We start from the raw sequence: 143,238 nt of genomic DNA on the forward strand, positions 1-143,238 counted from the left end.
TCTCTTTTTCCCATAAATCTCAGCCAAACTGAGCGGAGTAATCTGGAGGCAGAAGAGAGCAAATATTGGGGGTTACCAAGATATGGAGCCTAGTAATAATAACCCCATTTGAGTGCCTGCTGTGTGCTTACTGTGGATACGATGGTTTTGCCCATCCCGCAGCCTGGACCAGTGATTCTCAAAATATAGTCCTGGGACCAGCAGCTTCAGCGTCACCTGGAAACGTGACAGAAATGCAAATTATTGGACACCAGCCAGACCTACTGAATCAGAAACAGTGGGGCCAGAAATCTGTTTTAATAGGCCTTCCAGGTAATTCTGATGCAAGCTAATATTTGAGAACCATTGCCCTAGACTGTAGTGAAGGGGCCACTCAGTCTGTGAGTCACAGTGATGATCTCTAAAGGATTTTACAGTTTACCAATCTCTTTTACACTCATCATGCCATTGTAGCTTCAGTTCAGTCCTACTAGTCTGAGTTTCCTGACTCTGTTCTGTCTTCTTCCCATCCCAACCACTCATTTTAATGTGTATCCTAGAAGAGTCTAAGTTGTTAGGAATTTATTTCAGTCAAGCAGTTTTCTAAACTAGGCAGCTCCATTTTTAGAAGATAGGAATTTACGATGGGCTGGGAATGTAAAACCACCTCTTACATCCACTACACAGTATCAGGCACAATGTGGAAACACAAAGCTACAAGCCTTTAGCATTTTCAATGGGGAGGGAAAGGCAGAATGCCAGTGAAAACCGTGGCAGGACTAGACAGAACCAGTAGGGGCACATTCCATGGCACAAGATGTCAGGCAGAGGATCTACTGATCCCTGCCTGACTTGCCCCAGAGAAGTGCATGGGCCTGACAGACCCTGGGCAAGTCTTGGGCGGAAAGCAGTGGCCAGCAAGTGGTGAGCACATGTAGATACGTGTTCATCACCTGACTCTAAGCTGAAGAAAAGCGGAGGGAGATGGTGTGAAGCTTTAAGGAAGCAGAGACCATTATCATTTTGAATTATGCCTCATTTCTATACTAGGTTGAAGTTGGTCTTAAGTTTTTTATATTATCATATACACATAACATGATGGCCAAATTTCCCACTTATGGCCATATTTAGCAGGGTGTAATGCAGGTCAACAAAAAAGTCTCTGATGTGTTTCATGAAATCAGCTAATACCTTACATTCTGTTTTGGAGAGGCAGTGTAGCATAGTGGTTAGGAGCTCAGACTCTGTGGCCAGACTGCTTGGGGACAGATCCTGGCTCTGCTCTCCACTGACCATGGGACTGGGGGCAAATTATCTAACCTCTTTATGCCCCAGGTCCTCATTTGAAAGTGGGGATACTGACAATACCTACCTTAGGGAGTTTGGGGTAATTTTTGTAAGCACTTGGACCTTGCCTGGCATAGAGTGGGGGCCATAGCTATCATCAGAGAGGTCACCCAGTTTCAAAAGGGTTGCACACTCCACTCCCATGGTTGTATCCTTGGGAGTTCAAATGTGTCTCAGCCATTTCTGACTTTCTCTGAGTGTCATATTGTAGAACAAATACGCTACTGCCAAAGAAGTTTGGGTGGAAAGTCTGTGTAGAGACCTGTGTGACCTACAACTGCCAGTTTGAAGCTGATGGAAAATTTTCATTAGCCATAGTAACTTCTTGAGTGCCTAAGATAAATAGAACTTGGAAGTATTTTGACTGATTGAAATTTTGTTTAAAGGACTGGCTCATTCTGTTGTTCTAGGCTTCTTTGGGAAAATATAGGCATACATGTTTTGATGTTCAAGATAAGAAAAATTTGCAGATTTACAAGGCAAGAGATTATATTTTGGATGTAGGAGTAGCATTTTCCATTCTGCTTTGGCACAACTAGTTAATTACATGTAAATAACATGGTCTAGAGGGAAGAACAGTGGTGTTTGTGTTAGAAAATCCACGTAAGAATCTGGTTCTGTCACTCCCTGTGTGTTCTTGGGCAACCATATCACTTACCTTCTCTCACCCTTGGTTTTTCTCATCTATGAATAGGGGCTAATAATATCTATCCTCACATGGGGTTATTGTAGGGATTAATCTAGATAACGCATGTGAAAACACTTAACACATAGTGTGTGCTCAGTAAACCTGAATAAAACAAAAGTAATTCACAAAGTTGGCCAAGCCCCCTGTCTACCACATGAGAAAGGCAGAACTATCCCTCTAAGCTTAATGTTCTTTGTGAAAGGAAATCCCAGTTAGGCTAATGAACGGGGGTGCTCCTGGTAGATTCAAATTTGCTACACCAGTAAGTGTATAAACAAGGAGATTAAAGAACAGGGTTATGGAATCCTGTTTCCTTGTCAACAGCCAGTTCATTTAGCTTTATAAACTGATGAAGCTTTAATTATAAAGGATAATGTGCCAAGAGCAACAGGTAAGCATAGAGTAGGGTTTTTTTTCTTTTTGTAAAAGTAATTAAGTCTGAGAAATGAAAGGCTTTTTTGCCAATAGCACAAGGCTTGTAGATTATCCAAGAAAATTCTGCTTCCTATTCAGTAGGAATTCTTTAAAAAAACATTTTAAACATCAAATGGGTAGGTAGTTGTCAGAGAGTTATTTTAAGATTTAATATACTAAGTAGAGCGCTTTACTTAGAAGGTAAAGTACTCTCTAGAGAGATTGGATATAATAATTTTTATCGCTGTATTTTGATACCAACGTCATTACAAACATTCCTTTGTTAATGTAATTTTCTTCTCTTTCTTTTGGAGATTTCCACTTCCACTCAGGGCTCTCCTTAAAGGAAATTGGGCTCCGTTGGATTAGGCATAAACTATGCAAATAATCATCAGGGAGATTGGCTGGATTGTTGATGACATCACAATCCCACCACCTAAGTACAGGCTTCTCATTGGCTGTTGTAAGAAGCAGGCAGGATCAGCAAGGCTCTGCATCACTCTGAGTTGGAGAAAGCTCTGAGTCTAAACTAAATTTTGTCCTGTTTTTTATTTAAAATGTACTCAGAAGCATTTTCCATATGTTATTGCATTTTTCTATGTTGTTTCATATACTATCACTTAGACATATGTCTATATTACTATATGTCTAACTAAACATTTTAAATGACTGCTTACCATTTATATATCATGGTTTATTTAACCACTATCCACCTTATTCTTACTTAGTTGTTTTAATTCTTGCCTTCAGAAATAAAATTGTAATTACTATATTTACTCAGAAATTGTATATATTATTTCCTGCATAGCATAGAATCTCTGATACCTAACTGGCAATGTTTTAAAGGAATAAACAAACCAAACAGATTGCCACTCTTGTGACCATTTCTCTCACAGCATCCCTAAGACCTGCATGGGAGATTCCAGTGCCTGTTTCATTTCTGGGACTGGTGAAGCTCCTATCTATAGCACAAAAAGCTGGAAGTTCCTCCTTCTCATTTTAGGTAGGATGCATATTCTTCATTCTGGGTGCCTGTTGCTCCTCAGTAATGGAGAAAAGTGGCAATAACCACGGCCATGAACAGAGAAGGCTTGTGAAGCATAAACTTAAACCCTGATTGTACGGCTCTGTGAGAAAGCCTGAGACTGGTAAAATGGCTGCTTTGTGTCCCTTCCCATCTCTATAGGGAATCCATACAAACCTCTGGACAATCTGTTACTTAAAGCTGAAAATGCTAGACCTTAAAAAATGCAAAAGAAAGAAAAGAAAGAGAAAACACCAGCTTTCCTCAGAGGGAATCACCAAAAATAAATTTAACCTCATCACTGTAAACACACAGCCACAACACAAGATAGAATAAGGTATAACAAGAGCAACTTAGAAGGGGAAGAGGAAAGTGACTGAATTGACTTAGTATAAGGAAATAGGAGGCTATCAGATAATGGACTATCTCATACAGAAGATTTTTCGCCCAAACCTCAAGGTAACCACTAAACAAATAATCAAATTAAAACCACATATGATAAACAAAGAGAAAACTAGAAGAATCATAAGACAGAACAACCAAACTGAATTGGCAGTCCAAAACAAATGGGACAAGAAACAAAGGAAATGCAAAAGAACCAGAAAATAAGTGACAAAACAGCAACATCCAACCCTCATATTTCAATAATTACCCTAAATGTAAATGGATTGAACTCTCCAATCAAAAGATACAGAGTGGCAGGATGGATTAAAAAGCAAGACCCAACAATATGCTGCCTTCAGGAAACACATCTTAGCACTAAAGACAAGCACAGGCTCAGAGTGAAAGGATGGAAGACAATACTCCAAGCTAATGGCAAACAAAAGAAAGCAGGTGTTGCCATACTCATATCAGACAAAGTAGACTTCAAGATAAAACAGGTTAAGAAAGACAAAGAAGGGAAATATATAATGATAAAAGGGACACTCCATCAAGAAGACATATCACTTATAAATATATATGCACCCAACATAGGAGCACCAATGTACATAAAACAACTATTAACAAACCTAAAAGGAGAAATCAACAACAACACAATAATAGTAGGGGATCTTAACACCCCACTTACAGCAATGGATAGATCATCCAGACAAAAAGTTAATAAAGAAATATTAGACTTAAATGAAAAACTGGACGAGATGGACCTAGTAGACATATACAGAGCACTCCACCCAAAAACAGCTGACTACACATTCTTCTCAAGCGCGCATGGAACATTCTCTAGGATAGACCATATGTTGGGAAACAAAGCAAGCCTCAATAAATTTAAGAAGATTGAAATCATAACAAGCATCTTTTCAGACCATAAGGCTATGAAACTGGAAATGAACCAGGAAAAAAAAACTGGGAAAGTGACAAAAATGTGGAGATTAAACAACATGCTACTGAACAACCAATGGATCATTGATGAAATTAAAGGAGAAATCAAAAACTATCTGGAAACAAACGAAAATGATAACATGCCATATCAAACCATATGGGACGCAGCAAAAGCGATCCTGAGAGGGAAACTCATAGCGATACAAGCCCACCTTAACAAACAAGAAAAAGCCCTAATAGGCAACCTTAAATTACACCTAACAGAACTAGAAAAAGAAGAACAAACAAAGCCCAAAGCCAGCAGAAGGAGAGAAATAATAAAAATCAGAGCAGAAATAAATGATATTGAGACCAAAAAAACAGTAGAAAGGATTAATGAAACAAAGAGTTGGTTCTTCGAGAAGATAAACAAAATAGACAAACCCTTAGCCAGGCTAACTAAGAAAAAAAGAGAAAAGGCTCAAGTAAATAAAATTAGAAATGAAAGAGGAGAAATTACAACGGATACCATGGAAATACAGAGGATTATAAGAGAATACTATGAGAAATTATATGCCAACAAATTGGACAATCTAGAAGAAATGGATAAATTCTTAGACTTATACAACCTCCCAAAATTGAACCAAGAAGAAATGGAGAATCTGAATAGACCAATCACAAGTAAAGAGATTGAAATAGTAATCAAAAACCTCCCAAAAAATAAAAGTCCAGGACCAGATGGCTTCTCCAGTGAATTTTACCAAACATTCAAAGAAGATTTAATACCCATCCTCCTCAAACTATTCCAAAAAATAGAGGAAGATGGAACACTTCCTGAATCATTCTATGAGGCCAACATCACCCTGATACCGAAACCAGACAAAGACAATACAAAGAAAGAAAATTACAGGCCAATATCGCTGATGAACATTGATGCAAAAATCCTCAACAAAATATTGGCAAACCGAATACAACAATATATTAAAAAGATCATACACCATGATCAAGTGGGATTTATACCAGAGACGCAGGGATGGTTCAACATCCGCAAATCAATCAACGTGATACATCACATCAACAAAACAAAGAATAAAAACCACATGATCGTCTCAATAGACGCAGAGAAGGCATTTGACAAGATACAACATCCATTTATGATAAAAACTCTCAATAAAATGGGAATAGAAGGAAAGTACCTCAACATAATAAAGGCCATATATGACAAACCCACAGCTAACATCATACTCAACGGGGAAAGACTGAAAGCCATTCCTCTGAGAACAGGAACAAGGCAGGGCTGCCCACTCTCACCACTCCTGTTCAACATAGTACTGGAGGTTTTGGCCAGAGCAATTAGGCAAGAAAAAGGAATAAAAGGAATCCAAATAGGTAACGAAGAAGTGAAACTCTCACTATTTGCAGATGACATGATTGTATATATAGAAAACCCTAAAGAATCTGTTGGAAAACTGTTAGAAACAATCAACAACTACAGCAAAGTTGCAGGGTACAAAATCAATCTACAAAAATCAGTTGCATTTCTATATGCTAATAATGAACTAACAGAAAGAGAGCTCAAAAAGATAATACCATTTACAATTGCATCAAAAAGAATAAAATACCTAGGAATAAATCTTACCAAGGAGGTGAAGGACCTATACAATGAGAACTACAAGACATTATTGAGGGAAATCTACGATGACATAAAGAAATGGAAAGATATCCCATGCACGTGGATTGGAAGAATAAACATAGTTAAAATGTCTATATTACCTAAAGCAATCTACAGATTCAATGCAATCCCAATCAGAATCCCAATGACATTCTTCACAGAAATAGAAAAAAGAATACTAAAATTTATATGGGGCAACAAAAGACCCCGAATAGCTAAAGAAATCCTAAAGAAAAAGAACAAAGCAGGAGGCATCACAATTCCTGACTTCAAAACATACTACAAAGCAATAGTAATCAAAACAGCATGGTACTGGTACAAAAACAGACACACAGATCAATGGAACAGAATTGAAAGCCCAGAAATAAAACCACACATATACGGACAGCTAATTTTCGACAAAGGTGCTAAGGACATGCAATGGAGAAAGGAAAGTCTCTTCAATAAATGGTGTTGGGAAAACTGGACAGCCACATGCAAAAGAATGAAAGTGGACCATGTGCTATCGCCATTCACAAAAATTAACTCAAAATGGATCAAAGACCTGAAGGTGAGACCTGAAACTATAAAACTCATAGAAGAAAATATAGGCAACACACTATTTGACATTGGTTTTAAAGGAATCTTTTCGGATGACATGCCTACCCAGACTAGGGAAACTAAAGAAAAAATAAACAAGTGGGACTTTATCAGACTAAAGAGCTTTTATAAGACAAATGAAACCAGAATCAAGATGAACAAACAACCAACCAGCTGGGAGAGAATATTTGCAAAACATACATCTGACAAGGGGTTGATCTCCATAATATATAAAGAACTCACACAATTGAACAACAAAAAAACAAACAACCCGATCAAAAAATGGGCAGAGGAAATGAACAGACACTTCTCCAAGGAAGATATACAGATGGCCAATAGGCACATGAAAAGATGCTCAACATCACTAATCATCAGGGAAATGCAAATCAAAACAACACTAAGATACCACCTCACGCCCGTTAGAATGGCTATAATCACCAAGACAAAAAACAACAAATGTTGGAGAGGATGTGGAGAAACAGGAACCCTCATACACAGCTGGTGGGAATGCAAATTGGTGCAGCCTCTATGGAAAACGGTATGGAGATTCCTCAAAGAATTAAAAATAGAGATGCCCTATGATCCAGCCATCCCACTACTGGGAATCTATCCAATGCACCTGAAATCAACAATCCAAAGAGGCTTATGCACCCCTATGTTCATTGCAGCATTATTCACCATAGCCAAGAAGTGGAAGCAACCTAAGTGTCCCTCGACTGACGATTGGATTAAGAAAATGTGGTATATATATACAATGGAATACTACTCAGCCATAAAAAAAGACAAAATCGTCCCATTTGCAACAACATGGATGGGGCTGGAGCGTATTATGTTAAGTGAAATAAGCCAGAAAGAGAAAGACAAACACTGTATGATCTCACTCATATGTGGAATATAAACCAACACATGGACAGAGAAAACTGGACTGTGGTTACCCGGGAAGTGGGGGTGGGGGGGTGGGCACAAGGGGTGAAGGGAGTCGTATATGGGGTGATGGACAAACAAAAATGTACAACCCAAAATTTCACAATGTTAGAAACCATTAAAATATCAATAAAAAAAATGCAAAAGAAAGAAAAGAAAGAGAAAACACCAGCTTTCCTCAGAGGGAATCAATTGTGTTATTTTACATCTGAAGATAAATATCTCTGGCAGTTCCATCTATTATTCTATTTGGTACTTTTAGATGTAATAATAAGAGCAAGCAGCTACTGTTCAGAGAGAACCACAGGTGTTAGGCATTTTGCTAGGAGCCTTGTGAACACTCTTACTTAATCCGCACAACAGCTCTGCAAGGTAAGTGTTACTCCCACTCTACAAAGGAGAGACCAGAGAGATTATAGCACTTTCATAGGCCTGAGATCTGCACTCTGCTCTGACTCCTAACCTAAAACCCTAATAGCTCACCCTTTCATAACTGTAATTCTGAAGCACTCTTGTGGTAAAGATTTTATCAATGAATATTAGTCTACAGCTAGATATATCTACAGTCATTCAAATATATTTATGAAACATATATCACACACAAACGCTTTCCAAGATGCTTGTGGAAGATAGAGAACAATAAAGACAAAGTCCCTGCCCTTGGACTTGAAGTCCAGTTGGGGAAATGAGACACAAATGAATCGTAAAACAACAACACAAGAATGAAATGGTTACGTCTGTCAACACTCGGAGAAGGAGACAATTAAGTACCACAGTCCAGAGAAGAGAGAGATCTCCGTGAGGGATTAAGATGACTCTAAGGAAGAAGTATTCACACACATTCATCCATATCAGGAGTGTTAAAAGGATAAAATGTTGCTTTAGGATGATTGTAAAGCCTTTAAGTAGGTAAGAACTATCTAAATCATCTTGAATATAGAATTACTCAATGTTTGGATCTTTTAATTTTACATCTGCGTGTTACAGAGTTTTATGGCATATTAATGATGGGGAAAACATTTTATTCTTTTTATTTTCTGAGACCATAGGGCAGTGTTTCCCAAAGTATGGTTCATGGATTTACCAGCAACATAAATCACCTTGGAATTTAGTTACACATGCAGATTCCTGGACCCCATCCCAAACTGATGGAAACAAAATTTCCAGGGGTGGAGCCTGAAAATCTGCACTTTAAACAAGTATCCAAGGTGATTCTTATGCACATTGAAGTTTGAGAACCACTGATGTAGGGGAAGACTTGGTTGATCACTTTTATTGATAAATTTGTGAAATTTTTTTTTTTTGTGAGGAAGATCAGCCCTGAGCTAACATCGGTGCTAATCCTCCTCTTTTTGCTGAGGAAGACTGGCTCTGAGCTAACATCTATTGCCAATCCTCCTCCTTTTTTTTCCCTCAAAGCCCCAGTAGATAGTTGTATGTCATAGTTGCACATCCTTCTAGTTGCTGTATGTGGGACGCAGCCTCAGCATGGCCGGAGAAGTGGTGCGTGGGTGCGCGCCCGAGATCCGAACCTGGGCTGCCAGTAGCAGAGCGCGCTCACTTAACCACTAAGCCATGGGGCGGGCACAGATTTGTGAATTAATAATAGCTCCTATTTATTGAGTACTTACTATATGCCTGGCAAACACATTTAGTCTGTAAGACAAACTTTGTAGGTAAGTATCATAATCTCCATTTTACAGTCGAAGAAACTAAGGCTCAAAGAGAATTAAAAACTTGCCCGAGGTCACCTGGCTAGAAAGAGCTAACCAAACCAGTTCTGCTTGCCTTCACTGTCTCTACTTCTCCCACAATGCCTCCTGCGCTGTTGTCTCAGCATTGAGGGTCTATTTTGTGCCATATAATTTCCATCTAAACCTTTCAACACCCCCAAATGGTGCTCTTGCCATGTAATCTTACTAACTAGTTAACTAAGTAGATAACTTGGTTATCTAACTAAGATTCAGAGATATTAATATTTATCTCAAAATTACCTTCCACCAGTTGGAACAGAGCATTCTTATTCTAGTATGACTTTTCCTCACTCTTACTTCCTCCTGACTGTTCCTAAAACCTTTTTCAGCTCTGACTGTTGGGACTTCCTTTCCTTGGTGTAGTTTATCCCAACCCTTCTGCACCTAGTTTGGAATGGCAAACCATGAGTTGAAGTCTAGGCTTCGTTTCTAACAGCCACACCTTTTCCCGACACAGGAATGGAGAGCCATGGTCTGAATCAAGAGGGAAAATCTTCTGCTGATCTTGTGACTGCAAAGAGAAAAAGACAACTTAATCAAGGAAGCCTCTCCCATGTGAGATCTCATTCTGGAGTTTGCATACTTATGTCATAAATCATTTTCAAGGAGTCTTATATGGCCCTGGGGCATAGCCAAGAAGACGGAGAGACAAAGGGCTGTTTTCACTGGGGGATCCACCAAGACTTGCCTTATACCTCTCACAGTGTGCGGTAAAAGAAGATAGTACTCTCTTTCAAGATGTTATGACACAGCACAATTCAGTGATGTACAGCAAGAGCCATAGAAATGTCTGTGGCGTTCACCCAGTAATACCCTCCTAGGAAATACCCTCCTAGGAAATACTTCAAAAGAAGAAAACAAGCAACAACACAACAAAAAATGTTTATAACAAGGAAAAATCTGAAACAACCTCAATGCCCAAGAATAGGGAGTGGAATGAGTAACAATGGCATAACAATATGATGGAATGTTAAGCTGCTGTTAAACGAGATACATACGATAAGTACGTAGAAACACGAAAAGCCTTCTTTAAATAATATAAAATTAAAGCATTAGAATGTAAAATTGTGTTGAGCTAGAATAAGGGCTTTAGGGTCCAATAAACCTGTGTTATTAGCTGTATAGACTTAGACAGATCACTTAGCCTGCGTCTCAATTCCCTTGTCTATAAAATAGGGATAAAAATATATCTTTCTAGGGTTGTTGTAAGAATTAAAGATGACATAAACTATATGGATAAAATTTGGATAAACCATGGATAAAGATGGGAAGGGAGTGCTACGAAACAATCGTTTTATGCTAGGATATGGGACAATTGAAAATTTTATTTGAAATGAATTTATTTTTATCATGTTTTAAATTTAATATAGTTTTTCCCTTTATTCCTCCACACCCTTAAACAATTTAATACCCCCTATGCAGGAGATGTGTGCCCATGTCATCTGGAAACTTGCCTAAATGGATCACTAAGCTCTATTTTGGGAAGGCTCCTAAATCAGTGCTTCCGAAATCAGCTCTAGGAGCCCCGAACACTGACACGGGAAGGCGGCTCAGCTAGGTTCCAGGGCCTATTTTCCAAGCACTTAGAGGTTTTCGTGATGCTTGCTAGGTAGAGCTCCCTCTCTCCTCTACAATGTGGGGATGGGGAATGTTCTCATGACCAGGATGTCTTCCATCCACCTTTGCTTCAGAATCCTAACCCTTACGTCGGTTAAACCCCCTCGCTTCAGACCTAGATTTATGAGGAAAGGGGTAGGCAGGAGGATAATATGAAAGAAATATGTTCTTTCAGCTAAAATGTATTAAGCACACTCTTTGTTTCAGGCATTGCGTTTGGCATGTATGGACGGATACATACTAAGTCAGCTGGAATGTTTTAGAACTCAGGCTTCACAGTCTTCTAGAAAACCTCTACAAAGATAATGTTGACATAGAAAAGGGTATTGGTAGATTTTCATCTATCCGTCTTCCTCCTCCAGGATCAGCCCAGAGAGATAAAAATATGACCTGTTGCAAGGTTTTATGCTGGGCAGGAAAGGAAATTAACCAAAAATGAGTTCCACTGAAACGTTAGGCAACATAGTGGAGAAAGGATCAAAAACATTCAGATCTGGAAAGGCAATGTCAATCTTCTAATCTTACTAATGAGAAACGAATTGTGGCAAAACTATGTTCAGGGCTTCTTCTGAAAAGTTTTGGGTCAGTTAACACTATAAAATTTCTGGAAACCTTGTTCTTCTACTTGGCAGTAAAACAAAGATTACCTCTATTTGGGGTTATACCAAATTCCTTTATTGATTGCTTTTCCCTCCCCATGCTCTGCATCCTAGCAGCCAGGGATGCCACTGATGAAATATTCAGCATTGGAACGATACTTGATGTATAATTGAATAGAATGCATTTAGCGGTTCAGCTTTACAGACCTTTAATCTTCAAGTTAATAAACGTTCATGTAGAGAATCTCATAAACAAAAACAAATAAAATATTCTTGGAAATACTATCCTCCTTGGAAAAATACATAATCCCGAATGTGAGTAATTACTGTAGATAGGAAAGAAAACATTTATCAAGCATTTCTATGTGCCAGGCAAGGTACTATCTGCTTTACACATTATGTCATTTAATCCTTACAACCCTGTGAGGTAGGTATTATTAGCTCCACTACACAGATAAAGTAACTGAGGCTCCAAGAAGTTAAGTTATTTGCTCAAGATCACAAAGTAAGTAGCAGCACAGCTAGGACTGGAACTCAGTTCAGATTGTCTCTCACTCCCATGCTTTTCCCTGAATTTTTACAGGATTTCATTTCCAAAGCACTTTCACTTACGATGGCTCATTCCATCCTCCCAACAACACAGTGATATTGAGCACAGTCATAGGATTCTCTCTTTCAACAGAAGTCACAGAGCCAGGATTAGAACCTAGGTTTACAGCAATCATCGTCACCTCAGTTAGCTTTTATTAAGTGCCTTCTATGTGTTAGGCTCTGTGTTAAGCATTTTATACTATTTGTTCCCATTTTAATCCTTATAATAACCTTATGAAGTGGGCACTATTATTATCCCATTTGATGGATGAGAAAACTAAGACTCAGAAAAACCAAGATGGGCCGGCCCCGTGGCTTGGCGGTTAAGTGCGCGCGCTCCGCTGCTGGCGGCCCGGGTTCGGATCCCGGGCGAGCACTGACGCGCCGCTTCTCCGGCCATGCTGAGGCCGTGTCCCACATACAGCAACTAGAATGGATGTGCAACTACGACATACAACTGTCTACCGGGGCTTTGGGGGAAAAATAAATAAATAAAATTAAAAAAAAAAAAGAAAAACCAAGATTATACAGTAGCAAGTCAGGATGAGAATTCATGTTTGTAATAATGATAATACAATTGATAAAAAGCACCTGCTATGTATTGAGTGCTTATCATGTGTCAGATACTGCTTTTTAAAAAATTTTTTATTTTGATATAATTTGAGATTTACAATTGGCATTGCTCTTTTAATGCTCACTCTAACCCAATGAGGAAGGTACTATTATCCCCATTTTACAGATGAGGAACTAACACTTAGAGAAAATAAGTAATGTTTCCAAGGGCATACAAACTGGAAGGGGTAGAGCTAGCTTGAACGCAGGTCTCTTTGACTCCAAGACCTTAACTATGAGGCTTTGCTGACACCTGTTCTGTCTCCATACACCCTTGCTACCCAAAGCGTGGTCCACAGAACAGCAGCATTGGCATCACCCGGGAGCTTGTTATAAATGTGAACCCCAAGCCCCACTCCAGACCTACTGATTCAGAAGTGTATTTTAACAAGATGCCTACATGATTCTTGTGCACACTGAAGTTTGTGAAGCACTGCTCTGCAACACTCCCAGCAATATACAGAATCAGCAGAGAAGAGAGCAAGATTGTCTAGAACAGGGATTCTCAAACATGTTCCCTTGGAAATCAGTTTTGAGCGGGAAGAAGGTATATTCTGCTGCTAAACCTGATAATGGTGATCTTTTCCCCATTCACAGAACAAATTAAGTTAGTGAATTGTATTTTCTCATCTTTTCTTTCATAATTTTTCCTCTCTTCTTTGGAGCCAAATATTACTTGCCTATTAGTAACGTTAGAAGATGATAACAATTGAACAGTCGTGAAGAAATACCTATTGAAAACTCAGATACGTTTAATTGTTTGTCGTATTTTTTCTTTAATTGGTGGGTTTTTGTTTTTTTTTTTTGCTGAGGAAGATTCACCCTGAGCTAACATCTGTTGCCAATATCCCTCTAATTTGAATGTGGGTTGCCGCCACAGCATTGCCACGAGTGGTATAGGTCCGTGCCCAGGAACTGTACTCAGGCTGGAGATGCAGAGCATGCTGAACTTAACCACTAGGCCACCGGGGCTGGCCCTAATTTGTGGGTTTTTTAATTCTTGGATTTGTGATTGTGATTTTGTGTTGCAAAATAGAGAATAGACATACTTTCTGTTAGTAACTTGTTCCTAATTCACATGGCAGAATTAAATGCTAATGTCTTCTGGTGTTCCACAAAAAGCACCTGATTCCCACCTACGTGACCACGAAGATCAAGGCTTCCGAATCTCTCTAGAAATCATCTAACGAAGAGGAACTTGTCATAGAAAAGTAAAGTCAGAAAGACTAATATTTCTCATCTATCCTTCTTCCTCCAATGAAGATCAACATTAATAGATACAAATATAACCAGTAGGTTATATTTGTGTGTATATATATAGATTTACATAATTTTAAAGTATTTTTTTTCCATTTTTAAGGTATCAATAGTCACTTACATCTGAGAATGAATAAGTTTATCAGATCTTTCCTGAAAGTAGGTTTTTTACAGCGAGAGTGAGGGCGAGCACAAGAAGGCACTGAGCTTCAGCCAGAGCAGCAGGCCAGGCAACACAGCAGGGAAATGGGGCCTGTGGAAGACGCAGTGCAACCCCTTCACAGTCTGGCTGTGTGGGCCTCAGCAGGCTGGGAGCCAGGGACTAAGGTGAATGGGTCCAGGCCTCAGTGACAGACAGACATCTAGATAGTAGAAATATGAATGCTTTTGATGTTCTCCTCTGTGCTTTCCTGAATATTCAAAAATGTCTACAGTGAACCTTCATTCACTCAACAAATCTCTAAGAGCACTCACTAAGTGGCCGGCACTGTTCTAGGTGCTGGAGATACCGCAGTGAACAAGCCAGACAACAATCTCTGTTCTGATGTCAGTATCTTTGGGCCTTTCCTCTTGGGCTGGTCAGATACCTTGAAGAAGACACTTCAGGTTTCTTCTCTGGTGGGTAAACATCTGGTAGCCAGACATCTAGGAACTGAATGGTGGAAGAGGGCTGGGAACGTAGCATCCAATATCCATAAATTCACTTAGTCTCCCTGTTTATAACGAGACCTCCTCTTCAGCCCTCTCTGGAGAGTAAATGCTTCAGTCTTCCTTTTTTTTGGGGGGGGGAGGAACACTTGAAGAAGGGAGGGTGACCTGGGGATCTAACTGCTCTTAAACAGCTTTCAAAATCCTCGGTTTACTCCCTGCCCAGGGTATAGCCTGTACCTGGCAGCGCTATTGTCCTATACCTCCATGGGAGGCAGTAGGGGGATTCCCAAGACTTGAGGGATTCTGCAGATAAATCGGTGGGGGGGTCTCAGATTTTCCCACTTTGGGTTTAGGATTCAAGTTCCCCAGGCTCGTAACTTAGTTAACACTTGCCCATTTTCTTTCCAGCGTCTACTTTTGTTTTTGCTACTTGCTCCTCTCATTATTGTGGGTTTATGCTTTTAAAAATCCCATTACTGTCATTTTAGTGGTGTTCTAGGAGGGAACAAAAGTAGATCTGTGTGTTCATCTTCATTAACTGTTTAACTCTCATCACTTTCAGGAAACACTTTCCTATACTAACTTAAATCCTCTCTTGTTACCATTCAAGCCGTTATTTCCCCCCATTTGTCTTCAAAATTAGAGATTTGAATAAAATATGTATTTTTACTTGTAGGCAATTGTGATTTAGGAGGAGTTCACTGTCATTCACATCCTTTAAAATTTTAAATAGTAGGAGACAAATTATTGCTTTCCTCAGCAGATCAAAAATCAAGATGAGACATACTCACACACGTTCAAAATTATGTATGTAGCAGTTTTGTTACTGCAGCATTGTTTGTGATCCCAAAAGACTGCAAAAAACCTAAAGGTCCATCAACAGAGGACTTGTTAAATAAAGCATGCCAATCTCTATGGTACCACATTATACAGTTAAAAAGAATGAGGCAGATCTCTATATTCTGGTGTGGAAGAGTCTGTCAGGGCAGAATTGAGTAAGTGTAGTATGATATCATTTGTGTTTAAAAATACATATCTATCTAGTATCTATATCTGTAACAGTGGTTATCTTCTGGGAGGGGAACTGGGTGACTGGGAGACAGGGAGTAGAAAGAAGACTTAGTTTTCCCGTCTATATCCTTTGCACCATTTGAATTTTATACCATAGTCTTATATTACTTATTTCAAAAATAAATACAGGGTCCCACCCGGTGGTGTAGCGGTTGAGTTCGCACTCTCCACTTTAGAGGCCCGGGGTTCACAGGTTCGAATCCTGGGTGTGGACCCACGCACCGCTCATCAAACTATGCTGTGGCAGTGTCCCACAAAACAGAGGAAGATGAGCACAGATGTTAGCTCAGAGGCAATCTTCCTTAGCAAAAAGAGGAAGATTGGCAATAGATGTTAGTTCAGGGCCCATCTTCCTCACAAAAACAACAACAAAAAAACCAAACAAACCCCCCCCACAAAGTACTACTGAATAGTTTTTTAAAAGGATGAGCTCCATGACCTTTACCTGACATAATGCCCTTCCTGATTGCTTCCACCTATCCAAATTCTACTCTTTCAAGATACAAATTAATTCTCAATTCCTTTTCTGGACAACTCAGCCCAAGTACTCTCTCTTCTGATCTCCTTTGCTAGAAATTATCATGTGTGGCAAATCAACACACATGGCTTTGTTACAGCACTTCTCCTTTTTAAAAATAGTATCAACCATCTTGTATTAAACTTTCCATTTTGTCTTTTCATTTCTGTTTTATTGAGCCTTTTAGGAGATGCATGGGGGTCTTGCAAAGATGAGGAGCAGCCAGTGGAGAATATGTGAGCAAGTAAAAGGGAGGGAAGTAAAGGAGAAGGAACTTGAGGCTCCCTCCTTACCTTACCGGCCACCTTCACACACACTAAGCAGAGATTCATGTGAACCAGTGACCCCTTTTTATAAAATGCTAAAAGCCTCTGGAAAGGTAAAGTCTTCACATTTTACACTGAATTAACCCAATTATCATGACATCACTTAGCTAACAGCACTTGCACTCAAGGGATGAGAGGCTGGGAGACAGAAGCGAACATTCTGAAGCAAGCCTCACACAAATTTTAGAGCTGAATGGGCTTAAAAATAACTACTCTGAACCCTTACTTCACAGGTTCCAAGGCAAGGCACTGGGAGAGTTCAGACTCAAACTCAAGTCTTCTCTTAAATTCAGTTGAGGAACTCCCACTATCCAGCTGTCGGAGAAGAGGTCTGGCCTGGGTGAAAGATGGGGTCTTTCCACAGCAAGAAAGACAGGAGGGCTCTGTGGCTGGAGAAGAGGGGGAGAGACAGCAGGAGGTGAGAAAGAGGTGGTTGTCAAGTTCTGTCTCCTCTGTAACTGTGTCCAGGGCTCCGCGACAGTCTGTGTCAATAAACGTCTCCTATATTGGCAGAAGCCAAGTTAAGATCATCAGAACTGGTATGGAAGGCTACAAACCTCAACTTCCCCTTACCCAGCTCGGTCTCTCCACGTCAAGAAACCAAATGAACTTCAGTTTAAAGCTCTTTAACGACACTTTCACATCCCTTTTTCCACACCTGGAGAAGGAAAGTCGGAAAAGGAGGATGCGATACAAACATGAGGGTTTTCCCTATTTCCAGGGCATTTTCAGCCGGTTCTCCAGTGTCTACTGTGTCCGAAAAGTGAGAGTCATTTAGCGTAGCCATGGAGATACCGCTGGTCTCAGTATTGTTTCCTTCCTTTTCTTTGCTGTTAAAATCTTTCGCTCTGATTTCGGTAAGGCACCCCACTTCTGCTGGCGTCTGGATTCTGCAGCTCCTCTTTCTCCTCAGGGACGCTTACGTAGGGAGTAGGAACGCGTTTTCACGTGAGGAGAGCGTGTAAGTACACGCTGAGGTGAGGTTTATACCCAAGGTGGACGAGTCCCATCCAGTGTCCGGTTTGGGAGTTCGGCCCCAGCCCGGACCACAAGTCCCAGGAGACCCCGCGGTGACGGCGCGCTCCACCGATCCTTCCCTCGATCTCTGGACAGTGGGGATAAAGGTTCCGCTCGCGGCGCACTGCGGTTGGTTTGTTTTCAGCGGCGGTGACGGAGGCTGGGAGTGCAAGGACCGCAGGCGGGGGCTTCGGGGGCAGATTCCTCCTCCCTTAAGCCTGGGGGCGGGGAGGAGGGAAGCCGGCCAGCGGGCCGGACCGCGCCGCGGAGACCGAGCAGGCTGAGGAGATGGAGGGCGACGGGGTGCCGTGGGGCGGCGAGCCGGTGTCGGGCCCCGGCGGCGGCGGCGGCGGCGGGATGACCCGCGAGCTGTGCCGGGGTCTCGGGCGCTACCGCCGCTACCTGGGACGGCTGCGGCAGAACCTGCGCGACACGCAGAGCTTCTTCCGCGACCTCGAGTGCTCCCGCGGCCACGGCTGTTCCTCCGCCCCCGCGAGCGCCGGCGGGCCCGAGCGCGGCCCTGCCAGCGATGTCGCCGAGCCCGGACTGCAGGCGGGTAAGGAGGCGGCGCGCGGCGCGGGCTAGAGAGGCGCCCCCGGGGGACCGCGCCCGGCCCTGCAGAGCGGCGGGGCGAGGCGCGTGGGAGAGGGGCCGCGGCCGGGCCGCCGTGGGAGGGCGTCCCCGGGCGGGGAGGGGAGCGGGGGCCGGCCTGTGCGCGGGCGGAGCGCGGGGCTTAACCCGAGGGGGAAGCTTGCTCTGAGTGAGGGGTGGGCCGCTGTCGGCAGAGCCCCGCTTTAGGGATGGAGGAACGGAGCAGGGGCAGCAGACGGGGTGCCCCAGGAGCCGGAGGAGGCCCGGGAACTGGGGCGGACTGAACGTGGGTCTGTTGTGCGTGTGTGTGTTTGGTTATATACGGAAATGTTTTTACACCAGTCATGAAGCAGCTCTGTGAGAAGTAAAGAGTATACTCTAAATGGGGCTAGGGTCGCTAAAGGAAGTGATAGCCGATGGGTGCCAGGGAGTTTCCAGAGATGCTGCTTATGCTTATGGTGAAGAAGTTAGAGAGGGAAGGGATCGTTTTTTTGGTCCTGAGACTTCTTGACATGATTCTCTCTGGGATGTGCTAGAGGCCCTAAAGCACTTAAAATCGTGCGGGGTCTTTGATCTTTCCTAATTTCTTGCTTCCTTTTAAACTGCTATAGGTGGGGAACTGGCGGGTTTGTTAACTACTGCGTCTAATTAGGAAATAAACTAGATTGGAAGGGAGAAGAGACTGGCATCCCATGTAGACAGATGCCTTGGGGACAACATAGCAGAGACGTTGGTGTGTTTAATTTAGTGATTCTCAAACTTAAGTGTGTATGAAAATCAAATTAAAATGTAAAATATTTCAGGCTGTGTCACAGGTAGATAGAGTAGGCCTAGTGGGTGGGTCCACAGACTCGAAACATACAATGTCCCTGGGCATTCTGATGCAAGTGGTTTGCAGACACACTTTCAGAAACACAAATTTAGATGCTGGTAGCAAATTTGAAGGTGAGGCTCAGAAAGGAATGAATTGTTAAGCTCTTCAGATTTTGTGAGTTGGGCCCTATATTTCCAAAGTTGCATGTTTAATATCCTAAATTTATCTGAGACTCCGAAAATGGTGATAAAAATAAGATAGTGTCATTCTGATATGATCCTGAATGATACTATTACATTTTGTTGGCCTGGATGTAAATAAAAAAGCTTTTATTTTATCATGAGATGAATGGGAGGAGGGGGATGACTAGCTTTTCTGAAGTTGTGGTTTTGGCATCTTATGCTCAGAGATTTGCTGTCTGAAAATGGACCTATAGAGGGGACTGATTTCTGTGAGGCTGTTGGAAGACAACTGGGGTAATGTTTTCAGAGAGGAGCCCCAGAATGTGTACTTTCACCCTCTCCCTTAGCAGTGCTTTCCCTGCTCAGAAGTTTTTCTCATAGCTTATCTAAAGAAGCCCTCTATTGCTCTTGTTTTGTAACAATTATTTATTTTGAATTACTACTGAAAAAAAATCAGAGCGTAGATTCACCTCAGAGAGATGGAGGTTTTCAAGGCACCTTGGTTGTCTCTTGATTCTTTAAGAGCCAACTTAAGAGATACAAACATACCTTTGTATTTTGCCTCATGGCTTTTCTAGTTGACTGCGTCATGAACTAATCTTTGCACATTTAACTCTCTTCACCCTCTGGAGTCTGTCCGTCCAAAGTAAAAACCAAGGGAGGGTTCAGATGACAGGACTGGGAGCAATTTGATTTTGTTCCATAAAATGCTTACATTCTTTTCAGTGTGGAGAGTTTTATCTTTGGAAGTGAAAATGGGCATCAGGGCGGATGAGTAAGGTCGAACTTCCTATGTATGTTTTGGGGATGCTCTTTTCCCGGCTGTTTAGGTAATCATGTTAGAAAGTAGAAACCACTCCTAAAAAGACAACGAGCTCTTTATTCTCCCCTTTTACAGGCTATCTTTGCAAGGTCAAGTTCATTCGGAGACGCTCTCAACTTTCTTATATGAATGTTGGTTTCTGATTAATAGGAACTTGGGATGTTAAGAGAAGGAACACTCAATTCTTAACCTGACAAAGGTGAAGGTTTTAATCATCATTTCAGAATGGAAGTGTGCTTCTAGGTTGGGTGTAGTATATAGTATTTGAGAACTGAATATCAGGGATTAACTCTACATTTTTATTTTTTCACTTTTAACCAGAAAGGAAATGGGAAGGACCCCAAAATAATGCTTCCTTCTTAATTTTGAGTTTTATATTCAGTAGGGGCAGTTAGAGAGGATATAATGTATATGACGTTTTAGAGGTTCAAGAGTAGGGGGACTAGAACTCTAAAATGAGAGTAGCTTGGCCTATACAAAGAAAACTGAATTATAAGTGAAATTTCCTTGATTCCGTTCCTCCTCTGCTGTCCCAATCATCGAAATTCTTTTCACTTAACTATAGGGGATGAAAGCCCGTCTATCTGTTTATTTTCCTTTGCCAGAGGGTTCAGAAGTAAGGAGATAAAGGCTTTGAGCACTTCTGAAGAAAGGCAGAATGGAGTATTACAAAGTAGCAGAGGGAAAAGTATTTTTCTTGTTTTATGATCCAGCAGAGTTCCTAGCTGTTGCAGTGTCTCATAAACCTCTCAATTTTAAGAAATTGGAATGACTCAAATGTGTCTAGTTGGAACACTCTAGACTATGCTGCTTTCCTTCAGTGCTGGGTCCAACCCCTTACTATCTCAGTGACCTTGGGCAGATCACAGCTGTGCTGTGCGAGTTTCCTCATCAGGAAATGGGGATTATAATAACAGTGCTTGCCTGTAGGGTTGTTGGGAGTTAATATAGGGACGCGTTTAGAACAGTGCCTGGTAAGGTACTGTGTAAGTATTAGCTGTTATTATTCAGTAAACATTTGAGTGCCTGGTATGGGGGATAAAGAGTCGAAGACATTGGCCTTGGCCTTGGATTAGTGGAGATCAGTCTTTCCCTTCTATACTTTTCTCCTGAGAAAGAAAAAAAAATTATAATTATCATCATCACAGTACACCTATTTGTTTATGTTGGATGAGGGATGAAAAGGACTAGGAAGACCTGAACTTGGTCTTCTAGAAAGGCATAATCTAATCTCAACCATATACATATGCAACACATAAAGCAGGAAAAGGGCAGAAAGCTAAGGTATGGTTAGAGTATAGGCATTTTATGTGAGTTATAATTCTTAGATTTTTGTAGCTCTTTGCTTTTGGTTAGAAGACAGCTTAGTTCCTCCAACAGTCTTTACCCTCTTTTTGTCACACCTAGTATATAAATTGGTTGCCAGAATTAAAAAGGGAGGAAAAGTACTAGTACATTTATTTAAAATGGACATTTTTCTTGGACTTTTTAGAAATTTGTATGGATAATAAAGTTTAAGTGGCAGAGTGACATTTGGGGAAGGGCTGGAAAGTTGGGAGAGAAGGTTCTTTACAGCCTGGTTTCATGTAGCTGCCATCTTCATGGGGATGACGGGGGCAGAATTTGGGGTTGTGGGGTGAAACAGCAAGAGGCTGGGGTGGTTGTGCTCTCTGGTTGCTTGCCGTGATCTGTTTAGAAGAGCTGCCTGTGCTTTTCAACATAAGCTCAGCAGAGATAATGCTATGATTGTGGTTCTTATTTATTACTTTTATTACCCTAGATGAACAAAACCCCATTTTCCCAAGTATATCTAAAACTTTCACTTTCTCTCTCAATTTTCTTCCCATATGGAAGCTGCGTGTAGTGGTCAAAAGCAAGCACAAGTGTTTGAATCAGACCTGGGTTCCTGTTCTAGTTCAGCCTCTTATTAACTGTGTGACTTGGGGCAAATTACTTAACCTACTTGAATCTTGGTTTCTTCATATGTAAAATGGGAGTGATACAAAATGCAGCATATTATATGGTTCCATCTATAGGAAATGTCCAGAATAGGCAAATTCATAAAGAAAGAAAGTAGATTACTGATTGCCAGGGGATGGGGAGAGAGGAAAATGAGGAGTGACTGCTGATGGTTACAGGGTTTCTTTTTGGGGAGTGAAAATGTTCTGGAATTAGATAGTGGTGTTGGTTGTACAACTTTGTGAATATACTAAAAAAAATTTTGTACACTTTAAAAGGGTGAATTTTATGATGTGAATTATATCTCAATAAATAAAATAGGAGTGATAATGTTTACTTCACAAAGTTGTTGTGACGTTACAATAAAGCACTTAGCACAGGCATACAGTTAGTGCTGAATATATTTGGCCGTTTGAGTGTGTGTATGTAGTTGGTGAACATAGATTAGGAAGTTGGAACGTGGTAGGCTGGGGGAAGACTAAGAGGAGTAGAAAGGTGGAATGTGGGACAGAACAGTTTTGAACTGGAGCCAGATTCAGGCCCAGGTCTCTAGGCTCCCAGTCCAGTTCTGCTAATGTGACTCCTCCCTTGTTCTTTTCTGACCTGGCCGTGGGAATATAAAATGCACCCTGTCAGTGGAGAGATTTGTTATAAGTGAGTCATAACTCAGGCTCCATAGCTTGCCATGGAACCATCATTTACTTCAGTGGGAGACTTTATCCAGTTGAGTTTAATGTGACACTACCCGCTCAAGCCTCTTATTCCAATTGCCAGTCCATGTGGTTTAGGGCACCAGGCCCCTCTTTCCTGGTCTTGCTACCTCCAGCTCTGTGGGAGGAACTCTGGGAGGAAGTGGCCTCCTCAAACTCTGTGGCTCTTTGGACCCTTCCCATTTACAGCCTTTCCCCTTCCTAATCTTCCTTCCCTAGGATAATGTTTCCCATGGCTTAGAGCAGCCTGCTATTAAAAAGGCTTGGATAATTCTGCCGGCTTGTAAAAGAAAAGACATTATTACCTTTAAGTTTATTATCATTTGCAGTATGTTTAGTTTAGTCTTAAAAGTCATTACTGATTTCAATATGGTTAGTTCTTCAGCCTTGCAGGTAGTTTTTAAAGAAAGCAGGATTTAAATAGAAACCCAGTCTGGTCTTTACATTTCGTTTTGCTCTGTCTCCTTTCCCAGCATCTCCTTTCTTGTCTTCATGCTTCTGTTCTCTGTCTCACCAACTTAAGAATCTTCCTGCAATAAATGTAGTTCTCAAAAACAATCTTTTGAAAATAAAACCTCAAAAAACATGTTATTGAAGTAAAGTATAAGGTGAATTGCACTTTATACCTATTGTTCAATTCCTATAGGCTCTGGGTGTACAGATCATGGTTTTATTTATTTAGGTATTTGTATGATAGCTGTGGATATAATGGTCTTATCCCACTTACTAGATTGTGAACACCTGAGGGTAAAGACTGCTTTACTCATCTTTGTATCTCCTGCAATTTCCTGCAAGTGCTTTGTACATAATAGGCAAATATTTGTTAAATTATTTCCGTGGCTGGCAGATATTGGAATGATGTTTTGAAATTAAATGCAGTTTAATTTCCACTTCAGAAGGGCGTTTCCACCCCCCATAGAAGATAGGGACTTTTGTAGATTTGCCCACATTCTACTATCTGGGCCTCTAAAAAAGAACAGTGATATGCATTTGATAGACGACTGATGAGGCTGGAACTGCATTCTGTGCAAGTATCCCAAAGAAGGATTTTCGTGTCCCAAAGAATAGTTACATGCAATACCGGTATACCAGAGCTCCACCGTGATGTGGGAAGTAACTACTTAATATTCATTGACTTGGCAAACCTTTATTAATGCCTGACTCTGTACTGGGCACAGGACACACAATGGTGAACAATGTCCAACTGACTGATATTATTAATTCCAAGTTGATGTTATGAAAGAAAGAAGGATTCATGTTTCGTCATGTTCGCCCTAGAGGATTTTCTGCAGATTGTTTACCTACTTAACCATTAGCTGTCTTTGAGGGTGTGGGGATAAGGCATATGGGAAGTTGTAAGATTAGATGGCATTGATAAAAACTGGAGTTGAGATGCTTTACTGACTTTCTGACAGAGTACAGGAAGATTAGTCCCAATCTGCCTTTGATGGAGTAACTATAATTGTGTGTATGGTTCATAAGCAGAATGCGTTCATGAAGATTATTTTTTTTAATAAATTTTTTGTTTATTGCAGTAACATTGGTTTATAACATTGTAAAAATTTCAGGTGTACATCATTGTACTTCAATTTCTGCATGGACTACATCATGTTCACTACCAAAATACTAATTACAACCCATCACCACACATGTGCCGAATTATCATGAAGATTATTGTTAGAGCGTCTTTCATCTCCCTGTGTTTCTCAGAGGGTACTCACAGAGAAGCCAGTATGAAGAGTATGAGGTGTGTGGGTGCCTGTGGTTTTTTCCTAACAGTTTTAAGACCTAAGTTAAATTTGCTCCTTACTTCTTTTAGGAAAACAGTTCACCTCCAGGGATGATGGGTTTTGCTTCCTATGTGGTCCAGGGAATCTGAATAGCGTCATTCATAACAAGAGTATAAAGGGTGAGTCCGTGTGGAAGAGGCAGTTCTTCTTCCTTGACTCTCAAAGGTCTGATTGGGGTCCCCTGTAGGATTTCCAGGCTAAGTATAGGCCACCCCATGCTTGGAAATTGATTCAGTTCTTTGCCAAATAGGGAGTTTGGTAATCTTGGGGGTCCTGGGACTTGACATCTGAACAGAGGAGAAGAGATGTAGCAGTGGTTGAGATATGTGTCCCCTTCCTTAGAGTTGTAAATCAGCCTCTCTTAGAAAGTGCCCTTATAAAGAACATTCTTCCCAAGTCCAAACCAAAACCCTCTGGAGGAAAGTTAGTCGGAGCCCAAGGCCTCATCAGTATCCCCTGTGGGCACAGTTGAGGTGCCGTCTTGTGCAGTGCCTTCTGTCTCCTTCAGCAGGCACTGTGCATGGTGTAGGTGTATTTCCCAGCCTTGGCCATGGGCTGTGGGAGCCTTTTCACCACGGCTCTCTTTGGAGGCGGGCTTTACAATGGACTTCTGCTCCCCGGGGTGCTGGTCTGTGGGCAGGAACCTGAGGAGTAGGATGGAGGATTGTTTTGCTTTTCCCTTGTCTAACTAATAATGCATCACAACGATCCCAAAGAATGATGGTAGGTTATGCATTCATAAAAGTCTTTGATTAAAAAAAACCTCACACTTTTTAAAAAATGTTTTCGTCCCTTTTACTCAGATGTAAAAAATGGTTTAACTTTAGCTTCATCACATTGAGAGCGTTAGTGCCTTGTTTGTGCCAGACAGATTTTAGTTTAGTGTTTTTTACCCTTTCCAGTCTGTGTAATGGGGAGAGAATTACATTTCCCAAGATTTTTTTTTTTTTTTTTGTGAGATCAGCCCTGTGCTAACATCCGCCAGTCTTCCTCTTTTTTAGCTGAGGAAGACTGGCCCTGGGCTAACATCCATGCCCATCTTCCTCCACTTTATATGGGGCGCCGCCACAGCGTGGCTTGCCAAGTGGTGTGTCGGTGTGCGCCTGGGATCTGAACCGGCGAACCTCGGGCCGCCGCAGCGGTGCATGCTCACTTAACCGCTTGTGCCACCAGATCGGCCCCGCCCAAGATTTTTTTTAATCAAGCCAAACTTTCTGGAGCAAAGACTTAAGGCCCTGTCATAAATCAGCTATATTACAAGACTAATTTGAATAAAAGCTCTCTCTTTATTCAAATTAGAGGGACAGTGACTGGATATGGAGTTTACCTTTTAGGAATCTTCTGTACAACATACTCTACCTTAACTTGTAATATCATGGGGATATGTAGGTGCAAGGTGGAGTGTGGGGAAAACAGCTAGTAGGAGAAAAGTTGTTCTTACTGTTTTGGCATACAAGAACCCCACTAGGAAACCTACTTCACTTTCTCCTAATCGAACAATTGGCCTGCTCTGCTGGCTCTGGTTCACTGGAGAGAAATGGAGATGTTCCACTGCTCCCACTTGGAAAAGTGGTTTGTTAGTACCTGATGAAGAGGACGCCTGTTCTCCAGAAGAAGTGGAGATGTGTTCCCAACTGCTGAGTAGTCAGAAGGGGCTGCTGCAGGCAGTGCGAGGTCAAGCTCCTTCTGGTGTCTTCCTGTCCAATGAAGTGGACAGTCATAGGTAACTTGTATCAGCGTGTGCTGCCCTGGAGCATGATCTTTGTCTGTACTGCTTAGCTTGGAGGATTTGAGTTCTAAATCTGATCCTGAACTACATACTTAGATGAGTGCCTTGAACTCCCCAGACTCCAAACTGGCAACAGGAAACTATTCCAGGAAGATTGAGTAGACAGAAGGTAATGTGCAGGGCAAAAGTGGGGACAGCTAAGAAACTGTTACTGTTTAAAGTCTGTTATTACTGTATTTGATGTATTTTTTATCTGCTTTTTTTTTTTCTTGTCAAGGAAAATTCTGTCTCTTGATCTCTTTCCTCTGAGATCCAGAACTGGATACACTAGGATGCCTTTTGGCTCATTTTAAAAAAGTTACTTGGAAATAATTTCAGACTCACATAAATGTTGCCAGAGAAGTACAAAGAACTCTCATACCTGCTTCATGCAGTCCCCAGGTGTTAACATTTTATTGTGTTTGCTCCAGTCTCTCTCCCTCTCCCTCATCTACTCCTTCTCCAAACCTTTTGAAAGCAAACTCTAGATAGGTTGTCTTATCCCCTCTAAACACTCCAGTGTGCATTTCTCCCAAACAAGGACATGCTTCTACATATCAGTGTACAACTCCCCAAATCAGGAAATTAACATTGATTCAGTGCTACCGTCCAGTCCACAGACCCCATTCAGGTTTTGCCAACTGTCCCAGTGATGTCTCTGTTTCTTTTTGATCCCGGATCCTATGTAGGAACACAGGTTGCATTTAGTTGTCATGTCTCTTCTGACTCCCTTAGTGTGGATTGGTTCCTCGGTCTTTCCCTGGCATTTATGTCTTTGACAGGTTCAAAGAGTAGGCCTTACATTCTGTAGGATGGCCCTCAACCTGGATCTGTCTATTGGTTTCTCACGACTAGACTCGGGTCATGTGTTCTTAGCAGGACTAGGCACAGCAGTGATGTGATGTGCATCACATCGGAGTACATGAGGTCAGCCCACCCCGCCCCTGGAGATTTAAGCTCGATCACTGGTCATGTTGGTGTCCTCTACTTTTCTCCACCTTAAAGTCACAAGTTTTCCGCTTGCAATTGATTAGTCTCGTGGGGAGGTGTTCTAAGACTTCACTGATAATCCTGTTACTGAAAATCCTCCCTCCACTAGACCCTGCATCCATTGACAACTCCCATCTGCCTCAGGGGTGGTTTTTATATCCATCATTCCTTCTTATATTTCTTAGTTGGTATTCTGTGATAAGGAAGAACTTTCCTTTTTGTTTGTTGATCTATTTATGTCAGTGTGGACTCGTGAATTTTTTCAGCGGATTATAATCTCTTATTATCACTTAAAAATTTTTTTATGCTTAAAAATTGTCCCTGATTTGGTCGGTGAGCCCCCGTTGAGGTGGTTCCTATGTCCTTTTGACACATTCCCACCACTGGATCCTTCTTAATGGTTGTTAGCTGCAAGATGCTGCCTTCCAAATGATAGAAACTAAGCCCTCTGTGCAGCATGAGGTCGGCTTCCTTCGAGGAACTGCTTCTATCTCTGCCTCCCATAAACTACAGCCTCAGCTGCCACCTGCCTTTCTGTTCCCTCTGCAGCATTACCAACCTCAGGAGCAGTTTTGCCTGGAAAAGTACTTGTCAGCAGGCTGCTGAGTGCAGGCTCTTCATTTCACATGGCTCCCAGCGGGTATAAGCCTGCGGGGAGTTTATCTCCCTCTTCCCAGATGCCAGTACCATCTATTTCTTAAAAACTATTAGAGAGCTTAACATGGCCGCCAGGCAGGATAACCTTACTGACGTTTCTGAGCTTGACTTTTCAGCTTTCAACAAGAGCTTTGGCTACTTAAGTACATTGCAATCGCTAGTCTCCAAAAACCATCCTGTTCAACCAAAATACCTTGTACTACTTGGTCCTGAAGATTCTGAAACCCAGACTCCCTAAGCATATGTTTTCTGTAAGTGAGGGTGCCTCCTCTATAATTCAGAATCCTTTAAATTTAGCTGAAGATCAGAGAGCTTGTTTGGAAATGATAAATAAATATTTCTTGGCAGAATTATTTCTCAGCTCCTGGAATTTTTGTAGCTCAATACTTTAAAGCTTGTAGTAGAGTTGATGTAGTAGAAAGCTGTATAACATTCATTTCTCAACTTAGGAGTTGACCTTTTCTTTACTCTTGGCACATATAGTTAATGAGAAATAAAACATCACTACTTATTTGTGTCACTAATTACTTCAGTGAATCACAAAATCCTTTGTATTTCATTCACGTTCACGTTCAATGTTAAAAGTGAGATAAAAAACTTTAGTGAAGGAGGGAAATCCTTGGGTGCCAGGAACAAGGATTGCAGTAGTAACTCTGTTGAGACCTGAGTGTACTCTGAAGCCACGTCAACCTTCTGAGTTGCAGTAGTATAAGACCAAGATGGAGTGCCATTTCACTTACTCCGTATGGTGCCTTCCCTGCCTTGTTTCATGGACTGGCCGTCACTCCTAGTGTATGTTATTGATTGGGATGGAAAACGGGCAAGGAGAGTGTATTGATACAAATTCATTGCCATTACTCCAAAAACAATTGAAATTGAAATTTAAAGTATCTATCTTAGTGGGTCACTGGAGACATAAAAAGGTCATTGGCATTCCTTCCCTACAGTTCTCCCTTTTTAGAATAGTCTTAACCTCAAAGGGTAATACACACTGATTGATAAGAGGAGCAGTAAAAATTTCTCTGAAAGCACCTACCATTTCTTTTAGAAAAGGGACTCTAGAGATCTTAGGTAGAAAAATAACATTTTTAAAAAGTATGCACCAGCTAGTGGTAATACTGCGTTTTTCCCCCAGGCTTTATTCCTCATGATTTGGGACAATTTTCATAGGGATTCTTGTCAGTCTGCTTTAAATTGGGGTCCAACAATTACTGAGTTGTGTTTGGCCCCAGATTGGGAAAAAATGTGATGGGGGTGTAGGGGAGGAAAAATTTCTCCTCTATCCTCTTAGGGTCTCCAGCTAGGCCTAAGAATTAAACTGACATAAGACAGATAAACAGGAGAAAAGCATATGCATTTTGTATGTAATGGGGAGTCCCCAGAAGAGAATGAAGACCCAAAGAAACAGAGTTGAACACTTGTGTACTGAATTGGACAAAGAGAAGTAGATTATGAGAGCAGGACAAGGCAGAGGGGCTTGGGCTAGCGCAATAAATGGTGGAAAAGTAACTAGAAGATATGAGTTAGTTTAACAAGACTTATTTGTACAGATTTTTCTTGGCCTTGACTCCTGGGCTCTGGTGATGAGAATGTTTCCTTCTGGTACAGGGAGGGCATCTTCCAGGTGGGGTTATCCTGCTTTCTTGAAGAAAAAGGCGAGGTCAGAGTGCCCTTCTTATACCTGCTGTGTGTCAAGGGCCTTTAGCTCAAAATAATCCTCGTGCCGAAGTGGCATATTTGGGGATGGCATATTCTGCCAGCCTTTGGGGGCACTGTCTACTACCAAGTACTGCCCTGGTCCACCTTTTATCTGCTTAGGTAAATGGAGAAACGTGGGCTCTTTCTTGCTTTGTTTTTTAAGCTACTGTTTCCTTATCTATAAATGGGGATAATAATAGTCCTTGTCTGGTAGAATTGTTAGCATTAAATGCGATGAGGCAAATAAAGTGATGTACTTAGAAAGGACTCAGTAAATGTTAACATGGAGGAGGAAAAATAATATCCCTTCTACTCTTCTAGGTTCTTGGCTGAGACACCCCTGTAATAAAAAGACAGGTTAACAGGAGAAGAACAAACAGAAGTTTAATAATATGTATACCTCCTGTATACATGGGAGAGACCCAGGAAAAACTGAGTAACTCGCCAAAATGTTACTTAAATATCATCTCCTTAAATATCATCTTCAGCTAAAGACCAAAGATGGGGGGCGGGCCCCATGGCTTAGCTGGTAAGTGCGCGCGCCCTGCTACTGGCAGCCCGGGTTCGGATCCCGGGAGCACACCGATGCACCGCTTCTCCAGCCATGCTGAGGCTGCGTCCCACATACAGCAACTAGAAGGATGTGCAACTATGACATACAACTATCTACTGGGGCTTTGAGGGAAAAAAAGGAGGAGGATTGGCAATAGATGTTAGCTCAGAGCTGGTCTTCCTCAGCAAAAAAAAAAAAGAGGAGGATTAGCATGGATGTTAGCTCAGGGCTGATCTTCCTCACAAAAAAAAAAAAAGACCAAAGATGGGGGCGGGAGAGACCGGGTATGGGGGGCTATCAGGAAAAGTGCAAGATGTGCAGAGTTAAGTGCGTGCCTTCTGCATTGATAGAGTTTCTAGAGTTAGAGTCTGAGAGGGAGCCGCTCTTACAAATGGAAATTTCCCTTGTAAATGTTTCTTACAGGAGAAACTTCTCAGTTTTCAGAGCTTCACCTGTGTCTGCTGTTTCTGAAAAATAACCAGCTTAAAATAATCAGTATGCCAAAGAGGCATATTTTGGGGTGGTCTATTTTGCTCCCTTTCATTATCTAAAACAAACAAACAAAATGGGTTACTGCTTTAGTTGCTCTTCTCCTTCTAGTTTGAAGCCTTTGTTTAGAAGTAACCCCAATCGAGATAATCTGTATTTAAGAACCATCAAGGGAAAAACAAAAAGCCTTGGCTTGCACTTAAGACAATTTGATTTGAATTTGCCTGCAGTCTGAGTTGGCAGGGTTAATGTGCTCCAGCTGAGAGGCTGTGCTGTTACCTTCTGGCAGCCCCATATGCAGATGCTGTTATATTAATTACAAAAGAAAACCGGATTAACTCAGAAGTCCTTTAACTGTCAGTGAGGCAGCTGCTCCAGCTCTGAAACAGGTTTTCTTCATACCTCCTACTGTCAGTCCACAGTTTGGAATCTCTTCTTTAGAGAACTGGAAAAACTGCTCTGTCGGTCCTCAGAGTCCTGGCTCCTTCAGTCCACTTTTTGATCTGCAGTTAGAGTGGTCCAGGGAGAGCTTGCATAATTAAATTTGCATAGAATTTAAAATAAAAACAGCCAGGCCAGCTGCCCATCCCCCTCAATTATTTTTCTTTCAACAGTTAAAGCCTGATGGAATCCTGGAGTTTTAGAACTGGAAAGGATGTTAAAGATGATCTAATCCAACTCCCTTGATTCACAGATGAGAAGTCCAAGGCTGAGAGAAGTCAAGTGAGTTGTCAGAGTCAGTGCTGGTCAGTGGTCAGCCGGGGATCAGAGTATCTGCCCTCTGCCCTAGTGTTCTTCCCACCTCAGGGCTGCACTTCTCCCTCACCGGACCATTTGCCAAGAGAAGCAAGGAGTGTTGCAGTCTAGTTTCAGCTTGATTTCGCTCCATGCCGTTGTTCAAATCTTGTAGACATATTGGAGATCAGTGAAGAAGCTAAAGATTAGTGGGAGAAGCTAAGGGCTTGGACAATGATATATTGAAAAACAGATAGTGATACCCGTATTGAAAACCTTTCTTCAGTCCAATAGGTTGCATGTAGAAGCTAGCAAAGTGGCTGGGAACAAAAATTAGAACTGGGCTCAGCATCAGCCCCCTTTCCCATTGCACTGGTCTGTGGTTGGTTGAGGCTAGTGGGTTTATTTGTAGTGACTGCTTTTGTCACTACAGAGATGGGGGTGTGATAATTTGGGTCAGATGAATACTGGGGTGTGTCAGCTGTGGTTTGGGCTGATGCAGCGTGTTTTACTGGCTTCCTAGAGTTGACACTTTGTCTCAGAGGTGTTGAGAGCTCTCCCTCTGATCCTGAAAAATGGTTTTCATTCTCTGTTATCCACTCTCCTAGCAGCAGCAGTAACAGAGCTCGTTTAGGTTTATTGTTTTTTATTATGTACCAGCTTTTGTTAGAGGGGTTATAAAGGTTGTCAGTGTGCACTTACACTTAAACACCGATCTGAGAATCTGAGGAGGACTGGGAAAAGAGGAAAGATGGGAAGTATAGATAAGAGGGAATCTAGCTGGACTTTCCACTGCTCACGCTGACACTATGGGAGTTCAATTCTGCAAGGTGAGTGGGGAAGTCCTATTCTGTTCTCCACATCTACTCTCTGTTGAGATGAAGGAGGTTTTTAGGAATGACAGTTGCTCCTAAACTATTCATCATGGTATTAGACTTTTCTGAGTACTTAGTGGAACGACTTAGAGCTTTCTGTAGACAATTCTCCATTCTCCACAATAAATGGATTCTGACACAGAGCAGACAAGTACATAACAGAAAGCACTTACTATGTGTCAGTCATCGTGTTGGGTGTTGAGGATACAGAGAGAAATATGATGGTTCTTCCTGCTTTTGATAATTATAAACAGATAACTAGAATAGACTGTGATGTGTTGTTTAATTGTGAACAGAATTGCTAGTGGTCACACAAGCAATTGGCTGTGTCCTCTTGCTTTTAGATTGTAGGTCAAAGATGAGCCCAGTGGACTGGTGTTCACCCTTGTGCTTAGTAAATACCTTGCACAGAATTAGGCACTCAGTTAATGCTCTTTGCTTTTTCAGAGGAACCCACCTCTTTCCCAGGAGAGTCGATTTCCTCGTGTCAGTGTCTGGTGTTGCTGATGTACGTGCGCAGGCCAGGTGATGTTCTTACGGACAGACAGGAAAGGAAGGGCTTCGTGAAATGCATGGAGGGGTCTGAGTGAAGGCAGACTTCTTGAAACCTTTTGGTGGTGCCATTTGTGGAAGAGAAGGAGGTTTGAGGATTTGAAATAGTAAGTTTGTACCCAGATAGGCACAGTCTGAAGTAGAACCACCTCTTAAATGAAGCAGGCCTCTCTTGCTTCAGTCGCAGGAACAAACTAAAGGGCTTATGAGTGGTTTAATGCAGCTCATGGTTAAGTGACTCAAGTGAGTACTGTTTCAGTTGGTGCCACCCCAGATTTCGATTAGGATGTATGTGTTTGGCTCAGAGAGCGGCCTTCTAACAGCCTGGGCACCGTGTGTCTGTGCCAAACAAACGCAAGGGTTGCCTGAATCGTGGACATGGCAGGCACTGGCACTGAGCAAGTCAGGGACAGGGGAGGTCAGAATCCGAGAGTTCCAGTCAGCTAATTCCTGGTTCTTTTTCCCAAATGGAGGTCCTCATACTTTAGGAAGGCTTTTATTCTGTCTTGAATACTGTTTGATCTGTTTGTGGAAGCTAGCCATTTAGATGAGCGTGGTTGTCCTGAAAGGATGTTTTTGAGATAGATCACATCTCTTCCTAGGTTTGCCTGGATTTTATCCGAACAGGCAGCTCTTTCCCTTTGTCTTACTCAGGGTCTCGTCACCCATAAACTGAAGGAATGTGATTTGATTAGGAGATATTGATCTTAATTGAGCACCTGATGTTCTAGGAAAACAGATGACTTGGCAGCTGGGATGCTGTCACCAGCTATCAGAGAGATGAACCGGAAAAGCTTCTAGAGCTTAGGCAAACTTGAATAACATTTTATTTCCATATATGTGTATTTAAAGATTAGCTCGTACATTTAGTTATAAAATATATCATAAATGAGGAAAATAACAAGCTAAAACTACATATGGTAGAGACGTTTAAAAGGGCCTTGTATGTTCAAGTATTAGGTTTTCCGTCTCAAGGAAGATTTTCATTTTGACATATTCAGGTGTAGTTTCTCTTGGACTCACATCCCAGTTAGTGTAGTCTTTTCCAGCTTTGTCAGTTTAATGATCTTGTGATTGTGATTGAGTCCTTGTAAACTCCTTAGGCCGTCCCTCTACTGGATGAAGAAGGAGGGGTGGGGTAGATCCCGTCACTGCCACCTTTCTGGATAGGAACAGCTGCTCTGGGGATGAGCCAGGGAGGGGAATTTCATTTGATATTTGAGGAGCCTTTTCTGTCTGGGGTGTTTCCTGATGTCTCCTTCAACCAAGAGCTTCCTAGAAATTTCTTCTCTAGGACCCTGACATCCTAATGGGGTCCTTGTGTGAGTCTCTCTGCCCCTCCTTACTCTTCTCTCTGTACTCCTTTCTCCTTCTCCACTCTCCCCTTCCCCACCCAGGCCAGCTGAGCTGCATTTCCTTCCCACCTAAGGAAGAGAAGTACCTCCAGCAGATTGTGGACTGCCTCCCCTGCATCTTGATCCTCGGCCAGGATTGTAATGTCAAATGCCAGCTGTTGAACCTGCTGTTGGGCGTGCAGGTGCTTCCCACCACCAAGCTGGGCAGTGAGGAGAGCTGTAAGCTTCGGCGCCTCCGCTTCACCTATGGGACTCAGACTCGGGTCAACCTGGTGCTTCCTGGCCAGTATGAACTAGTGCACACGCTGGTTGCTCACCAGGGCAACTGGGAAACCATCCCTGAGGAGGACCTGGAGGTCCAAGAGGACAGTGAGGATGCTGCCCATGTTTTAGCCGAACTGGAGGTGACGATGCACCATGCACTCTTACAGGTACCAATTTCATACTTATATAGCAATTGTGCACGTGTATACCAGCTATTCTTGTATTTGATCTTTCCCAGAAAATAATTTGGCAATATATACTCCGGGCTCTGAGCATCAACTGATGGAGTCAAAGGAAAATAATCTAGGAAGCTGACAGACGAGGCTGTAGCAGTGCCCATCCCTGCCTCTGCCATCATGCTGCAAGGCCCTGAGCAGTTTCCTTGTCTCCTTGCCTCATTTCCTCCCTTTCTAAAATAAAGAGAATGTGTTACTTGCATCTCAACATGCTTTTACAGAATACTTATGATCAGAGTTAGAAATCCTTTTTCATTTCTTAGCAGGAAGGTATTGCTAGAATTATCACTAGCCATCTCTTTACAAAAGGAATGTTAAGATGATGGATAATGTTCTTATTAGATTGAGACCAAGTGAAGAATTTTGTGAGTTTTTCCTTAGACATAGCCATTATTTACTAAGTGGGACAGACCGTGTCTCCTGCTTTCTAAGAAACTTGGGAATGTGAGGACAGGTCTGGCTCAATGTAAGGAGATTTGGAGATCCCGTCATCTGAAGAATATCTTTGCTTCTCTCTTGAAGTAAATTTCCAGAGACAGCACAGGTCTTGTGGCACCTCCTGAGAGATCGTGTTATCTATCTGGTGTTTATATCTCTACTTAGGAAGGACTCGTCTCTTGTGCTAGGCTTCCTTTCGGGCTGTGTAGCTAGGACTGGGCTATTTGATTAGACCGAATGGGGATTCGCAAAGATGTGACTATGTCAGGAGTCAAGGGTGGGTAGGAATAAAAGAATATAGACGTGCTCAGAACAGAGAGTCCATCACTTGGCCAGTTGTGCCAGGAAGGAAGAGCTTGTTTGGCCGGACTGGGAGAGTAGTTTCTTCTTTCTCGTAACCTCTCCACCTACCCCTGTTCTAAAAGGCTTGATCTCCCAGTCAATGAATGGGTCCTTTGGTTGGGGCCATGGCCTGTGATGCTCTAGAAGTAGGAACTGTCATGTCATTTTCTTCCAGAGTCCAGATTTCTTTTATCTTAATAAATGCTAGAGGGGTCTATGTATACAAGCCAGCATTTTCTGTCAGCTCAGTTTTGGTGGGGCTTTCCTCTGTTTTCAGACTGAGAGCTGTGCTTCTTAGCTCCAGGACGATGTGAGAGTTCTTGGATAACTCTGACAGTAATCCTTGTTTATTGACTGAGGGTGCTCAGTTGAGCCATGAACGTCCTCACAATTCATAAGTATTTGATCGATATACAATCTCTCTGTAGTATACCACCCTGGTCTACCTCCCTTAAGTTTCCAGTAGCTCAGTGGCTTTCAAACATTTTTAGATTTTAATTCACTGTAAGAAGAAACATTTTATATCAGGACTCAGTACATATATACACATATATATTTGAAATAAAGTTTCATGAAACAATACTTCTTGCAAAACACACTGATGTTTTCTTCTCTATTCTATTTGACTGCGTCTTTAAAAAATGATGGTAGCAACTCACTAAATCGATGCTTTGACCTAATACATTGTGACCTGCAGCTTAGAAAACACTGTTAAATAGCTGAAATGAAGGCCCTAGGATGTGTGGTGATTTTTCCTCTTCTTGCCTTTTAAAAACAATCTTGGGGGGCTGGCCCGGTGGTGTAGTGGTTAAGTTCACACACTCCGCTTGGGCGGCCTGGGATTCACAGGTTCAGATCCCGGGTGTGGACCTATGCACCACTTATCAAGCCATGCTGTGGTGGCGTCCCATATAAAGTAGAGGAATATGGCACGGATGTTAGCCCAGGGCCATTCTTCCTCAGCAAAAAGAGGAGGATTGGCAACAGATGTCAGCTCAGGGCTAATCTTCCTCACACACAAAAAAATAATAAATAAATAAATAAAAACAATCTTGGAACGTTAACAAAGCCATCTGCAGGAGAGGCAAATTATTTGATTTCTGTGTCCCTTCATTTTATTGGTTTTAATTTTTAATGCTCATTTACTTTTGTTACATGAATTGAGAGGATACAAGACAGCCACAGAAGGAAAGTGAGAGCCTTTCCCCAAGGGCCTTTCTGAGTGTACACCTTAGTGGTGAGAGTCCCAGTGCCTGCTCCTGATACGTGCTAAGCGCTCAAACTGAGCTAACAATTGCGGAGGTGACTTGATTGGGAAGTTGAAATGCCAAATCAGCTTTATCTCCACACAGTGGAAATATATATTCTCTTTCCTGAGGAATAGTCTTCTCTTTTCTTGAGGAATTCTCTAGCGTCTCATGTTCTGTTTCGTGTGGTTTGTGAGGCTTCCTTAGCCAGTGTTTCTCCGGATCTGCTTTATTCTCCAGCGGTTTTGATGTAGAAATAGCAATGGGCCCCATTGGTTCTAAGTTTAGAATCCCTTGATGTTGAGCCTCAGAGGGGCCCTAGCAGCCTTGTGGAGCTCAGGCCCTGCTCCATCACTAGAATCAGGCTCTTGTCTCCATTAAATACATCGTGATGCTCAGCCCACTGCTGTGAGCATTTCACAGCTACCTTAAAGACTTTTCGTACCAGTGAGAAAGACCTTTTTGTTTAGCTCCAGTTATGTTTAGGACCAGTGAGTTAGCTCTAAACAGCCCATCCATTTGGTTTTAAAGGGGTTGGTAAAGAAAGGAAACATTTAGCTAAAGGAAACCAAGATTGAATTAGGGGAAATGAGATGTTCATCTTCAACTGTCAAATTATCAAAGCAGAATTTCCCCCTCCCCTCTTAGACAATGGTCATTCTTCTAATATGTTGCTTTCAAGTCCTCATAAATTAGCCGTTTTCAGTTTGTTCCAGAAAAGGCCAACTCATATGGACCTGTAGTGCTTGGTATCCCCACTTTTTTAGCTTTGGGTCCCCTGAGATCCTCAGTTCATTATTCAGCAGTAGAGGAACACTGTTAAGCCGTTAGTTTCTGAAACCTCGTTTAGTGTTAAAACATAATCGTTTTCCAGTTGGCAACACATTTCACCATTCACCGTATTCGCTGGGTCTGTCTTCATGTGGAAACGTACTTCCCCTTCCCACTCACCCCCTTTCTGGCACCTCCTTTTCCCTTTCTTTTCCTCTTACAAGTCCAGGGGAAACAGTTGTCTGCCTCAGAGTTGCCTCAGTCTGATGTGTGTTGGTGTGTGTGTGTGTATTTTTTTCCTGTGAACACCTGTGAGAAAAGGAATGACAGAAGCCGAGATGAGTACACTCCCTCAGTCTGAGATGAGATGCCTGCAGCCCAGCGATGGCTGTTCCCTTCCTGTCGCAGTTACGTCGCTCTCAATTCTGCTCTTAGCAGCAGCCTGTTTATCCCCACCAGGGGTTTTCTGGCCCTTTGGACAATGTCCATGTCACCTGGCAGCCAGACTGCCACACACTGGCATGGTTATTGGCTCCTGGTGATGTCTGGTAGGGTGTATTACAAGGAACTGAGGTAGATTAATGTTTCCAGACAAGGTCTGATGACTTGCAAATTTGTAAAGTTTTCTCTTTATATAACCCTCAATCTATAGCTATCAATGGAAAAAACCTATTTTTAATGTCATACAGGCATTGGTATTTTTAATTTCTCAGCAGTTAATACTTTCACAACCCAAAATCATTATAAAGGATCTTACTTAAAATGACAAAAGTTTATGTAAAATTTTAACCCCCAAATTTACTAATCATTGTTTGTTGCTGGAAAACTAGCTTCTCTGAATTTTTGTCTAGTTATTGGCATTTATTACAGCACCTTATAAAACTAAATTTTTTATGTGTTGTTTACCTTTAGTTAGTTACCATATCTTCTCTTGAAGGTATCCAGATTGCAAGATGACAGGTGATGGGTAAAAAGTAAGAAAGAAGGTGGATGAGGGCAAGAAGGGCAAGAAGATACTTTTGGGGGAAGAGGGTATGTGGAATTAGGCCCAGAATGGCCATTCCAAGGGAAAAGAAACAAAGTTAGGGGTAATATGTATAAGATAGAGAAATAAAGAATGGTATTCCAGAGATATAATTAAAATAAAGAAACCATGATTTTATGGGGCAAAAAGAAAGGGGAACTAAAGTGATATGTTTGAAAAGGATATGGGAAGTTCAGGCAAATGGTAAATTATAAATTCCCTCTAGGCAGTAATCCTATATTCTTTGAATTTAACATCTCTCTTGCCTTTCCCCCAACATGCTAACATACATAGTGAAATGTAACCCTCCTGCGTACATTGCTCTTTGCCAAGAAACCTCGGAATACCTATCATAAGTTAATTTACCTATTACTTTAGGTAGTTTAGAGGCAAGATTTTTTTAAAAATCCCTATACTCACTATACTAGCCTTGATATCTCTTTAAAAGAACAGCCTGAAGCTGAGGCTATATCTTCTCAGTTCACCACCAATGATTCATTTTTGGCCTTCCATGATTAGCTGTCAGGGAGAAAATCTGGCAGAGATTATAGTGTTAATCTTCCTCTTTTGTCTTCTCCCTTTTCTAGGATCCTGTCTATCTCTTTCCTGCATCAGAGGGCTTCCCTCTCTGTTTCCACTATCTCAAAGATCTGTTTATGTGTCCCTTTGAGTAGAGGATGTGTGGCTAGTGAATCTTCCCTGATTCAGAAACTCAGAGGTTGAAAGTCCTGTCAACAGGTAGAAACTCTATTTGGGGCTATCAAAATTATTCTCTTTTTCACTTCCCTTGTGATGTCTCGGCCAGTCCTTGCAGGATTGTTTCATCGCAGGGCCTTTACTTGGAAGCCAGCATGTGCTTTTTAACATAGAACGCCAGGATTGTTAGGACCCCTGAAGTCATTTTGTCCATCCTTCGTTCTCCTTTCATAACTTCCCTAACACCAGCCCAGACAGTTCTGACACACAGTGACCTCTAGTTACTGTTTAAACATGGTCTTTTAGTTGGGTGGACCTGGATTTACATCCTAGCTTTGTCCCTTAACTGACTGTGACTTTGGTGCTTGGTTCCCACGTTCGTAAGATGAGGGTGGTAATCCGTATCTTTAGGACTGGTGTGAGGCTTAAATGAGAGAGCATGTAAAGCACCTTGCACAGTGTCTCGCACGTAGTAAACCAGTTCCCTCCTCCCTTTGAATGAATGAATCAGTGTCCTTGAGAAGAGGGTTTCCTACTCTCAGGCACCTGTCCCTTCCCTGACAACCATCCATGCTGGAACTCCTTCCTTTTGTCAAACATAAGTCCTTCTGGTTCCAGCTTACTTATGGTTATTATTATGCTCTAGTTAGAGACAGAGTTCTTCATAATTCATTATGAAATACTTTGTAATAAAATGAAAAGAGAGAAAGATGTAATAAAAGGTAAATAATACAAAAGTTAAAAGGTAAAGTTTTCCCTTCCTGCTTCTCTCTTCTCCATTCTACTACGTTTGTCTCTCTGTCTTGATGAATCTAGTAAGTGGTAAGAGAATAAAGCTTCAGATTCCTACTTTTATCTGTGTCTGTGGGTACCTAGATGCTTGAATATCCACAAGGTAGAATGCACAGAGGCTATTCAGTACATTATTGTTGACTTGTGTGTTACCTGATTCATCGTAGTATGAAATATAGAGAAGATAGTTCAGATCCTTAAGGGCTTCTGCTTATGAGGTGAGATGCAGAGCTAATGCCTTTGTTTTGGGGTGTTTGGGATTGTAAGTATATTTTCACTTCTAGTGTGATGGTCTCATGTGGCTAGTTTAGGGTTTTGGGTGGGATTGTGTTTTTCCCCAAGTCTTGTTTCTGGCCTCTGAGTTCCCACACGGATACTTTTACTAGGTGGAGAGATGAGCTTCTATCCATTCTGTGTGACTGCTGGGATGAAACTCTGGGTTGGCTTCATATTAGTCCCCATTGCTTATGAGGCATAGCTTATGAGGCATATTACAGCGGAGAAACCTGTTCATTTGCAGACCCCCCTTGGAGAGTGTTTGTACCAACAAGAGTCAAGGTATTTTCTACAATGTGACAAGAATAGAGAGGTATTTTCCTTAGTATGTAATTAACATTTATGCCTGATAGTGAGTTCAGGGAACTACATAAAAATGAAGAAGAATTGAATGTGTAAAAACAAACAGGAAGACCCTCTCAACTGCTCTGCGAAGATAGCATGGGGGGCGAGTTGACAGTAAAGATGGGGAGAATATGGGTCCAGGGATTGAGGTTGAGGCTGTGTCAGTTGCTGAGCAAGGGCAGGACTGTGCCTGCTTCTTTTCTGTGCAATGTAAACCTGAGGCATCAGAACTGCAGAGAAAGCAAAGACATCTGTGACCTACCTGAGTATGTCATTGTCTTCTGTTTGAACCATCAGTTAATATAATCATCCTTAGCTATAACTGAGTTTTGGTGATGTGCCGTGATCCATAGAATAAGGCGTCCTCACCAATAAGGGCCTATAGTCTTAGGAAGTGGTCAGGCTTCTTTGGTGATTGCGCAATTTCCTCTTGGCATTTAAGATAGTGTTATTTTACATCAAAACAAAACCAAAGAGGTGAATTCTGGTTGTTGGCAGAGTAGCAATCTCCTTTCTATTGCATTCTGTTAATCTTGCCAAGAAAATTAATAGTAACATATCAACTTCTGTAGAATCCACAGATTTGTGCAGAATGCATTCTACAAGAGAAATCTCTTTAGGAATTCACTGTGACTCAAAATGGAAATTATGGGATACTCTCATGATTCCCTGAGATTCTTTTTCCTTGACTGAGTTAGGAGCAAAGTGCTTACTCACCACTTCATTCTTGGAGTAGAGGCAAACAGCAATTCCAGATAAATGTGTGGGATAAAGTGTGTGGGATATGGGTTGAAAGATAGAAAATATTACATATGATTATTGAAAGTGGTTTTGAGCAAGTAGTAAAGGCATCATTTGTTCATCCGTTCATTCCACATTTGTTTATTGGATGCTCACCAAGTGCCAGACCCCTGTCCTAGATGCTAGGAAGGAATTCACCCTTCCACGAGAGAGAGAGTCTGAGGTCAGACTTCCCTCTCAGGTGGCCATAATAGGGCCCAGAACAGGTCTGGCTCATCCTCTCTATATTATTATTTTTTTCACTCCCTGTCTCCGGGAGACAGTGCTGGCTTCCCTTTTTGTTTATAACCGTCAGGCATGAGTCATCCCTTCACCGTAAGTATTGCAGAATCGCATGTCACATTCCAGGCTAATTTGTTCTGCTGCCGGAGTCTCAGCCAGCAGCTCTTTTTGCGTGTCTTCTATCAGTCATGTTAGTGAGAACAGTGGGACCAACTGCACAAGTTAATTCACTGGGAAGTGGAGAAGAGAGTGCATGGTACTTGTTTTCTATCCACTTTTGTTTAGTTCAAGATATATTTAGGAGTGGACACTTCTTTCTAGGTGCCAATATATCAGGCAATACCTACCATTAGAAAGCCATGAATCCATCTTTTAAAAAATGAATTTGCACCTATGAGCAAATAAAGTCAGCTGTCTCTTGGAAAGGATATTGGTTCTGCAAATGGACTTGGCAGCTTTGGCTGATGGTTCTGTTGCACACACAAAATGGTCCTTTGAGAAAAACCTGGAAATTTATTTTAGAATTTTAAGAAAATCCGTCAAATAAACAAGCAAACAAAATTCTTCCTGAAAATTTTCTAAAGAATACTTTAGTTTGGTTTTGAATATTTAGGCTTTCTTCCCTTAATATTCCTGTAATAAAGTCTGATTGATTTATCTCTTTAAAAATGTATATATTTAAGACAGGTTTGCAATTTTAAAATAAAAATTTAAAAAGTCATTTTCACGTATAATTCTCGACCTTACTACAACTTTTTATTTCTTGGAATTCTCTTCTAGTCTTTATCTTATTATTATATATAATTATAATGTTGACATTTAGGCAATCGTATGTTCTACTCTAAACCTTAAAAATTCTTACCCACTTTTTGAATATGCCTCATGAAGTGATTCATCCTCTAGCAGTGTGACTCACAGTAGTGAAAGGGGTTTGTTTTGAACAGCAGGATGAGTGTCAGACTAGTCTTCCAACCAGAAAACACTCTCTGCAGTTTGAGGCACAGATGGAAGAGCAGGTTTCGTCTTGGCCTAGGCTTGGAGGGAAAGTAGGTGGATTTATACAATGTTTGCTCAGATTACAAATGGTGAGATGCTAAAAGCAGTTTTAGGTTGAGGGTTTTCAAAGTGGCCAGCCAAACGAAAGTTATGTGACCTACCTGAGAATGAAACTTACAGTTCTTTGTTGGGGAGGAAGGCGAGCCCTTGGTGTTTTGCTGGAAATGGGAGTGATCTCACGTGCACGCGCACAGAGTACAAGAAACAAGAGGCTGGCCCGTCTCAGTGCTTTCTTACCTGTCTAGAGAAGGAGAGCAAAAAAGAAAAGGTTCCAGGTTTTCATTTCTAAAAATCTTTCATCAGAAATACCCATTGCTCAAATAAGGTAAGGAATGAAAACAGGATATTAGTCTGAAAGAAAATAAACAAGTTGTATATCTTTTAGATTTCAAATAAAGTAAATTTGCAACATCTGATAACTTAAGGATGCAAACTTGAGCAGGTTTTGTTGAGTTCTTTGACAACTCAGTGAGATATCTAGAATTCTGTGGAGGGTGGATTTTGAGTTTGCAGATCCTGAAGACATTGGGAGTTGGTGTGTCTACTACGATGGTGACATGGGCGTGAGCCTCCAGGTCGACCGTTAGGTCTGGAGTGCCAGGCACAGTAGACCATTTCAGAGATTTAGAGGAGCAGCCATGCAGTGGGTGGAAATATATGCTCTTAAGTGCTTCAGGAGCCTCAGGAAAGAAGTAGAACACAAAGCAGAAACTACTGCTAGGAAAACAACTGTAGCAGGTTTGTTTCTAAACCACAGAACATTCTTGAAACTCACTTTAGGAACTTGAGTATATCAGTAATGATTGGGTTCAAGCGTATGTAACAGTCAGAAAAACAGGGGTCTTGCTTAATCACAGAAGTTAAATTTTTTTTCCTCACGTAAAACTAGCCTGAAGCTAGGCAGTTGAGGGCTGGTGTGGCAGCTCTGTGGTCATCAGGGACCCAAGCTCCCCGTTTCTTTTTGCTTCATCATCTGTAGTGCTGGCTTCCACCCTCAGGTTTGCCTTGGGGCTACAGGATGTCCCCTGCTGCTCTAGCTGTCGCATCTGTGCTCCAGGAAAGAAAGCGAGGCCAAAGGGCGGACTTACTGGTAGATTGGTAGAGTCAGACCGCCTCCAAAGAGCTTTCCTGGAAGCCCCACCTTCTAATTGGCTACCCCTGCCTGTGAAGGACATTGCCTTCCCAATAATGCAGAGGCTAAATATTGCATAGGTCCTTCCTCTCTGCCATACCAAGTGATCATGAGAATAAAGGTATTACCAAGACTTAGGTGGCTAAGACTTGGGGATACCTGCAAACTCTTAGAATAGGACAGTAATAATGTGGACTTACTATGTGCTAGGCACTGGAGTTACAATAGTGAACAAGATGGACATGGTCCCTGCCCTCAAGGAGTTTACAGGCTAATGGGAAAAAATGGGTTTTAAATAAGTAAATTATAAACGTGTTGAATGTTAAGAAAAGGAGAAGTAGAGAGTGTTTGGCATTGTGTAATAGGAAAGACTCTCTAAGGTTATACCACAATATACACATCGAGATTTAAAGGATGCTTAGGAGGGGCTGGCCTGGTGGCGCAGCGGTTAAGTGTGCTCGCTCTGCTGTGGCAGCCCGAGGCTTTGCAGGTTCGGATCCCAGTGTGCACTGACGCACCGCTTGTCAAGCCATGCTGTGGTGGCGTCCCATATAAAGTAGAGGAAGATGGACACGGATGTTAGCCCAGGGCCAATCTTCCTCAGCAAAAAGAGGAGGATTGACATTGGATGTTAGCTCAGGGCCGATCTTCCTCACAAAAAAGAAAAAAAAAAGGATGCTTAGGAGTTAGTCAGGTTAGAAAGGTGGGGACGTGGGTGTAAGAGGAGTTCAAGACGGGGAGGAATGTTCCAAGCAGACTCCCTCCCAGTCTGATAATTTCCATGACAGTTCTTTCTTCTTCCATTGTTTGTCTTATTTCTTTGTCAGAGGGAATCAGTGGGAGTTTCTGAGCAACAGAGGAAGGCAGGGACTAAGTATTCTTTTTATCTGAAATGGCTAAAGGGACTGCCATCCTTTCTACTTATGTGTTTTTTCACTCTCTCTAGATGAGTGCCTGCCTGCATAGGCTGCACCAGGGAGTGTTGGTAACCGAGGAAGGAGGTGGGCAAATGATTGGGGCATACCGAAGTCCGGTTGCCCCATCATAGATCTGGCTTTTGGTCTCAGTGTGGGACTTCGGGGAGGCAAGGATTGGTTCTGACCCTGAAGTGCTGATATGACCCCCTTCACCTTCCAGGAAGTGGACATTGTGGTAGCACCGTGCCAAGGCCTCCGGCCTACAGTGGATGTTCTGGGTGACTTGGAGAATGATTTCTTGCCTGTGATAACCTATGCACTCCACGAAGATGAACTCTCTGAGAGGGATGAGCAAGAGCTTCAGGAAATCCGAAAGTATTTCTCTTTTCCCATATTCTTTTTCAAAATGCCAAAGCTGGGCTCAGAAATAATTGACTCCTCCAACAGAAGAATGGAGAATGAAAGATCACCACTTCATCGCCAGCTAACTGACCTGGGCTATCTGAACAGCAGTCACTGTAACTGTGGGGCCCCTGGCCAGGACACTAGAGCACAGAGCATGTTGGTGGAACAAAGTGAGAAGCTGAGACACTTGAGCATGTTTTCTCACCAGGTGCTCCAGACTCGCCTGGTGGACGCAGCCAAGGCCTTGAACTTGGTGCATTGCCGCTGCCTCGACATCTTTATTAACCAGGCCTTCGACATGCAGCGGGACCTGCAGATTACTCCCAAACGTCTGGAATATACGCGAAAAAAGGAGAACGAGTTGTATGAATCATTGATGAATATTGCCAACCGAAAGCAGGAGGAAATGAAGGACATGATTGTTGAGACGCTTAACACCATGAAGGAGGAACTTCTGGATGATGCTGCCAACATGGAGTTTAAAGGTAGGTCCTAGAGAGCTTGGTGGGGTGCCAGTGCTACAGGATCCTGACCCTTTTCCAGCTGGAAATTGAGTACATTAATTCTGAAGGCCAAAAGCAGCGTCAAGATAATCTCATCTACTCCACTGTCATTAGCAGCAGCCCACCTTAAATCATTTAGCCAAAGTGGCCTCTCTTGTTCTCAGAGACTTTCCTGGAAGATTCCACTGTTATTGCTTCCCAGGACTGTTAGTCCAACTTTTGGTAAATTCATCCTGATAGCACGTTTTAATCTCCGGTTTATATCTGTATCCCTTGACCTTGGTGGAGCTGGACAAGAGCTGCTTGAAAAATGTTACTGAGTCATGCATTAGCGTTGGCTCCTTCGGCGTGGCCCATGCTTCTTTATTGGTTCTTTTTGTGTGTGTCCTGGTCTTTTTTCCTTTTGGGTTGTTCCTAAAACTCAGCTCAGGAGGATTTCCCAAGAGTAGTGTTTTTAGCTTTTCTGGTGGTCCCGTTCTTCATGAATGGCTATTAACAAAATTGGGCCAAAGTGATTAGTCGGGTCTTTTCATGTCTGAGGTTTAGATGCTGCCGACTTTGTATCCTGACTGCTGTATAAACCTCCTTGCATGACAGTAGCTCTACTCCTATTAATTAAAGTGACATGGTTTGCAAGTTCCCTTTGAGGGTCTCAATCATGGCTTGCCATCCAAATCACCTGGGAGGCTTCTTGAAAAGAGATGCTTGAGACCACCAAAGACCACTTCAGACCCATTAATCAGAATTTCTGACATGAGACCTAGCAGCAGTTTTGTTTTGTGTTTTCCCAAAAACTACCTTGGTAGGTGGATTCTGCTTATTGCCATTTTCTGGGTGAGGGAACTAAGACTTAGACAGGTTAAGTCATTTGCTGGAGGTCACACAGCTACTAAATAGTAGGAGTAGAAGCAGACTTTGAATCTAGACAGTCTGCTTTCTGAGCCCATACTCTTGGTTTCCATGCTTTACTGCTTCTTAATCTGTTCCCAGTTAGTGGTGCCACCACCTTCCTGGTAACCAGCTTCAAAACCTCAGTATGGTCTTTAACTGTTTTCTTCCTCTTGTTTCCATATCCAGTCAGTTGCCAAGAAGAAGATGAGTCTTCTTCCATGTTTCATATCTAAACCTTTGCTCTTCTGTTCTCTCTTCTTTGGTCTAACTGCACTATTATTACCTAATTGATCTCGCTGGCGTCTCTCCTGCCTTTCCTCAGTTCATATTTATTGGCTCCTTGTTTCTATAGACTAAGTTTAGACTCCTTAGCCTTGTATTAAAGATTGTCCAAAGCCTAGCCCTTACCAACTTGCCCAGTCTTATTTCCCACTATGCACCTTCCTGTAATTTCTATTTCAGTTGGTCTTAACTGCTTGCTGTCCTCTATATGCTTCCTTTACTTTTTCTTTGCTCATGCCCTGCCCTAAACCTGAAATGTCTTTTATTTGTTTGTGAATTTCCAGATCCTACCTGCCCTTCAAGCCCTCTTCCAAATAACATTTTTCATGAAGTTATCTTTAATTTTCTTGGCTAATAATGATTGCATTTATCTGAACTCCCACAGCATTTCATCTGTACTGAAATTTCTGGCATATTTCACTTTTTATCTTTTGTTATAATTATTTATATTCTTCTGACTATTTTCTGAAATCCTAGAGTTGAAGAACAGGATCTGGGTCTTACTCATCATCATATCCCTTGCAGAACATTTAAGAGAGTCTGTGTACAGTACATTTTTGGAGAATGAATGAGTGTGTGAATGATGGTATATGACTGTGTTACAGTTACTGATACAAAGAAAATATAGTTGACTTTAGCAAGCACAGGATGCCTGATTTCTTATAGGTCTTTCTGAAGATGAACCAAGATACCTCTTTGGTGAATTCCCACTGTAGGGAAGAGTTGCTGAGAAATGCTCACTTGCTATGGAAATCCTAGGAAAGTCTTCTCAATATTGAATTTAAGACACTGGAACATCAATGCTGGCATCATGGTGCACATGATAAAGGGGGGTCAGGGCAGGTATGTTGGGCAGACAGTGAAATATTTGAGTGACTGTTATGTGCCAGATATACCATGTTTGGTGCCTGGGATACAGTGGTTACGTGTGAGTAACTGGGAACAAGGAGATCAAATGTCTGGCTTTGTTAACTACGTAGTGGATTAGTGGATCTACTTATCTGGTTGCCTGTATATTAGACAGGACTTACATGTCTGCTGCTTACCTTGTTCTAAGTCTTTTCTGGGTACCCTTGAGGCAATGACAAGTAGATTTAGAAGAGAGCTACCATGTATCCTGTGGAGCCAGATTTCTATTACTGGTTTTTATTTGTTTTAAAACAAAGGTAATGCATGCATGCTGGGTATCATGACATACATACTTTATAAAACACTTATTTTTTGAAAAGATAATACCTACATACATGGTACTTAACTCAGAGATATAAAGATACTATCCCCCAGTCATCTAGTTTTTCTCCACGTGTTGTTCCGCCCTTGCTATTTCACTTAACTCATATCTTGGAGATCTTTCTGTAAATGTGCATATGGATGTACCTTAATTTATTTGACTTTGCTGCTGATGGACATCGAGGCTGTTTCTTTTTCTTTTTTTTCTTTTTGCTATTACAGACTGTACTGCGTTGATCATCATTGAACAAATATATCTTTAGGACTTGTAAGGGTATATTTCTAGAAAAATAATTGCTAGAAACAGAATAGTTAGGTCAAAGAGTATGTAGATTTTTTTGTTTGTTGGTTGGTTTAAAATTTTGATAGATATTGCCAGATTTCCTCCAAAGAAGTGGCACCAATTTAAATTTCTACCAGTAGACATGAGAGTGCCTTTTTAGGAGTAGAGTTTTTGCAGGTAATTTGTCTTCTCTTAAGTTCTTATGTCCTCTGGCTTGCAAAACAGATTTTCTAATGCTGAGAGGTAGTAGCATGGTGGGGACAACATTCCAGTTTTACTTTTTGTTTATCTAGTAGTTGATTAGAATGGAATTCTTGACTCTTGGATTTTTCTCATCAATATGCTAGGCAGTGTGAAATATTACAAAGATCAGAGGCTTTGGAATCCATGAGCTTTGGGTTCAAATACTAGCTGTACTTACTGCCTAACTGTCCCATCTCCTTCCCAATGCCCACTTTGTCCTCTCTTTGAGGCTGTTTCCTGACCTATAAAATATAACCAATAATACCTACCTGACAAAATTATTATGAGGACTAAATTAGATTACATATGTAAAATACTTATTATAGTGCCTTTCAAATAGTCTGCACTCAATAAATGTTGTTCCTCCCCTCCTATAAATGTGACATAAAAGCTGATAAAATCAATAGGCTCATTCTAGAGACAATTGCTGTTTCTTAGGATTCTTAGATGCCTTGAATAGTGGAGGATTACAGTTATGCGCCGCATAACGATGTTTCGATCAATGGCAGACTGCACATATGACTGTGGTCCCATAAGATTAGTACCAAATAGCCTAGGTGTGTAGTAGGCTATACCATCTAGGTTTGCGTGAGTGCACTCTATGATGTTCGAACAACGAGGATATCGCCTAACAACGCATTTCTTAGAACGTATCCTCGTCAAGCGACTGATACGCGGCCCTGATCATGCTGAGGGACAGTTCGTCAGCCAACCATGTGTTCTGTAGCTGTCCTCATGGTAGCTCCTTGGCTCATGACCTGGGAGATGCCTTTATTCAGTGTGCCTGCCCCTTTCCCTCACAGCCAGCTAGCTTCTCTCTCTGCCTCTGTAGACGTCATTGTCCCTGAGAATGGAGAACCAGTGGGCACCAGAGAGATCAAGTGCTGCATCCGACAGATCCAGGAGCTCATCATCTCCCGGCTCAATCAGGCCGTGGCTAACAAGCTGATCAGCTCCGTGGATTACCTACGTGAGAGCTTCGTCGGAACCCTGGAACGGTGTCTGCAGAGCCTGGAGAAGTCTCAGGATGTCTCAGTTCACATCACCAGTAATTATCTCAAACAGGTACTCAAAGAATGGTGCAGACACCGTGTCACAGATAACACATGAAACACTCCACACACAAGCCCAACTTCACATTAGCCAAGAATTTCCCTTTCAACTTTTTGCCAATCCAGTTTGAATTTTATTTTGTTTTCCTATCACATGACCACTGCCTGTGGGAGGTGCGTGTGAGCTATAAAATGGCAGTTTAAGTCAATGAGCAAGAAGATGAAGATGAAGTAAAGGGGCCCCAATAGTCACAAAATAGATGATCAGCTGTGTTGACTCTACACATATATTGAGGCATAAATTTGGGAACCTTGAGACTGGACTCTGTTCTTGAAGTCAGTATCATTTATTGCATTTTTAATAGCCACTCTACTCGGCATATTGATTTTTCGTGTGTGTTCTCTTTCAGATCTTAAATGCTGCCTATCATGTTGAAGTCACATTTCACTCAGGGTCCTCAGTCACAAGGATGCTGTGGGAGCAAATCAAACAGGTAGTGGTTGCTTAGAGGAACATTTTTCAGCCCCCAGTTGGCTCAAATGAATCTCAGTCACTCCAACATAAAAACTGCCATCTAGGATCTTTTGTTACTGTAGGGTGGCCACTTGTCCTGCTTTGCCTGCCTGGAAGAATTCTGATTTATGCCTAATCTGAAATAATTATTGACACTGCCCCCTTTAACTCTTAAAAGTGGCACATTTAAATGATATTTTATGGAGCCATAAGACTCTACTTCACTAGCTTATTCATATTTCTTTTTCCCAACCTAAAATGTTTTCTCTGAACCAGGCTTTGTTGCCAGAGGCCATGCGTGTGGTTTCTTTTCTGGAATTTGATCTGGCTTTTATGTAGAGTTATTTACTGACTTCAGAAAGGGATGTATCAGGCACCGCCTGGCACTGAGCATAATGTATTGAGGGTTTGTGAGCATGTAGACTAGGCCTAGTGTGCTTTGATGCTTTCCTTTGGGCTGAGCCCTGATTTTGAGGTAGATGAAACTGGAGAGGAGTCTTGGACTTCATACGGCCCCTATCTTAAGAGCCTGCCTCAAAGGAGTGGATAACCCAGAGAGGGAAGGGCATCAGTTCTTTCTAGTGGTTCCTGTCTCCCATGCTTCCGTGTTCTCGCTGTCCTCATCCTGGCAGATCATCCAGCGCATCACATGGGTGAGCCCACCTGTCATCACACTAGAGTGGAAGAGGAAGGTGGCACAGGAGGCCATTGAGAGCCTCAGTGCCTCCAAGTTGGCCAAGAGCATCTGCAGCCAGTTCCGGACTCGGCTCAATAGTTCCCATGAGGCTTTTGCAGCCTCCTTGCGACAGGTGGGTGTGTAGGAAAGGAGATATAGCTGGATTAGGCAGAGAAGAACCTCATCCGTTGGGGAATATTTTGCCCACTGCTTTCCATATAATTTTTAAAATCATCAATATATTTTCTTTCTGTTCTGTTAAAGGATGTTACAGAAAATTTCATCAATACATTTTTCATGGGGATATTTTTCTAACTCTAGGGAGAATGGAGGGACTCAGTTAATTTCTCCCCATTTCACTGAGTGAGGAATGAAAAGCAAGGGGTAGGAATTTTATATAAGTTTATATAGTATTTTAGGAATGAGTGACAAAAAGGGATGACTTTCCAACTTCTATACGAGTTCACAATTATATGACATCTGCTTGTCCCTTTGGTGGTGGGGGGGGGGTGTGTGCATATGTGTACATGTGTAGAGGGGAGGGTGGGTAGATGTGATTATGCATCCAGGAGGAAAAATTATTGCTTATTGAGAGCCCACTATGTGCCAGTCTCTGAGCTATGTTACATACGTCATATTTAATTCTCACAGTTAAGGTACATATTATTATCCCTATACAATAGGTGAGGAGGCCAAAGCGAGGGACATGATGAGTCATATGTCTTTTTTCTGTTTCCCTCCCAGCTGGAAGCTGGCCACTCAGGCCGGTTGGAGAAAACTGAAGATCTGTGGCTGAAGGTTCGGAAAGATCACGCCCCTCGCCTGGCCCGCCTTTCTCTGGAAAGCCGTTCTTTACAGGACGTCTTGCTGCATCGTGAGTCCTTGTTTTTTCCCCAAGTAAACTGGAGGAGGGTTCTGGACACTTGACATTCTCATGTCCAACCTTAGAGAATCCCAGTGTCTAAAGCTGCTTCCTTGCAAAGCTGCTGAAGTACCCACTGATGTGTTTTGAATTCCTGAGTTCTGTTTGGTCCTGCCATGAATTTATATAGTTTGCATAATATGACCAAAGTTTATTTAAATCAAACCAGTTAGGTTACTTTCTACTGGTTTAGAATAAAATCAGAATTTCTTCCCTCAGCATAATTACAACCTCCTGCTTCTAGGCAGGTCCACATCTAAGAATCTTAGGGAGGTTGCCCAGCAGGTTCTGGTCCCTCCTGCCTCATCTCTGTCTCTGTACCGTATAGGTAAACCGAAACTGGGACAGGAGCTGGGCCGGGGCCAGTATGGTGTGGTCTACCTTTGTGACAACTGGGGGGGACACTTCCCTTGTGCCCTCAAGTCGGTTGTCCCCCCGGATGAGAAGCACTGGAATGACCTGGCTTTGGAGTTTCACTACATGAGGTATGTTCTGGTCTCATTCATTTCTGTGGGGAAAGATCCAGAGAAGAAACCAGAAGCCTGGTATAAATTTTGTATTGAGAGCTACAGCATGCCTTGTCTCTCCATTCCTACATCTTAAAATGTTGTAGACCGGTATTTCTGTGTCTGGCCCAGAAATGTGCTCTCTTCAAGGCCTTTACTGTCTTTGCTTGCCCTTTACCCACGATCCTAAATTCTCAGACTCATCCTTCCATTTGACTTTCTTCCTTAGTCCTTAAGGCATAGCCATTTTTAGATTCCATAATTCTTTGACCTTGTTAGAGAGGCTGTTCTCTTTGCCCTCTCTCTGTACTGAGGGCCATTATCTCTGGACCTGGACTAAGTGTGGTCTCAAGGTTAGTCCTTCCCACATGGTGGCATGCTGTGCAGGATTAGAGCCCAGACCTCTCTCCTTCCCACCAGGTCTCTGCCAAAGCATGAGCGACTGGTGGATCTCCATGGTTCAGTCATCGACTACAACTACGGTGGTGGCTCCAGCATTGCTGTGCTGCTCATTATGGAGCGGCTACATCGCGACCTCTACACTGGGCTGAAGGTGAGGCAAGGCAAGGAGAGAGCGAGAGCCAGCTGGCAGGCAGATCCACACGTTTCTTTCTGGCCTTTCATCCTTTCTTGTTTATTCAGAGTTTCTAGCTTTCATAAGACACTGTTGGAGTAATCAAGCTTTATTACCCTTATTTCCAACAAACCTTACAAATTTCTCAGAATCTATTTTTTGGCCCAGTTCATATCCAGAAAAGTACAGTGCACCACTTTTATCTCCTGTGGTAGTGGTAAGAATCTAGACTACTCAGAAGAGCAGAAAAGCTTCCTGTAACTCTGCTGTTATTTCTCTTTTTGGCTTTCAATGGAGAAAGCCAGTTTTTGTTGTTTAGTCAACAGATATTTATTAGTGACTACTTTGTACAAGGCCCTGGATTAAGCACCACAATAGGATGTCAAAAAGTATATTGCCAGGAACTTTTAAGAGAATTGTCGTCAGTGAATAATTCATGAAGATATAGCATTTGAATTAGTAAGGACACCTTGATGGGTAAAATTTGGGCAGTTGGAAAGAAGAGGCCACACCAGGGGGAAGGAATAGCATAATGCCCAGAGCATTGGAAGGCTGATAAAGACACTAGTCATATTGGAGCAGCTGGTTCATTTTGGGAATTGTGGGGGAGATAATGTGCAAAGAAATATTGGGAACAAATCATAGAGGACTAAAAATGTTAAGAATTTCCATAGAATTCAAATTCTGTTATAGACAATGAGGAGCTGTTGAAAGATTTTATTTGAGTGAAGGCAAAATACCTTCACTTGGATGTTGAGTTTCTCTCATCTAGAACAACCACCAAAAGGGAGGTAGAGAGGTGTGTTGTGTCGGTTCCCTACATTGGAGCTGAGTAGAAGGGAGGAAAAGCTAACCCCAGAGTATCTGGGTAGGTCCCTTCTCACAGATTCCTCTTATACCATTTATATGAAAGCTTCCAGAAGAAGGACAGAGGAGTCCTTAGAAATGCTTGCAAGAGCCATGAGAAAGTAACATGATGAAGAAAATGACTCTCCAAGTGGCTTTCGCTCTTCATTTCAAAAGAGTGTGATGCTTTTCCACAAGTGGCCTGGAGAACCATTTTGGATGAGTGATGTGATGTTCTTCAGAATTCAGGAGACCCTAAATTGGAGGTTTGGTAGAAGTTAGATGAGTAACTTTGGTATTCGAATCCTTAAAACCCAACCTGGGCTAACTAGGCCTACAAAGCAATGGAAGTAAGTCTACCTGAGGGACCTAGAAATACTTCCTCTGCACCCAGGGCAGTTCCACACTTCGTTCAGGGGTAGAAATGCGCTCATGCCTTCAGTCATTAGGTTGTGCCTCTCCTATTCACACTTGCGCATTGTCCAGCTGGCCCAAGTGCAGCCTCCGAGGGGTCTTATCTGGCCTTTATAGCTCGTCCCTCCTTGCTTGTTCTCTACTTCCCTCTCCTAACTGCTCTCCTGTCCCCTTTCTTGTCTACTTTTCTGTCCTTGTGTACCCTGGTGCAGTCGCTTTTTCAGTACCCTACATAAGGAACTCTGAGTTGGGTTAAGCAGGTTGGATTAAGGAGTTGTCTTGTTAGTGACAAGCAGGCTCTTTTGTCTCCCCAAGGCTGGGCTGACCCTGGAGACACGTTTGCAGATAGCGCTAGATGTGGTGGAAGGAATCCGCTTCCTGCACAGCCAGGGACTTGTTCACCGTGATATCAAACTGAAAAATGTGCTGGTAAGTAAGAGCTGTTTCCCCAAGATAGCACCCTGCCTCTGTGGGTTAAGTGATGTTTGGAGGGTACATGTAGATGTATGTTTGGTCGGAGGAAAAGACTGGAGGGAAAGTAGTACAGTTAACAGCAGAGTAGATGGATGGTATCTTGGACTTAAAGCTTAGGGAGGAATTGCATCATAAACCTAGCTAATACTGCTTAAGGTTTTTTCTCTTGATACTCTTGAATAAATATAAACTTACAAAAACGTTAACACTGTGGTACAATGAGGACCCATATGCCCTTCACCCAGATTCATTGTCTCTCTTTTCCTAATGTAGTCTTTCTGTATCTCTTTCTCTATCTGCACATGCGCGCACATGTGCGTGCGCGCGCACACACACTTTTTTACTGAACTATATGAGAGTAAGTTGCAGATAACACTTCATTCCTAAATACTTCAGCTTGTATCTCCCAAGAAAAAGGACATTCTTCTACGTAATTAAAACGCCATTATCATTCCTAAGAAATTAAACATCGATATGATACTATTAGTTAATATACTGTCTATATTAACATTTTCCAGTTGTCCCAAATATGTCCAGTTATCCCAAATATGGTCTGTTGGTTTGTCTTGTTTGATCCAGTATCCATACAGTGCATTTTTTTGTCATGTTTCTTTAGCTTCCTTTAATCTAGAATAGTCTTTCTGCCTTTTTTTGCTTTTGTGACATTGATATTTTTGAGGATTCCGGGTCTTGTTATTGCTTAGGGTTTGATCAGAGATGCTGGATGAGGGCTGAGATGGGTAAATGTACCTTAAAAGACAAGATAGTCATGAACCCACTATAACCCTCCTGTTATCTAAATTATAATCTTTTGCCATACTCCTCTTGAAAATATATTGAATTATCATTGAGGTGTCTCTGGCAACATTTAAATGATGTATAAAGATGACAGAAGTTTGGGGGACAGGAAAGATATTCTTAAAATTATAGGCTGAAACCTGAGGCTTATCAATAGCCAAATGAGACATAGATTTATTATCCAGAAACTTTAGGAAAGAAAACTACAGGGTATTCAAGAAACTCTCCTCAGTTGACCAAAGGACCTTAACTTTCTTACTTAGCCACTTTCTGCCCTGAGGTCTGGAGGTCAGAAGAGAACGTCAGGAACTGAAATACTTTCCTCAGTGCCCTTCACTTATTCATTCTTCCAAGATTTGTTGAGCTCCTGATATGTGCCGGGCACTATGTCAGGGCTGGGAATACAGAGATGAAAAGACAGTCCTTGCTGCCAGGTTGCTTACAGTCTGGGAAGAAGACAGAAATGGGAATGAATCTGGAGACAGGGAGGCTGGAGGCAGGATTGATGAAGTGCTACTTTGGAGTAGATACCTACTTTTGAGCTGGGGTCTGCAACTAAATGCTCTGTGCAGGGTCAGGCACAGGGTGACTCTCGCCCTGCTTTGTTGGCAGTTGGACAAGCAGAACCGTGCCAAGATCACTGACTTAGGATTCTGCAAGCCAGAGGCCATGATGTCGGGCAGCATTGTGGGAACACCAATCCATATGGCCCCTGAACTTTTCACAGGTAAGCTGGAGGGCAGGGAGGGGTTTGGGCAGGCTCCACACTTTAACGCTGAGTACTGCCCCTTGGGCTGAGAGTAGTCACAGGTACTCCTAGCAGATCTGGCACAGGTGGGGGAGAAACCAGAACAGGAGAAACTGAGACAAGTAGAGGGAAAAGTGTAGAAGTGAAGGGGCAAGAAAGAAAAGTATAGACGGGAGTCACCAGCTGTTCTTTTGGATGTCTGTCCAGGCTGTTAGTGCCATAATTGCCATAATCAACCAATTATTAATCATCAAGTATTGATTGAATAACTCCTATGTAATAGGAATTGTCCCCTATCATTACAAAACTTAATAGTCGACAGTGCTTTAAGAGAGCTAAAATAATTAGGAAGCAGTATAAGACAGCGGTGATTAAGTGCTGCATAATGTAATGTTGGTGTTCAGAGAAGGGTAAATGAAGGTTGAAACGTTTGATAGTTTTGCGGTAGAGGTGAGATTTTGGGTAGAACTTGAGTCAAATCTGGAAAAATTGGTAGATGGGAAGGGAACTCATATTTTTTAAGTATATTGTTTGAGTTAGGCCATGTGGGTATGTTTTTTCATATATTTTGTTCCATTTAATCCTCACAACAATTCTGTGGTGATCTTGATTTTTATGTCCATGTCCTAGATAATATTAAGTTGAGGCCAGATTGATGAAGAAACCCACCCCAAAACGTTGAGCTAGAAGTAATGGGGCTGGGATTAGAATCTAGATCTTTCTGCCTCTGGAGTCCAACCATGTATCCTGAAGGGGAGAAAATTCTGAAGGCCAGGGAAAGGGAAATATGAGGAAAATTGCAGGATAGAAATAAGTGTGACAGGAAGGGATTCCATTTGCAATAATAGCAAACAAGTTTGGAGGTAAAATACATTAAGCTTGAAATTCACACAGAGGAGTGACGGCTTGATTTGGAAGAAGTAAGGAGCTATATTGAGCTTTTGAGCAGGTGAGGGATGAAAGAATGTTTGTGGAAGATCAGCTGAGCAGCAGTAGGTAGAGGGGATTTGAGTGGCAAGAACCAAGGTAGGGAGACCAGGGGTGGTTGGCTCCAGGATCAGGTTGGTAGTAGTACTGAAATGAAAAAAATGTGATAGATTTGAGATAATTCAGAGGAAGAATGGGCATGATTTTGTTATTAACTTGATATGGATGATGAGCAGAAAAGAATGACTAAACGATAACTCTCAGATTTTGAGCCTGAGTGGATGAGGAATGGTGGTATCATTGCTGGCGAAGATGGAAAGGTAATTGCAAGTCACTTGTTAGTATCGGTGAGAGTTAAAATTAGTAGTATATTTGGATTTCTCTCATTAGCCTCATATACAAGTCTTCCTCCAATGCTTCACTGAGTAATACACATAAGGATTAGGAGTCAGCTGGTCAGCTATAGTCCTAGCACATTGGAGTGAAGTACACAGTCTTCATTTTTCTTTTTCTAGATGTACTTTTTTTTCAGTTTCTATTCCCACTGCTATTATTTTATTTTGGCTACTTCATATTTAAATTCCTATAATTGTTTCTACTGCAGTCCATCCTATTGCTGTCAGAATAATCTTTCTAAAATATTTTCTTCAAGTCACCTCCTGCTCTAGAACATAAATAACTTCCTGCTGCCCGCTGAATCCAGACTCTTCTATCTGACTTTAAAAATCTTTTTTGGGGGGCTGGCCCAGTGGCGTAGTGGTTAAGTTTGTGTGCTCTGCTTCAGCATCCTGGGGTTCACAGGTTCAGATCCCGGGTGTGGACCTACAGACTGCTCATCAAGCCATGCTGTGATGGCATCCCACATATAAAATACAGGAAGATGGGCACAGTTGTTAGCTCAGGGCCAATCTTCCTCACAAAAAAAAGATTAGGCCATGTGGGTATGTTTGCTCATATATTTTGAAAAAAATATAATTTTTAAATAATAAATGATTTTTTTTTTTTTTTGTGAGGAAGATTAGCCCTGAGCTAACATCTGTGCCCATCTTCCTCTATTTTGTATGTGGGATGCCGCCACAGCATGGCTTGATGAGCAATGTGTAGGTCCACGCCCGGGATCCGAACCTGTGAACCCTGGTCCATTGAAGCAGAGTGCGCGAACTTAACCACTACGCCACCAGGCTGGCCTCCTAAAAATCTTTATATTGTGGTTCCAGCCTACCCACCCACCTGTATATCCAACTTGATTTCCCTAACATGACCTTTCAGGATTAATCTTTTTGACTGTCCCATTAAAATAAAAGTTCTACTTTTCTTCTTTGTCAGGTTCTGGTCTTGGCCCTCTTAATATCTAGCTTTGAGCTCCCAGTGCCATAGTTTTTTGTATTATAATATGGGCATTATAAATATGTGCTGCCTAATAGGGTTGTTATGAGAGATGATGAATGTTAAAAGCTTTAGAAAAAAATGTGTGAAGGCCTCTGCAGATGCAAGTTAGTGGAGATGCTGTCGATTCTCTCCCTGGCTCACTACCTGTCACCCTTCTTGCTGTAGGGAAGTATGATAATTCCGTGGATGTCTACGCTTTTGGCATTCTCTTCTGGTATATCTGCTCAGGCTCTGTCAAGCTCCCCGAGGCATTTGAGAGATGTGCCAGCAAAGACCATCTCTGGAACAATGTGCGGAGAGGTAAGGGCCACAAGTCCTTCTTGGTCCTAACTCCCCTCGCGAGAGCAGACTGAGACCCGGCACTGCAGCAGGGGCCTCCTGTCACCTTCTCCAGCCAATTCCCAGCTGGAGCACATACACATTTAAACCATCATGGACTCTGGAAAAGACATTTAAGTCAGACCTTTGCTTCCAGGCAGCATTGTACTGAACTGTCTCAGAAAGGCTTTTTTCTTTAAAATTTCGAATTCTTCAACTTCCTATGCCAGTGTGTTCCATTTTTTCATCACTGTTACTATTAGGTTCTAACTAGATGTTTGCAGTTGAAGCCAAAGCTCATTGCATTCTTCAGCATCTGAGCCCCAACTGGGTAATCAGCCTTTGAGCTGATCATGCCTCCTTGTTGTGTTGGTCCCCCTCTCACTGCCTCTGTTCTTATTTCCATGCTTTTTTCCCTAGGGGCCCGCCCAGAACGCCTTCCTGTGTTTGATGAGGAGTGCTGGCAGTTGATGGAAGCCTGTTGGGATGGTGACCCTTCTCAGAGACCTCTCTTGGGCATTGTCCAGCCCATGCTCCAGGGCATCATGGACCGGCTATGCAAGTCAAATTCTGAGCGGCCAAACAGTGGACTAGATGATTCTACTTGAAAGCAAACACTTTTCTCTTTCACTCTCTCTTTCTTTACTTCCCTTCACCTTTGGCCATGGGAAGAATTTGACATTTATTCATTACAGAGAGCACGCAAGGGAATTGATGCTTGCTGGGCAACTTGAGACTTTCCCAGGCAGAGATGACTCCTGGGTAGTGAAGAGTTGGATGGCTGTTTGAGCGTATTCAGCAGTTCACTGATGCCCCAAGCTATCCCTTTGGCAAAAGATTGTCTTGGACATGTGTAAAAGCTGAACAATGCAACATTCTGGCCTCAGAACTGAAAAGGAGGCAAATGTTACTGTTGTCTGTTCACTATATGTTACTAAGACAAGTGGGACACTGCAGTGGCAATAGTATTAAAAACTGTAATTTTCATAATTTTGGCTCTAGCTAGGAATAGTTTGATTGTATCCAGTCGTCAGGACCCTTAGAAAATTTGACCTTAGTTCTGGGATTGTGAGAACATGGGAACAAAAAACTAACTTGTGGATGCCTGGTTCCTGCTGTCTGCATCAGAGATCTCAGGGTGCAACAGCCAGAGGCCCCAGCAAGGGAGCTAGAAATGAAGTTATCTGTTCCTTATGGTGCCTGTGCATTTACATTTATAGGACCACAATCCCTGATTTCTGGGGGAGGGTTTCATGGTTACATCACCAAGAGGCCAAAGAAGAGAAAGAAAAAATCTGTGTGTGGAGTGTAAGTATATATATACACATACACACTATTGGATTTCGAGTTACTGATAACCCCAGAACAGAATCTCTTTTTCTACCCTTGGGTCTTGATTTTTTTTTTTTTTTTTTTTCCTCTTTTGGTCTCAAGATGGGGAAGCTCCAGTTAACATGGTACTTAAGGCTGAGTGTCTGAGAAAAACTGACCCAATGTGAAATATTTGGTGAGACCTGAGAAGTGGGCAATGATCTGGAGGCCATGGGCCTCCATATAAATGTACTAGAAGGATACCAGCTTGTTTTTAAAACTTAAAAAAATCAGAAACTTCTTTTTGTGTTTGAATCTAACACACTGACGTTTTTAAACTTGATCATTGAGCTTTTTAACCAAGGTTTCTTCTGCAACTTGTCCCTTCTTTTTACCTTATTTTAAATATAATCTGTTAGAAGAAAAGAACAGAACTGGATGAAAGAGAAGAACGTTCTTTGCAGTTTTGTGTGTGTGCTCCTCACCCCTGTGTATGAGTGTCTGAGGAGGTTCTTCTCTTGCCGTTGGGAGGTGGTGTGGTGGTCTTTTGGAGAATTTGTCATGAGTGTACATGAAAGAAATTGTGATTCCAGTTAAAGGAAGGAGAACACTGGTGCATCTCAGATGTTGGCTTTAGGCCTTCCTCAACGAAAGCAGTCCATTAGATTTAGAGAAACAGGTAGGTGAAGGGATAGACAGTGGAGGTGAGGAGCCTCCATCCATCTGCCTAGTCCTCAAGCCTGTGGTTTGTCCCCTGTGCCTAGCCCCAAACTGTGTGAGGCTGCTCCCTGAGTAAGTGTATAAGATAATGGGCAGATTTGCTGCTGGAATTTTCTAGGGTGGTTTGTGACAGAATGACTATCTCTTGAATATGAACAGGGTATAAATGGGGTCTCTAAGAAAATTTTATATAACTCGTAAAGTTCTGTTTCAACTCTGACTATCCTGGGCTCTGATTTGGAAACATTTGAGTGCAGGAGCTCCCTGAGCACATGTAGCCCTTCCGAGACTCCATATAGTGCTAAAAACCTTTTTATTTGCAGATGATAAAGTGACTGGCCCTGTGTCTTTGGGTTCTTCAGCCTTGTTTTGGTGGAATGTTCAGTATCTCTCAGAATTTTTAACACCGATTTAGCTTTACTTCCAAGTCACTCTGTTCTTGTCAGCATTAACTCATCGCCCTCCTGGGGACCATGATGGGGCTTTCAGGAAGCCAGGTTCCAAGTTAACAAAAGAGAGATAAGTAGTCTCTACTTGCTGAAAAATCAGTATAAGTATGTTCTGTGTGAAATTTCAAGAAAGGTCTTATATAGTTCCCTTTTCCAGACTGTCTTCTTTTAGCTCTAGCTATATAATCAGGAGTCTGTGCTCCCATGTGGAGACCACATTCCTAACATTCTTTGGATGTCTTAGTTCGTACCCCTATTCACACATGGGAGGTTAGGTTTCTGTCCACTCAGAGTCCCTTTTCAGTTTGTCCCCTGTGGCTTAGTCTGCTCTCAGACACAATTTTCTAGCAGATTCCCCACATTTTTTGCCTGAGTGGGGAGGGAGGGGCTAATGCTAAGTAAGGAGATGAGTAGTTGTGTTACAGTTCGTTAAAAAAAAGTATTCTTAGGAAAGGTGCAAAATATTCCTGAAAATCTCTAGGCCAGCCAAAGTGCACATACAGATGTTTGGAGATGTTATTTAAACACTCAGCAGGCTGAGTGCATGAGTACATATGTATAACGTGTATACTTTGCTGTTGTTTTGTAACATTGTTAGCTAATTTCAGATTCTTTGTTCCTTGGCACCCATTGTTATTGAAGTGATGGAATGCCATGAAATGTACTGTACTGTATATTACTTGGGAAGACACTAGGTTTTCAAAGAAGTGCGATGGCACTTAGGCTGTAGAGGGCTCAGCAAGGCCCAAGTCGTGAAGATTGTACCTCCTACTTTGGTTGTGTGTGCTCCCAAGTGGTGAGGTGAGACTGGCTGGGGGAGGAAAGATGGGTGAAAGAGTTACCCTCACTGTGTTCTGTTCTGCTAATCAGCTTAATTAGGGCAATTTTCCCCAGCCCGAAAATGATCACCTGGCCATTTTTATCACACTTGAAGTCTGGTGACTTACGCTGCTTCAGAACTGAGTGAGGGACCTTTCTGCAGAGCAATCATAAGAAATGGTGGAGCTTGGGGCCCCAGAGTGGCTGGCCCTGTGCCTAGGGAGCAGGCGGCAGGCTCAGCCTGGCGTGGGTTGAGGAATGCTCATTTGATGAGTTTGCACAGGCGTGCCCTGGTTCCCTTGATTCTCTGCAGAGAGTGGCTCATTGATTGATCAAGCTTTCACTTCTCTGGGAAGGAGGACCGTGCTGGTTCTTCCCAGACCAAAGAGAGTCACTTGTGACTCCATCCATTTTAAGGGGACAGAGCCTAGTCATCAGCTTCTCCTACTTTCTAACACTAAAATTGAAGGAAACAGTGAAGGAGAGGATGCATCACTACCACCACGGATAGAAACAGGGGGATGGTAGAACACTCCAATGCATTTTTTTGCATCCTTGCTGGAGCTGCCAAAGAGGGGCTGGGAAAGTTTTTTCCTGGCGGGAGAAGTGGTTTGGGGTGGCAGGGCTGCCAAGTGATCACTGCACTGAACGACACTTTATTTTTTGGCTTATTATTTAGCATTGAGAAGCCAGGGGGACTAGTGATTGCAGTAGGGCTTTGGGGAACACAGACTCCCCGGCCTTGCTTTGGAGAGAAGGCATGCTTGGTATCCATCTGGCTAATCAGGGAAGCTCGAAGTCCACACTGCATCAGAGCAGGATACACGGCCCTTGAAGAGTCCATTGCCAAAAGAGCAGTCTTGCTTTCTTTGAGTTTTCAAAGCTTGAGTTTTTGGATTTGCTGGATTAAATAACCCACATTTTCTTTAAAAGGAAAAAAAAAAGAGTTTATTCTTATAAATATGGGGGTGGCGTGGGTTAGGGCCAGTGTGATGGTAAAGTGGGTGAGGAGGGAGTAACCTTGGGAAACTTGTATTGCAGGCTCCCATGGGGGTTCCAAGTAGCACTACTGTTCTTAAAAGGGTTCTGTTTTTAACTTCACCTGCTTTGTTAACATCTAGTCCAGTTGAGATGGTCACAGAGATTGTGTGGGAACACCTGGCATTGGGGAGGCCACCTTACTCAGAGGATTGAAAGGAAAATGGGTCTGGACAGCTTGTTGTCTTTTGTCTTAATGTAATGTTTTTGTTTGTTTTAAAGGACTAATGTTTATTACAGTATTAAATAAAAGTGTAACATACTAGCTGTGTAGAATAAAAGTGCAATAACGAGAAAATGACTTTGGCACCAATTTCAGTCCTCACACTCTCTCCCTTCTTGTGCTGCCTTCTCTTTCCATCATATTGTTACAGCAGGACTGCGCTAATTTTGTGTATTTTTAAGAGCCGCAGGTGTGGGTTGTCTTCCTTTAGTGTAATTTTGAATGGCTGGGTTTGGTTTTATAGAGTATTCTGTATGCTTGCTGGGGTGCACAGCTCCCAGATGTGCTACATAATAAAGGTCACATTAACGTGTTAGGTTGACATCTGCTTGGCTTTGTTTTCCTGTCCCTCACTGTGCTGACAAGACACCCTCTTCCACTCTATGTCCACTGGGATCTCTGCAGTCAGAAGTCTCAGTTTGCCTTAGAGACTGATGGAACATGTTACTCCCCACAGGTTGCTCTTGGTTTCCGGGTACTTGATGTTACCACTACCAGAGGGTAGGGCAAGGGAATGGGAGATAGGACAGCAGAGAAGAGGGGCGCAGAGTGGGGTGATAGCAGTTTATTTTTCAGAGCCTTTCTTGAGTTCACACCCTTTTCTCCAGCTTCCGCTCTTTTCTTTCTTTCTTTCTTTTTTTTTGGTGAGGAAGATTGGCCCTGAACTAATACCTGTTGCCAATCTTCCTGTTTTTGCTTGAGGAAGAGTGGCCCTCAGCTAGCATCTGTGCCCATCTTCCTCCATTTTGTACATGGGATGCTGCCACAGCATGGGTTGATGAGTGATGTAGTTCTGCACCTGGGCCCCCAAACCCACGAACCCGGGCCGCCGAAGCAGAGCGTGCTGAAGTTAACCACTACGCCACCAGGCCAGCCCCCTCCAGCTTCTTTTCAGCACAAACTTGCAGCATTCTGAGCTCATGCACAAGCTTAACTACTCTTTATTACACCATGAGAGAATTTGGTGATGGAATCAATATACTGGCCTATCTCATCTGGAATATTTGAATTTTCTGTGTGGACTCACCCCAGTCTTCAGATTTGCTTGCTCAGCAGTGCTTGGCAGGCGCCATCACAGGCCACTAGCTGCAGAGCAGTACTCTGCAGTCACCAGGGGGTGTCAGCACGTTCCCGTAGGATGTGTTTGTTTTGTGTTGTTTGGGGTCACCATATCATGCTTGTGTGACTGTGTCACTTTTCGCTGTAAGTGCTTGTGATTTGATTGCAACCCAAGTTTGGCCAGGAGATGGCAGCACACCCTAAACAGTCAATGTGTTTGCGATCCAGTCTTAAAGGGAAAGCAGACGTTGAATCTCCGTGGTTCTCAGCCCGCCCCTACACAAGAGTCTCTTAATGCAGATAAGCCCCTTACACTTGTCAAACCTCCAGCAGCTGCAGCCGCTTCACGACTACATAATCCCATCTTATATGCATGTGCCCTTATCTCCTAGTATAAAGTTCAAGATGACTGAGTTCTTCACGTCTTCTCCTGCCATTATTACTTTGGAGAAAATACCTTGTGGTATACACATTTTTAGATTGGGCGTGCTTTTCCAAGAACACATCTCTTAGCAGGCTTGTCCCTTGAGTAGGGCAACTGGGGTGGCCTTCCTGGCCCTGTGTTTGGGTGGAGCTCAGATGGGAGAGGCCACCAAGTTTCTGAATATGATTGAATTCAACTTTGAAATTTCTACCTTTAGCAGGATCCTAAGGAGTCTGCGAAGTGCTAATGCATAGCCTCCCTTCCAGAGCAGGGATCACGGGTACCATGGACTGGGGGAGGCCTCCTTGAGCCCTTCTAGGGGTGGCCTGCTCCTTAGTACATCCTAAAGGTAGTATTTCAAGTCAGTGGAAAAAGACTGTTTTATAAAACTGGCTATCCACCTGAGAAAAAAATAGACTCAAATCATGCAAAAAAAAAAAAAAAAGGTATACTAAAGATCTAAACGTAAAAAAGTAAAACTATAAAGGAACTAGATAATGCACACACACTGAGTATTTGCTATATGCTAGGCACTATTCTAAATGCTTTACGTGTATTAACTCACTCAGTGCTCACCACAACCCCATTTTACTGGTGAGAAAATTAAGGCACAGAGAGATTAAGTACCAAGGGTCATGCAACTTATAAATGTCAGAGCTGGGATTTGAATCTTGGAAGTCCAGCTCTAGAACCTCTGTTTCTACAACTAACCGCTACACCATGCTGCCTCTGGGAGAAAACGCATGTAAATATGTTCATTTATAGTTTACGGGCAGGGAGAACTATCTTGAGTGTGATCAGGAACCCAGAAGCCATAAAGAAAAAAATAGAAATTATAAAGAACATATATACAGCCAAAGACACCAAAACCAAAATTAAGACAACTCAGCCAATTTGGAGAGAACAATTGCAATATATAACTGATAAAAGGTTCATACTCCTAATGTATGAAGAAATCAATAAGAAAAAAATCTAAAAGCAAATTGGCTAATAAATACTTGAAAAAGATGTTCATCCTCCCTAGTAATCAGGGAAATGCATATGAAAACCAAAAAGATATTTCCATCTATCAAATTACTAAAAATAAATTTAAAAACCTATTGGTAAGTGTAGGGCATGAGCACTTCCCCATGTTGTTGGGAAATGGATGTAGCCACAAAAGGGCAATTTGGCAGTACCTATTATAAAAATGTTAAATGTATGTATCCTTTGCTCCAGAAATGATTTGTAGGCAGTCCCTACCTACAGAAATATTGCACGGGTGTGCAAAGCCATATAAGTATAAGGGTGTTTATTGCATCATTATTTGTAATACTAAAAAGTTGGAGGTAATGTCTGACAACAGGAGAAAATTGAATTATGGTGCTCATACTGTGAAATACTATTCAGCCGTTAAAAGGAATGACTTAGACCTCTATGTACTGACAAGGAAAGATGCTTGTGCTATATCATTGAGTAAAAAAATAATTTACATAAGAATATATTTAGTATGACCCCTTTTTTGGTAAGAATCCCTTCCATCCCCTATAACCCCAAATTATCTGGAGATCTAGTTCATCTCTCTTTCTATATGCACAGAAAAAAGTTTGTAAGAATTTTATCAAACTGATAACAGTGGTTTTCCTAGGGAGAGAACTTCCAATTTTTAGTGTATTGAATTTCTATTATTGTATTGTTCATCTGCTATGAACATCTATTTTTCTTGTAACTTAAGAAAATGAATGAAATGGCTAATTTAGGAGAAAGGAAATATGTATTGGAAAGGTATTTGGGGCTCACAAAATGAACAGGAAATGGGAAGATCAGGCTCACAGAATCAGTGGGTGGGAACCAGGCTGATCTACCCGGAGGCAGGGGTGTGGAAGTAGATTTATAGCTTGGAGCCCGTGCATGGAGGGCTCACAACTGGGTCTCTGTGAAGGACGTTTGAAATCTCTGGAGTTTTTGTCATCTTAAGAAGACCCCCTTGGCTTCTGTTTCCTTTCTTCTCCCTTCCTTGTTTTCTCAGCAAGGCTTCCCAATGAGATGAATCATAAAGATGCTCAAGTGTCTAAGAATGTGCTGAACCAGAGACTTTCCATGTGTGGAATCCAGCAGTTGAAAAGGGAAAAAGGATGGGGCAAATGCCAGGCTCAGTGTGAAGCCACAGGCCCTGAAAATAAGCGGAGCTGCTCCGGCTTCCAAGCGGGCCACGTGGAGAAACATGCAGAGTTCGTCTGAGGCATTTTACTGAGCAGGATTGGCTTACAGTTCTAAAAATTATTACTTATTATTTGATTCCTGCAAAAAAGCATATGTAACATCCTTGTAAATTATGAAGCATAATTTTTTTATTGATGTTTTAATAGTTTTTAACATTGTGAAATTTTGGGTTGTACATTTTTGTTTGTCCATCACCATATATATGTCTCCCTTCACCCCTCGTGCCCACCCCCCACCGCCATTGCCCCTGGTAACCACAATGCAGTTTTCTCTGTCCATGTGTTGGTTTATATGCCACATATGAGTGAGATCATACGGTGTTTGTCTTTCTCCTTCCGGCTTACTTCACTTAACATAATACCCTCCAGGCTCATCCATGTTGTTGCAAATGAGACGATTTTGTCTTTTTTTTATGGCTGAGTAGTATTCCATTGTATATATATACCACATTTTCTTGATCCACTCGTCAGTCGAGGGACACTTAGGTTGCTTCCACTTCTTGGCTATAGTGAATAATGCTGCAATGAACATAGGGGTGCATAAGCCTCTTTGGATTGTTGATTTGAGGTTCGTTGGATAGATTCCCAGTAGTGGGATGGCTGGATCATAGGGCATCTCTATTTTTAATTCTTTGAGGAATCTCCATACCGTTTTCCATAGAGGCTGCACCAGTTTGCATTCCCACCAGCTGTGTATGAGGGTTCCTGTTTCTCCACATCCTCTCCAACATTTGTTGTTTTTTGTCTTGGTGATTATAGCCATTCTAACGGGCGTGAGGTGATTGATATCCTACTGTTGTTTTGATTTGCATTTCCCTGATGATTAATGATGTTGAACATCTTTTCATGTGCCTATTGGCCATCTGTATATATCTTCTTTGGAGAAGTGTCTGTTCATTTCCTCTGCCCATTTTTTGATCAGGTTGTTTGTTTTTTTGTTATTCAGTAAAGCATAATAATTTTAAACATGTGAACTTACATGTAATTTGTGGACCAAACATACCATGGTTTTGAAGCCCCCGTGTGCTGTTCTCAGAGCCAATCCCCGGCCTCTCTCCCACCCCAAGGTTACTATTGTGCTTATTCCCTTGCTTTAAAAAAGTTTTTCCAAAAATACATGTATCCTCATCAATAAATAATTTAGTTTTGCGTGGTCCTGAGCTTTATAGAAACAGTGTTACCTGTATTTGGTCTTCTATAACTTTCTCTTCACTCAGCACATCCCTGACTCTTATCCAGGCTGTGCTGTCACTGCAGTGCATGCGTGTCCTCTGCAGTGTATTATTCCAACGTGCAAATGTACCGCAATTCAACAACTTACTGTTTTTTCAGGGAACCAACTTTTGGTTTGGTTGTTTCTCTCATTATACCTCTGTTTTCTATTTCATTATTCTCTCTCTTATCTTAATTATCTTCTTTGTTCTCCTTTTTAGGGCTAATCCATTGTCCATGGTTTTTCCCCCATCTTCTTAAGTGGGAGGCTTAGCTCATGAATTTTCAACCTTTTTCCCAAACATAAACATTTAAGTTCAGAATTTCCCTTTAAATACAACTATTGCTGTATTCCGTAACTTTTAAAATGTAACATTTTTGTTATTGATCAGTTGTTGTTTGTTTTTTGTGTGTGTGAGGAAGCTTGGCCGTGAGCTAACATCTGTTACCAATCTTCTTCTTTTTGCTGAGGAAGATTGGGCCCTCAGCTAACATCTGTGCCCATCTTCCTCTATTTTGTATATGTGGTGCCTCCACAGCCTGGCTTGATGAGTGGTGCGTTGGTCCATGCCTGGGATCCAGGCGGTGATCCCTGGGCCGCCACTGACGCAGAGCGTGCAAACGGAACCACTATGCCACCAGGCCAGCCCCATTATTGATCAGTTTTAAGTGTTTTCCAATTGCCATTGTGATTTCTTCTCTGCCCTGAGTTGTACATAGGTATGTTTTTAAATTTCCAAGTGTAAGGATAAATTCCTTTATATTTTTGTTAATGATTTATAACAATTACAATGTGGGCAGAAAACATGGTCTGTATGATGCCAGTTTTAAAAAATTTGTTGAAACTTGCTTAATGGGCTAGCTCATGGTGAATTTTTTTTTTTTTGGTGAGGAAGATCAGCCCTGAGCTAACATCTCATGGTGAATTTTTATAAGTGTCTTATGTGAACATGAAAATAATGGGTATTCTCTAATTATTGAGTCCAGGTTCTATATGTGTGCCTATTAAATCACATTTATTAAATGGGTTGTTTTGGGCCGGCCCTGTGGCTTAGCGGTTAAGTACGTGCGCTCCGCTGCTGGCGGCCTGGGTTCAGATCCTGGGCGCGCACCAATGCACCGCTTCTCTGGGCATGCTGAGGCTGCGTCCCACATACAGCAACTAGAAGGATGTACAGCTATGACATACAACTATCTACTGGGGCTTTGGGGGGGAAAAATAAATAAAATCTTTAAAAAAAATAAAAAAGATAAAAAAATAAATGGGTTGTTTAAATCTGTATTTTTTTTACTTTTTAAAAATCTGCCAGGGCCGGCCCCGTGGCTTAGCGGTTAAGTGCGCGCGCTCCGCTACTGGCAGCCCGGGTTCGGATCCCAGGCGCGCACTGAGGCACCGCTTCTCCGGCCATGCTGAGGCCGTGTCCCACATACAGCAACTAGAAGGATGTGCAACTATGACGTACAACTATCTACTGGGGCTTTGGCGGGGGGGGAAGGAGGAGGATTGGCAATAGATGTTAGCTCAGAGCCGGTCTTCCTCAGCAAAAAGAGGAGGATTAGCATGGATGTTAGCTCAGGGCTGATCTTCCTCACACACACACAAAAAAATCTGGCAGGTCTGTTACTAAGAAAGGCATATTGAAATCTCCCACTATCGTGGTAGATTTGTCGATTTCTCTGTCATTATATCAATTTTTGCTTTTTCTATGCTAAGTCTATCTTATTAGGTATATACAACTTTATAATTGTTTTTTCTTCTGAGTAAATTTTATCATTTTTTAGTAGCCCTCTTCATCCCTAATAAGTCCTTTCTGCCTGATATCTATTCTGTCTGATAGTAATGTGGCTGTTATTTGCATCATTTTACTTTCAGCTGTTGTATTCTCATTTTATAACTCTTTTTGGTTGTATGTCTTGTAAAAAGTGAATCGTTGGATTTTTAAAATCCAACCTGAAAATATCTGTCTTTAAAATGATGAGTTTAAGTTATTTACATTTATTTTGGTTACTGATATAGTTGGTATTATTTCTACCATCTTATTTTGTGCTTTTCAGTTGTCCTACTTTATCTTTGACTTTTTCCTCACCTATTTTGAAAAGATTCAGCTTTTTAAAAGTACATTTGTCCCTTCTATGTGTTTGTAAATTGTACTCTGAATTTTTATTCTTTTGGTACTTTGTCCTGAAATTTTACCTTGCATACCTAACTTCATGTTTAAATCTAATCATTATCTTTACTCCCTTCCCAAACAATACATGGGTGTTCTAGCATTTTACCTTTAGATCACTCTCCTCCTGATATACGGGCTATTGTTGTCTAGTGTTTTAGCTCACTTTTTGTTCTTCTTTTCTGTAGCTCTATTTTATAAGAGTAACCCATATCAGTAGTCTTAAATGTAAAAATGGGAAAGTATAGAGTCAGTATTTGTTAGGGTAAATTCATCGTGGAATTGCCACCACGATGGACAGAGGACTAAACAGAGAAGCACACCGAATAAGGAGTAGGCGTATGTGTTGGGTGGCAGGAGGCAGGTGTCTGACCCAGAAAGGTGTCATGCCAGCAGTGTATGAGCTGGAGCTGCCCAGTTACAGCTAGGAGGCCTTGAGGGGAGGGACCTTTGCAAGGAGAGGGGCCTCAGATTTGGGAATGGGGGGGTCTGTGCCAAGGAAGCATTCCAGCCAAGGTGCCCTGCATGTGCCCGTTACACTTATTGTAGCTGTCTTTTTACTTTTTTGTGATTCATTGGTGCAAGTTCATTTTCCTCTTCCAGACTGTAAACAACATGTGGGTAAATGCTATTCTGTTTCGTTCAGTGTCTGGCACACGACAGGGATTATGCTGAATGCTCTCTCTTTGCCCCTCCAAATCCACTCTTTCACCTCTCCATCCCGTTCTGTGCCCCAGCATGCTGGCCTCTGTAGACTACATCTTTTGCTCGGGGGCTTCCAGTTGGGTTCAGCTGCACCAGAGGGAGTTTGGAGGGTGGTGCGAGTTTGGGGAGTTTTTCACCCTAGCTCACTTTCAGGCAGTTGGGTGGGCAATGGCTGCCTTCTCCCTAAAGGTCACAGCCCCTGTCTGATGGCTTCTTCCTATAGCTACTGCTGTCACAGCGCAGGTGCCGCTAACCATTCTTCACTTGACCCCATTGAGCCCAGGAGCTTCCCACCGCTATTAGTCGAAGGATGCTTTGTTGGTTTCCCATAACCCTGCCGACATCTTTTAAATAGCCCCTTCGGGCCTGCCCCGTGGCGCAGCAGTTAAGTGCGCGCGCTCCGCTGCTGGCAGCCCAGGTTCGGATCCCGGGCGCACACTGACGCACTGCTTGACCGGCCATGCTGTGGCGGCGTCCCACATAAAGTGGAGGAAGATGGGCACAGATGTTAGCCCAGGGCCAGTCTTCCTCAGCCAAAAAAGAGGAGGATTGGCATGGATGTTAGCTTGGGGCTGATCTTCCTCACTAAATAAATAAATAAAATAAAAAAATAACTAGCCCCTCCATTAAACTTTGTTCAGTTCCCCCTTTCAAGTGGACCATCTCTTTCTGCCAGGACCATGATTGATACAGTAGCAAAATGAATATCTGTTGAACAAATTATGTGAAAACACCATGCATGAATTTGGGCAGAGCAAATAAGAACTTGGTGTGTAGGGAAGTGGGAGTTCAGTGAGGCTGCAGAGTGGAGTGCAAGCGCACTGGAGCGGAGCGGGGCCAGGAAGACTGGCAGGGGCTGGGTCAGGCAGGACCTGCAGACCGTGTGTTGTGTTCCTATAGGCCCAGTTCCCTGAGAAGCAGACTCTAAGATAGATATCTATATGCAGGAGGTTTACTGGGGAGACCTCTCGACTTAGAATCAACACCTGAGAGAGGTGAAGGAAGCAGGAATGAGCAGAGGAGAATCTGAAGTGCCATGAAGTTGCAAAGGAGCCTCAGCTGATCCCTTGGGGAGCTGACCCTGAGATAACACTTCAGAATTGTCCCACCTTGAGGCTGCGGGGAAGAAGTAGAAGTCCCTGCCATTTGAAGTGTCCGCACAGCACTCAGGAGAAGGCAGAGCCCGTGTCTTTAGCCCCAAGACTGGAGCAGATCTGGCAAATTTTGGAGCCTGCATTCTTCAGCCCCAGAGTTACCCTTTTCCCCCTCCAGCTTCTAGTGCTATAGCAAGCTCTGGACGTGTCTCATCATGTGGCATCGTGAAGACCTAGTAAGTGAAAATGAGAAGCTGCAACAAAGATCTCAGCTGTTTCCTTTTTTCTCTCCTGAGACAGATGATCCCTGGGCAGCAGCTCAGGGAGGCTTTCAGACACAGAACTGGAGTTGAAAAGACCTTTTAAAACTTCTCGCTTAAGCCCCTCTCTTACGGCAGAGGACACTGAGATCCAGAGAGAGAAGGTTGTCACACGGCTAGTTGGAGGCCAGGACACCCATATTCCCTGTTCCCAATGCCAGTTTTCCTTTCTTAATGAGTCCCACTGGCCCCCTGAGTTGAAGAGAGGGCTGGCAGATGGGCTCCTTCATCTCTCTTCCAGCCATGGGGTCTGGCAGAGCCTCATGTATGGGACCCCCCCAACCAATGTCAGGCACTAAAGAGGAGTCTGTGGCAGCTGATGTCATCAAGCCCATGGCTCAGGGGTGTAAGAACAGCTTTGAAAGAAGAGCTTGCTGGACCAGAAGCTGAGGTGAGGGATGTAGGCCAGACCAAGCGAGGAGAGGTGCAGCCTGAGGATGCTGCCAGGTGCTTACAAGTTGTGGGGTTGGCGGGGCACCAGCTGGGCCAGAGTTTCCCTGACGGGTAACTTTCTCCTCCCCAGACACAGGAGAGGATGACCTTTGGCTGGACAATGCTGCAAGCTGGATCCAGAATGGCCAGCTGCAGCAGGAAGAGAAGGGCCTGCCAGAGCGGAGGTCTGGGGCTCTGGGGGGCTTGAGAAGGTATCCATTTGTCTCTGGTGGGCCTGGCAAGCTGGGGGAGGTAGGAGACTAAGTCACAGGAGGTAAGGGCTGGTTCAAGGAGGTAGAAGATTTGTCCCATCCGTGGCTTTTAATTGTCAGCAGTTGGCTGCAGGGCCTGGACTTCTTGAGCTTGTGCTCAGTGGAGCTCTGTGTGCTGTCCTTGGTGTGTGGCCCTAACAGATGTTTCTAAGTAATGCAGAAGGATCTGTAAGTCAGAGGGCTGTCCCATAGGCCAAGCCACTGGAGGAGGACAAAGATTTTCATGTCAGCATTTGGAGAGAGAAAAAGCTTGGGCCCAGGTTAGGTGGATGCTGTCTCTGGTGCTGGAACCCTGGGGGGAAGGGGGTTGGGGTAGATGTGAGCCTGTAGGTCAAGCCCCTTACTGCTTTCTTCCTTCTCTCTTGTACCTGTTCTCTGCCCAGACTTGTAGTGCCTGACTGTGGAACGTACCATTGCTTCCTTGAACACGGAAGCCCCTGATCCTCACGCTCAACGACAAGGTGGAGGGAGGAGGGGAGTGACTGAGGTGCTGCCATGATTAAGTGGTGAGTTTGAGCGGTCACTACCTCTGCCACTTCCCTAGACTGTGAACCTAGTAGGCAGTGTAAGGGAGGAAGACTATCCGCTACCCACTCTGGGTCCTTCTGGCTGGGCTATGAATTAAAATGACATGAGACAGAATAACAGGAGAAAATCAAACAAAGCTTTATAACATGTATACATGGGAGAGACCCAGGAAACTGGATAACTCACCAAAATGACAGAGGCTGTCATCTTAAATAGCATCTTCAGCTAAAGACAAAGGAGGGTGTTGGGGGCAGTGGTTTGGGACTTCAAAGGGGAGGAAGGCAATTCACATGGAGATGGAAAAGCAAATGTTTGGTAAACAGAACTTTGACAAGGATGGGCTTAGCAAGGACCCTCCCAGTTTATCAATACCCAGAGTTGTCTATGGTGATGGCCTACCCTGGGGACAGGCCTTCTATCTTAAATTTCTTTTAGGCAGTTAGTTGGGGAGGGGGGGAGGTCAAAGTTTCTTTCAGAGTCTTTTGTTCTTGAAAATAATCAAGGTAAAGAGACATATTTTGAGGTGGCCGGTTCTGATCCCCCACAGCAGAAAGGCCAGACTACCAACACTGTGGGAGGATGAGAGCGTGGGTGACATAGCACTGACACTGTGGGCAGGAGTGGGCAGTTGGGCAGGAAGGTGTGATGTTAAGTAGGGAGATCAGGCAGCTAGTTCTCGGGAGGCTCGGTGGGACAATGGGGTGGAGGCTTTCTGAGAGATGCTCATCCTTGTGTCTTACCCCATCGTGGGCATACACCACAAGGAACTTGAGCAAGAGTGGGCTCATGTGTCCCAGCTTGTCCTTTAGCATCTCACTTTCCAGGAAATGGGCAGTGCCTGATGAGGAGCCCCCTGCTGCCCACCCATGATCTAGAATTGGGAGAATCCTCCCACCTCTTTAGAATGAAGTGCTGATTGAATGAGCTAAAAGAGGTCTAGTGTTGGGCACAGTGGAGTAAACTGCCACCCTTATTAGTCTCTAGTTTATAAGAAGAGCACGGGCCTTGGTGCCAGAAAGACCTGCGTTCAAATTCAGACTCTGTCAGTCAGCCAGACTATGTGTCTCAGGCAAGTCATTTCTCTTCTTTGAGTCCCAGTGCCTCATCTGAAAATAGTGATGTCAGTGGCTACCTTTTGCAGAGTTATTGTTGAGGACTGGTGATAGACCATGTCAAGAGTGGTTTGATATATACGTGTGTGTGTACATATATGGAATATGTTTATGTGCAGAGAGAAAGAGATAAAGAAGGAGAGAGATGAAGCAAGCCTGTGGCCAGCCCTCCTCACCATTTTTACCCTCCTCATCCTTCCCTTCTTCATTCTTTTCCCTCCATTCACTTCTCTTCTCTCACCCTTTCTTCTTCAAGTGACCGTCAAGAAGCCAAAGCAGAGGGAGAAGAAAACTCACAAGAAGATGGAAGGGTGGTGTAGGTTGACAGTCAGCTGCATTTTAATGACTACACCCAAATACTTGGAAATTAAACAACACACTGCTAAATAACACATAGGTCAAAGAAGAAAATCTCAAGAGAAATTTAAAAATATTTTGAACTAAATGAACATAAAAATATAATTTTTCAAAATTTGGGGGATGCAGCAACAGCAATTGTGATGGTTAATTTTGTGTGTCAACGACAGGGTTAAGGGATATCCAGATAATTGGTAAAACATTATTTTGGGTGTGTCTATGAGGGTGTTTCTAGAATAGATTAGCATTTGAATTGGTGAACTGAGTAAAGCAGATGGCCCTCCCCAATGTGAGTAAGCATGATCTAATCCACTGAGGGCAGAGGAAAGGTGAATTCACTCTCCGTTTGAGCTGGGACATCCGTCTTCTCCTGCCCTTGGACACTGGAGCTCCTAGTTCTCAGGCGTCTGGACTCAGACTGAATTACACTACCAGCTTTCTTGGTTCTCCAGCTTGCAGATGACAGATTATGGGACTTCTTGGCCTCCATAATCCTGTGAGCCAATCCCTATAATCAATCTCTCTCTTTCTCTCTTAGATTTTACATATATATATTACTTATTATTAGTACATATTACATATATATTACAAATATATTACATATTACATATATATATATTACACTGAAAACAGGAAATCAACAAAACCAAAAGCTGGTTCTTTGAAAAGATCAATAAAATTGATAAGCCTCTAACCAGGCTAACTAAGAAAAGAAGAGAGAAGACATAAATTACTAATATCAGAAATGAAAGAGGGGACATAACGACAAATCACATGAACATTAAAAGGATAATAAAGGAATATTATGAACAACTCTGCCCACAAATTTGATAACCTAGATGAAATGGACCAATTCCTTGAAAGACACACTTTGTCAAAACTCACACAAGAAGGAATAGACAATCTGAATAGGCCTATATCTATTAAAGAAATTGAATCAATAATTAATAACATTTCAAAACAGAAAGCATCAGGCCCAGATTGGTTCACTGGTGAATTCTACTAAACATTTAAGAAAGAAATTATACCAGTTCTCTACAATCTTTTCCAGAAGATAGAAGTAGTGGGAACTCCCTAACTCACTTTACCAGGGCAGCATATTTCCCTAATACCAAAACCAGACAAAGATATTACAAGAAAACTACAGACCAAGATTTCTCATGGACATAGATGCAAAAATCCTCAACAAAATATTAGCAAACTGAACCCAACAACATAAAAGAAATTATATACCATGATCAAGCGGGATTTATCCCAGATATGCAAGGCTGGTTCAACATTGAAAATCAGTTAATATAATCTATCACATCTACAGGCTAAAGAAGAAAAATCACTTGATCATGTCAATAAATGCAGAAAAAGCGTTTCATAAAATCCAAAACCCACGCTCCGCTGCTGGCGGCCCGGGTTCAGATCCTGGGCGTGCACCGATGCAGGGCTTCTCCAGCCATGCTGAGGCCGTGTCCCACATACAGCAACTAGAAGGATGTGCAGCTATGACATACAACTATCTACTGGGGCTTTGGGGGAAAAAAATAAATAAAATAAAAAATTAACATTAAAATCCAAAACCCATTTATGATAAAAACTCTCAGAAAACTAGGAATAGAGAGGAACTACCTCAACTTTATAAAGAAGATCTACAAAAAACCTATAGCTAACATCATTCTTTTTTTTGTGTGTGTGTGAGGAAGATCGGCCCTGAGCTAACATCTGCCAATCCTCCTCTTTTTTTGCTGAGGAAGACTGGCCCCGGGCTAACATCCATGCCTATCTTCCTCTACTTTATATGGGACGCCGCCAAAGCGTGGCTCGACAAGCAGTGCGTCGGTGCACGCCCGGGATCCGAACCAGCAAACCCCGGGCCGCCGCAGCGGAGCGGGCGCACTTAACCGCTTGAACCACCGGGCCGGCCCCGTTAACATCATTCTTAATGGTGAGAAACTAGAAGTTTCCCTGTTAAGATCAAGAACAAGAGAAGGATGTCCCTTCTCACCACTGCTTTTGACATCATACTGGAAGTCCTAACTAATGCAGTAAGAGAAGAATAGGAAATAAAAACTATACTGATTGAGAAGGAAAAAATAAAACTGTCTTTGTTTGCAGATGACTTGATTGTCTATGTAGAAAATCTGAAAGAATTGCCAAAAACCTTCTGGAACTAATAAATGATTATAGCAAGGTTGCAACATACAAGGTTAATATACAAAAGTCAATTGCTTTCCTATATACCAGCAATGAACAAGTGGAATTTGAAATTAAAAAACATAATACCATTTACATGAGCACCCAAAAAATGAAATACTTGGGTAAAAATCTAACAAAATATGTAATAGAGCTATTATGAGGAAAACTACAAAATTCTGATGAAAGAAATCAAAGCAGAACTAAATGATAGTGGAGAGATATTCCATGTTGCTGGATAGGAAAACTCAATATTCTCAAGATGTCAGTTCTTCCCAACTTGCTCTATGCATTTGTAGAGGAGGCAGACTATCCTCTACCCACTCTGCATCCTTTCTGGCTGGGCTAAAAATTAAATTGACACGAGACAGAATAACAGGAGAAAATCAAACAAAGCTTTAGAACATGTATACATGGGAGAGACCCAGGAAAGACTGCGTAACTCACCAAAATGGCTGAGCTGCCAGGTTAAACAGCATCTTCAGCTAAAGACAAAGGAGGGTGTTGGGGGCAGTGGTTTGGGACTTCAAAGAGGAAGGAAGGCAATTCACATGGAGATGGAAAAGCAAATGTTTGAGAATGTGGGCAGAAAGACAGAATTTCGGTAAGATGGGCTTGTTGGTGCCTTTCTTATCACACCTATTTTACATTATACTATAGTTATCTCCTGCTATTAGCTCCTTCCTGGAACGGGCCTTCTAAATTAAATTCTTTTAGGCAGTTGGAGGAAGGCCAAAGTTTCTTTCAGAGTCTTTTGAGCCTTTATTGTTTTCAGCTCAAAATAATCCACATACCAGAGTGGCACATCTTGGAGTGGCCTGCCCTGAACCCCATCACGTTCAATGCATTCCCGGGCCAGCCCCATGGCTTAGCGGTTAAGTGCGCGTGCTCCGCTGCTGGCGGCCCAGGTTCAGATCCCGGGCGTGCATCGATGCACCGCTTCTCTGGCCATGCTGAGGCCGCGTCCCACATACAGCAACTAGAAGGATATGCAGCTATGACATACAACTATCTACTGGGGCTTTGGGGGAAAAAATAAATAAATAAAATTATTTAAAAAAATGCATTCCCAATGAAAATCATAGCAAGTTATTTTGTAGATATCAACAAATTGATTCTAAAGTTTATATGGAAAGGCAAAAGACCCAGAATAGCCAACACAATATTGAAGGAAAAGCAAAACGCAGAAGATTGACACTACCTGACTTTAACACTTACTGTAAAGCTACACTGATTAAGACAGTGTGGTATTGCTGAAAGAATAGATAAATAGACCCACATAAATATAGTCAACTGATCTTTGACAAAGGAGCAAAGGCAACAAAAATGGAGAAAAGATGGTCTTTTCAACAAATGCTGCTGAAACAACTGGATATCCACATGCAAAAAAATGAATCTAGACACAGACCTTATACCCTTCACAAAAATTAACTCAAGATGGATTATAGAACTAAATGTAAAATGCAAAACTATAAAATTCCTGGAAGATAACATAGAAAATCTATATGACCTTGGGTATGGTGATGACTTTTAGCTACAACACCAAAGGCATGATCCATGAAAGAAAGAATTGATAATCTGTACTTCATTTAAATTAAGATTTTCTGCTCTGTGAAAGACACTGTCAAGAGAATGAAAAGACAAGCCACACACTAGGGGGAAATACTTGCAAAAGACATATCTGATAAAGGACTGTTATCCAAAATAAGCAAAGAACTCTTAAAACTCAACAATAAGAAAACAAACTACTTGACTAAAAAAATGGGCAAAGGACCTGAACAGACACCTCACCAAAGAAGATATACAGAGGGCAAATAAGCATATTGTGGGAGATCAAAATTGACCACCCTGAAATACGTCTCTTTACCTTGATTATTTTCACTGATGACATTTGACCTCCCCCAAACTGCCTAGAGAATTTAACATAGAAGACCTGTTTCAGGAAGGACCCACTATCATATGATGGCTGTAATATAATCTAAAATAGATGTTACAATAGGAAAGGCACCAAGCCCCTCTTATAAAAAATTCTGTCTCTCCCAGGCCACAGTCTCTAGGTGGCCCTGCAAAGAGTTGCCAGACAAACATTTACATTTATAAGGGAAATCTCCATTTGTAAAGGTATCTCTCTCTCTGTACTGGAAAGAGGGGGGATGACCTCATCTCTAGAAACTTATCAATGTGGAAGGTGAGGCCTTAAATCTGCATAATAACCTTACTCTTGTTTACTGTGCTATTCTGGTAATCTCCCATAACTGACTCCCCCCACCCCCAACATCCTCCTTTGTTTTTAGCTGAAGATAGTATTTAAGATGAGAATCTCTGTCATTGTGTTGAGAAACTCAGTTTCCCTGGTTTCTCGCATTTATACATGTTATTAAACTCGGTATTATTTTCTCCTGCTAACCTGTCTTTTAATTATTTGGCCAGCCATAAGAATCTTAAGGGAAAGGGCAGAGGGGGATTCTCCCTCTTCCCCGACAGTATGGAAAGCTGCTCCACATCATATGTCATCAGGGAAATGAAAATTAAAACAAGAGGGGGGCCAGACTCATGGCATAGCAGTTAAGTGCATGCTCTCCACTGCAGCGGCCTGGGGTTCAGATCCCGGGTGCACACCAACACACCACTTGTCAGGCCATGCTGTGGTGGCGTCCCATATAAAGTGGAGGAAGATGGGCACGGATGTTAGCCCAGCGCCAGTCTTCCTCAGCAAAAAGAGGAAGATTGGCGACAGATGTTAGCTCAGGGCTGATCTTCCTCACACAAAAATAATAATAAAAAAAAAAATAAATAAATAAATAAAACAAGAGATACCATACGTATCAGAATGGCCAAAATCCAGAAAGCTGACAACATTAAATGCTGAAGAGGATGTGGAGCAACAGGAACTCTCACTATTGCTGGTGGGAATACAAAATGGTACAGTCACTTTGGAAGACAGTTTGGTGGTTTCTTACGAAACTAAACACATTCATACTATACAAACCAGTAATCATGCTCCTTGGTATTTATCCAAAGGAAACGAAAACTTATGTCCACACAAAAACCTGCACACAGATGTTTATAGCAGCTTTATTCATAATTGCCAAAACTTGGAAGTAATCAAGATGTCCTTCAGTAGGTGAATGAACAAATAAATATTGTCTGGTACATACAGACAATGGGATATTATTTAGTGCTAAAAAGAAATGAGCTATCAAGCCATGAAAAGACATGGAAGAAACTTAAATGCATATTACTAAGCAAAAGAAGCCCATCTGAGAAGGCTACATACTGTGTGATTCCAACTGTATGACATTCTGGAAAAGGCAAAACTATGGAGACAGTAAAAAGATCGGTGGTTGCCAGGGGTTATGGGGGAGGGAGGGATGAATAGGTGGAGCACAGAGGATTTTTAGGGTGGTGAAATTACTCTGTATGATACCATAATGGTGGCTACATGTCATTATACATTTGTCCACCCATAGAATGTACAACACTAAGAGTGAACCCTAATGTAAACTATAGAGTTTGGGTGATGATGTCGTGTCAATGTAGGTTCATCAGTCCTAACAAATGTACCACTCTGGTGGGGGATGTTGATACTGGGGGACGCTCTGCATGTTTGTGGGCAGGAGGGATATGAGAAATCTCTGTACTTTCTGTTCAATATTGCCGTGAACCTAAAACTGCTCTAAAAAAAATAAAGTGTATTAAAAAAATAAAGAGGGGCTGGCCCCATGGCGTAGTGGTTAAGTGTGCGCGCTCCACTGCTGGTGGCCCGGGTTTGGATCCTGGGTACACACCGACACAGTGCTTGTCAGGCCATGCTGTAGCAGTGTCCCACATAAAGTGGAGGAAGATGGGCATGGATGTTAGCCCAGGGTCAATCTTCCTCAGCAAAAAGAGGAGGATTGGCATGGATGTTAGCTCAGGGTTGATCTTCCTCACAAAATAAAATAAAATAAAATAAAATAAAATAAAATAAAATAAAAAAGATATTCACTTCTGACTTAAAAACAAACTATTTAAACGAGGTTAGACAATAAAAAAAGATCACTAACTCTCCAATTCATTTTGATGCTAATGTAATGTCAATAGCAAAACCTGATAAAGATACTATGAAAAGAAAACTATATAGATCAATCTCAATTACAGATGCAAATTCTCTAAATAAAATGACCCTAGATCAAATGCAGCAATGTTTCAAAAGAATAATTAATCATGACCAAGAAAGATTTATTTAAAGAGAGCAAAAATGGTTCTCTATCAGGAATTAATCAACATAACACACTATATAAACAAATTTATGTTTGATAAAATTAATCAAATTCCCATAAAAACTCTATGTTAAAAACAATAGCTAAGATTTATTAGTGTTAATTATTTTGTAAACAGTAAGGTGTTTACGTATATCAATGAATTTAATTCTTAGTTAACCTATGGCACAGGCACTTTAATTAGCCCCATTTTACAGGAGAGAAAACTGTAAGTGCGGAGATGCTGACTGCCTTTCCCCAGGGTGACAGAGAGAAGATATGGTGGGTCTGCAGTTCAGACCGATTCCAGAGCCTGTGCTCCTGTCCAGTATAATGTCCTGGATTTGAGGAAAGTGAGGAAAGTGAGGAAAGTGTCTATTGACAATAGACAATAAAGTCTATTGTCTAAAACTCAAGAGCCCTTTGGACATTATTCACATGGGTATTTCTTCTCTTATATAGTTGGAAATACCTTCTCAGACTACTGTTTATCTTTTTGGCTAAAAGAGTGTTTTGTCTTACACAAGTTTTACTGTTTATGTAACCACATCTATCACTTAGAAAGGACTTTTGCATTTCTTATTCTATTTAAGAAGACCTGTTTCCTTCAACCCCTCCCCAACATCTAACTGCACACTTGGCTTGCCTATAAATAGCTAGATATTGTTAGGCACTACATTTGATAGAAAATAAATGAAATATTTAACCCTTTCCTACTCTCTGTTCCTTGAAATTCTTAAATGCCTATCTTTTGGAATTAAAAAATAAACCCAAGAGTCGCCTGAACCAGAAAGGGGTGGTACCCCCAAATTGTCAGAGTATACGACAGAAACATGAAACAAGTCTTTAGTTAATAGAAAGTCATACTCCATACTTGAGTGAGAAGATGCCAATTCCCCAGTGATTAATTAAAACATTAAATTAATGTATGAATGTAATGGGATCCCAGAAGCAGTACCTACATGATATTGTTACCACACAAAGGGCACGATCTGCTTGCTGCGAGACAAAAGCAAATAGTCAAGAGGCAAGATGGTGGAAAAGAAAGGGCAGTTTATTACAGCTTGCTAGCAAGGGGGAAGATGGCTGACTAACGTCTCAAAGAACCATCTTACAGAACAAAGACTACAGGCCAGTTATATAGAGGGCTGGTCTCTGAGTGGGGGAGGCATCTGGTCCCAGGGTAGGGGCATCCATCTGATTACTGGGTGGAGGCAGACATCTGATCTTAGTTCCTGATAGTCTTTTGTTTTACTGGATATGCATCAGAGACCAGAGCAACGCCCTCTACCCTGATCTTTCAGTTGTCATGATGATGGCTGTCAGCATAGACTCTCTGCCCGGGGGTCATCACATTCCTAAGGAACTCAAAAGAACAAAGTTATCAACTTACAGCAGCTGGGAAGGGCCATAAAGTCCAGAGTTAGTCAGAGGTCATTCCAAGTCACAACATGGTTTCCCCTCTACAATATGGCTTCTCTTGTCAACCCTGTATTAAGCCAGTATCAATATTAGGAGAGGAAAACCAAATAAGCTCATTCTAAAGTTCACATGGTAAAATATATGAGAAAAGATAAAAATTTATTTTAAAAAACCAATCAAGAATAATGATGGGGAGGATCTAACTCTAACAAATATGAAGCACATTTTAAAATCAAAATAATGAAAAAAGATGTACTGGCACATCTATAGAGAGACAGATCAATGCAATAAAACTGGAGTCCAGAAATTGGTCCAAATACATATAGGAACTTAGTACATGATAAAGGTGGCATTTCAAACAGTGGGGAAAAAATAGTGTTACCAAAACAGGTTCGTTTTGCCTGCCACAGGATTATGCCAATCACCAAGAGGATGAGTTTCCAAAGAGAAAAAGATTTTAATCACAAGGCAGCCAATCGAGGAGGTGGGAGAACCAACCTCAAATCTGCCTCCTCAAGAAAAATGCAGGGGCTGGCCCCGTGGTGCAAGCGGTTAAGTGCGCGTGCTCTGCTGTGGCGGCCCGGGGTTCACCAGTTCGGATCCCGGGCACGCACCAACGCACTGCTTGGCAAGCCATGCTGTGGCAGCGTCCCATATAAAGTGGAGGACGATGGGCACGGATGTTAGCCCAGGGCCAGTTTTCCTCAGCAAAAAAAGAGGAGGATTGGCAGATGTTAGCACAGGGCTGATCTCCTCACAAAAAAAAAAAAAAAGAAAAATGGAGATTAGGGAGATTCATAGGGTAGAAGGGCAGGTGGTCTGAAGTGTGGATAGATGTTTAGAGGAGAGAGAAGTGAAGTAATTGATGACCTGCACAAGTGTAGTCAAGCTTCATGGCTCTTCACAGAATGCATGTTCACAAAATGGTGGTGTTAGCATGATCTGAGGGTGGAGTTTTCAGCTCCTTGACTTGAAGGGGTCATTTATTGGTCATCCTTGAAGGCCTGGTTGATGAGTTGGTGGTCTCAACCAGCCTGAACTGGACAAGGAATCGACTCTCAGTTCCTGAAAAACTTAAGCATCCCACTCATTACCATGGTGACCCAAGCATCAGAAATGTTATCTATAGGGTGGGCTTTAGTAATGCATTATCTAACTACTTTTGCAAACAGACAACTAACTAACAGAGTATACTTAAAACAAGTTGGCCCCCAGTCTCAATAGAGTATTCACTAAATGATGTAGGGACAACAGGCTAGTCATCACACAAAATTAGGCTGGAATCTCTGTCTTACTCCTCATAACAAAATTAATCACCTTAATCCTTATATCTTAATTAATTGATATTATTTAATAATACAAAAATTTCTTTAAAAACAAAATAACAGAAATAATTTTGGGGTAGGGAATGCCTTTCTTAAAATGATGAAAACTAAGAAGCCACAGAAAACAAGGACCAGTCTGATGGGCCACAGGTCAGGGAAGGCCTAAAGGCCTGTTTTCTGGCCCACACATATTTTACAATTTTAAAAATTAACCACCAAGATTTAAAAATTGAGAGATTTCACATAAAAATCAGAATTTCCAGTTTCTCTTGAAAAATGGGAAGATGTAGTTACTTAGCCTCTGTGAAAGATGACATGGGTGGAGCCATATTAAAATAGAGCCGGAGCAGCCATTTCAGAGGGATTGCCTTACACGTCTTATTTTCTTTATCTTCCAAACTGGACCAAACCGCCAACATTCCAAGAAGTCAGTAGGGACAAGAATTTCCTGTTTGTAAGGACTGACGGGGACAAGTCAGTGACTTACAATTTCACAAGTCCTGAAATTGGACTCTGCTGATGACCTAATCCCTAACCAATCAATGAAGTACAAGTCTAGCCTTTTGCCTGATAACCAAATCTCAAGCCCATCTATGAAGCACAAACCTAGCCTTACCTCATCTAGTACCAATGAACCCTTCTTTAATACAACTCACCTCATCTTCCTCCCTTTTTTCCCATAAAAGCCCTGAGCCACCCTCCCGTAATGGGGACACTATTTGGGTTTCCACCTGAATCTGTGCTCCTCGAATTGCAATTCTCTGATCCCAAATAAATGCTTTGCCTCTTAAACTGGGTTCTGTTTTTGTCGGCTGACACCCCATTCTGGCAGCATAATGAGCTGAAGCTGTGCAGAGACTCCCTTCACTCCTCTACCCCCACCCCCGCTCCCAGAGGCTTTGTTTTCTTCTCTAGCTCACACCAGTCTCTACCCAGGGCACCCACCCATTTAGTCCTCCTTGCTCGCTACCTCTTCCCCAGGCAGTTGAATTGGTGATCTCTGACAGAGAAAAAGGTTGTAACTGTGACCACATAAAGATTTTTAAAGTTTGCGATACAATCTCAATCACCTTCTATGTCCCTGAAATTTGTAAAAAATCTTAGGTGTACAGATAGTCCAGACACCTCCACATGGATTATCTTTTTAACAACTTTTCAGTATCTCCCATAGTTATTAGTCTGTTTCTTCTCCCTCTTTTTGAGTCAGATTTGAAAATACATAAGTATTCTCAGGAAATCATCAATTTCCTCTAGATTTTTAAATTTCCTGACATGAAGTTGTACAATGTGGTCTTTTCCAGCTATTTTATTCTCACAGCTCTGCCTTCTTTTTTTTTTCTTTTTTTTTTTTTTTGTGTGAGGAAGATCAGCCCTGAGCTAACATCCATGCCAGTCCTCCTCTTTTTGCTGAGGAAGACGGCCCTGGGCTAACATCTGTGCCCATCTTCCTCCACTTTATATGGGATGCCGCCACAGTGTGGCCTGACAAGCGGTGTGTCGGTGTGCCCCCTGGGATCCCAACCTGGGCCACCAGCAGCAGAGCATGTGCACTTAATCGCTACGCCATGGGGACAGCCCCTTTGCTTTCTTTTTTGAAGTGGCAGTTTTCTCGGCAGTGTTTTTCCACCTTTTTTAATGTAAGGAACAAGGGTTTCTTACTGGTAAATAGTTTTATTATCCATCTAAAATATATGCCTATTTATTTATCAAGAATCATAAAACATGTTTTAAATAATTGTGTGAAGACATAAACCATAACTTGTGTAAATGATAATGATGGCTCATAAGCTGTATTACTGTTGACCAGTTTGGACGTAATTTGAGATTACAATGAACTGCTTGGGTTTCCTACCGAGAATTTAGCTTTTATTTCCAAATTACTGTAAAAAGCTAGAACAGCTTTTAGATTTTGATGTGGCCACCTCAGTTCACTGTTTATCTTCTGCAGAATGAATAAGAATGAAAACTTCTTCTGACTGCATTAAAGACCATACACATAATAAAGTGTCAACTATACTTTAACAATTGCCCCTAGCTTTTTTTTTTTTTTTTGTGAGGAGATCAGCCCTGTGCTAACATCCGCCAATCCTCCTCTTTTTTTACTGAGGAAGACGGCCCTGGGCTAACATCTGTGCCCATCTTCCTCCACTTTATATGGGAGGCCGCCACAGCATGGCTTGCCAAGCAGTGCGTCGGTGCGCGCCCGGGATCCGAACCAGCGAACCCCGGGCCGCCGCAGCGGAGCGTGCGCTTAGCCGCTTGCGCCACCGGGCCGGGCCCACCCCTCGCTTTTTTGTTTGCACTTTGCTTCACCTAAGTTTCCTCATTCTGTTCTTTTTTCTTTTTCTTTTTGGCATTTTTGTCTTAAGTATGTTTTTGCAGATCACAAAGGAATTTTTAATTTCTTACACCAATCTGAGAGTCTCTGTCTCTTAAGCAAATCTGAAAACCTTTGTATTGATTATAATGATTAATTGATTCATTTATTTTGCAAATATTTACAAACATTTTAAATACTTATCATGCCTGTAAGCCCTTCCTTTTCTAGGCACGAGGTTACAGCCATGAAGAAAATGGAAAAAGTGCTTACCTTGAAGGAGCTTATACCCTTGTAAAAGGAGATAGAAAATAAATAAACAAGTGAATGTATAATGGGAGGGGTGATAACTACCATGCAGAAAAATGAAGCCAGATAAGGGGGAGAGAGTGAGATGGGATGGGAGGGGCTCTCTGAAGGTTTCTCTCCAGTTATCATTTCTGCAGAGACTCAAGGGAAGTGAAGGAACAAGCTATAACCCCATGGGAAGAGAGATTCAGGCAGAGGGAACAAAAGGGCAAAATTCCCGATCCAAAAAGTGCTTAGTGTGCCAGCCCTCATGGCCTAGTGGTTAAGTTTGGCGCTCTCTACTTCAGCAGCCAGCGTTCAGTTCCCTGGTGTGGACCTACACCACTCATCTGACAGTGGCCATGCTGTGATGGCGGCTCACATACAAAAGGAGGAAGATTGGCAGCAGATGTTATCTCAGGGTGAATTTTCCTCAGCTAAAAATAAAAAAAGGGGAGGGGGGGGCAGCCAAGTGGCCCAGTGGTTAAGTTCAGTGTGCTTGGCTTTGGTGACCCAGGGTTCACAGGTTTAGATCCCGGGCCTACACCACTCATCAAACCATGCTCTGGGGGTGTGCCACATACAAAATAGAGGAAGATGGGCACAGATGTTAGCTCAGGGCCAATCTTCCTCACCAAAAAAAAAAAAAAGTGCTTAGCATGTTCATGTAACAGCAAGAGAAAGTCCCAGTGTGGCTGGAGAAGATTGCATTTTAGGAGATGAGAGGTCCCAGAGGGTCATATAAGCTATTCATTGCTATATTTCATTCACAGTTCATTATATGAGTATATCATGACATATCCATTCCACAGTCCTAGATATTTGGGTTATTTCCAGGTTTTTGCTATTATGAACAATACTACTATGAACATTCTTGTACATGTCTCCTGGTGCAGTTGTGCAAGAGTTTTTCTGCAATATATATCTAAAGGTAGAATTTCCTGGTCATAGTGTATACAAAACTTCATTTTCACTACATAATGAGAAATAGTTTTCCAAGGTGGTTGCATCAATTCACATTCTCTTGAGAGAGTTCTCTCACAAGAATTTTGGGTGCTCTCTGTTTAGTTTTGTCAACTTTGTGGTTGTAAAACATCTCACTGTGGCTTTAATTTGCATTTCTCTGATTCTTTCCCTGAAGAGATTGAGCATCCTTTTCATATGATCTATTGGGTGATGTCTCCTTTTTAATAAAAATGGATTTGTATTTCTTCATATATTCTGGACATGAGCGTTCTGAGGTTCACTGAGGGGAAGGCTGTACAACAGACCCTCACAGTTTCTGGGAGCATCACATCAGAAGTCTCCACAGCCCCAAGCAGATAAGCTCCCCTGGGATTTGGATTCCATCCTGGAATGAGGTGGACTTCAGATTCTGTTTACAGAGCACTGAGGGTGGAGATATTGGGGAATAAACTCTTCTTCCATCCCCTATAAAGATTTATTACCAAATATAACAGCTGTTCTCTTTTCTTGAAGTGCCCATAGCTTGATCACTGACTTGTATAACAAATGTCTAAATTTTCCTTAAAAAAAAAAAAAAAAAAAGGCCACGTAGGACTGGGGGGTAGAGAAGGGAAAATAGGTAAATGTGAAAAAAACTGCATTGAAAACCTCCTCAGGAGTTTTGTCTAATGTTTTTGAAGGGCTTTAAATTGAACTTCATCAAGTATATTAGCATCCAGTCCAGTAAGGATGATTGCAATGATAACATTGCATTGGAGAGTCAGAGAATTGAGAGGAAACCGACCTGCTGTCTTCATATAATGTTTTCCTTTGTTGCTTTTTCCTTTATGCAATGTTTTTCTTTGTTTTCAAAGAGGAGCAACTGTAGGTTTTCTTTATTAAAGTGATTTTGAATGGCTGGGTTTGGTTTTAGAAATGGTTTTGTTAAGTGTTTCCAGTTTAAAATGATACTCCCTTCCCTATCCCCTTCCAACACAAATGGTATTTGAGCATTCTCCATTGTTGGGGAGTGGAATCAGCTAGGACTCTTGTAACCAACAAAAAGTGTTTTGGGATAGCACAAGCAAAAAGGTTATCTTTTATAAAGGCCCAAGGATATTTAGCAGAATAAGAGGGCATTAATGCAGCATGTTTGTGGGAACAAATTGGAAGCAGAAAGTATTATCTTTGACTTGTTTCTGAACCTCTGCTTTGTTGTTCAGTGTGCAGCCAACTACCATGGTTTATATCTATTAGGAGCCAATAGCCCTCTAATTCACATCTATTCTCTTCAACAGATGAGTCAGACTATGGGGGCCACTTAGTTCCCATTTCAAATTCTTTGGAAAGGAGTCTAATTGGGTTCAGCTTGGGTCAGGGGCTTACTTACAGAGCAAATCAACTATGGCCAGGGCACAAGGTGCACTGTGAGCATGGGGCTTCTCTTTCCACAAACTTGTGGTTGACAAGAGGAGGTAGACTGGACTACGTGATTCGCGGGGCCCTGTGCAAAACAAAAATGCAGGGCTCCTTTGTTCAAAAATTATTGAGAATTTCAAGACGGCAATAACAGAATATTAAACAAAGCATGGGGGGCCCTTCTAAGTGTGGGGCCTGTGTGTGCGCACAGGTCTGAGGCATGAAGCTGCTCCATGCTCTGGACCTGGAGGAAGAGTCTCCAAATGCAGTTTCTAGACTCCATATGGTGGAACTATAACCAGTGATTCTTGGTTTTGGAATTCATAATTTTAGACAGTGTTATGTTTTCCACCATTTTTTTCATTTCCTTATCCCCTCCTCAGATCCAGGAACTGTGTGTGGAATTGCTTGAATGTGAATGAGTTGGATTTTTAAAAGTCTTTTGTCCTTTCCTTTCTATTATCAGGCAATGATCTTCTGGAAGGTTGTGCAAAGTGGGCATTGGATTTGGGTGAGTCACCTTCATGAGAAGAGTTGATGAAGCAGGAGTTAATGTCCTTTTTTAAAACTTTTTATCTTGAATTAATTTTAGACTTACAGAAAAGTTGCAAAAATAGTCTTGAGAGTTTCCATATATCCCTCCCCTCCTTCCCCTAATGTTACCACCTTATACAGCTATGGCACAATGATCAGAACCAGAAACGTTAACATTGGTACAATACTGCTAACTAAAGATATTCTTTGAATTTCACCAGTTTTTCCACTAAGGTCCTTTTCTTATTCTAGTATCATGTCCAGGATCCCACACTGCATTTATTTCTCCTTAGTCGTGTGCAGTCTGTAAAAGCTCCTGTCTTTGCTTGTTCTTCCTGACTCTGACTTTTTTGACGAGTACTGATCAGTGATTTTGTCAGAGGTCCCTCAGTTTGAGTTTGTTGGATGTTTTCTCCGGATTAGACTGAATATTACAGGTATGATGTCGTGTCCTCAGTGCATCCTGTCACAGGCTTGTGATGTTGACGTGTCTTGTTATCGGTGATACTGACCTTTAGCACTTGATTAAGGTGGCTTCTCCTGGGTTTCCCACTGTAAAATTTCTATCTTTCCCCTTGTAGTTAATAAATATCTTATGGAAGATATTTGAGACTATGCAAATTCTGTTTCTGCTCAAACTTCGGCCCACTAATTTTAGCACTCATCAATGGAACTTGTCTGCAGTACTCCTAGTGTTTACCTAATGATGATATTTTTCTACAGTTTTGTCTTTAGGCTTATGGTATCCAGTCAAGATGCTGTTTCCCAGAGTTTGTATGTTAGTCCTTTTCTTCTCATTCTTTCTAGTGTAGTTATGTTATCGATTTATAATAGGTTCATTTGTTAGTTTTTAATTCTATTAGGATTCTCTCCATATCCTAGTTGGTTTTAGTTGTCTATTTTTTGAGTATGTGAAACACTGCTATGGTTCTAAGAGTCAGAGCTATACAAAAATACACTGAGTATCACTACCTCCTCATCCCTGCTACCCCACTCTCGTTTACCCCTTTTTTCCATCCTTTCTCACCTATCCCCGATAGGTAACCAGTCTCCTTAGTTTCTGATGTGTCTTTCCTGTATTTCTTTTGCACAAATGGGCAGATGCAGTATGTTTTCTTATATGCCCTTCTGTCTCAGGGCAGCATTCTATAGATAAATCCTTTGCGCTTTCCATTTTTCACTTAGCAGTATGTCTTGGCAATCACTTTATATCAATTCACAGAGTTCTTCCTCATTTTTTATAACTGCTGAGTATGCCATTGTGTAATGTACCATAAATGTATGAACACTAAGACTGTTTTCAATATTTTGCAATTACAAACAATACTGTGTATATACTTGTGTATGTGTATTTTTTCATTGTTGGAGGTGTATATTCAAGTGAAATGTCATAGATATATTTATCTTTTTTCCCTTCCAATCCTTCTTCTCTCCAGGGAACTGAGAGCTGTGTTGATGTTACTGTCCATATGATGTTTTCTTTCTTAGCTGTAACTACCTTTGAAGTCTGTGATCTCTGACAACAAGCATGAATTGTGGTCAAGAGTACGTTATCTGAGAAAGTCTTTACTCCCTGACTAGGCCAATATTTTGGGTGGCATCCCCAGCCTTGTACTACAGTAGTGGTTCTCAACCTTGTCTGAACATTAGCATCACCAAGGAGCTTTTACATATTAATGCAGAATCTCCAGGTGTGGAGAGACCAGCACCTGTATTATTTTGAAGCACCCCCAGAAATTCCAATGTGCAGCTAAGGCTGAGAACCACTAGATTAAATCCTTGAAATGTTACAAGAATCTCCTGGCCCCCACCATATTCCCTGTCATTTGAGCAAGCTGCCAGAGCACATCCTGGCTGACTGGGAGGTGCTCCACTCAGAGAATTCTTGATTTTTACCTAGAGGAGAGGTAAGTACCAGTCGGCCTAATTTAGGGAGGATCTGTAAAAGTTTGTAATGAGATAGAAGTTCAGCCTAGCTAAGAATTAGTTTCTTCTTTCTCACAGAGTCTGAATGACAGGTACAAGTTGCTTCAGGCCAAGAAGGAAGAATATTAAATTTCCTTTTCTCTCCTTCAACACACAAATCTGGGTATCTTCCTTTGTAGTTAGTAGTATTAATAAGCTCCAACTAACACATGTAAAGCAAAGTCCACCAGTTATACTGTTTTTCATCAAATCAAAGATACCATGAGTTATGACACACAGTTATCTTATTCTTAGCACTAAGAAAAAAAATCCACTGCTAAATAATTATGAGATATAGTCAAATGAAAGATATACCCCTATTTGAGAGATTTTAAAATATGGAAAAATGTGCAAATTAGAATTGATGAAATACAGTAGATCTTTAGCCTAGACTTCATCTTTGAACAGCAAGTCTATATGATCCCTTGAATGTCTCACAGGCTCCTTAAAGTTTAAGTGTCCCAGTCTGGATTCTTCATCTACCTTGCCAAAGCCGTTCTGTTTTCTGCATTCTCTGACCTTGGAAACGGAGCCACCCAAACTAGAAACACAGAAGTCCTGCCAGACTCCCCACCGGGTCTCATCCATCTCTCTTGAATGTGTTGCCTTCTCTCTTTCCCTCTACCGTGTTTGAATCAGGTCTTCCTTATCTCTAATCAATCCTTCCTCTACCCTGTCCTTAAACATCTTCCTTAAACATCATGACCAAATTATTCCTTGCTTAAAAATCCTACAAGATGAATATTCCATCCAAAAAATAGGCAAAGGATATGAACAGGCCACCTCACAGAAGAGAAAAATACACATTTATACATGTGAAAAGTTGTTGACCCTCATTATGAAATAAACGTAACAGTGACATTTTTTCACCTATCCAGTTGGCAGAGTTTGAGAGAACTGATAATAACGAATGATTACAAGAGTGTGCAGAAATATTCCTATACACCATTGTTGGCAGTACGACATTTTGGTGACATTTCGGCAATGTTTTGGATATGTGAAGGAACGCAAAGTGCCTAATATCTGTGAGCCTCAATTCCTGTATTTTCAAACGGGGCTGATATCTACCCTGATGGCCTCAAGGAAGTGAGATAATTTAGGTGAAAGTGATTTGTAAATGATAATAGCTAAGATTCACTGGCGCTTGCGTTCTAAGGGCTTCATGTGTTAATTTACTTAATCTTCAAGCTAATCCTGTAAGTACGATTATCATCCCCATCTTACGTAAGAAAACTGAGGCCAGAGGGTCAATGCTGCCCACGGGGCGGCGGCAGCAGGGAGTGGAGCTGGGAGCGCTGGCGCTAAAGCTCGATAAGGGGATCTAGCTCGAGCCCTCCGCGCGGCGAGCCCGCGCCGACCCCGCCCGCCTGTGACGGCCGCAGCACCGTCACCTGTTTGGACAGGAGGGGCGGAAACCCACCGCCCGGCGAAACCGCCCGCAGTCCGGCTGGCGGAGCTCGAGCGCTCAGCCCCCCATCCCGGCTCCTTGTCAGCGCCCGGTCAACGCTGCGTGCGCGGGAGCGCTCCGAGACGGCCCGACAGGCCAGCGCACGCTGCTGTGAGATAGCGGCATATCTTTACAAACGTGACACAACGTTGACGACACCGAGACAGGCGACAACCAGCCTACACACACGGAGAGCACGCGCCTGGGCCCCTGCTGCTCTCCACACCCGAACCCTGCTTTCCCACTTCAGTCGGACTTACCCGGAACCTTTCCTGCGTGGTCTGGTGCCTCCTGCGGGGACAACCCCGATGAACACACAACATAGCAAGGGCTAGTAGTCTAACTATATGCCTGAACTTTCTAGCTCACTTACATGATCTGGGAGAAACTAGCTTCAAATATTTGCACTTTTTAAAAAACTAAGTGACGGCGTAATTTTAATCCTTTAAAAAATATCACAATTAAATGATTCCGAGAGAGTTTGTTCTGCTTTTTGGTTAGGCATATATATCGACAGCCCACATGAAATGAACAAGGAAGGCGGGGGAAGAAAGCGGAAGCCGCGGGGTCTTCTCAGCCAGAAAGTCTCCGGAGCTTGCGCCAGGCTGCTTGCGGCGCCCCCAACTTAGACGCAGTTGTTGGAAGCGGGCGGGGGAGGAGGCGTCGTTGCTGGAGCTGAGACCAGACGGCCAGAGTGCTCAGGGATGAACCTCGAGTTGCTAGGTAAGGAGGGCTGTGGCTGCGTCTTAGAGAACCCTTCGGTCCTGGAAAGGAGGGAACCCGGGCAGGAGGGGACTCGGGCTGCAGCCTTAGGGACACAGTTGTGCGGTGGCTCTCGGGCGCTCTCGATATGGAGCAGCAGCAGCAGGAGGAAGCGCAGCTTCTGCCCGAGCAGAGTGCATTGCCTTTCCCGAGGCCACTTTTCAGATCAGGTGTGGAGCGATCGAGAGAGCTTGTGACTTGGTTTTGATTATAAGGTTCACAAGTGCTGAAGTAGCCCAGGGCAGGCAGGACCAGAGTTACTGGGGAAGGAATCAGAGGAAGTGAGGCTTGAGGTGACGCTTCGAAGACTTGTCAGGAGTGGGTGCCTGGACAGGTTAAATCTTTTTGTAGAAACACGGGATGCCTCAGGAGGGGAATTTGGAGATCTTCTAGTAGAAGTCCTTTATTGAGCAGACGAAAAAAAGCTCAGAGGGTGGTGACTTGAAAGCACTAAGGAAGTAAATGGCATACTTGGCACTGGAATCCAGTTATCTTGACTTTCTGTTTAAGGTCCTTAACTACCAGGGACGGTATGTAAAACACCGAGGTGTGAACTGCAGAAGCAGTTACCTTTTGTTACCCTCTCTTTAAGTCATTTCCTCCCTACCCCTTACCTGGCTTGTTTAAAAACTGGAGGTCTTTTCTTCTAGGGTTTCATTAGGTATTTGGCATGGTAGCCTAGGGGTGTCTGAGGTTTACTAGAACTCCTAAACGACTTGCTGTATTTGATGGTACTTTTCTCTTAAAAAAAAATTTCATAAGATATACTGCTGTCCAAAGGGCTACAAAGATATGAAAGAAATGGTCTTTACCTTTAAGGAGCTTTTTGTTAAGCAGAGAGAGTAAGGTGGTTGTGTAAATAGCCATAATATATTGCAGAACATAGACCAGCCTTTAAGAGTCATTACCAAGTGCTAAGAACATGTAGAAGAGGGAATGAATATCTTTGGGGTAGGCGAAGAAAGGTAATCAGGAACAAAAAAAACCTGTGGAGGAGTTGGGGTTTTAGTGGACATTTAAGATTGGTAAAAAATTGACACACTGAAATATGAAGATATGGGGAGGAATGCTCATTAGGAATGTGCCTGAGCTAAGACATCAGTGAGAGAAGACCTGATGAATTTTCTTGCTTGGCCCTGCTGTGGGTACTGTGAATAAAGAGAAGGCCAAGAGATGGAGTTGGTGCCTTCTATTTGGTGGAGGCTCTTGAGTGCCCAGCCAGAAAGTTTGTGCTTTTTTTTTTTTTTTTTTTTTTTGTGAGGAGATCAGCCCTGAGCTAACATCCGCCAATCCTCCTCTTTTTTTGCTGAGGAAGACGGCCCTGGGCTAACATCTGTGCCTATCTTCCTCCACTTTATATGGGACGCCGCCACAGCATGGCTTACCAAGCAGTGCGTCGGTGCGCGCCCGGGATCCGAACCAGCGAACCCCGGGCCGCCGCAGCGGAGCGCGCGCACTTAACCGCTTGCGCCACCGGGCCGGCCCCAGAAAGTTTGTGCTTTTTAAGGAAGGGAAGGCAGATCCATTGAATTGTTTTGACCTGATTAGTAACTCAATCAGAGCTATGATTTTTTTAAGATTTATTTGACAGCAATATGTAGTTGAGTCTTGGAGGGTGTGAAACCAGTATGGAGGGCTAGAACAGATGAGTGATAAAGAAGGCCTGAGCTAGGAAATGGAAAGAAAAGGCATTGAGGAGGGAGAGTTGACAGAATTTGAGAATTGATTGCATGTGGTGGTGGTGGTGGGGGGGCTGGTGGTGAGAAAGAGGGAAGTGAAAAATGCTGGGAGCCAATAGTGGTATTACTGACAAACATTTAAGGACATTGGGAAAAGACAGCATTGGGTATGTTGAGTGTGGATTTGGGGTTTAGGAGATAGGTTTGGATTTATGAGAGTTGTAATCCTCCTACAGGTGGGCTAATTAAAACATTGTGAGTAGATAACAAGACCAAGGGAGAAAGTGGGAGGGGCAGAAAAGAAAACTACTGAGGACAGCATCTTGGACAATTACCTATATTTAGAGGATAGGGTAAGAGGAGGAATAAATGATAATAAATAAACTAACAGTTATATAGTACTTACTATCAGCTAGGCGTATTTTCAAGTGCTTTCCGTATATTTATCCATGTAGAGGTAGAAGAGAATACAGGTTGGTGGGGTGTCTTCCATAGAAGCCACTTTTAGAGCATTGGAGGCTGAGAGCTGAGACAGGGCTGCTCTGTTTAGTCCTTAGGCAACTTGGGGCCCCTCAGCAACTTGAGCAAAGCCAGATTACAGTGATTTGAGGAAGGTGTGGGAGATGAAATGGAGGCAAACGGTTGACCCTTATTTTAAAAACTTAAGGATGGAGGAAAGGTGGTAGACAGGCTAGTACCTTGAAAGAGATGGCAGAGTCACAGGAAAGACTGTTTTGGAATGATACAGAAGATTCATGAGGGTGAAATTTAGGAAGGAATGTTTAGCATTGGAAGGTTAGACAATTTAAAAGAATCTTCTGTCCAAAAGATATAAATCTCGATGAAAATGACTGGGTTTTAGAGCAAGAAAGTTCATGACTGCAGATAAAAAGGAGAAAGTAACAGAAGTGATGTGATTGTGGGACCACACTAAAGGATAGCTGGCCAGATAGAGGAAAGAGATGATCATGTGTTCTTAATGTGGACACTCAAGATACTAATTTTACTTCTGCAACTACTTTTTGAGCCTTTGCTGTGTATCAGGCAGTGTGCACTGGAGATACAAAGTTAAATAAGAGTTTTTCAAACTTATTTTTACCACAACTCACAGTAAGAAATATATTTTCTATCTTAATCCATTATATATACATATACATATAACTAAGTTTCTTGAAATTATGCTTAATCCTGGTTATGCTCAATGTCCTCTGATATCTTCTAATTATTAAAAAACGTTGTGGCTCACTAAATTGATTTATCCATTTATGGTAAATTGAGTCCTACCGTTTGAAAAACATTGAAATAAGGTACAACCTTTGACATGGATAAATGCATAGAACTAGGAGGAGAAACGTAAACCAGTAACTGTGTAATATGGAACCATGGTAAGTGAATGCATTATGGGAATCCAGCCAAAAGAGCAGTTAATTCTGCATTGTTGGTGGCAGGATGGCAGTAAAATTTGGGGATGATTTTACAGAGGCAGTGCCATTTAACCCTGTCTGGAAAGATAGAGTAGGATTTTTCCAGAGGGGCAAGTTGGAGACGGTAATTACCAGTGCAGAGAACTGCGGGGGCTAAGGTTCTGAGGCACGAATGTGTGTGGGATGTTCAGGAAATGGTTAGTAGTCTACATGTAGTGGTTGGGGTAGGTTATGCGAGGTTCTGTACTAGGTGCTGATGGGGAGTTAGCCAAAGGTAAAATGGAAAATACTGGTTGGGCCAGATTGAAATTGTTTCTTAAAATTACACTTGGGAGTTTAGTATATTGTTTAGCAAGGGAGATATTTAAGGAAGTGAGTGACATGAGTTTTGGGGCTTAGAAAGTTGGCAGTGGCAGCTTTGTAAAGGATTGATGAGGGAGGCAAGACAAGCCAAGAAAATGTGGTAATTATGATAGTGATGGCATTGGATCGGGGTAGGGCAGGATCAGTTATCTAGACATCTGCAAGTTGCATTTCTCTAAAAGAAGTGCCACTAACTGTGTCATTACCTGTTAGATTGTGGAAGCAGAGTGGAAACTGCTACCCTGGACCTAACTGTTACAGTAGGGAGGAATTGGTTGGCAAGTAAAAAATAATAGGACCATTGGGAGAAAAGGTCCATGAAATGTTAGAACTCATGATAATCGAGTCTTTAAGGAGGCGGATGTTCAGCAATTTAGAGAATAGACATTATTCCATGTCATGAGACTGGGAGGAAGAAAGCTGGAAAGGCTGGGGAAACTAAAAGGCGGTTTGGAGAAACGATCCTAACAGAAAAAAAGAGGAGGCATCTGAAGAAACTGGTGTGATTGTGCTGAAAACAGTTTAACCTCCAAGTCCAAAAAGGCATGTACAAAACAAGGGCACATAGCTGAAGGTGAGCATGTGAGGGTGGCACAGGCTTTTAAGAATAGTGTCAGGAAAAAGCTAATGTGCTTGAAGGCCAAGATTCTAAAAATGAGGCAACTAGAAAGGGTGTTCAACATTATTGGAGTGTGAAGAGCAAAGAAGTTCCCCGTTTGGGCTGGATGGTGTAATACCAAAATTGTTCATTCAACAACCCACATACGTCTTTTGTGTGCCTACTATGGACTTCATAAACAAAGGGGAAGTGGAATGCTTAGCTGCTTATTTTTCTTTTGCCTTCACTGGGAAAAGGATGTTTTTTTTGGAGTAAATAAAGTGAACATTGGTTGCTGCCAAGAAAAGCCCTCAGTGGGTAGAGATTTTCGCTGGGTCGCTTAGCCCCCTTCTCTTGGTCAAATTGCGTTCCTCGGCCTTAGGGAGCTTGCAAGTACAAGAACTGTTGGTGGTTTTTGAGAGCTGGGGAGAGAAAGGAGGACATGTTCCAAGAAAGGAGATGGGGAAATTTTGACTTTAAATAAAGGGCAGGTGTGTTTTGCAAATCATAGACTAGTAACCTTGAGGTCAGATTTGGGCAAGATTCTAGAGGCTTTTTTTTTTTTTAAATAATTTTATTTATTTATTTATTTTCCCCCCAAAGCCCCAGTAGATAGTTGTATGTCATAGCTGCACGTCCTTCTAGTTGCTGTATGTGGGACGCGGCCTCAGCATGGCCAGAGAAGCAGTGCGTCGGTGTACGCCAGGGATCCGAACCCAGGCCGCCAGCAGTGGAGCGCGCACACTTAATTGCTAAGCCATGGGGCCAGCCCTCTAGAGGCTTTTTAATGTAGTTAAGAGTATGGTTTCTGGGTCAGGTCTCAGTTTTGCCAGTTTTTAACTGTGTGAACTTGGGAAATGACTTAACCTTTAAGCCTAACTTGCTTCATCTGTGCAATGGAGTATAATAGAACCTACTTCATAGTGAATTGAGAGGACTGAAGGAGATGATCTAGAGAAGGCCTTGGCACGGGGTCTGACACATAAGCACTCAGTAAGTGGTAGCTGTTCATGATAAATGCAGGTTCGAGTACTTCAAAAAAATGATGAGCCAGCATGAGTTTAAGTCTGGAAAGCTCAGGGAGGTTAATTTCAGGCTTTTCACATTAACAGATGTAGTCCATATTTCACAACAGTGGAAACAGTGCGAATATACGTACAGAAAAAATTACCTTTCTCTCCGTCTCCGAATGGTAACTGTCTGGAGTTTATCCTTTTATGCTCTTTTCCTTGCTCATAGAAACATATTTAAACGAATTTGTAAGGGCTTTGGTTTTGCTTTTTACAGAAATAGAACCTTTTTATACACATTACTTGCAACTTGCTTTCTTCACTTAACACTATAAAATACTGTTCCTACATGTTAGGAGATAATCTAATGATTTTTAATGCATTCACGTAGATACACACTCATGATCTAACTTGAACTGTAAATGCTTTTTTAAAAAAACTATGGTTTTTTCCTCGTCTCCTCCCTTCTTTGTTGGTAGTCCCATGTATCTCCTTCCATATTTTTCTGCATGCCTGTACTTGTGTGTGTGTATACACGTTAACAAAGAAATGAGATTATATCATATACACTTTGTGTCTTGCTTTTTTTTCATTTAGTAATACCCATAAAAATTTCTCCAGGAGAATTAGTATAGTTTATCCATGTTTGAATACAGTGTAATTTATTCAATCATTCCACTGTTAATTGGCATTTACCTTGTTTCTGGTTTTGGGGATTTTTCTTTTTCTTTTTTTTTTGCCACTAAGAACAATACTTTAAATACCCTGTATTTTTGTCCCATGTTGTGTTTACGTCTATGGAGATTAGATTTCCAATTGTAGGATTGCTAAGATAAAGACTGTGTTTTTGCTTTTAATAGATGCTGTCAGATTCCTTTTCCAAAAGGCTCTAACAATTCCCATTTTTACGGGTAACGCGTGAACATACCCTTTGTCCACCTTCCCCCCCAGCAGTAGGTGTTCTCTACACATTTTCCTGTCTGATGGATGACAGTGGCATCTCATTTTTAATTTGATTTACATTTCTCTGACTACAACTGAGTTTGATCGTGTTTTCCTTGTTGAGAGGCCATCTGATTTTGTTCTTCTGTGACTTATTTATTCATATTCCTTGTTTTTTCCTTTTTGTTTTTTTTTCTTATCAATGTATAAAATGGCTTTATTATATAGGTATCAACTCTTACTGGTCATCTGCTTTGCAGTTTTTTCCTAAATCTGTCTGTTTATCGGAACTTTTGCCATGCAAAATGCTGTAATTTTTTGTGTGTGTGTGTGAGGAAGACCAGCCCTGAGCTAACATCTGGTGCCAATCCTTCTCTTTTTTCCTGAGGAAGACTGGCCCTGGGCTAACATCCATGCCCATCTTCCTCCATTTTATATGGGACGCCGCCACAGCATGGCTTAACAAGCGGTGCGCGCCCAGGATCGGAACCAGCCAACCCCGGCCCGCCGCACCGGAGCGTGCGCACACTTAACCACTTGCGCCCCGGGGCTGGCCCCCAAAATGCTGTAATTTTTATATAATCAAATATATTTCCCTTTTCTTTTGGTTTTCGTCACATGGTTAAGGTCTTCCCCATCCTGGATTATACACGTGGTCTCCTAGATTTTTTCCGAAGATTTTTGTTTTTTTTTTAAATATTAATTTACCTGAAATTTATTTTTATATGTGATATGAAAGAGGAATTGTAACTTTTTTCTCTTCCAGATGGGTAGTCAATTGTCCGTCCCTATATATTAAATAAATTCCCCACTAAATTGAAATGCCACCTTTATCATATATCAGTGGCCTTACAGTACATTTAGAAAATTTTGTTTTTTATATTTGTCTTTAATCCATCTGGAATTGCATAAAATTTATTAGTTTTTGGAGAAAGCTGTTAAGCTTTCCCATCCCCGAATGTGTAGATTGTCTTTTCATTTGTTCAGATTTTATGGCCTTAACAAAGACTATGTAGTTTTCTTCATGCGTGTCCTGTCTTCCTTGTTACCTTTTTTCCTTAAATATTTTATACGTTTGTAACCGTTGTGAATGGAGTTTTCCCCTTTATTTCCATTTCTGGATACTAATTGGTAGTGTAAAGAAAAGCTGTTAATGTTCGAATATTTATGTTATATCAAACCACTTTACCTTATTTTCTTATTAATTTGGGTAGTTTTCTTATTAGAGTGTCTTGTGTTTTCTAGGTTTTCAGTGATATCAGCAAAAGAGAAATAGTTTTATCTCCTTATATTCAACGTTTAAACCAATTATTTCATTTTCTTATTCCATGGGCCAGAACCTCCAAGATGGTATTAACTAATAATTGTGATACATCCCTTTCTAGTTGCTGATATTAATTGAAATGGTTTTAATATTTCATCTTTTGGAATAATTGTGTTTTTGGTAAATAGTTTTATCATTTATTGTAGTCTTCTATTCCTTTTATTAAAAATGGTCATTGAGTTTTAGCAGATGTTTTTTTCAGCATCTACTGATAGGATTGTATGTCTTTTAAACATTCTGACTGAGATGCATTCGAGTGCATTGTGCTGTGAAAGGTGTTTGGAGTGGTGTTGCCGTCATCCTGTTCCTTTTTTTCCCTGCTATATCATAGTGCCTTCTTATATGGTAGAATAATAAACTCCAGATTCTTTGTGTTTAGAATTTGGTTATAATTGTATATGCTGCTAGATATTACTTTTCAAGTCTGCAGAATCTAAAGGTGAAATACCATGAAATGTTTATGTTCTTAAGTGAAAGGGACTCTTGTTTTCTTTTTTTTTTTTTTTTTTTTGTGAGGAGATCAGCCCTGAGCTAACATCCGCCAATCCTCCTCCTTTTTTGCTGAGGAAGACGGCCCTGGGCTAACATCGGTGCCTATCTTCCTCCACTTTATATGGGACGCCGCCACAGCATGGCTTACCAAGCAGTGCGTCGGTGCACGCCCGGGATCCGAACCAGCGAACCCCGGGCCGCCGCAGCGGAGCGCGCGCACTTAACCGCTTGCGCCACCGGGGGCCCTCTTGTTTTCTTTTTTGTACTATCTCTATCAGATTTTGGTATCAGTTATGTTGGCTTTACAAAAAACTAACATATTTTTTTCTGTTCAGAAATAGCTTAAATAACATAGTGATTGTCTACTGCTTGAGATTTAGGGGGCCTGCTGCCTTTTGTTTTTTTAAGTGGTAGGTCTTTAACAGTCTTTCAGTGTGTTCTTTACTCATTGATCCAGTCAGGGATTTTTCTTCTGTAATCAGTTTTGGATATGTGAATTTTGCCATACAAGTCATTCATGTTTTTTGAATTATCAAGTGTATTATGAAGTGAAATCTCTTTGGCATTCACATGTTTGGGCGTCTTTTTTTTTTTTTCTCCTTCATGGTGTTTACAACCAAGCCTAAGTAATCTAATTGTAACACAAAATGGTAGATGGGAGGATGGAGAATACAAAAGTGGTGTTGAACATTCTCTGAGGAAATGGCCTTGTGCTCCTGTAACCCTGCTTGACAGCATTCTTGCTCAGGCCCTTCAGCCAAAGTACCCCAAACTAGCTTAGTCTTTTTTATATGTCACTTTCTCTTTGTGCTCCTTTAAACTCCTTATAATCCTTGTAATCCTGTCAACTAAGATGACCCTCAAAAAAAGGGAAAAAAAGAAAGCTACCCCAAAACATAAGACAAAAATACAGAATCAGGGGTAATGTGTATTGGGGGTAATCATACATTAAAATAGTCCCTGGTTTCTGGATTCTTTCAGAATCTTATGTGTGGCTTTCCCTTCTTCCAACACAGCAAGTCACACTCTGCTCCTTTCTGATTACTCTGTATATTTAGGTTGTGGTTTTTTATTTGTTTTGTTTTTAATTTTTGAATAAGTAGTCCTTTTTGTTTGTTTCTCAACCATGTGAATATAGATCTATATTATTGATTTAGAAAGATAAGTAGGATGTATTTTTAAAGAAGCAAATCACATAATACTACACATAATGTGTAATATTTTATTTAAAAAACAAATTAAACCTTAAATACGTGAATGTTTGTATAAGCATGTAGAAATATATGGAAGCTTTTTACTTTGATGAGTCGGTTGCGGGGAGGAAATTATCATTTTTTAATTATATATTTCTGTATTACTTATATATATTACTTTAGTAACTTTAAAAAGATTTCTTTCAAAAATATCTTGATCTGGTTTCAACACTTAATTTCATTCTTTTCTTTCATAACTGAATGTGATCAGCTACAGTAAGTCTGGTTCATGTTAGATAAATCAAGATGATTACCTTTTTTGGCAATTATTTACCTTTGGTTTCATCTTTCCTTTAGTTTTCTTAACTGGCCTCTGTATTTTGATTAGTTTTAATGTTTTCACTCTTTAGTTTTCTATTAAATTTTATAAAGGACAAAATATAATAAACTGGTTTTCAGACTCTTTTTTTTTTTTTTTTTGGTGAGGAAGGTTGGCTTTGAGCTAACATCCATTGCCAGTCCTCTTCTTTTTGCTGAGGAAGATCGGCCCTGGGCTAACATCCATGCCCATCTTCCTCTACTTTATATGGGACGCTGCCACAGCATGGCTTGACAAGTGGTGCGTCAGTCCTTGCCTGGGATCCGAACCCGCGAACCCCGGGCCACCAAAGCGGAGCGCGAGAACTTAACTGCTATGCCACTGGGCCAGCCCTCAGACTTTTTTTTAAAGCACTAGACTTCTTTTTTTAAATGGAATCTTATTTGGACAACCTAAATGTAGGACAACTTTCTTGGACCTGTAGTTCTCAGAGTGTAGTTTAAAAACCACTGTAATGAGATATTTAGGTAATAAACTACGAAATACTGACAAAGATGGTGCTGCTGCTGAAATTAAACTCTGACAAGCAGACACATCATCATACCATCATCTATAGCTTGAAATGTTTATTACTAATGTAGAAATACCAAATTTAATAGAGGAAAAGCATTCAGGGATGTTTGTACCAAGAGTGTTTGCTTAAGAAATTAATACAGGGAATTGTATGTTCAACCAACTACCAGATTATGTTACAACTTAAAAGCTATTATTAGGAAGGAGAATGATTGTTGCTGGTTGGCTGCTGTTAATAAAGGTTTTAGAGAGTAGTTGGGACTTAGATAATTTGACTGAGTTGAATTTTTAAAAGTTCGTTATTTAAAAATAACCATAGGGGCTGGCCCCGTGGCTTAGCAGTTAAGTGCGAGCGCTCCGCCACTGGCAGCCCGGGTTCGGAACCCGGGGCTTGCACCGACGCACCGCTTCTCCAGCCATGCTGAGGCCGCGTCCCACATACAGCAACTAGAAGGATGTGCAGCTATGACATACAACTATCTACTGGGGCTTTGGGGAGAAAAAGGGGAAAAAAAAAGGAGAAGTAATGGCAATAGATGTTAGCTCAGGGCCGATCTTCCTCAGAAAAAAGGATTGACATGGATGTTAGCTCAGGGCTGATCTTCCTTAAGAAAAAAACAAGAAAAAACCCAAACCATAATAACCCCATTACATGTTTACAGAAATAACATTTTTATGAAAAAATAACTATTTTCTAAAACAAAAGATACTGAATGATAAAAGTGGCATTGTTTTATGTTTTTACAGATCCTTTTTTTTTTTTTTTTTTTTGGTGAGGAAGACTGGCTCTGAGCTAACATCTGTTGCCAATCCTTCTCTTTTTGCTGGGGAAGCTTAGCCCTGGGCTAGCATCTGTGCCCATCTTCCTCTGTTTTGTATGTGGAATGCCGCCACACAGGGCTAAATGAGTGGTGAGTATGTCCACATGTGGGATTTGAATCTGCGAACCTGGGGCCGCCAAAACAGAGCGTGCGAACTTAACCACCGGGCCAGCCCCTTTACAAATCTTTTTAATGTTTGTGTAAATAGAAGTTGGCAGACTTCTCACATCTGCTCGTGCGTTCACTCTGTTGCGATATCACAGGTCATATTGCCTCAGGAGAACTCATCTGTAACTTATGAGATGAGAGTAAAAATGGCAAATACCATCTTGGTATGATAATGAAACTGGGTGTGACCTCATGGAGTCCCTGAAAGGGTGTCACTTCCCCATCCGTACTTTTCAAACCACTGCTCTACACTATTTGTGATCTGTGGGATCCCTGGTATTTTGCACATGTTCCATCAACTCTCTTTCTTTGCTTTGTTGCAGAGTCCTTTGGACAGAATTATCCAGAGGTAAGAATACAGTATTGTTGTGATTTTAGCAATATGGTATCTTGCTAGCTTTTACGTTTGAGTGGAAAATGCATTTTGCTCCCTTTTTTTTTTTTCTTTTGGACAACAGAAGGAACTAAGTGTTTAATTTTGAGCAAGGGAGGGAGATAGATAGGCAATATTGGCTGGAAAATCTCACCGTAATGTTGTAAATCTTACGGTTCATTTCCCTTTAAATTAAAACAAGACTTTGATTGAGAGTTTTTCACAAATAGTACTATCACCTGTTCATAGATTGATTTTTCCTGTGTGCTTTTGTAGATTTGATCAATGTTTTTACATAGTAATAATCAATATGTATGTTAGAAGTGTGCTTTACTTTCCTTTCTTTTTTTTTTTTTGTGAGGAAGACCAGCCCTGAGCTAACATCCGATGCCAATCTTCCTCTTTTTTGCTGAGGAAGACTGGCCCTGGGCTAACATCCGTGCCCATCTTCCTCTGCTTGATATGGGACGCCGCCACAGCATGGCTTAACAAGTGGTGCGTCGGTGCGTGCCCGGGATCCGAACCAGTGAACCCCGGGCCACCGCAGCAGAGCGTGTGCACTTAACCACTTGTGCCACCGGGCCAGCCCCTACTTTTCTTAAATGTAAAAATATTTTGTAATACTTAGAATATGTTTCAATGTAGTCATTATGGTTGTTTTAAATGGCTTGATATTAATATAAAATAATTTATTTGACTCTCCTAATGTTACAGATGTAGATTGTTCCAGGGTTTTTGTTTTAAATTACTTTTCTTGGAATAAATTCCAAGTACTATGATTACTGGGTCAATAGGCTAACTCTTTTAATGAATCTTTTATATTTTACCTAATTGCCCTCCAGAGTGTATGTACAGAGTTACAGTGGTGGTATAAGGGATTGATCACATCTGTTTCCAAAAATTCTCTGTTAGCTTTTATAAATCTTTCTTCATTTTGGCTAGTTTAATAGGTGTAAGAACACACATAGAGATTATTTTGGTGTATGGTACATTATAATTTAAATTCAAGAGAAGTATCATGGATGATAGAGAACCTTTAAGAAATAATTTGGATACCTGGGTATTATTGCCTATATTCTTGTGTTTGTTTTAATTTTTAGGAAGCTGATGGAACTTTGGATTGTATCAGCATGGCGCTGACTTGCACCTTTAACAGGTGGGGCACGCTGCTTGCAGTTGGCTGTAATGATGGCCGAATTGTCATCTGGGATTTCTTGACAAGAGGCATTGCTAAAATAATTAGTGCACACATCCATCCAGTCTGTTCTTTATGGTAAGTAATTTTAATATTAATGTATTTAATATGAGTTAAATGAGAGGGATGAATGGTGACTGTGTAACTGCCAATCTGATGGTAGATATTTTAATATTTAGAGTTTTAAATATTCAGCCATTAGTAATACAATTTCTCATAGCTTATGTGGACCTTGAACCCATGCTGTCCTTGAAGCACCTTTGTGGGGAGAAATTCAGTGTAATATGGATGTATGTCAGGCTCTGTCTGGGAATATTTCAATACTGAAATGAGATATTTACAGGTTGCAGCTGTAGTAATATTTGTGATATTGACCTTTCATTTAAAATAAAAATTCTTGATTAGGAGGGAAGCTGAGGAGTCATCTAGTCCAGCCTTGTTCAGGTTCTTGAGTTCCAGCAGTCTTACCCAGCAGTGATCACAAGCATGCTTCTTCCTTGATTGGATTATAGTTACTAAGGCTTTCTATTAAATACATGGAGCTGAAGTCTGGTGTGATACAGATTCCCATTGGTTTCTTACTTACTCTCTGAGACTACCCTGTTTGCTTCAGAAAATTTTATTTTGGAGCAGCACTTCTTTTGAATGAATTTGGGGCCAAAAAAAGCACCTAATCAGTTGTAGATTTATTAAACTGTAACGTATTTCCTCTTGTCTAAGTACAAGCAGCAGTGGTATTGTAAAGCCCTGCATTGGGAGGTGGCCTGAATCCCAGTCTAGGTTTGGCCACTAATGAACTGGTGGCTTTGGCCAAAACTTTTCTCTAATATGCAAAAAGAGCACCAGCCTGGATGATCTCTTAGGTCTTTTCCAGCTCCTTTGCATTTCATTTCTTTTTTATTGTTGTGTTCTTGCAGTGAAGATTTAAAAAGATAGGTATATTTTTAACAGCTTTAAGATATATATAATTCATATACTATAAAATTCACTCAAAGTGTACAATTCACTGGTTTTTATAATGTCACAGAGTTGTGCAACCATCATCACAATCTAATTTTAGAACTCTTACCTATCAATAATATACATATATTTTTATTATAAAATAATATAGAATGTTAGAAAATTACAGAAAATACAGCAAAGTAGAAAAAAGAACTACTATCACCTGTAGTCCCACCACCCACATATTATTGCTGTATTGCCCAGATACAAATATTTTAATGTTTTTATGTACAGTTTTTAAAAAACTGAATTTATAATTGTGCTATATTCTATTTTATATTTTGCTTTTTACCTCCTTAACACTGTCCAGACATTTTCCTGCTTGCATAGCCTTTGAAAACTTTTTTTATTGCTATATATCTTCTGATAGATAAACCATAATTTACTTAATCATTTTTTGTTTCTCTGCTACATAATATTTAGTGAATGTCTTTGTGCATAAAGTTTTTATCTCATATATTCATTCGTTCAGCAAACACTGAACATGAGTTATGTACCAGGTACTGTGTTAGTCTTTGGGGACACGCAACAAATAAGGGGAAATTGTTGATTAGTAGGGGGAGATGCGTGTGCATATGGGTACATAATACTGAAGCTTTATAGGTCCTATACAAGAACTATATTTGAGATTTAGTGGAGGCGAAGGTACAAAGGAGGAAATGATCAATTGTACTGGAGGAGAATAGTGGTCAGGGAAGGCTTTAAAGATGAGGTAATTTCTAGCCTCAAAGTTGTAAGATGAGTAAGTGTTTGCCAGTTGTGTTCTAAGCTGAGAGCACTGCACAGGTCAAGGCATGTTGGCTGGAAGCAAGTCTGGTAAGATGAGGACCTCAAGTAGATCAGGATAGCTGGATCATGATGTGGGAGGTGTGATGTGCAGCAGCCAAGGTAAGCTGAGATCCTAATGGAGGTCATTGTGTGCCACACTAGGAATGTGGACTTATCTTGTAGGTACTGTGAAGCCATTAAAAGATTTCAGAAAGAAAAATGACATGATGAGCGTTGTATTTTAGAAAGATCTCTGGAACAGCGTGTGTAAGAAAGATGGAAGGGGGCAGTGAATGAAGATAGAAAAATTGCAGTGGTTAGGCTGGAGATGAGGAGAGTTGAAGTGGCAATGGAGCTGCGTGGTACAGATATGAGAAATGGTAGAAATAAGGGGTCTTGGTCATTAATTAGATAAGGAGTGGGAGTGAAGTAGAGAAGTTAAGATGATCCTCAGGTTTCTGGCTTAGATGAAGATACTAATATAGGATTTGAGGGGAAATGGTGAGCTTGAGAACATGGTTGTATGTCTCCTTATATTTTCTTGCAATTACTTGCTGTATGAGTCTCTTCCCTGGAAGATGGTAAGTGCTGTGATCCATGAATCTTGTCTGCCATTTTACTGCTGTATTCCCAACTTCTAGCATTGCACCTGGTGTCTAGCAGGTGTGGAGATCCTGGTTGGATGAATGGGGGTATCTTATTGAAGATGCCCAGTAGGCATTTGATCTGTGATGTTTCGTTAGAATTGACTTCCAGAAGTGTGTTATTACTAGGTCAGAGGGTTTGAACAGTGAGAGATTTTCTCCCTCTCCCCCCAATGTTTTTTAACTTTTTATCACAAAACTTGATTATTAAAAACTTAAAAAAAATTCAAACAATGTATGAATATATAAAGAAAAGAATGAAAGCCCGTTGTCTTCTCCTTGAGATAACTACTGTTTGAGTATGGAATATATCTTTTATCTATAAGATATATGTATGTCCTTTTCTCTGCATATATCAAAAACTACATGCACATATCCATTGTATATGTTTTTTTAAAAAATGGTGACATGCTATATATTTTGTTCTATATCTTGCTTTTCACTTAATGTATAGTGGATGTTTTTCTGTATTGAGAGAGATATATATATTTCATTTTAAATAGATGTGTGTGTGTATATATATATGTGGTATTGCATAGTATATATGCATGATAATTATGTAACTGTTCCCTAATTTTTGGTATATATAAGTATACTTATATACATCACGGTTAGGATCAGTAGTTACCTGCGTTTTATGTTTTTCTTTGATTTAGCCTCATTTAGAATATAACTTGTATTATTTTAATTGTTGTATAATATTTGAACATATTAGGGACTAAGAAAGTTTCACCAAGAGAAGTTTTGGGTAGGCATGCTAGCTGTCTTTACCTATTAAAGAACTGACATGTACAAGACAGAAAAATGGGCTCAAGACGAAGCAGCAGGACTAGTGGCTGGTGAACAGAAGTTACAGGGACACAGATGTTAGCTTAGAGTAGAGGTGAGTTCCCAAGCAGAGGAGCCCAGGGATGGGACGGACTGCCCAGGAAGGCACTTGTCAGTGGGACTATCTGGGCTTGCTGCCCTCTTCTCGGGGATGCTGCAGAAGAAATTCAACGTTGGATGGGGCCATAGGTAGAACTAACTGATCTTTAAGACTCGGAGACTTTAAGACTTAGTAAAGACTCATCTGTCTTTGGAAAGAAACAGAATTGTCAGATGCAGAAAGTATGATAATCCCTAATTCTTAAGCTTATGGAATTTGGAATTGAAAAAAATTTTTGCTGAGGAAGATTCATGCAGAGCTAACATCTGTTGCCAATCTTCCTCTTTTTGCTTGAGGAAGATTCTCCCTGAGCTACTATCTGTGCCAGTCTTCCTCTACTTTGTATGTGGGTCGCCGCCACAGCATGGCCGCTGATGAGTGGTGTAGGTCTGCACCTGGGAACTGAACCCCGGGCTCCCGAAGCAGAGTGCCTGGAACTTAACCACTAGGCCACAGGGCTGGCCCCCAATTATTTTTTTTTTTAATGGGAGAACCCCTCTTAGTTTTCACCTCTGTTTATAATTTTTTTTTTAAATTAGATCTCCCTCTATTATAACAGAAATACAAGCTTGCTGTGAAAGAAAAAGATATAGTACGAAAGAGTTTAAAGAAAAAATGGATCATAACTAACATTCTGTCCTGTAATCAAATTGTGCTAAAAGACTTACAAGAACCAGCAACAAAAGCTGTCCCTTATTTCTCCCCACTCCCAATATTGTCCTATTCCCAGTATACTTCCATTTTTTTGTCTGTTTCTTATATTTCTTATTTCTAAATTACATGTGTCTATTACTTTTTCTTGGTTTGTTAATTTCAGAAATTATCCATGGACTTCCTATTACGGTGTACAGTATGTGAGTTCATGCTCTTTCCTCCCATCATCCACTGAAATTTGGTGGATCGCTGGCTTTTTTGTTGTGAGTCCTTAAGTTAGAGCGTCCGTGGGCCTCTTCCTTTTTAGGTTCACATTCTCTAGAAGGATCTTCTAACTGCCTTTCTGAGGTGTAAGCATGACTGCAAGTGTTCTAGAGCTGGTGGGAGAGAGGGACCAGAGTCCTTTTGTATGTGGAGTTGAACTTAATTCCTCCATATTCACTTCCTCACTTTACCCCTGCCTTCTCTGTCCCTCAGGTCCTGAGTCTGAGAATACATTTATCTTGTCTCTGATAAAAATAATTGTTAATGTTTTTTGAGCACTCATTTTGTGCCAGGCTAGGAGTTTTATATGTATTAATTTTAATTCTCTCAACAGTCTTCTGTGGGTAGATACTATTATTAGTCCCATGTTATAGGTGAGGACATTGAAGCTCAGAAAGGTTATATAATCTGCCTAAGATCACACAGCTAGAAGCTGGATAATGTCTAGGCTTCAGCGTAAGTCTGAGTCTCAAGCCTGTGTTCTTAACCACGGAGGTATATTGCCTGCTGAGTTCCTCTGTTGCAAAATTTAGATAAATATTGGTTTTGGGTTTCTTTGTTTGTTCCTTCTGTTTTTCATTTCTCTGGGGTTTTTTTCCTGCTTTCCTGTGGGTTTCTTGAACTTTTTTTAGAATTCCATTTTGATTTGTCTGTGTTATTTTTGAGGGTGTTTCTTTGTGTAGCTTTTTAGCGGTTACTAGGTATTACATCGTATATACATAACTTACCAAGGTCTGCTGGTCTTGACGCTTCACCAGTTCAAGTGACGTGTGGAAACCTCATGTCCCTTACCTACCTTCCTTTATAATATAATTGTCTTAAATATTTCTTCTGTGTACGTTGAGACCCACATGAGACAGTGTTATAATTTTTGCTTCAAATGTCAAAACTCAAGAAGAGAAAAAAGTCTATGTTAATTTACCCATATTTATATTCTTTTCATTGTTCTTCCTGATGTTCTAAGATTCCTTCTTTTATCATTTCCTTTCCGTTTAGAGAACTTTTTTGAGCCATTCTTTTAGGGTAGGTCTGCTGGCGAGAAATGTCTTCATTTACCTCTTTGTTCCTGAAGGGTATTTTCACTGGATATAGAATTTGGGCTGACAGTTCTTTTCTTTCAAGTACTTGAAAAATGTGCTACTTGCTTCTGGCCTCCATGGTTTCTGATGAGAAATCTGCTCTTATGTGAATTGTTCCCCACAGGTAAGGGCTTGGTTCTCTCCTGCTGCTTTTAAGATTTTTTCTTTGTCTTTAGTTTTCAGAAGTTTGTCTCGGTCTTGGAGTGGATTTCTTTGAGCTCATCCTGTTTGAGGTTCTCTCAGCTTCTTGAATCTGTAGGTTTTATATCTTGCCAAGTTTGGGAAAATTTCAGCCATTATTTCTTGAAATACTTTTCAGCCCCACTCTTTCCTCTGTCTTTCCAGGACTCTGATGATGTGGATATTAGATCTTTTATTATAGTCCCTCAGGTCTCTGAGGCTCTGTTCATTTTTTTCTGTTTTCTCTCTCTTGTTTAGATTGGATAATTTTTATTATTCTCTCTTCCAGTTCACTGATTCTTTCCTCTTCTTTGTTGGCTGCTGAAACCATCTATTAAGTTTATTTTAGTTATTGTATTTTTTGGTTCTAAAATTCCCTTTTTGGTTCTTCTTCTCTATATCTTCTATTTCTTTGCTGAGACTTTCTGGTTTTGTTTTTTTTTTCATTTGTTTCAAGCGTGTTCGTAATTGCTCGTTGAAACATTTTTATGATGGCTGCATTAAAATCCTTGTCAAATAATTCTAACATCTGTGTCATCTCTGTGTTAGTTTTAGTGTTAGTGTTGTCTTTTCTCATTCAAGTTGGGATTTGTTTGTTCATGGGTTGATGGTGATTTTCGGTTGAAACTTGGGCATTTTGGGTATTGTGTTGTGAGACTGTAGAGCTTATTTAAGTCTTCTGTTTTAGCAGACCTCCTCTGATACTGTGTACCAGGGGGGAAGGGAGGGCACTATCTTGTTATTGCTAGAGGGGTTAAAAGTCCAGGTTTCTCACTTGGCTTCATTATGCTGGGTGGGATTGGAAGTTCAGACTCCCCACTAGGCCTCCTAGACTGATACTGGTCTGACTGGGAAGGATAGGAGTGCCTTGTTCCTGCTCCCCTCGTGGCTTCCACTAGCAATGCGGTAGGGGTCCTCATTACCACCCGGTGTCCTCATTACCACCCGGTAGGTATGAAAGTCTGGCTCCACTCTGAGCTTTCTGACACCAATGCAGTTAGGGGGGAAGGGTGCCTTACTATAACTGGGCAAGAGTTGCCATTTAGACCTTGCTGACTGGGATGGAGGTGGGGTTGCAGTTTTTTCTATGTGGTGGTTGCTGGATTAGAGTGATTATTGTCTAAAAGTTTTCTGTCTCTCTGGGCTGTCCTTTCCTGGCTTTCAGCTGGAGAAAGTAGGCTCTTCTTGAGGCTTTCTGTGTGTGTGCCCATTGGTGTTATGAGTTGTTGACTTCTCCTTCGCCCCGTCTGGGATACATGAGGCAAAAAGAAAATCCAAGGAACTCACCATTGTGTCATTCCTCATATCCTGCAGTCTCTAGCCAGTCTGTCTTTCTGAGGTTCAGAGTCTTTTTGTGTTTGTTTTTTATATAATGTCCAGGGTGTTTAGCTGTACTTAACAGGAGGAATTAATTCCTTTCTTAGTTACTTTAAATAACAGATACTTATCTTTATTGTTTTGTTTACACTGTGATAGTGCTACTTCTGGGACAACCTCAGAAAGCTCACAAACTCCCTCCCCGCCCCCAAGAAAAAGAAACTGTTTTTGTTACATCAACACTAAGGGCTCTTATAGAGGCTTCTAGAATTTTTGAGTCTTTTATTTCACAGAGCCGCTTGCAGTGTTATCTTGAACTGCTAAGAGCTTTTGTGCCTAGATACAGACTGCCGTGTAGACGCTCTCATTGCTCAGTTGGGAAAGCTGTTGTGGATGTGAGTGGATGTGAATGAAAGAGATACTGCTGACCCTTGCAGTTAGGGCGATATGTATGACTCATGCGTTCTTATCCATAAGGGTGTGTGATATCCTTTAACTTGGAACATGTGCTAAGTTACCCTTTTTTCCTTCTCAGCTGGAGTCGAGATGGTCATAAGCTCGTGAGTGCTTCCACTGATAACATAGTGTCACAGTGGGACGTTCTTTCAGGCGACTGCGACCAGAGGTTTCGATTCCCTTCACCCATCCTAAAAGTCCAGTATCATCCGAGAGATCAGTATGTTTAATCTGAGCTCTTCTTTCCTGGGGTGGGATCTGATTCTATATGGATTAGCTCCAGGCTCATGACAATTTCAGTTAAGGTTTTAGGAGGCAAAAGCACACATCTCTTCAAACCTTCTGCAAAAAATAATCTGTCTGTCTAGGTTGGCTCTACTGAACAGATTTTAGGGAGCATGTTATTGTATTATATAATTAAAAACTGGCCAATGTTAAGAAATGGGCAAAGGTAGGAATAAGTATAATAACTAGTTGGACCTGGGGCTTTTTCCCCCCTGATTATTTGAATTTATTTAGTAGGGGGAAATATTTCAATATTAAAACTACATTTAAGAAAAAGAATTCCCCGCCATTCCATTACCCAGACATAACTGTCTTCATTTCTCTGGGTTCTCTTTGTCAAGTCCTCCTTGAGTATAAAGCTTGTTTTATAGTGCTTCATAGCTCCCAAAGCACATATATGCATATTAGATGTACATAAATGTGTATTTTTTACATAGTTTTAATCAGTATTTTGCCTTTTCACTTTATTTCATACATATTTTACTAGTTTGCTACATCTTCATATTTATTTTTAATGATTACATTTTATCTTATCAAAGTAGGATCCTGTAACTTTACTCAGTCGTGTCCCTATTATTAGACATTTAGATTTTAGGCTTTTTCACTATTTTAAGTTTGCTTGGACTGGGAGAGTTAATGAGAGTAGTGGATAGGGATCAGGGAAAAGAGCAAGAGAGTCAGCCTTCTGATACCAAAGCCACAGCCAATGTACTGTTCATATTTTTAAACAGGAACAAGGTTCTCGTGTGTCCCATGAAATCTGCTCCTGTCATGTTGACCCTTTCAGATTCCAAGCATGTTGTCTTGCCGGTCGACGACGACTCTGATCTGAACGTGGTTGCATCTTTTGATAGGCGAGGGGAATATATCTATACAGGAAATGCAAAAGGCAAGGTAAGCCTAGAAGCTTAGAAGCTTGTGGAATAAGCAGCAGTCATCCTGTGGATTGGCTCATTTCATGTTTACTTGTTCTGCTTCCATTGAAATTTCTTTTATCCGTGGACTAAGCGTGCCTCCTGCCTGTGGCAAATGTGGCCTTTCTGTCATGCCTTAATAATAATTTGTTTTGGATTTAGAGTGTTCAGAGATTATTTGGCCTAGAAAAGGATGGAAGGGCCTTTACTGGATGCTAATAATGAAGGGCCATTACTAAATTATAAAACTTAAAAGTCATATTATAAAATGGAATACTGCTGGTGAAAATGTCTAATACCTAGGGGCCGGCCTGGTGGCGTGAGTGGTTAAGTGCACGCGCTCCGCTGTGGTGGCCCGGGGTTCACCGGTTCGGATCCTGAGCACGCACCAATGCACCACTTGGCAAGCCATGCTGTGGCGGCGTCCCATATAAAGTGGAGGAAGATGGGCACAGATGTTAGCCCAGGGCCAATCTTCCTCAGCAAAAAAAAAAAAAAAAAAAAAGAGGAGGATTGGCAGATGTTAGCACAGGGCTGATCTTCCTCACAAAAAAAAAAAGACAAGAAAATGTCTAATACCTAGTTCTGTAAATATTGTATAATTCAGGCCAGCTTAACCTGTAGTTTTGTGGAGTAAGAAGTCAGGTTAGGTGAGCTTTATGGTCCCTTTTAAGCTTAGAATTTGTAGTTCCATTAGGCACCTTGGTTTTTTGTTTTATTTTGTGACTGGGGCACATGGGCTAGTATAATTTCATGGCTACTTTAGAAAGTGGCAATTTTTTAAATTGTGGTAAAATACATATAACATACAACATAAAATTTACCATCTTAACCGTTCTTTAAGTGTGCAGTTTGGTGGCATTAAGTACATTGAGATTGTTGTGCAGCCATCACCACCAGCCATCTCCAGAACTCTTCATCTTGCAAAACTGAAACTCTGTACCCATGAAACAGTAATTTCCTGTTCCTTGCTTCCCCCCAGCCTTTGGCAACCATTTTACTGTCTCTCTGAATTTGCCTACTCTAGGTACCTCATATAAGTGGACTCATACAGTATTTTATGTTTTGTGACTGGCTTATTTCACTTCACATAATGTCCTCATCCATGTGCAGCATGTGCCAGAATTTCCCTCCTTTTCAAGGCTGAATAATATTTCATTGTATGTATGTACCATATTATGTTTATCCATTCCTCTGTTGATGTATACATGGGTTGCTTCCACTTTTAGATTGTTGTGAATAACACTAAACATTATATTTTAAGAATAGATTAAGACATTGTCCTTTATTTGAAGAGGTAAAAGGCAATACTAGTTAATTAGGTTGAATACATGGGAATAGGGATGTTTACTGTATATTTTTACTCAGTCTCTGCTCAGTTTTAGAAACAGAAGGCAGATCTAATTACTGTAAGTTATCAGAATACTTACTTTCTTTTCTACTTTAAACTTTAGATTTTGGTCCTAAAAACAGATTCTCAGGATCTTGTTGCTTCCTTCAGAGTAACAACTGGAACAAGCAATACCACGGCCATTAAGTCAATAGAGTTTGCCCGGAAGGGGAGGTGAGACCTTGTCTTTTTGGGGACAGTTTTAAAAGTGAGTAGAATGCAAAAATACATTGAGAGTCAGTTTTTTTGTATATTATACTTAAATTAAAAAAAAAAGTTTACTGGGACCTGCCCAGTGGCGTAGCGGTTAAGTGCGCACGCTCAGCTGCAGTGGCCTGGGGTTCGCCGGTCCGGATCCCAGGCGCGCACCGACGCATTGCTTGTCGAGCCGTTCTGTGGTGGCATCCCATATAAAGTAGAGGAAGATGGACACGGATGTTAGCCCAGAGCCAATCTTCCTCAGCAAAAAGAGGAGGATTGGCATCAGATGTTAGCTCAGGGCTGATCTTCCTCACAAAAAAATAAATAAATAAATAAATAATAAAAAAAGATTTACTTAAAAAGTTATTAGAAACTGCCAATATCTGGTTCTTAAGGTCATAACATTTACTGCATTGAACCAGCAGTCACATCTTCTTCATCTGGAGGTGGTCAGGCCTTTCTTTACAGAAAAGATATCTGAATAGTATGTGCTTAGAACCAAATTCCTGGCACATGGTAAGCACTGGGTAAAGATTAGCTATTATTATAATCAGAATTGATGTCACAGAATTCTCATAGTAAATGAACATATACTTTACTCACATAAAACCTATTTACCCTTTTAATTTCAAGATGTTTTTCTGATAATTTTAGTTACCCAGCTAGAAGTAGATATATCAACAGAAACAAGAAGAAATAGGTTGTCAGTAAGAGAAGTAACAGTCATCCTATTGCATATAGGAACACCCAAACATACTTAGAGGACATTCATGTTCAAAATTCTTTTGAATTAAGAAGAGGTTAGTAAAGCCTGTAAGAAGGTGGTAAAATAACTTATATTTTAGACAGATTTCCAATGTCATTACAGTAAAAAGTTGAACATATTAAAATGATGTAATTAGTTTATTAACTCATTAAGAAGAATATATTGTGTATAAAACAGACCAGAGATATGAAGTATTTATATACATTGAACTGTAAGCTCGTGAATTCAGCAAGCTGGTTTCAGTTTAGAGGTCTTGGATCTTAATCAAATACTGATGGTTAGTTTGCATATATAGGGCTCAGGGATGCACACGAAGTATAAAACGTATTCTCACTCCAAATTATGTTTTGGTTTGAATGGTGACAAGTAGATACCTAAATATTTAGTCTCTTATTTAGATTTTTACTCAGTCTCTCTCCAGGTTATTAGTTGTTTCATGGTACTGTTCTAAGTAATAGGTAGTAATAGAAAATGTTAACAGAAACAGATTTCTGACCTCTGCTGTTGATATTTTTATCTTTTCTGTAGTTGCTTTTTAATTAACACAGCAGATCGAATAATCAGAGTTTATGATGGCAGAGAAATCTTAACCTGTGGAAGAGATGGAGAGCCTGAACCCATGCAAAAATTACAGGACTTGGTGAATAGGTGTGTATCACAACCTGGAAGAATGTGTGATAATTCATGACCTGGCTTCAGGTTCTAGTTCTCCTTGGGTACTTTCTTTGTCCTTTAGGACCCCGTGGAAGAAATGTTGTTTCTCTGGGGATGGGGAATACATAGTGGCAGGTTCAGCCCGGCAGCATGCCCTGTACATATGGGAGAAGAGCATTGGCAACCTGGTGAAGATTCTCCACGGGACGAGAGGGGAGCTCCTCTTGGATGTAGCTGTGAGTACAAGGAGAGCTTGCTGTTGTTACTTCCGAAATACGGAAAATCTTGGATTCATTTTTAGAACCAATTTTTCTTTCCTTCATTAAATTTAGTGGCATCCTGTTCGACCCATCATAGCATCCATTTCTAGTGGAGTGGTGTCTATCTGGGCACAAAATCAAGTAGTAAGTATTTTTCTGGTTTAATTGCTTTGAAACTAGATACCCTTTCTTTTTATTAAAGAACCTTACAAATAGTAAGTTAAAAATTATCTTATTTACTTTTGCGTGTGATTCCTGTGACCTAGATAAATAGGTTTACTGCATCTAGTTTTGCTTTATTTTGATGGTAAGGTCTTGATCCGAAGCCGATTTACTAGGCTCTGTTTTTAGAGAGAAAGTCTGGTGTACTTTCTGTTAACATTTTCCTATTACTTATCCGAGATAGATGTTTTCTTTTGCTTTTCTTATTTTTAGCTCGGTTAGTTTCTGTTTTACATCTTAGTTTTATTGTGAACACCTTTAATTATATTTGTAATCAAGGTACTCATAAAAAAATTTAACATTTTACCTCAAAATTACATCTTAAAAAGATTAAAGAAGGTAGTTATTTATTGAAGGGCTACAGTTAATAACTTGCAATGTTTAAGAGAGGAAATACCTTAAGATAATAAAACCTATGGATACCTAATTTTTATCTGCCAAATTTGATCTCAGAATTCTGGGTCTCTTTCATGCTCAAATCTTTCATTTATATCACTAGTGTCTAGATTATAGACTGTTGCTTTCTCCTATGGTTAAGTAGTATATTTTGTTTCTGGCATAGGAAAATTGGAGTGCATTTGCACCAGACTTCAAAGAGTTGGATGAAAATGTAGAATATGAGGAAAGGGAATCAGAGTTTGATATTGAAGATGAAGATAAGAGTGAGCCTGAGCAGACAGGTAATATTTCTCAATTGCGGATAGTATTTCCCAAAGGAAAAATGATTGTTTTACTCAGTATTCATTCTTAATTTGTGTTGAAAATTTGTTTCAGCACTTAGTCTAAAATGTCATTTTTTTTTAAGCTTCCCCAGTTTTGACAGTGTTTCAAGAGTCTTCATTTATAAGGCGTTGACCGAGGGCTTACATGGGCATTCTCGGGGCTCAAGCAGCTCTCTTACTGTTTCACTTTGTATTTCCTGACTAATTGCCAACAATTAAATGAGGGTTTCTGTGCAGCACAGGGCAGAGCACCCCTGTATGCTGGGTGCTCAGCTGGTGTCATGTGTTGTGACTCCTTTGTCAGTAAGATGAAGGAAAAGAGCATGGGCTCTGGAGTCACATTGCCTTGGGCAAAATACTTACTCTTGAAACCTGCACTTCCTCATCTGTAAAATAGGGGTAATAATAGAACCCGCCTTGTAGGGTTGTGGGGATAGATGAGGTGATTCATGTAAAGTAGACCATAATGAGCATTCAGGTGTTATTTTCAATTATGATTATCGTCATTGTTGTTTCTATCTCTTGTCTTCTGAACTTCTGGATAGAAAGCTCCTTGAGTATGAAGAGTTGACTTTTCTCTCTGTGGTGTCTAACAGGGCTTTACGTATGGTAGGGATTTGTGTGTATGAATGCTTGGTGGCCCAGTTGGCAGTGTCAGTGAGTAATTAATGCCACAGGCCACTGACTGCTGGGCCACTTGGTGGTGCTGGGAATCAGGGAGTTGGCATTGAGGCTGATTCTTTCCAGCTTAAAAGTGCAGTTCCTCACTTTTGTGATATTAGATAACATGCTTCATATGTCTTGGGAAGGTGACCAAGATGCAGCATATTCTGGACTGCGCTGGTGTCACTATATTCCTTGAAGCCTTCCCAGACTTCCATATAAGTTGTTACTCCTGCTTGTCTCCTTAGCACATTGCGCATACCTTTCCTGTAGCACTTACTGTATTGAGTTGAAATTGTCTGTTTATGTCTGCCTCCCCAGTTAGACCAGGAAGCTTTTACTGAAGAACCATTCCCAACTTTCTTGGGCATCACTCTATTCCCAGTTCCTCGCATGTGGTGGAAATTCAGCACATATTTGTTGAATGATTAAGTAAAATGAACTGTTTGATTTCCCTCCTTTGTTTCTCCTGAATTTCAGTTTATGAAAATCGTTAAGCTACAGGTAAAAAGCAGTTTTCCACGTCTTCTCACACCTCTGCTGTGTTTCTGTTCTGCAGGGGCTGATGCTGCAGAGGATGAGGAAGTGGATGTCACCAGTGTGGACCCTATTGCTGCCTTCTGTAGCAGGTGAGCCACTGCTGGAGGCTAGACCTCGGGATGCTCCTCCTCCTCAGTCTCTGGTGTTGACTCCTCAGTTCCCCCTGGCTCTCCCTTCACTTCCTTCTGCTTATTAGCTCAAAGAGATTGCTCCTTTGGTATACAGGGAATCTCTTCCTTTCTCCCCTGATAGAAAATCTTAGGAAACTGAAATAATTCATTTAAACATTTATTTTTACTACTGATTTTATTCATCATGTTGTCTGATTTCCCTTTATTCATCTTGGCTTTCTTAAGGTTCTAGATCCAAACCTGTTGCTTATGGTTAATATGGGTGATTCTGCCCTAGAGGAAGGATTCATGGTTTAAGCAACTGTCTCCTCTTTTTTCTAATCCCTTGTCTGATCCTGTTCCAAATAGTGATGAAGAGCTGGAAGATTCAAAGGCTCTATTATATTTACCCATTGCCCCTGAGGTAGAAGACCCAGAAGAAAATCCTTATGGCCCCCCACCAGATGCAGTCCAAACCTCCTTGATGGACGAAGGGGCTAGTTCAGAGAAGAAGAGGCAGGCTTCAGCAGATGGGTCCCAGCCACCTAAGAAGAAACCCAAAACAACCAATATAGAACTTCAAGGAGTACCAAATGATGGTAAGAGCTGCATCTTTGTTGCCCAGTAGACACCACTTTTCGCTGTCCAGCACGATCTGGTAATTTTTGTTTGAGTGATTTTACCTTAAAGGAATTTTCCCCCGAGTCTTTTTTATAGACTTTGTATATACTTTACAAACTTACGACTTTGTAATGATTTCATCTGCTTTCACTTCTCTTTTAAAATGGGGAGATTCTGTCCTCAGTACTTTGCCTAAGATGACTCACTTTAAGTCTTCTGACATCTGCTCAGTTTGTTTCGTTATACCTCTCTTCTCCCCTCCCCGAGATTCTGTTGGATGGTAAAGTCCTAGGCAGACTTGGACAGTCTTTTCATTTCTTCCTACCCACTCTTACGGTCTGACTCTGAAAGCCTTTATAATCACGTGGTAGAGTCAGGATTCTTACCCTGGTCTGTCTAGTTCCAAAGCCCATTCCCTGTCTGTTCTCACATACCAGAGTGCATGCATGCATTCCACTTCTGGCTTGGTGTGTATAGTATCAGTCTGTCTTTCAGCTGCCTTTTCAGTTTAGAGCTGCTCTGGCTTGGTGTGAACCATATAGGCTAGGTATGCCCTTTGGCCAAGCAACTATTTCTCAGTGGTCATTCTTTTATAGTTTTATAAATAATTAGCAAAGCAAATTTTTCTCCTTGTATTAGTGGATCTGGGACACAAGAGCAATATTATTTGCTTATGGATTGGTGGCATGCCATGTGCTTAGTTGGGGTGATGGGTCTGGTGGTGTGTGTATTCCTTTCCATGCCTATCTGTCCTTTTACAGAAGTCCATCCACTACTGGGTGTGAAGGGGGATGGCAAATCCAAGAAGAAGCAAGCAGGCCGGCCTAAAGGATCAAAAGGTAAAGAGAAAGATTCTCCATTTAAACCGAAACTCTACAAAGGGGACAGAGGTTTACCTCTGGAAGGATCAGCGAAGGGTAAAGTGCAGGCGGAACTCAGCCAGCCCTTGACAGGTAAGGACGCGTTGGGAGTGCTGCCTGGCTTGCTTCGTGGCCTTGCTTTGTACAGCCCCTGACTCCATTTAGCTGCAGCGTCTTTTTCCTTCCTTTTCTCCTTTTTCCCAGTAGCCGATATTCCCTGAGTTTTAAGTTGCTGCCAAGGGCAGGCTAAACCAGATGTGGCTTAATTCAGTGGCTCGTAGTCTTGGGTCTACAAATAGGTTTCAGGGGATCTACATTCCCTTGATATTATATGCAAAATATTATGTGAATATTTTTGTGGGGAAGATGCCCATACCATTCATCAGATTCCTATAGGAATCCATGACCCAGAAAAGCGTAAAAACCCCTGGTTTAATTCGCTTTTTCATCTGTATTGGCTCCTAGGTTTATTTTGTTTTGCCTCAGATGAAAGAGCCAGACGAATAACCAGAAATAATAAGCTTGCTTTATACAGCCCCTGACTGTTCAACTGTAGCATCTTTTCTCTCTCTCTTCAAGTTGTTCAAATCAGGAGGTGGTTTTTTCCTCTCTCACAGTAGTCCAGAAGCAATAGTGAGGTTGTTAGTAGTATCGTCACGTTAAGGAAGAAGATGAGGTGTTTTGTTATTTCAAACAGGAAGAGATTACCAAAAAGACAAACTATAGTATCTGTGTAGCTTTTTAACACCTAAGCCTCTTGAAACTTACTGAGTTTTCTCACTTTTATGTGATTGAGGGATTTTTTACTGAGGGATGGAGAACGATTTCAATTTCCTATCAAATACTTGTGAATCTAGGCTAAATGTTCTCTTGTTTGGAAAATAATAATCAAATTAGAGTCCATTTCTATTCAGACGTTGTTGGGTTTTGGAAATTTTTTGTTTTGTTTTATATATTTGCACTGCTTTAATACAATAATATAGTATTCTCAGTTTTCTGTGGCCAGGTCAGTAGACTCAGAGGCAGGACTGATAAAATATCAGTGGTTGTATTCAGCTTTTTTTTCCTTTGTTTTAAAATTTTAATTTAAATGTTTTAATCCAAATATGATGATATGCACTAGCATGCAAGAATTTCTTAAGTCAGTTAATCATTGTGAATGTGAATGCTCTTCTATAGAGAAGCTGACACAGACTCAATTACTCATCATTTTGGGTATTCTGCCTCAAACTCGCTAGATTTAGGCCTTAGTTTTTACAGCCCAGCACTATAGCACTGAGCACCAGTGTTTTCTCCCAGCGACAGTATTCATGGTGCTCCACTGATAATCAGTTACCACCTCCACATTCAGTTCACCTGAGGCTGTCTATGTATATTTTAAAATAGCCTTAAAGGAGTTATATGGACATTTCCAACAAAGCTTGCAGGTCAGTAATTGATTAATGTAAATCAAAACAATTCTTCCATAACCCACTTCTTGCACAAGCTGATGCCACTTCAGAAGAAACATAATGTCAAGTTTAAATAGATTTTCCTGGCCCAAGGGGCTGAAATGCTTCAGGGTGATTTAAACTGTGGCCAAACATATTGAATTAATTGAAATACTCTAGGACATAGTCTCCCAGCTTCTTCAGAGTCTGTCTGTAATTAATCATTTGCTTTTTAATAGTAAGTATATGATAAACCATTTAAAGTTTTTGAAATCTCAACATCTTCCTCTCTATAATACAGTGATTTCAACTTTTAATTATCGTTGATGTCGTCACTAACAGTAACTATCTTTAGCTAGCATTTCCCAAATTAGGTTTCTGTTGGAGGCACCATGAAGACTTAGATTTACAGCTCAGAGTACAACAGCAGTGGTGTTTCTCAGCTGGGCTTCAAAAATGTCTAAGTAAGACTCAAAATCAAAATGTTGGAAAGTTTACTCAGCCCTAAAGGAATGGGTCTTTTTATTCCCTAAAAGTCTCAAAATACTGAATACAGTTTGCAGTGAAATTTTGAACTATATGTAGAATACATATTTTAGTATTTGTGCAAGTCAGCATTTCAAAGCTCCTGCTAGTAAGAGTGGATACCATTATCAAGGGCCTATTGGAAGTTTATTCCCACTCACTCTGCTGACAAGGTTAAATTAGGTACCAACCTCATTAAAGGCTAGAACTTGTGTCTTGGAATGGCAGGGAGCCTCAAACTAGATTTTTATTTTCTACGTTATTTTTATTAGGCACTTGAGTTGGTCAACCTTAAATAGAGGCAACCATTTTAACAGCTTTACCCTTTAAAAGGACTAGAGGAAACTTTGAGCTAACAGGGCCAACATGTTCTGACAACACACAGGCAGAACAACTGTATAGGTCACTGCAGGCATTTCCCCAGCCTCTTGTGACTGCCTGCATCCACACTGCCCCACGGAATCTACACTGCCCCCGTCCCCTTTTCTCCTCTGTTCTCTGGCCTGGGTGCCTTGACCTTCTCTGAGTGGAAACCTCCAAAATGGAAATGGCCAGATGAAACTCCAGAGTGTGCTGAGGAGCAGGATCATTAAAAACCCTCAAAAGGGGCATTGTGGTTGGCTTGCAGGACTTCCTCAGAAGGATGCATCCAGCTTTATCCACTAGCTGCAGTGTGGCTTGGATCTTTGTGAAGGCTGCAATCTGGGGAGTGGTGACACTGGGTATCACAGATAACTCCGTGAGAAAACTCCCTTTCAGGGCCGGCCCCATGGCTTAGTGGTTAAGTGCACGCACTCCGCTGCTGGCGGCCCGGATTCGGATTCCGGGCGCGCACCAACGCTCCGCTTCTCTGGCCATGCTGAGGCCGCGTCCCACATACAGCAACTAGAAGGATGTGCAGCTACGCCGTACAACTATCTACTGGGGCTTTGGGGAAAAAAAAGGAGGAGGATTGGCTATAGATGTTAGCTCAGAGCTGGTCTTCCTCAACAAAAAAAAAAAAGAGAATTAGTGTGGATGTTAGCTCAGGGCTGATCTTCCTCACACACACAAAAAAGAATATGTGGGGCCGGCCCGGTGGCGCAAGCGGTTAAGTGCGCGCGCTCCGCTGCGGCGGCCGGGGGTTCGCTGGTTCGGATCCCGGGCGCGCACCGACGCACTGCTTGGTAAGCCATGCTGTGGCGGCGTCCCATATAAAGTGGAGGAAGATGGGCACCGATGTTAGCCCAGGGCCGTCTTCCTCAGCGGGAAAAAAAAAAAAAAAAAAAAAGAGGAAGATTGGCGGATGTTAGCTCAGGGCTGATCTCCTCACAAAAAAAAAAAAAAAAAAGAATATGTTACTAGAATAAATTTAAAATAAAAAAAAAAAGAAGACGACTCCCTTTCAAGATAGCCTGTCATAGCTTTTGTGTGGGATTCTTTGGGTGAGGGTGGGGCTTTATCCAATACCGTGTTCAGCTTGGAGGGCCCAGAGCAGGCAAAGGCTGGCTGGCACGCACTGTTGATTTTCAGTAAAAAGCAGCATGCAGTCATTGTAGATTTTTCACCAGGTATTAAGAAATGAAATCTGATCCAGAATGCCTGAGGCTGAACCATCTTTAAAAATCAATTCAGTCTGAGGGTTGTATTTGTAGATTCAAGGCTTTGTGGACCTCCCCTCCCCCCAAATGCCCTACTTTTGCATTAAAGCCAAATTATTTGAGGGCAGGATTATAAGTGTAGGCTGTGTAACTGCTCAAGTTAGATGGATGACTACTGTTAATATCTACAGTTGACCAGTTACTGAAGAAACTGTTCAGTAAGCCCTGATTAGCTCTGACAAAGGTGCTGTTGCATGTTGCAACAGGAGATTATGCATTTCAAGGGAAGGTTGGAAGACACATAGACCACTATAGAAATAATCTGGCCACCTGGAATGAGGGGCTACAGAGAATTCTTCCCTGTCCAACAGTTCAACAGTATGGGATAGCACCAGTGGACCCACAGAAGATACACCTGCTGTGATGAGTGAGGACCCATCAGTGAGGCTTGGTGAGGGAAACCCTGAGCTGGGGAGTTTTCAGAAAGGCCTGGTCACAGAGTCAGCACCATCTACCAGATCCGCCTCAATTACCTTATTAAAGATACTCTCTGGAGGACCAGTCCTCAGAACAGAAATTTGAGATGTGAGCAGAACCACCAGTGTCCTGGTTGCCCTGTGGCTGCTTCAAGGATTGCCCAAGAACTAGGTCTCCTTGGCAGTAAACATCATTAGTAGCAAGTGTGACGGGGTTTTGGTCTGTCACATCCATGGTCTAAAGTGTAAAGGCCTCGTGGGAGCGGGAGCATGAAGGGTTTGGTGTGGACCTGGGTCTGTTGGGGTCGCAGAGGCCAAGGCGAACAGAGGCGCCTGTGCTAGGGGTGGACAGGCACTGTGCAGATTCTCTTGCATGCGGCTGCACCACTGCCCTCCTGGTGCCGGCCCACCCCCCAGGTCTCTGAACCACCTCCTCTTCACTGACTGAATTGGTGCTTGTTTTAAATGCTTGGTAGTGAGTGAGGGTTTTTTTTCCCCTCTTCCTTCCTTTTTAATAAATGATCAGTCTCTCAAAAGACTGATTTATGAGTTCCTGCTAAAATCAGATGGCTAGTTGGATATTATGTCTCATTTTCGATGATCTTATTAGCTAAGGTAATGTTTGAAATCAATAATCCAGTGTTTTCTTAGGCTTGGCTGCTATTGGGAGGTACCAATAACAGCTGCTCATCATGAGCTGAATTTTTCTTAGTTTCATATTACTGGAGATTTCCTTTATGTTGCAGCCAAATAATGTGTCGCCTTGGGGCAGAGTTTTCAGTAGCCGGGGAGGTCTTGTGTTGCTGTGACTGTGTCTCTCACCTTGCTCATGGTGTTGCTTGCTCTGGTTTGGTTTGTTGCCTGATGCCTCAACAGCCCTTTTTTTTGGTCTGTTCACGTGAAGGAGGACGATATCGAAACGTGAACTGACCTTAGATAATCAGTACAGTGTAGCTCGTTAGTCATCTTAGTGCTCATTATTAATGCTGTGGATGTGTGATCAGACCACTTTTTCCTGTCATGATTTAGGTTTAAAATGTCAGTGTTGTGTTCCTTTTTAAACTCTTGAAACTAGATTGGTCAGATGGCCAGCCCGTGGCCCAGTGGTTCAAGTTCCACGTGCTCCGCTTCGGTGGCCCGGGTTTGCAGGTTCGGATCTACTCCACTCATCGGCCATGCTGTGGAGGCGTCCCACATACAAAGTGGAGGAAGATTGGCACAGATGTTAGCTCAGGGCCAACCTTCCTCAAGCAAAAAGAGGAAGCTTGCCAATGGGTATTAGCTCAGGGTGAATCTTCCTCACCAAAACAAAACAAAACAAAACAAAAACTACATTGGTCAGGGTGCCTATGGGAACCAGCAGTGACACTAACCTTCGGGTGGCAAAGGCATGGTATTGAGTCCTGTGCAGTAGATTCTTCTATCTCAGGATTCTTTTTTTAATCAACTCAGGAGGTTAATTATTATGATTTATGGTGAGAGAGATCTGAAAAACAGGTGCTAAATCAACTTTCTATCTTACTGATCTATATAAAGTTTAAATTTAATTTTTAACAATGTAGCCTCCAAGGAGAGTTTGTATCCAAGGAGAGTTTGTATCTTCTAATTTCAGTCTGTTCTCAGGCAACTGGGAATATTTTTTTATTACCAGTTTTCATCTGTGCTTGAACTTAAAAATGAGGTTAAAAGCAGAGTTTAGAAATGGGCACTTTTCTTTCGTAACTTGGGGAATTATTTTTTAACCATTTACCTTCAAGTGGCATGTTCTTCCCCGTTCCTGATGAATCTGGGAGGATTTTCTTCACCTTGTTCTCTTTTTACACTTCCTAGTTAATATTTCACAGCAGCCCATTTAAGGATGTCCCTCAGAGGTTGAACAGCTTCTATGGAATAATCAGGGAAGTGTTCATTTGATTTTACTGTTTAGGATTTTATTTATTGATCAGTTGTTGGCGCGTAGAAATGCCGACAATGGTTTTCATTAACATTTCACCGTATTTGGGATTCTAAGGTGATGAGGTTGTCACTTACGGAACAGGGCTGCTTGGAAAAGGGTTAATCATAGGGACTACTTAGTCTAATAGATGAGAGATGTAGTACCGTAGAATTTCCTTTCCTTTCCTTACTGCACTTGTTGGATTGTAAAGCATTATTTGTTAACACCTTGGAGAATGGTTAGCAGCTTAGAAGATGTGTAGAACTCTAGTCATTTTGCCTTTTTTCCCCTTTAGGGCAGTACTGAGAAAAGTATTTGGGTGGGGGTTTGGGATTTGGGTTTTTGTTGCTTCAATAAAGAGTAATTGGGAGTTTGAGTTGGTTCTAACTTAAGGGGGGACGTTCTTAGCCCACGTATGCGTGTAATGCGTAATCGTGCACTCAGCAATATTTCGTTCTTGTGAGTAACTGGTCTCACTCGATGCTAAAAGAAGTCTTTTTGTGTCTAATCTCTTTAGCAGGGGGAGCAATCTCAGAACTGTTATGAAGACCCTTGAAGTTCTTCGTTTTTCCCTACTTTGCCATCATGTGGCCTCTGGACACCGTGGTCAGTCATTTGAGATTGACTTTAATTTAAAACAAAGGCCTCTGCTGCCCACCCAGGAGGTGGAAGGAGTGAATTTTATGTTTGAATGAAGAAGTGAATTATGGAAGAAGAGTATACGTCCCTTCTCTTTCAAGCATAAGTCCAAATAGGCTCTCAGGAACGAGGATTTGTGAAGACGTCAGATGGGAGTTTTGACTCATTTGAACTTTAATACTTAAGTTGCTGGAGAAAAGATACCTGTTTTGCTCAACTAATTTTGTTGTACCCAGCATCGTTTCCTGTCTCCTATTTGCCTTCCATCCTCAGTGCATGTCCTTGAGTGACTTGTCCTAGCTGAAATTCTGCTACCGGTATCCAGAAAAACTTCTATTGCCTCGTCTTTCTCCCTTTTTTAAACTTACCCTCTCACGAGATACCTCCTGTATTTCCATTTGGTGTACAAAGGATGGGCAGAGAAGAAAGTGCTTGAAAGATTTCAAGTTTTCAGAAAGGGAAGAAAGATAAGAAAGTTCCCCTTTTCTTCACAGGCCGGGTTTGGCTTGGGAGTGGGGCCATGAGATGTCAGGGTGTCACTTTGTTTCCTTTCGGTGCATGTTCCCCTCCGGCGTTGGTTCATTCTCATTGATCATGGTTTTTGAAGATAGCTAGTTCCATCTGTCTCCAGCGAAGAATCATCAGTTGTTGATCTTGCTTTCCCTGTGCTGGCTTCCAGAGATGGAAACAGACGAGGCGTCTCCTGACAAGCTACTCTTGCACTGGGTTGGGAGTGTAAGCCAGGACTAGAGGAAGACCGTCCAGGAGCAGGGCAGCAACAGCACAGTGCAAATCCAAGATCGAGCAAAGTTGTTTTATCACTGCTGTGGCTCTCTGCCCTTCCATCAGTCATTGCATTCTTCCCTTGTTTCCATGCTCCTTTTCCTTCCACGGTATTTTCAGTCACTTCCTTTCTGTGAAAGGTTGCTTAGCTTTTTAAAAAATTTTTAATTTTTACTTTTGCTGTTCTTTATATAAAAAGTAGCAGATTAGATGGATGTGTACATTAGGTGTTTGAAATTGTCTGAAAATCCAGAGTCAAGAGCCAGGTGTGGCAAGGGCTCACTCAGGTCTCTGAGCAGAGCTTTCAGCTGACCAGAAGTGCTTCATCGGGATCGTCACGTTCACAGTATTTTCCAAGGAGAGTTCAAACACTGTGCTTATTGTGAAATCTCTCATCAGCTGTGGATGCTCCTATAGGTAGCCAGACACATTGATTACCTTTCGGATTTTAGGATAGAAATCCAAGTAGAACACATCAGTAAGAGCCTGTTTCTCCCATCCCATCTTCTAGAATCACAATACTCAGTAACTGAAGTAAGAGCTCTCCTTGAGTCTGTTGTAAAATGTCTATATTTTTAGATGCCACTACTTTTTTCTAAAATGCTTGTTTTGTGAATTTCATTTCATATTTCACTTCAGACCAGTGGTTGAAATTGGTAGGTCTCTCCTGAGACCTGTTTCTATTTTGCAGACATTCTTTCCATTCCTTGTCTCTCTGGACTGTCCACTGCATTAGTGCGCAGACTGTGTGATACAGAAGGTTTCTGCCTTGTCCCCGTGTGCATGGTAGCTCGTGTCCTCTACCTGTGCATGTGGATGTTTGTGCTGTGTCCACCTCCGCAACTGGCCACAGGGAAGATCAACTTCAGCCCTGTCAGATTGTCCCTGGCAGCAGCTACTAATAATTATTCATGCTTTGGAATTTTTTTCAGTTCTTAAAACCCTTTGTCCATTTCAGTTTCATTTTCTCAATTTGTACAATATATGCATATTCTCTTCTTCCCTTTTGTCACCCGCCCCGTTTTGTTTTTTAATGTTCTCTAGTTTTGTACAAGATGAGACTTAGCCTTGGGTACTTCTTGCTGAAGCTTTAATGCGTTGTAAATAAAATTGGATGTTTATTAAAGAACAGGGGTAGGTGCTTGTTTGTAGACACTGGTCACATCTCAAACTCACCAGCCACTTTGCCATGTACGATGGAGAAATGCGCTTACTCTGTTGATGTGAGATCTTCTTTCTGTTTGGAAATACAGAGCTGGGAAGGGTAGTGGGGGTCAGGTAGTCCAGATTTCTGCCTCTAGACAAGATTATAAATAAACGATTTAAACAAAAAGTTGGTGTTAAAAAGATCATCTAGGAACGATCTCTCTTCAAATTCTGTAACTCAGTATAAGTGTGTGTACCTACTCTGTAGAGGCCACAGTGCCTCGAGGCCTTCTGGAGGTTACAAAAACGCATGCGAAGAGGTTCCTGCCTTGCAACGATCTTTCTTGAAGTTTAAGTGCAGTTAAATTCCTCTGTATTAGCCTTCTCCCCGCTGCCTTGATTAAATAGCTTCGAAATCCATTGAATACTCATCGTCTCCTAAAGAATAAGATGTTTCATAAAGTTTCTGTCTTTGATTTTAATCATCACCAAATCTGAGTTGGTATTTACTAATCTTTTTTGTCACATGACTGAGAATCTGTCTTTGACATCATAGCGGTTTCCTAGCAACCTTGGCCCCAGTGAATGGTGAGCTCCTCTGTTCTAGAGGGTGAAGGGAGTAGGCCGAGAAGCAGGGAGAATGAGGTGTCCTCTCCCCCAGAGTAGACCCTTGGTGCCCTTGGGGAGGAGGAGTGCCTGGCAAGGGGAGAGGCGCTGCGTTGGATATTGCCTGTCTTGCTGATCAACATTCAGATTCTAAAAGGGCTCTGGGCCCTTATCTTCATAAATTTTCATTTCTGTTTAAAATTCCTTATACATGAACAGGGTTTCACACTTTATAAAGTGTTTTCATGTACAGTTTTATCACATGATGCTCCAAGTGACCTTCCTGCAATAGGCAAGGAGGTCTTAATTTACAAAGGAGGAAGTAGAAATAGAAATGCAGGAAGGATAAGTCACTTGCCTCCGAGTCCAGAGTTCTTGATCCTTTTTATAGGAGGTTTAGGAGCATTTAAAGTTAATAATAACTTAATTCAAGTTAATCCTCTCCTTTTTTTAGACTTGGTATTTGATTTCTTATTTGGTCAGATTTAACTGCGATTTTGAAACCTTTTAATTTAGATTCCACAGTTTGGAGGGGAGGGGAAAGGGTGAGGAAGAGTATGGCTTTGCTATGCATTTGAGGTAATTTGGAGATTCGCTTCAGCTTCCGACGTCTTTTCATCTTTGTCTTCCCAAGAGGTGGATTTAAATATTCATTAAAAGGATGTAAAAAGAATGGACTGGTAACGTGGTTGTTGACAAGCAGAGATAATAAAGGAGCAACATTGTGACTTGTTTTCCTGCCCTGTGGCCTCGCCTGTTGATAAGGACTGGACTTTTGTAAGTGGCACTGTTTTGTTGACAGCGCATGCATCCTATCTTTTGACTTTGAAGGATATCTCATGTTGAAGGAATAAGGTTATGATATCGTAAAGGATTCAACTGGAATAGCTTGGGGTGCTGGCTGTGGGTGCTGAGATTCCGACTGAGACATGAAGACTTTGGCCGCTGGTTTCATCCTTGGGAGCCTGGTGTTGGCCTTTTATCTGCCTTTAGTTGTGACTTTACCTAAAACACTGGCCATCCCCGAGAAACTGCAGGAAGCTGTGGGGAAAGTTGTCATCAATGCCACCACCTGTACTGTCACCTGTGGCCTAGGCTATAAGGAGGAAACCGTCTGTGAGGTGGGCCCTGATGGAGTGAGAAGGAAGTGTAGATCTCAGCGCTTGGAATGTCTGACCAATTGGATCTGTGGCATGCTCCACTTCACCCTTCTCATAGGGAAGGAATTTGAGCTGAGCTGTCTGAGTTCAGACATCCTGGAGGTTGGGCAGGAAGCTTTCCGGTTCACCTGGAGACTTGCTCGGGGTATAATCTCAACTGATGATGAAGTCTTCAAACCCTTCCGAGCCAGTTCTCACTTTGTGAAGTTTGAATCTGCTCAGGAGTATGACTCTGGGACCTACCGGTGTGATGTGCAGCTGTTAAAAAACTTGAGACTTGTCAAGAGGCTCTATTTTGGGCTGAGGGTCCTTCCTCCTAACTTGGTGAACCTGAATTTCCATCAGTCCCTTACGGAGGATCAGAAGTTAGTAGATGAGGGCCTGGAAGTGAATCTGGACGACTATTCCAGGCCTCATCACCCACCTTGGAAAAAGAAGGTGGCTGTAGCCTTGGGAATAGGAATTGCCAGTGGTGTGGCTGGCGGTGTGTTGGTGAGCATTGTTCTGTGCAGCGGGCTGAGGGGGAGTTATAGCGGTGCTAGCCTTAAGACCTTAAAAACCTTACTTCTGAAGGGCTGGCTGCCCAGGAAGCTGGATGGGCTGCTCAGGAAGCCAAGCTAGCTTTTCAGGGGAGTATTCTGGCTACCTGATGTGGATTGGCTAAGAGGGAGGGCATCCACTGCCAAAAGACTGAGTGGGGGATGTGGAGAGGGGCAACATCATGGCTGCTGTGGACAAGGATAAACTTAGTGTCCCAGATGGATCTCTTCCTGATCTTCCTGCCCACTAGGTACCCAGGAAACCCGACAGCAGGCATCTCCCCTGATCCTGGGAAGAGTTCTGTCGTCCAAGCTGCATTCATTTTCTGCCCTTTACAACTTGTGTGCCCCCCACCTCTGTCTCCCTTCTTTGGAGCAATATAATCCCGTAGAAGGATGTATTAATAGCATTTCCAGTGAAAATGTTTTTTTTCTCTTCAATAAAAGTTTTTCATAGTAACTGTATGGGGACCTAACCTTTTCTGCTTTTTAGTTAAAAATTTCTTACATTCATTTCAATTGTCATATAATCAGTCTGGCTTTCAGTTTCCTCAAATTTCTTAGAATAGACAGTGAATGGATTGCTGTGTAAGGGGGTATATGCCCATGTGTGGCAAAGCTGAGGTGTTAGTAATGACTTCTGCCTCGGGTATGTAATAGACAGTCACTGAGTGTTAATAAATTGTCTGCCCTCCCTGTACTTCCTAGGTGAAGCCTCTGTGTGCAGTGTTAAATTGATTTCTGGCAAAACACTGGATTCCTAGGTTCTCCTGAACGGTTCCTTGGCTTGCTCCTTGCTCCTGTCCTGTTAGCTGTTTCAGCCCTGAAGCTTGTGTTGCTGGAAGAGTCAAGTGTATTGGTTTCTTATAGCATCCAAGGCCCCCTAAGCCATGACTAGTACCTTCCTTCCTCTGTAGGGAATCCAATCTTAAGACCCTCAGAAGCCATTCAGATTGTGTCTGAGGTAATTGGCTTGTGGAACCATCAGGAACAAGGCTCGTGGCCACCAGCTGAGCTAGTCCGACTGAGAATTCCAGCGTTCCTTCCCTCACTTTTCTCTAGCTGCAGAGGAGGTAGCGGAAACAAGACTTGGACCAGTGGTTCTCCCTTCTAGCTGTGTGTCTCAGTCACCTGGGTGAGCTTTTGAAAAATAACTCCTGAGCCCCAACCCTGAGGATGCTAATTTAGTTTGTATTATGGCCAATGGATCTTTATTATTTCCTCTACTTTTAATTAAAAAAAATTTTCAAACCCTTAGAAAAGTGGAAAGATTTGATAATGCCCATAGATCTTTTACCCTTTTATACCCATAGATTCTTTGTGAATGTTTTACTACAATTATCTTTAAATATATATTGATTTTACTGAACCACCTGAAAGCTAGTCACAGACATTGTGACCTTTACTCTTAAATCATGTGTACATCTCCTAGTAAGGACATTCTGCTGTATCACCACAGCATCTTGATCACACCTAAGAAAATTAACTCCCTAATCTTACGAACAGTTATTTCGTTTTCCCCAATTACTAAAATCTTAGAGCTTTTTAGTGTTTGATCCAGGATCAAATGAAAGTTCACATATTACATTTGGTTCTCTCTCTCAAGTCTTATTTTACAGGGGACTTGTGCATTTTTTGTTGTTTTTTTCACAACATTGATTGTATTGAAGAGTCTAGGTAGGCCAGTTGTCTTGGATAGTGTCTCGCAGGCTGGCTTTGTCATTATTTTCTGATGGTGAGGTTCCTGAGGAATGACTCAGACGTTCTGACAAGAGCCCTCTGTAAGTGACGACATGCATGTGTCGCGTCACCTCGGGTGACCCGCGATTGATGCTGAGCCTGGTCATTTGTTTGAGGTGGTGACAGCCAGATCTCTCCAAAGGTGTATATATCTTTTCTTTGTGATTAATAATCTGTGGGGCCGTACTTTGTGATTATGTGGTTTTCTGAAAACTGTTCACAAGTGTCTTCGGCATCCATTCGTGATCCTTGCCTTATTACACAATGGGGATTGCAAAATGGTGATTCTTTAAATTCATCACTTTTATATTTATTAGCCTGCATTTTTCTGTAAAGACGAGCTACTCTTTATTCTTTATTTTTGAGGTCTCAGTTGATTCTCTTTTATTCAGAGAATTGTATGTGATCCATTACCGTTGTCATATTTTTGATGTTCAAACTGTCCCCAATTTTGGCAGTAGGTGACCCTTCCAGTCAGCTTTTTTGTTCTTTTGATGTCGTCCCATTTGACTTTGAGCCTGTCCTTGCTTTCTAGTACAAGGTGTCTCAGATCCACATTTGGACTTTCCCTTCTTCAAACCTGAATCTGCTGTTTCTCCAAGGGACTCTGGTCCCTTTTGGTGTGGGGAGTGGTATTTTGAAACCAAGATCTGGGTGCTAAATGTGCTCATTGCCACTGCAGAGTCATTGCTTCTAGGCCCTTTCAGTGTCCTAGATATAGATAAATCATGAGTTCAAAGCATCTTTGTTTTTCAGAAGCTTTACAGGTAATTCTGATACATAGTGGAGGTTGAGAATCGTTGGCTTAAGCCCATGCATAGGGCGTCTTTACTATTGCTCATATTTTGAAAAGATCTTAAATTTTCTACATACTCTTTCCCCCATTCTCTCTGCCTCAGAGGGGAGGAATCTCAGAAGACCTGGGTTCTGGTCCTGTTTCTGTTATCGACTGTGTAATGGCACAAGCTAACTGACCCTTTATGGTCCTCATCTTTGAAACACATGATTGTGAGGATCAAGTGAGATACTCTTAAGTAAAGCTGCTTTGTAAACTATGAAGGACTGGGCATGAGAGAGGGAGTGTTATTATTGAAGCATATTAGTTCCGTGCCGGACAGTTTGCTGAAGCAGTCAGGAGAGAGCTTTCTATACTTTAAAAGAACGCCATAAAACATTAATATCTTTGCATGTAATGAACTCAATACTACATTGCTGAAGAGGGAGGAGGACTGAGGGGTACGGTTTCCCATTTTACAGATGGAGAGACTGAGACCCAAGAAGAGGTAAGTAACTTCTCCAGCATTCTATTGCAAGCCAGTCATCAAGCAGGGGGTGGATTATTGTACAGCTCTAGGTGTGGAGCTCTCTGTGCATTGGGTTCTGGATTTTGACTCTGAGGATGTGAAGGGACTGAACAGTGAAGAGAACAAAGCCCCTCAGATGTCTTAGTCAAGACCAAAACCCAGGTCAGTTCATTGAGTTCTATGCATGGGATCTGCCCGTGGAGGGTCAAGGAGATGCTGACTGGACTAAAATTTTGGTTCTAGAGTGGCCAGTGCTCCCAGCAGCCCCTTTGGGGGCAAAGTGGAAGGGATGAGCCTGTGGTGGTATCATCCTGCTGCCCGTGCTGGCTCTTGGGGGCTTGCTGTCAGCCTGGGCTTCTCCTGCTGAACAGGCCCTGGGCACAGAGCTAAGCACTGAGTAGTGGGCCTCTGCTTGCCTTCGTCCCCCTCTTCCCTGACGAAGGCTGTAGGCGCAGTGAGCGTGGAGCGCTACCTGCTTTGCACTGGAAGAACTGAACACTTGCAAGGCCACGTAAGTGTGTTGCTGCACACGTCCCAGATGTAATGGAAGTCTGATAAGTGTTTGTTGAATGTGTGAGAGAATGTTGCAACTGGAAGATGTGATGAGAAAATTCTTTTGGTTGCTGTGAGCAGAGACTAGAGGCACCTTTTCCTGGGGGCAGCGGGGGGCAGGTGGGGGGTGGAGGTGATGTCACTATGTCTCCGCAGGGAGAGGACTTCCATTGGGTACCATTGAGTCAGTGCCTCAAATGTCTTAAACTCAGGGAACTTGGAAGCAGTGCATCACACGAGCACTGTTGACTCTGCAGTGTTAGGTAGAGCCAGCTCAGGCCAGCAGAATGCCTGCTTGTGCTCTGCTTGGGCATGCCTGTAAGTCTCTTGGCTTAATTTTCCCCTCCCAGGACTGAATGGAGCAGTGTGGACTGTATGTTGTGACTTCCTCAGAGCTGGCTGTGGAGGGTGAAGATGGACTGGATCAAGGCCTGGGGTTAGAGAGCTGGACAGGAGGTCTGGTTTAGCCTGAGGATCAAACACCCACAGTGCGGCCAGCTGCCTCAGCAGGTTGAGAAACCATCTTTATTTAAGAACTGCCTGCTACCAAGTCAATAAATAACGACCGTTACAAGAAGTGTAAGAGAGACAAACAATAGTCCAGTGGGAGTGGTTCCATTTTAACAAAAACAGTCAAGTCAGTAGTCCGACAAAGCCCCAGGCTTTGCCCAGCTGTGAGCTTTTCTAAGCTCTGCAGGCCCTGGATGGGTGGGTAAGTTGGAGTCTGAGGGCCAAGGCCGCTGCACCCTAAGGGTGCTAGGCTTCCAGGGGCTCTGGGTACCCCTCTCTCACCCATTATTTTCTTCTCCAGTTTCCCTTTATTGTTCTGCCTTCCCAAAGCCTGTGACCATATGTACAGCTACCAGGTACCTCTTTCCATGGAACTCTTTGAAGTCCCTTAAAAATGCCTGTCTAATCCCTCACACCACTCCAGGAGCCTCTCTGGCAACCTTGTTCATCCCCAGGACGAAGCCCAGGTGAGGTCTGACCCAGGGAAATCGGGCGTCACACCTGGGCTCAAACCCAGGTTTGAAGATACTGCTCTCCCTCTGACACAGAAGAGCCAGTGGGCAGTCACATTCTGAGACCTGGAAGAGACAAGTCCTCTAGAGGGGGAAGAGGGAGAGAGTCAGACATTCTTAGCCAGCTTGGCTCTTGTCCAGAGTGTGGACTAGGTGGCTCCTGGGACTGCCAAGAGGCAGTGTGTGCGGGGAACAGAATGCCCACGGTGACTGCATCCCTCCCCTGTGCCGCAGGGCCACAGCAGACGGGCACCCCCAGACGCCTCCTTTGCTCAGCACCTTTGATTCTAAGGATCACAGTCCTGGAAGGACCCTTACAGCATCTCCCCACCCCTCCAGTCTTCACCTAACCTAGACCCCAGAGCAACAGCTGTCAAAATTCCTCAAAGGTCCCTAAAAACGGAAGAAGCCCCTCACTTATTCCAGGGTCTCATTGCAGAAGTTCTTTTGAGGTCTGACCTCAGTCTCTTTATTTTATCAAAAGAAAAAGACCCCCCACCCCATGGCCCTCCTGTTCCCTGGCACCATCTGGATCATTTGATGCCCTGGATGAAAGTAGATAACCTGACCTTGCTGAGCCCCGAGGCTTCATCTGGAGAGTTGAGGGCCCCACAATGGTGTCTGTCAGCTGTCTCTGTCCTTAGTCCTCAAGGCACTTATTGCCTACTAGGCTGTGGGGTAAAGTACTTGTTGGTGGCTGTCCCCCTTGCCTCTGGGGCTTAGTGTGTGGGGGAGGAGAGATCCAGAATCAAGTCATGACCACAATAGGGGCCAGCCCCACTCTCAACTCCCTCAGCCCAACTGAGCAGAGAAGATGAAAACTCGAGGCCCCTTGGACAGGAAGGGCCTCTGAGAAGCCGTCTGACTCGTCGTCTGCTCTCATGCGGCTCCTGCACAGGCTGCCCCAACAAGAGGCTATTCGATTTTATAAGCTTGTGTGTCCTCAGGTCACCTACTCGCTTAGTAAACCTAGTCAGGACTCTACCTGAAGTCTCAGGCTGCAGGAACATCCATTCTAGTGTAGTTCTCCGTCTCCAAAGCAAGTTGTACCTGCACAGTGGTTAGGTTTTCCTGGGGCTGAGTTTTCCTAGTTAAAAACCCTTCTGGGGCTTCCCAGCAGGTCTGCCTTCCTCCCCTTTGCTAATGGGCCTCATTAGAACTAAGACACTTAGTTGGGAATATCTTTTGCCTCAAGCAAGCTTAGAGACTGCAGCCTCCAGCTGCACTGGTCAGGGGTCCTGTGCCAGCCCAGCTCATCCCTCGGCCCGGCATCTAGAGACCTGTCCCCCTGCTGCCCTGCCACAGCCCAAGGCAGCGGGGAAAGAATCAGGTCAACTTTGGAAGGAGGTTTCTTACTTTCAGCATTCCCTTGCTGATAGAACTGGGCAAGGCCAAATCACAGCCCTGGGGGACCAGGATGGATGTTAGGGCAAGTTTTGGGGTCGCTGTAATGGGAGCATAGCTGAGCTGAGCCTCCAGCACCTTGTGTGGGGGGATGGACGGGAGCAGGTGAGGAGGATTTGATCACATGCCTCCAGGGAAGCAGTCCTGGGTGGGGGCAGGTGGTGGGGGCAGCGGTGGCGGGGAGAAGGGGTGTGAGCTTACATTTTTAAAAAATTGTAGTGGGTAAACATCAACATAAACCTGCCCAGGAAAATAGAGCAGGACTTAAAAGTTTAAAAAAGCATAACAAAATAGAGCTCTAACTGTAAACTATAGAAACCAGGCTCAGGGGGCCTGGATGCCTGTCCTGCTGCTCCTGGGGGTGAAGGGCCACCTGTCAGGGCACAGGCTTTGGGGTTTCTTGCTTGTGCCGCCACTGCTGCCTGGATTTGGGGAATCCCTGTCCTTCCTTGGCCTCTTCTTGGAGCAAGGGTCAGGGGAACAGGGGGCTTCAAGCCAGCCCTGCATATTGAAGCAACAGCAAGCGTTGGGCTCAGAAGGCAAAGAAGGACTGGGTGTCTCCTGGAGTCTGCCCAGGCCTTGGGCTGGGACCCAGGCATGCCGATCAACCCATGATCCCCACCTGAACATCTTGAAGCAGAGTTTTCATAGCCCACTGCCCTTCCTAACCATCTCCTTATCCAGGCCGTAGCCATTCAGCACTGCCCCTTCCTCTGGATAGACAAAGAGCCAGGGACAGGAAGATAGAAGACTGAGTTCTTATCCTAGCCCTGTCACTGACAGGCTGTGCGACCTTGGGAAGTCCCTAACCCTTTGGACCTCAGTCTCCTCCTCTAGAAAGTGAGGGGCTTGGACAAGTTGAGCTCTAAAGCCTCTTCCAGCTCTGAGGTTCTGTGACTGGTAACATACCCAGAGCGCAAGATAGGACGTCCCATTCATTAACCCTGGTTTCTTCTGGGAGTGCACAAGAGCAGTCCGAGGCAGCCTGGGGACAGGTCTCACCAGGTAGTGCAAGGTATTCCTGGGAGCAGGCAGGGCCACATTGATCCTCTGCCCTTCTCAGAAGACTCCTGACTCCAAGACTCAGGGTTAGTGCCGCGTTGCTCTCTGAGACTTGAGTGAGTCAGTGCTGGGAGAGTGGAGTCCTGGGGCCTGAAGGCCAAGCTGGAGGAAGAGGGTGGGAGCGCGACCCCCATCTCCTGTCTCCTGCCCAAACCCTGGAGGGTCTGTGCAGGGTCGGTCTTGGTGGGGTGGGGGACCTCCCCAAGACAAGCCCTTTAGTCACCCAGCCTCCTGTAGTGGCTTCTGTTACTGTGGTGTAACAAGGTTGGGTTGGCAGTGTTGGCTAAGAAGGCAATATCACCTGGATTGTGACTGTGCCTCGGGCCAAGTCTGGTGGCCCTTTCCACCAGGCGTCCACGCTTTTTAGCTCCCACCTCCAGCAGTTTGGAGTGTCACCCCCAAAGCTGATGAGGCTCAGGCTCCTGGCCTCAGATATCAGGGCGCTGGTTCTCAGCCTCCTGGGCAGGTGCAGGGCCTCCAGGGAGTCATCGAGGGTGTCAGGGTTCAGCTGTGCTGCCCCTCAAGAGGAGGAAGTAGGAGAGTCCTTGGTCCCAGGGTTCGGCCCTCTCCTTAGATGGAGAATGTTGATGTTTATGGCGTCTACTGCAGCCCATTCGTGTCCAGTGTTCCTGCCGGGCCTAGGACTCTGCTCTCAGGGGTAGAGTCCATCTGCGGTCCCAGAGCGCCATCTGCGGATGTGCAGATCCATGTTGAAAACCCCCTTCTTCCCAGAGGCCTGTTCCTTCCATCTGGGCACCCTAGAGGGCCCATAGGGTTCAGTATCATCATGGAAGTTACTGCTTGGTGCCTCCTGATTTAAAGAAAAAAAATCCTCTCATGGGTTCTATCCTGTGGCCGAATGTGAAATATCCTACCTCCTACGAAAAGGGCGCTATTTAAAGTGGGTATTTAAAACCAGCCATTCTCAGGCACAGAATGGGCCACCTCGGCATCAGGAAGGGACCGGGGCCAGCTGGCTGTGTCCATCGGAGGTGGGTGTCCAGCTGTGGTGGAGAGTGAGGGGCGCCGAGATCAGAGCTCCAGGTAGCCTATGAGGATCAGCATCGCCACAGAGTGGGAGAGGATGGTGCCGGCATGTGGGGCTGGGCAACCTGCCGAGTTCTCCACCATCATGCTTGTGCCTGGAACCAGCAGGCAGAAATGGGGGCTGAGTCAGCTGAGCCTGGGACCCGCCCGGCCCCGCCCCTCCCTCAGGACAGGATCCAGACCCTTCCTAGGGAGACTCACAGAGGGCAGTTTTAGGACTGTAGGACTGGGAGGTGTTCTCAGCCCTGCTCTGACCTTCGATTTTGCTGGTCCTCAGCCTCCCCTCGACCCTGTACCCCATGAAAAGAGCATACCCACCTCCCGGCCCTCAGGGATGTTTGGGCAGTCGGGGAGGAGCGGGGGCAAGGGCAGTCCAAGGTCCCTGCCTGCCTTCCCCATTCCCCCTGGGGTCTGGCTGGTTTGGGGTTGTCTTGGGTGGAAATGATTCCTTCATCGTGCATGTGGGTGGCCCCTGACACTCCTGGGGGACGAGGTGAAGGAAGGCAGCACCTCCATTCCTCACAATGTGGACTTCTGCTGGGATCCCATCCCCTCCAGGCCCTGTGGTCCGAATCTGCACCAGGGCATGGCCGATGTCTTCAGGAACTGCAATTTCTATCCAGTTCTTGCTGGTGAGGTGAAGGGTGGGAGTTGGGTGTAAGTCATTCTGGTACAGCATCTGTGGGAAAGAAGTTAGCAAGATGGAGTTCACTGACCCCAGGGCCGATCCTTCTCTCTTCCCCAGCTCTAGGCCGTGGGAGGAACCCCTACAGTTCCGGGCCCTCGAGGTCCTGCCTCCTCACCCCTCGTTTTCCGTTGCCCGGGCTCTTAACAAGTTCCTCATTGGTGGTAGGAAAGCTTGCAAGCAGCTGAACTGTTTCTGCAGACTCGTTAGGCTCACAGGACCCCCAGACTTCACCCAGTCCATCACTGCCCCATGAACCCTGCCTTTTTGCAGTGACACCATCTGCCCATTTTATAGTCGCTTCTCCAAGCTACCTGGAGAGCCATTCATGTATTTCGTGCCTCTCACCATCACAGACTCTGTGCTTGTGTCTAACTCAGATCCCTCTTGCTATAAAGGCAGCTCCCTTGTGTTCACTGGAGATGCTGGCCTGCTCCTCACTGCTTACTGCCTGATTGATCCCTTGCTTACCTTATAGCCAGTGACTGCAGACTCATTTCGGAAGGGGACCACAGGGTCCCACTTAATACTAAGACTGGAACTCGAGAAAGTCCAGGAGATGTTGCCAGGAGGTCTCCGTGGAGCTGCCGGAGGAGGGAGAAAGTTGGGGAGACTTCCAAATGCTTCCTCACCACCCACCCCTTGCCTTTAGCCAGCCTTTGTCTACAGGTCTGCCCACGGCATTACTCCCAGAGCATCCTGTCACAGCTGCCTAAGAAACACACCCCATGATATCCGAAGGTTGGAGAAGAGAGAGGCACTTCAAGAGGCCATGAATTCCACTCCCTTATTTTCATTAGGCTCGCTGCCTTGCTTTGTCCAGTCCAGGGCTTATGGGCCAGAGCATTTGTCTTACCGCTGGGGAAAGAGTGAACCCAGAGGCACTCCCCTCCTCCCCGAACACCTCCCCCAACCCCAGGCGGACAGACTCACGGGGCTTCATGGTCGTGGCATTGGCGGGAGGGCTGGCCGGCCCAGTGCCTGCCCGGTTGTAGGCCCGCACGGTCACGTGGTACTTGGTGCTGGGGTGCAGGCCAGTGACTCGGGCACTGGTATCTAGCCCTGCTGTCCTCACTCGGTCAGCAGCAGCTTCCTTGTCCCCAGCTTTCCAGTAGCGGATCTGAAGGGGGAGGGGTACCCTAGGGTCAGTGGTCAAACCCAGGACCTCAGGGCTACCCTGACCCTGGCCCTGACCACCGACGTTCTGTTCCTCTGCTGCTCACTCTGGTCCTTGTGACTCAGTCTCAGGTCTCAGAACCTGGACACCAGACCATGAGCTCCAAGACAGCAAGGACAAGTCAG

At 42.3% G+C, this 143,238-nt stretch overlaps 4 protein-coding genes and 1 long non-coding RNA gene across 9 annotated transcripts in view; 3 read left to right on the forward strand and 2 right to left on the reverse strand.

Moving 5' to 3' along the window:
- Nucleotides 1-18,165: 18,165 nt before the first annotated feature.
- Nucleotides 18,166-63,915, forward strand: DSTYK (dual serine/threonine and tyrosine protein kinase). Of its 2 annotated transcripts, XM_058540238.1 has the most exons (13): nucleotides 18,167-18,494; nucleotides 34,522-34,910; nucleotides 45,259-45,928; nucleotides 49,708-49,940; nucleotides 50,338-50,421; nucleotides 51,074-51,250; nucleotides 51,862-51,991; nucleotides 52,368-52,524; nucleotides 52,966-53,098; nucleotides 54,695-54,808; nucleotides 56,264-56,378; nucleotides 58,881-59,015; nucleotides 59,454-63,915. In XM_058540238.1, the coding sequence occupies exons 1-13, from the start codon at nucleotides 18,227-18,229 to the stop codon at nucleotides 59,639-59,641; spliced, it is 2,793 nt and encodes a 930-aa protein (XP_058396221.1). In that variant the 5' UTR covers nucleotides 18,167-18,226; the 3' UTR covers nucleotides 59,642-63,915. The 2 variants fall into 2 exon arrangements, with proteins under 2 accessions (XP_058396223.1, XP_058396221.1); XM_058540240.1 differs by lacking the exon at nucleotides 51,074-51,250 and having other exon boundaries at nucleotides 18,166-18,494.
- A 7,983-nt stretch (nucleotides 63,916-71,898) lies between these two features.
- On the reverse strand, nucleotides 71,899-83,514 carry LOC131404978 (uncharacterized). Its single transcript, XR_009219883.1, has 4 exons — nucleotides 83,296-83,514; nucleotides 82,865-82,901; nucleotides 80,484-80,564; nucleotides 71,899-73,772 (listed from the first exon to the last, which is right to left on the reverse strand). It is a non-coding gene; the product is annotated as an uncharacterized LOC131404978 (long non-coding RNA).
- Nucleotides 83,515-94,135: 10,621 nt separating this feature from the next.
- RBBP5 (RB binding protein 5, histone lysine methyltransferase complex subunit) lies at nucleotides 94,136-132,334 on the forward strand. 2 transcript variants are annotated; one of them, XM_058540241.1, is made up of 14 exons: nucleotides 94,136-94,287; nucleotides 105,556-105,581; nucleotides 106,706-106,878; nucleotides 114,172-114,312; nucleotides 115,109-115,271; nucleotides 116,746-116,855; nucleotides 118,177-118,296; nucleotides 118,385-118,538; nucleotides 118,635-118,706; nucleotides 119,347-119,464; nucleotides 120,729-120,798; nucleotides 121,189-121,418; nucleotides 122,202-122,393; nucleotides 128,765-132,334. In XM_058540241.1, exons 1-14 carry the CDS (start codon nucleotides 94,269-94,271, stop codon nucleotides 128,791-128,793), a joined length of 1,617 nt encoding a protein of 538 aa, XP_058396224.1. In that variant the 5' UTR covers nucleotides 94,136-94,268; the 3' UTR covers nucleotides 128,794-132,334. The 2 variants fall into 2 exon arrangements, with proteins under 2 accessions (XP_058396224.1, XP_058396225.1); XM_058540242.1 differs by having other exon boundaries at nucleotides 94,137-94,287; nucleotides 122,202-122,279; nucleotides 128,765-132,333.
- Nucleotides 132,335-132,348: 14 nt separating this feature from the next.
- TMEM81 (transmembrane protein 81) lies at nucleotides 132,349-133,580 on the forward strand. Its single transcript, XM_058540243.1, has one exon. It carries the CDS (start codon nucleotides 132,351-132,353, stop codon nucleotides 133,200-133,202), a length of 852 nt encoding a protein of 283 aa, XP_058396226.1. The 5' UTR covers nucleotides 132,349-132,350; the 3' UTR covers nucleotides 133,203-133,580.
- A 4,659-nt stretch (nucleotides 133,581-138,239) lies between these two features.
- Nucleotides 138,240-143,238, reverse strand: part of CNTN2 (contactin 2) — a 22,782-nt gene continuing 17,783 nt past the window's right edge. For 2 of the 3 annotated variants that reach the window (XM_058540244.1, XM_058540246.1), the window contains 3 exons: nucleotides 142,870-143,056; nucleotides 142,408-142,520; nucleotides 141,428-141,930 (listed from right to left, as the gene is read on the reverse strand). In XM_058540244.1, coding sequence (XP_058396227.1) covers nucleotides 141,580-141,930; nucleotides 142,408-142,520; nucleotides 142,870-143,056 — 651 coding nt within the window. In that variant the 3' untranslated portion in view covers nucleotides 141,428-141,579. Of the gene's footprint in view, nucleotides 141,347-141,427; nucleotides 141,931-142,407; nucleotides 142,521-142,869; nucleotides 143,057-143,238 lie in introns of those variants that run through there. The other variant, XM_058540245.1, reaches the window with a different exon arrangement.

The sequence above is a fragment of the Diceros bicornis genome, chromosome 4 (genome assembly GCF_020826845.1).
Source record: "Diceros bicornis minor isolate mBicDic1 chromosome 4, mDicBic1.mat.cur, whole genome shotgun sequence".
NCBI classification, from domain to species: Eukaryota; Metazoa; Chordata; class Mammalia; order Perissodactyla; family Rhinocerotidae; genus Diceros; species Diceros bicornis.

What these genes read in the sequence shown, in the direction of transcription:
- DSTYK (XM_058540238.1), top strand. Translation starts at nt 18,227, where the DNA reads ATGGAGGGCGACGGGGTGCCGTGGGGCGGCGAGCCGGTGTCGGGCCCC. An exon ending in CGAGCCCGGACTGCAGGCGG is followed by an intron (nt 18,495 to 34,521) that starts GTAAGGAGGCGG and finishes TTCCCCACCCAG; the next exon opens with GCCAGCTGAGCTGCATTTCC. An exon ending in CTGGAACAATGTGCGGAGAG is followed by an intron (nt 59,016 to 59,453) that starts GTAAGGGCCACA and finishes TTTTTTCCCTAG; the next exon opens with GGGCCCGCCCAGAACGCCTT.
- RBBP5 (XM_058540241.1), top strand. An exon ending in TTACAGGACTTGGTGAATAG is followed by an intron (nt 118,297 to 118,384) that starts GTGTGTATCACA and finishes TTTGTCCTTTAG; the next exon opens with GACCCCGTGGAAGAAATGTT. An exon ending in GAGTGAGCCTGAGCAGACAG is followed by an intron (nt 119,465 to 120,728) that starts GTAATATTTCTC and finishes TCTGTTCTGCAG; the next exon opens with GGGCTGATGCTGCAGAGGAT.
- TMEM81 (XM_058540243.1), top strand. Translation starts at nt 132,351, where the DNA reads ATGAAGACTTTGGCCGCTGGTTTCATCCTTGGGAGCCTGGTGTTGGCC.